The following is a 144,179-nucleotide window of genomic DNA, read 5'->3' on the forward strand; positions in this document are numbered from 1 at the left end:
AGTTGTTCATATTTTCTTTCAGAATTTACATAAATGTAAAGATCATTGAACTTATAAAATGTTATATAATGCATCACAAACTGAATATAAGCAATGTCTTAGGACTCAGAAAAATATGAAAGCAGGAAAAATTCAGTACTGGATTGGGTACGTCAAACGACTTCAAAATTTATAGGCAGCTATGAGATTAATAAGAAGATAATATTCAATGAGCTATAAAAGAAAAACTTTGGAGGACATTTTGTCTTGGGCATTGTAAACTTTGCAATTCAAATCAATGATTGTGAATTTGGGGCTTTTCCCATAGCATTTCATCACTATGTAGATAGGATGACGAGTTTCATCTCATTTGTCATTTCTGAGCTTGAGTGGGATAATGGGACCTCATCTAGCCTTGACATGAATGAGTGAGGTGATTGATTGGTGATGCCTGCCTGAGAAGAGAAATTATCTATCAGAAGAGTGATAGCTGTTTCACATTTCTATGCTCATGTGTAGCTCTTTTACTCAATTTCTTCAGAAAATTACTAGAGAGATATAGAAAACACTAGTGTAACTGAGAAACCAATAGAAAACTGATGTAAAACTATAAAAATATAAAATTGTAAAATGCCCAAAGCCTAGTTAATTCTACAGATAAAAAAGTCATGGTCTGCAGATGGTACAAAGGCTTGTCTAGGAAGGCTTACTAGTTGATAAACATTAAAATGTACATGTTCCATTTCTTGGTCTAGCATTTTCAACATCTACAATGTAATTTAATACAATGTAATATAATTTTTAAGTCAAAGTAAATTTAAAACAATAAAGCATGTTTGTGACAACTTGCCCAATTTTCTTTAGCCCGTCTGTTTTAAAATTCATGTAATATGGTGAATTGATCATATAAAAACAGGCAGCTAGCAAAATATTAGTTTTACCTAGACATTTTAATTTTTTTATTTTTTAAATTGAAAATAGATTCCCAAACATAGATTTTCCACCCTCCTCTCCACTCAGATATCCCTCTCCAAACCTCTTTCACACAGACCCAATTCCCCTCAGTTTCCCATCAGAAAAGAACAGGCCTTCAAGCAACAACATTCAAACACACACACACACACACACACACACACACACACACACACACACACACACACACACACATGATACAGTAAGAATAGGCAAAAGTCCTCAACTCATATCAAGGCTGTAAAGGCAAACAGAGAGGAGGAAAGAGTCCAGGAACAAGGCAAGAGAATCAGAGACACACCCACTTTTAGGAGTCTCAGAAAACACCAAGCTAATAGCCATAGTATGTGCACAGATGACCTGATGCAGACCCTTGCAGGCTCTACCAGCCTTGCCACTTCAGTCTCTGAGAGTTTCGAAGAGTCCTACTTAGTTCCTTCAGGGGGTCATGTTTTCCTGGTGTCTTCCATACCCTCTGACTCCAGTGATCTTTTCTCTCTTTCTTTCTAATTGTACGAGGAGCTCCTCCAAGAGGAGAAACCCCTGATGGATAACTCTGACTTAGAATTTCTTTCCACATCTGTGACTGAGGGACTCTGCAATGGCCCCTATCTACTGCTGGAGGAAGTTTCTCTGATGACAAGTGGATAAGGCACCTATCTTTGAGTATAGCAAAATATCATTAGAAATCATTTCATTGATTTTTTTCCTCAGAAGTGTTTGGTTCTACATTATGTCTCTGGACTATTGACTCTATAGTTCCCAGTCATCCAGGCAGTGTTATAGGGTATGGGCTTCTTTTCATGGTGTGGACCTTACGTTTAACTGGTCATTGGCTGGACATTTCCACAAGTTCTGTTCCACCATCTCCCCATTACACCTTGCAGTCAAGAGTTTCTAGGTTGATGGTTTTGAGGCTGGGTTAGTATCCAGTATTTTTCATTCTGTCACTTACATAGTAATTTTCTGAGCCAAAGTACTAGAAAAAGTGGGGAGATGAAGGATCAGGAAAAATTCAGAACCCCTAGCAAACAGAGTAGAGCCAAAAATGTACGTTAGCCAGTTCATTGACTCTCTCCCAAGAACTAGCTGACCATAAAGTTAGATTAAAATCTTGAGAACAATCTTGATTTTTCCCTTGTGATTTTTCACTGGTATTCTCGACATTTTCCAATGATGCCATCCCTACCACCTTAGGTTGTGGTTTCTGTGGTTTCTTCCTTTAAATACCCCTTCTCCCAGCTACTCGGAGTCGAACTCCTCTACCCCTGCAAAAGATATGAGTCTCGACCCCAGTGCACTGGTTCCTATAATAAACCTGTGATTACAGCAAGGATGGTCTCACGTGAGTTCTTGGGGTGTCACGTCATCCTGAGACTTGAGTGAGGGTCTCCCCGCTCCAGGGGTCTTTCAACGGTGCTTTCTTTTCTCCACTGTGTATTTCTGCTTCTTTAGCAAAATTCAGGCATCTATAGTATGTAAATTTATGTCTGGGTCTTCAATTTGATTCCATTGATTAACATGTCTGGTTGTATGCCAGTGCCTAGTAGCTTTTGTTTGAATTTGTTTTGTTTCGTTCTTATTTCTATAGAGTTAGAGTGCAACTTGAAATATGGGATGGTGATACCTCTGGAAGTTCATTTATTGTTCAGAGTTGTTTAAGCTATTGTGAGGTTTAGTAATTTTTTTTTAATTTTCCATATGAATCTGAGAATTGTCCTTCAGAGGTGTGTAAATAATTGTGTTAGAATTTTAATAAGAATTTCATTGAATCTGTATATTACTTTTGGTAGGCTGGCCATTTTTACTATGCTAATCCTACTGATCCATGAGCATAAATCTTTCCATCTTGTGATATCATGTTCAATTTTCCTTTGCAGATTTGAAGTTATAGTCTTATATGTCACTTGCCTAGTTAGAGTTTCCCCAAGATATTTTCTATTATTTGAAGGTATTGTGAAGAGTGTTGTTTTGATGAGTTTATTCTCAGTCCATTTGTCATTTGTAAAGAAGAGGGCTACTATTTTGTTTTGTTTTATTTTGTTACTCTTATAACTTTGTCATCTTATAATAGATATTTATCATCTGCAAATAATACTTTGACTTCTTCCTTTCCAATTTGTATCCTCTTGATTTTATTAGCTGCTCTTTTGCTCTAGCTAAAATCTTAAGGCAGTATATTGAATAGACATGGAAAGTGTGTATAACCTTGTCTTGTTGCTGATTTTCGTGGAATTGCCTTGAGTTTCCCTTCATTTAATTTGCTCTTGGTTAAAGGCTTTCTGTAAGTTGCCTTTATTATGTTTAGGTATGCCTCTTGTATCTCTAATCTCTCCAGGACCTTTATCGTGAAGGGGTATTGAATTTTATACAAGTATTTTTCAGATGATCATATAGTTTGTTTGTTTCGGTGTATTTACATAGTGGATTACATATATAGATATTTTTAATATTTATAAATTTTAATTTTAAGGATTTAGTTTCAGATATTCAATGTCTTTGTTGTTGATAAACATCTGTTAGGTTAGTTTTCAAGAGTTTTCAAAGTATGAACCCAGTGTTAAAAATCCATCTTCCACTCAGACAGCAGTATAAGCAGCAGCCTTTCCTTTTTTAATGCATGGACAGGAAGCCCACTGAGACATTGTCTGTGAGTCCTTAGCTAAGTACCAGTTACCAGGATGTCTCACCTGTGGAAGTGATTTTACATTATAAACAATAATTTCAGCCACACATTCTGATCTCTACTCCATTTCCTGTTGTTCCCTTATGTCGTATCCCAATGCTTAGGAATTACAGAGCCTGACTCCACCATGCCTATCCTTAGAAAGTTACTAGAAGAGATCCCTACTTCCTTAAACAATGGTTTTGTCTTTTCAGAGATCTCCATGCTTATTTAGCTGTGTGTCTGTCAATAGAATTAACAACTGTTTTAATAAAGTTGTTATCTTCAGTAATCCTTTTCAGTGTCCCTCTTGAAACCTATTGGAGTTTCAAGATAAATTTATTAGTATCAAGATATTTTATCTGGAGTTTCAGATGAAATTAGGGATGTCTCATGGAGAAAGACTACATTTTATAAAGAGCTATCCAGTGGACTGTGACCACTTTAACACAGACTTTTTCAGATTTGGTATAGGACAGGGATGAAGTTAGATTAATATCTTACAGGTAAAACTTGGGTCATAGAAAGAGAAGTGAAGAGGCAAAGGGATGGTTAAATTAGGAAAAATATGAAAGAGAGAGACCAAAGAATCAAAGAACTATTTACACAGGGATGTCTCATCTTTTTTGCAATCTGCCATTCAGTTCTCAGGATTAACTTTTATTTTTCATGACAAATTCCACAGGCTGTTATATTTTATTTACACAAACAAAACTGGTGAGAGACAGTAGCAGGAATAGTTTGGAACTCCATAAAACTCATGCCCCAAATTATTAAAAATAAAATAACCAGTGACAAGGAGAGTTAGCAGGTACACTCACTTATTTTACTTCAAGCATTGAAATAATTACTGCATTCATATCACCTAAGAACCCACATGATCCTGTGTTTGCTTTTTAATCTTCTCATCTTACTGCTAAGAAAAATAAAATTTAAAACATTCAAGTTTTCAAAGCCATGAAGACAGAAAAGCACACAAAAAAATCATCTGTATCCGATCCCTACACAATCCACAACTAAAACAATATGTAAAGCTACTCTCCTTCCTTTTCATTTTCCTTGAGATCCTACCACAGAAATCAACATCTTCTTCTATCTCCACCTCAATCAGACTTGGCCAAACTTGGAAAATTCTGAGTTCCCATCTGCTTTACTGACTGGGTGTACTGTTGGGTAGATCAGTTGGCTGGACCATCCATCTCAAGCAGTTGGTAAGAACTTTGCATCTATCCTTCAGGCTGCCTCAAGATGCATTGCTGACTTGGCAGAAGTTGTATGGAAACATTTCCTTACCTATCAGACCCAGAGCAGATACTTTTTCTTAGTCCCTCAAGGTCACAGCCCCCCACCCCTGGGGGACAGGGGGATAGCTCACATCACTGTATATCCATGTAACAATAACTATTTGAAAAGAGATTATGAAGATGAGAGCATGAGAACACATAGTTTAAGGGTCTGAAAACTGCTAAAGGAAAACCCCAGACTCAGATAGTATGCAAAACAAAGAGTGTTTATTCTGCAGAAACAACCAGCATGTGGGGGGCCAACCATTCTCTAAAATGGTGACCCCAGACAAAGGTACACAGGTCTTCTTACAGGGAACCAGAGAAACGCTTTAGAAGGATTAGGTAATCTAAAATTTCATTTGGTGGGTGCTGGGAGATGTCAGAGGTGGTCAGTGGTTTTCATTCATTCCTATGTCATGAACTTTCAACCATATGGTGAAATAGGGCTGTCCAGCATAGATAGCCTATTCTAGGATAAGATATTTCCCCATTTTTGCGGTTATCCCTATGCTGCTCTTTGGGAGAAGATTTTATGATCATGTTCTAGATTTGATGGTCTGTTCCCAGGTCTGGTGTCTTATGACTTAGCTTCTGGGACTTAAGGTCTATTTCTAAAGCTGATGTCTTGTGAACTTTTTTTTTTAAATCAGGCCTGATCCTTAAAATCAAGACAAATGGGGTCCTTAAATAGAGACAGATGGGGTTTATATTTTCCTTTAAACGGAAGAGTTTGGAATGAGGAGGGAGGAGTGGGAGTGATATAGATACAGTGCTCTTATATAACATTCTGGAAAAATTATTGTTTAAATAAAAGATGTTGGCATTGGATAAGCCAACAGTGTGCTTTCCCCTGGGGAAGAGTATTTCTGCTGTTGTCAGCATTCTTTAGGTTGTGTTTTTGTTGCTGTTGTTGTTGTTGTTGTTATGGTTATGTTTGGTTTGTTTGTTTATAGTGTTTTCGTGTGTGTGTGTGTGTGTGTGTGTGTGTGTGTGTCTGTGTGTCTGTGTGTGTCTGTGTGTTATGCATGTTAAGGAGGAGTGTATGGAACTGTTTGGAGGGAGAAAGGATAACAGTAAATGATGGATGTAAGTATAATCTCAAACAATAAAAACTTAAAATGTTGCACAAAGACATTTGGATCTACCTTTGGTGCCTGGCACATCAAATAAAATCTACAAAGTAGTCCAGTAAACATATAATTTATTCAACAATTAAAAATAATACAATTCCCAAATAATCTTATGGTACTTTATTGGGATATTTTATCAATTAATTTACTCAGCATTTACCCAATATATTTAGAAGCTAAATATTATTCATTCCTTTTTGAAAAATATAGAACCTGAGGCATTATTTGAAGATTTATGCTTTTCATATTTGACATAGATATTTTAATGTAACAGCAGATTTTTTAAATTTAAAATCCATATTTACAAGCACTATATTCTATTAGATCTCATGACTATTAATAACAGACATCAAAATGTGTGCTTTTACATGTGGGTAAAATTGAAACCATTCTCTTGTTCAAAATAATATTTTTTCAACAACTCATTTCCTTACCTTTCTAGAATGACTATTTGTGTCCTCGCTAGCAACTTTGTCTTTGTAGTGTCCCTTCTCTGATGTCCTCTACTCTGGCCTTTGGAGTCACAGCTTCCATACACATTTGAGGTAGAGAATGACAAGATCTCCCTTGATTTCTAAACTCAAAATCTCACCCTCCCTCTTGAACTGATACTGTTTGATCAATTATTCTTTTCCAGTGAGTTTACTGAATGTTTGTTGATGTTAAGTGAAGCAACCCAGACTTAGAAAGACAGAAACCACGTGTTTTTACTCATATACAGACTTTAGTTTTCAATGTGTGTTTGTGTGTGTGTGTGTGTGTGTGTGTGTGTGTCTTTGTGCATGTCATGTGGTTACTCATTGTGAAACTGGAAAGCAAACTATAAATAGAGAAAAATGTTTTAAACTAGGGTGACACATAAAAAGGACTACTGGGGTAAAGAGTCCAGCTGGGAGGAGGAGGGTCTGTAAATGTTGCTTTCATTTCAATTAAAAGGATGAAATGAGAGCCATATCCAGGCTGTACATACACACCTTGGTTTGAGCCCAGAGCATTTCTTCCTCTTTCTAGCTCTAGACCTAGCACTAGTGTCAGTAACTGTGCCTTGATTGTACTGAGAACCAAGCATAGGCCTGCAGGATTTAAAAACAACACACAGACTTGGGTCATTCGTGGTAAGAGAGAATGTCAAAGCTTTACTGATATGTGTGTGTGTGTGTGTGTGTGTGTGTGTGTGTGTGTGTGTGTGTGTGTTCACCGGGTGGAGAATTCCAGGAAGCACAGTGGAAAAACAGGCTTATGCCCTCAGGAACAAAATAACAGGAACAAAAAACAGGAACTGACTTAAGAGTGTTATGGCCCAGGTGTACCTTCTAGGTGTACTGCTCAGGCCAAACAGAAAGGTCAGGATGTTCCTTTGTTAGGAACAAAAGGCTTCCACATGCATCAGCAAGGCTCAGCAGGGGTCAAACACTGATGGGGCCCAGGAGGGTCAGACAGACAAGAAGCTTCTAGTTTCCACACAATCTAATCTTTCAAGTTGGCCCATTCAAGACTATCTCAGTTTCTCACTGAATTGCTCTGCTTGCCTTCATATTAACTCTGGCAATAAGTACTAATCTTCTGGCTCGTTCTCATCCTCTGCCTTATTCTTTGTCTGTGTTAAACTTGTTCTTCCTACAATGTGTCTCTGTAAACCTGTCCCCATAAACCTGGTACATACCATGGGCTATACCATCACCTTTTTTCCTTTGAGCACTCTTAAAGTAGCCTCTCTTCCTCTGCTTTTCTCATGTGAGTTGGGGATATCCTATCTCTGACTCATTTTGTCAAATCTTTCTCTGATACACCACTTTGTCTGACCCTCAATTTAACATTATTTTCAAACATGACTGGGTCCATGTACAAACTAACCTTACCTTCATTGATAGAGATTAAAGATGTGTACTAAGGATGTGTCCAACCAGATCATAATGTTATCAATTGCTTGTCTGCATTCCAGCAATTCATATTTTTAACTGTGATTCCTTACCCTTTTGTTGCTGGATTAAAATTTCTTTACAAGGATTGTCAAAAGTAAATTATGTATTAAATGTAAAGTAGATTCTTATCTTATAAACAGATTTAAAAATAAACAAATGAGAAAACCAGTCTCTGTTCTTTGGAATTCATCAGAACTCCATTTGGACATTACTGCAACACATATTGACTTTATTTTAATAGATATGTTGTCTTTACATGTTTAATGTATAAATGACTGTAGTCCCCATAGAAAATCAATTGTGATAGATGTAGAAGTGATCCGAAGATACCCAAGTCTGAGTAAATGAAGTCCATTTCCAGGAAAGTGTATAGTATTTGTAAGAAAAAAAACACAGTTACAGTTAAAAGACAGAAAAATCACAAATTAATCTAAAACAGTGGTTTTCAACTTCTCTAATGCTGCAACACTTTAATACACTTCTTCATCTTGTGCTGACCCTAAACTATGAAATTACTTTATTGCTACTTCATAACTGGGATTTTGTTACTGGTCTGAATTATAAAGTTAATATCCATGTTTTCCAGTGGTCTTAGGAGAGCCCTGTGAAAGGGTCATTTGTTCCTGAAAGGGATCAAGGTCCACTGGTTGGGAACTGTTAATCTAAAACAATAGGTTTCTATAGAGGTTTCAGAAAACCTCAAGGTCACTGATATACACCCTAAGACAAATATTCAGTGCAAATTCAATTTTATTTCTGAACTTGACCAAAACCCTGGGGAAGACAATTTCTCAAGTAAACAAAAGGTTAAAACTCAATACTCTCTGTAAAGTTTCTGAACAGTTTTACCTTGTGTCTGTCTCTGACCTTTCGGAATTCTGATGAACCTGTGTATGTGTGTGCTTTGGCTGTTTCCTTTTTTTAATTTTTAATTCTTTTCAATCAAATAGAAAGGATATGTGATCTCTCCTTAAAAGTTGTCCCCCTCTGCTCCGGAGGACATCTCTATTCAAGGGTGCTGAGCCAACAGAACAGTTGGGAAAGGGATGGTCACTTATTTTCCCTGTGTTGTACTGAGGTGCCCAAGCTCCCTGCCACCTGGATCATTTAGCAGTCCTGATTAAAGAGCACAAGGCCTGGCAGTCCATGGAAGGCTATTCCCTGGTGCCACCTGGACTGCCTTGGGCTTCAAGAAGGCTTGCTGTCTCCAGACATCTGTCATTCTGCTGTGTCCCAATAACCTTTGGCAACAGCAAAAGCAAACAGGTTTCTAAAGCCAAAGGGGTTTTAATATGGAGGATTTGCCCTTTATTTATCTTTTCAATAAGTATCTGTGCCACCACCAGAAGTCATTCAGCGACTTCTCTGGGAATCAAGAGCATCTCTGGGTTCACTACAGTTCTAGACTAAAAACATGTACACTTAGAACAGCAACTTTTGTTATGCTGTTTAGGCTGTCTTCATAGGATACTGAGCATAGAGGGGCAGTATTTAAAAACCATGGCAGTCATAAGAACACATGTTGATAGACCCAATTCACCCCATCTCTCTCTTTTATTCAAACACACACACACACACAAAGACAGATAATCACAGAAAGACAGACAGGTAAACCTATGTACACTCATAGATTTCAAACATTTTGAATGTGAAGAGAACTAAATATCCAGATATACAAACACTACACTTACAAGTCTAGATGCTGGGATTCCATTGACACCACACTGCATACTTGTCTCCAGTGCCTACAAGGATGACCATATGAGCAAGAACACTGCCAAGTCAGCTGATGATGTGTCACATGTACAGTAGAAGGTAGATGAGCCTGCAGCATACTGAGTGCTTCATGCCCAATTATGGAGATGGAGCACCAGCTGGTCCCCAATTCACTGTTGTCTGACGGATGTAGGTCTAGTTTTATTAGATCCCCCCCTTTTTTTTTCAAAAGAAGCTTGTCTACTAGAATGGTTACTGGTTCTACTGACTTCGAAATGATTGTTCAGCAGACTGAAATGTGCCTTTGAAGCATACTCTACAGCATAGGCCTTGACCATCAAGTTGCTCAATTTTGGTCCAGCCCTTACATCTAACTCCATCCTTCTCATTCCTCTTCTAGCAAAAACAGCCATAAAACTTAGAGATGATGACTTTTCCTTTTTATAAAAGTCTTTGAGGTTGGAAAGTAGGTCAGTAGTAAACCACTTGCTTACCTTGTGAAAAAATCGTGATGTGTTACCTCTAATAACAAAGCAAAAATAAAATTTTAATTATTTCCTTAGAGTATAGGAATAGTTAAAAATAAGCACAGTGTTCAAAATGTTGTTTATAATTTGCAACTTTTATTTTTTTTGTTCAGAATTAGGTTGATGTCACAAAATGGCACTTATTTGAATTTATCGAGGGTTTGTTTCCAGATCTAAGGAGGGGCATTTTCTATTAAATAATGTCTATAATTTTAAATCTACTAATTGTTTTTTTAGTGGTGTTTAATAATACTACATAATTAAATCACTCAGGGGAATAGATAATGTTATTTTTATAACACCACCAGAGATATCCTGGACATTTTTAGTAAATATCATAAAAGGCTGTCTGGCCGTAAGAACATGCAGTAGTCTTAGGAAATAAGAGGAGGGTGGTTTCCCATTTGAGGTGTCAGCTCTGCTGTATGGCTCTTCCTAATGCAGTACAGATATCTCTATTATTTGTCATTACTTCTCCCAGATTTGCTCTCAAAACCCTCTTGAATTCTGAAAGCTACTCTCTCTTTCAGCTGGCATGATTTCTTAAGACTTCGCTCTCGGGGTTGAGGATTTGGCTCAGTGGTAGAGCGCTTGCCTAGCAAGCGCAAGGCCCTGGGTTCGATCCCCAGCTCCGGAAAAAAAAAAAAAAACTTCGCTCTCAAAGGACCTTTGCCTTGTCATAAAGTATTAAGTAGGTAAAAGATCCTTCTGTATGCTTTGAATCTTTAGCATTTGCTATACTAGAAATTGAATGAGGAAATATTGAAATATTTATTTAAACCTGAAAATAAACTCATTCATTATGAAAATGTTTTAGTGCAAAATGAGCAGCTTAAATAAACTTTTACTGGGGTTTTTGGCATAGTGATACCTCACATTGGTAAATTCTTGAGTTCTAATCTATAGTGCCACAAGGAAGAATCCAAGTTTGGCTTAAAGGAATGGCTCAGTGGTTAATGGTACTTACTCCTCTTCCAGATGACCACAGTTTAGCTAAGGTCTGGCTTCTCCCAGCTGCCTGTAAAGCAGACTCAGAGTACGTGACACTAACTTCTTGGTATCCACATATGCTGGCATACATGCAGACAGATACATACAAATACTTTTTCTTTTTAAAAAAAGTAAATCATTATAAAAAGCACGCTACTGTTTCATATTATTTTAAATTAATAGAAGAATGCTAAAATTGCCTCTATTTTTTTCTAATCTATTGCTTTATTGTTATGGTTGAAGTATATAAACATTTCTGTTTACATATATAGCTTTAAAGATAATACAACTGGTCCTTTCTTCTCAGGAAGAATAATGTATATTTGTGTGTATAGACTACTCTATGATATTATACAAAACTTAACCAATAATATTTTCTTATACATAGCTTTAATATAGAAGCTAGAATCATATTCATTATGTTTTTCTCACTCAGTTACATTAAAATTCAGTATTCTGTGTGTGACAGCAAATAGATCATTTTTCATATTTGATTTTTAACATTACACATCAATCATCTGGAAAAATCTGGTCATTCAATGAGTTGTGAAAGTCTTTATTCAAATCTTATCATGGGTCATAAATATTATTAGGTGCTTTTGAAAAGAGATTGGATGAGATCATTCATTTTGAGGAAATGTCTCCTTTACACCTGAATTAGAACCCATCCACTATTTTTAAGTTAAAGATATTTTATTACACAAGATTTTGGATGGAATTAAAAAATATTTCAGTGATTTTCATTGAGACATCATGGTAACTCATTAAACAACAAAGCCATCTTTCCTGTACATTCCATTTCAACATAGCAAATACTAAGTAGGCACAAATTCAGTGGTTTAATTAATCAATAGATTTTTACCATTCTATCAAGATCATTGCTCAGTACAACTGGCTGTGTTCTCACTGTGTTGTAGAGTAATAAACCACTCAGGATTCTAGTGACTCAGGGTTGATGTTGATTCATTCTGAAATGCAAACAGTTTTAATCACAGATGCTATTATATCTTCAGTATAAATGCCATTACATTGAAACAAGGACAATCCTTTAATGCTACACCTCTAAATGTTTTGTAGAAATCTTTGGTCCTTATAGCATGTGGTTTTGTTACATTTCAAGACTCACGTCCCCCTCCTTAGTTTGTTGGCATTCATTTAAACAAATCTTGTTAAACTGAGAAAGTTCAATCCATCTTACTCCTTCTCAGTTGGGTCCACACAATTATATTACAAAAGAAACTAGAATGAAGAACTGAACTTGTTATTCAAAGAAAAGTCACTATAAATACTTGTGCACTTTTGATGAAAACTAGCAAGTAGATCTTAGTGAGTATATAACAAAGAAACCGTCTAATTTATATTGTTTATGGAATAGCAGATACAAAGATAAATGTTTAGTACTATATAGATAAATTTATTCTTGTGACCATGTTTACAAATAGAGCCATCGGGGTTGGGGATTTAGCTCAGTGGTAGAGCGCTTGCCTAGGAAGCGCAAGGCCCTGGGTTCGGTCCCCAGCTCCGAAAAAAAGAACCAAAAAAAAAAAAAAAAACCAAATAGAGCCATCTAGGCAGGGCCATTGACTACTTATCTTACTTGGAAGCTAGTGTAACAACTACTGACCCGATGAGAGTTAGCACTCAGAAAGGTAGCATCCAGTTTAGTACCAGCTTGACTTGTCCTAGGTGAAGCATGTGATATCTTTAGCATTACCTTGGAATTCTCAGAATTCCACAAGGGCAACGACACTATTATTTGGGGTTGTTTCTCAGATCCAGCCAAATAATAACTTGAAGGGATATTTCCTTTGTCTTACAATGGGGTTTTACTAGATAGCATGGGTATTCTAGGGAGAGAAACATCACCACAAAGAGAGTAGTTCATTTAAACAATACATATTTATAATATGTCTATAATATGTTTATGGCAAATATATAAAAATAAGGTTTTTTGTGGCATTTTTCAAACATCCTTAGCATTTTGTATCCTTCCTTTCTCCCTTTCCCAAAGTGTTATTTTCCCTCTGAAAATGGAACTTGCATCTTTGGGGTAACCTCTCTCTCTCTCTTTAGTGGGTATTTCTTATTTACATATCAAATGTTATTCCCTTTCTGGTTCCTGTCCATAAGCCCTCTAATCCCTCTCGCTCCCTTTCTATAAGGGTGTTCACCTCCCCATCTACACCCTCTTACTGTCCCCCCTACAATCCTCTACACTGGGGGTCCAACTTTGGCGGGACCAAGGGTTTCGCCTTCCATTGGTGCCCAGTGAGGCCATCTTTTGCTACCTATGCAATTGGATCCATGGGTCTGTCCATGTATAGTCTTTGGGTGGTGGTTTAGTCCCTGGAAGATCTGGTTGGTTGGCATTGTTGTTCTTACGGGGTTGCAAGCCCCTTCAGCTCTTTCAGTCCTTTTTCTAATTCCTCCAACAGTGGTCCCATTCTCAGTTCAGTGGTTTGCTGCTATCATTTGCCACTGTATTTGACTTGTTCTGGCTGTGTCTCTCAGGAGAGATCTATATCAGGTTCCTGTCAGCATGTACTTCTTAGCTTCATCCATCTTATCAAGTTTTGGTGGCAATATATATGGGACACATGTGGGACAGTCTCTGAATGGCTGTTCCTTCAGTCTCTGCTCTAAACTTTGTCTCCATATCCATCTCCTATGGATATTTCTGTTCCCCTTTTTAAGAAGGAGTGAAGCATCCTTCATCTTGAGTTTCATGTGGTCTGTGGATTGCATCTTGAGTAATTCCAGCTTTTGGCTAATATCCACTTACCGGTTAGTACATACCATGTGTGTTTTTCTATGATTGAGTTACCTCACTCAGGATGATATTTTCTAGTTCATTCCATTTGCCTATGAATTTCATGTAGTCATTGCTTTTGATAGCTGAGTAGTATTCCACTGTGTACATGTACCACATTTTCTGTATCCATTCCTCTGTTGAAGGGCATCTGGGTTCTTTCCAGCTTCTGGCTATTATAAATAAGGCTGCTATGAACATAGTGGACCATGTGTCGTTGTTGTATGTTGGAGCACCTATTAAGTATATGCCCAGAAGAGGTATAGCTGGGTCCTGAGGTAGTGCAATGTCCAATTTTCTGAGGAACCTCCAGACTAATTTCCAGAGAGGTTGTACCAGTCTGCTATCCCACCAACAATGGAGGAGTGTTCCTCTTTCTCCACATCCTCGCCAGCATTTGCTGTCACCTGAGTTTTTGATCTTAGCCATTCTCACTGGTGTGAGGTGAAATCTCAGGGTTGTTTTGATTTGCATTTCCCTGATGACTAAGGATGTTGAACATTTCTTTAAGTGCTTCTTATACATTCAATATTCTTCAGCTGTGAGTTATTTGTTTAGCGCTGTACCCTATTTTTTAATAGTTTTATTTGGCTCTCTGGAATCTAACTTCTTGAGTTCTTTGTATATTTTAAGTATTAGCCCTCTAACAGATGTAGGATTGGTAAAAGATCTTTTCCCAATCTTTTGGTTGCTGTTTTGTCCTAACCACAGTGTCCTTTACGTTACAGAAGTATTGCAGTTTTATGAGGTCCCATTTGTTGATTCTTGGTAAGTCATTGGTGTTCTGTTCAGGAAATTTTCCCCAGTGCCCATGTGTTCAAGACTCTTCCCCAGTTTTTCTTCTATTAGTTTGAGTGTATTAGTTTGATGTAGAGGTTCTTTTTTTTTTAATTAACTTGAGTATTTATCTACATTTGAATGTTATTCCCTTTCCGGTTTCGGGCAAACATCCCCCTAATCCCTCCACCTCCCTTCTTTATGGTTGTTCCCTCCCCCTCCTCCCCCATTGCCGCCCTCCCCCCAACAATCATGTTCACTGGGGGTTCAGTCTTAGCAGGACCAAGGGCTTTCCCTTCCACTGGTGATCTTACTAGGATATTCATTGCTACCTATGAGGTCAGAGTCCAGGGTCAGTCCATGTATAGTCTTTAGGTAGTGGCTTAGTCCCTGGAAGCTCTAGTTGCTTGGCATTGTTGTTCATAAGGGGTCTCGAGCCCCTTCAAGCTCTTCCAGTTCTTTCTCTGATTCCTTCAACGGGGGTCCTATTCTCAGTTCAGTGGTTTGCTGCTGGCATTCGCCTCTGTATTTGCTGTATTCTGGCTGTGTCTCTCAGGAGAGATCTATGATGTAGAGGTTCTTGATCCCCTTGGACTTAAGCTTTGTACAGGGTGATAAGAATGGATCGATTTGCATTCTCCTACATGCTGACCTCCAGTTGAACCAGCCCCATTTGTTGAAAATGCTATCTTTTGTCCATTGGATGGCTTTAGCTCCTTTGTCAAAGATCAAGTGACCTTAGATGTGTGGGTTCATTTCTGGGTCTTCACTTCTATTCCACTGCTAATTGGACTTATATCCTGACCTTTCTTGTTTCTCCAATATAAAAAAATTCTTTTCTTTTGCCCAAAGAATGTTCGCCTTTATTCGACCAAAATTATATTGTGTCTAATGACTCACTGCTAAAGGCAATGGGAGCATCATAATGTAATATTTTTTGTGAAGAGTGGAGCTTAATTCCAGCAAGATTCTTTTCAGATGGAGTAAAAAGTAAAGTGGGTGTTAATTGTGTGATGATTAAATATCTTTAATCATTGTTTCAAAGTTCACCAAAATAACATTTCTTCTACTCATATCACTGCCAAAGTTAATTTAAGATTTAAGTAGTGAATCTCTGGAAATTTTAATTTATTCTGCTCATTATAATATCTTCTCTTGTGAAATGATATTTGTGAAACAACTGAATGATACCCCCTTGCTTGTATGATACTTGTTATATTAGTAAGGCTTTTCTAGAGTCACAGAACTTATGGAATGTTTCTATATGTTAAGGGAATTTATTGGGATGACTTACAGTCTACAGTTTAACTAATTGAAGAATCTAGAAGTTGCTCAGTCCAACGAAGATAAATGTTTCAAATAGTTTCCTGGGTAAGCTAGAATCCTGAGGAACTAGGTTCTAACAGATGTTCTGGAAAGAAAGATCAGGATGTCAATTAATATTGAACAATTCCTTTTTCTGTTTCCTACATAGGCCTCCAACAGAAGATGTGGCCTAGATTAAAGGTGTAATTTTAGGAATTCTTATAGCATCATCATTAAGAATTAAGAAATCATTTATTTGTTTATGTAGCATCAGTAAAGGACACTACATTTTCATTGTTCTGCAGAAATCTGCTTGAAGGTATGGACTAATACCCAGTGATGTACACACACACACACACACACACACACACACACACACACACACACACACACACACACACAGAGGAAAAGCACATTAATAGCAGTCATCTTTCCTAAAATCTCATCCCTTTTTTCTTGTCTAGGAAGTCGCATCCTTCATGGCATTACAGTCCATGGTGAAACCATATAGCGCTGCTAGATTTTAGCTTCTTCTAGATGGATCTTGGCATTTGATTATTGTGAGGATGGTTATTATGAACATTGTTTTGTCTACACTACCCATTATAACTATGAACACTTTGATTCAATGCTGTCACCTGACCCTTGCTACTGAGGGACACAATTAAATCCATTGGATTTAATTTATCCAGTTGAGCAGCAACATCTCCAACCCTAAGTTCTGGCACAAGGAAAAGGGCAACAACAAAACTCTTCAAATATGCTGGTGTCCCTCTCACCATTTTGTTTTTTAAAGGATTCATGAAGAGCAGGTCTTCTGGGCCTTCCCTTTGTGGAAGATTAGGTATTACACAACATAGCCACTCTAACACTGCAGTTTCCCTGAGCCTTAAATCAACATTAAGCCAAGGAATATCAGGCATGTTCAACTCCTTTTCAGTAGGCCATTTTTTAATAAATACTTCAGCCAATCATTCAAACAAACTTTTGGCACCTTTTTCAACTGTGTGAGCTTCCATATTAAACCTAGAATCTCTACTCAGAGGGTCAATAAAGTCGGCCTTATCTAGATTTATGTTCCTTCCACCGTTATTCTGCACCTTTAAAATCCATTCCCACACATTCCCCAGACTTCTGCTAGAATGAATTAGCAAACTCATTAAACTCCTTAGTAGTGCAGTACATTTCCTCATTGACTACACTTTCTACCTCCCCTCTAGAGCCTGCTTTGCCTTCAGTCTAGCTATAGGTCTAGAGGCAACTATTGGTGGGCCTTGAGAAACATTAGTATTGTCTTGCCCAGCATTTTCTTCAGAGAAAGTCTCTACTGGTTTATCAGACAATGAAGGATTAATTTTCTCAAGTGAAAATGGCAATATTTCTGGACTGCAAAAAAAGATTAAACAAAATTAAAAAGAGAAAGAAAAAAGAAAAAAGTCAGTAATTAGAAAATGAATACTCTGTTTAAAATTAAAAAAAAAGAAAAGGGAAATCTTTCAAGTGGTTGGGCTGAGGATACTACTTCCTCTGGTGAGATAAATACTAGAGAATCTAAGGATTCAAAGCTATCAGCTTCAATAGGGTCCTTGCACACATCCCGATCCCAAGTTATAGGATTCCATTCTTTGTTAATTCATGCCCTTTAATTGCTGACACCTTTTAAAGTGGGGACTTCAAATTTCATTGTAATTCAACCAACCTCATATTGAGGGCTTCCATTTGATTTTTCTGCTCTATGTCTGCTGGATTCTAGATTCATTTCACTCCTTAGAAGATTCTCAGGGCATACTTAGAAACCTTTAGACTGTTTATTTGCATCAGGAGCTAAATAGTTTTATCATGCAGCTCATTCTTTTCCTTTATCAATTTTTTCAGAGATGCTAAGAAAAATCATTTTATTTATTTTCCCTCAAACTCTAAAAACAAATCATATACTGGATCAACTAATCCATTGCCAGTCACAATTGATGAATCAAGATACTCAAAAGCATTGACTTCTATAAGTTTGAAATATAGTTCCCACCATGGGCCTTCAATATTCTCTGAGCTCCCAGGAGGGAAAGTGTAGGGAAAGGTTTCAGAAGTTGGAGGTAATGGTGAATTAGAAGGTGCTGACAAATTATTAAGCCAATTCCAGATACTTAAAAGATTTATTCTTATATTTCTTCTTCTCTAGAACCACTCCAGGTACCAACTTCTCTCTTAGTTATGATTTTGATTGCTGTGAACAGACAGTATGACTAAGGCACTCTTATAAAATTTTGACAACATTTAATTGAAGCTGGCTTATAGCTTCAGAGGTTCAGTTCATTATCATCAATGCAGGAAGTATGGCAGTGTCTAGGCAGAATTGCACTGGAGAAGCTGAGAAGTAAAGATCTTATTTTAAAGGTAAATAGGGGAAGATTGGATTCTAGCCAAGTAGGAGAAGGGTCTCAAAGTCCATGCCTACAGTGACACAGTTCTTCCAAAAAGTTCATACCTACTCGAACTAGGTCACATCTCCCAGTAGTGCGACTGTCTGGGCCAACCATATTCAAACCACCACACTGGTACTTAAAATAGTTGGTTTACCAAGCTTTTTGATAGGAGGAATGTGTCTTTCACTTTACTAGAATTTATAAAAGAGTTGCAAATCTTTATGTGACTTGAAAATTATGTGCTATTTAGACAAAAGAGCAGACAATAGTCCCTTAGACATTGGGTGGACTTTTGACTGGTTATTGTTCTGTGGGCTTTAATATATATTTTAATTTAATAACATACTAATTCAGTATGATTTTAATGCTATCCACTACAAAATTCTGTGTCTTGTGGCATCATATTTTTCAGCCAATTTTTCAGTCAATGAAATACAACTGTTGGGCATCTATGAGCATTAAAGATAATTTGGGTTACTATTTAAATGACTATGTAACATTTGTGGACATTCTTAAATAGAAGAATAATCATGACCAGGCTTAAGAATACAAATGCCAGCCGAGGCTACTATATGCAGCAAAATTCCCAATCAACATAGATGAAGAATCCAAAATGTTCTAGGACAAAACCAAATTCAAACAGTATCTATCTACAAATTCAGCCCTACAAAGGATCGTAGAAGAAAAAATCCAAAAAAAGGATGATACCTATATCAAAGAAAGACAAGATATTAAGCATCTCATAACAAAGCCAAAAGGAAAAAACCACAAGCACATAAAGCTACCTACAAAAGCAAATATAACAGGAACCAACAGTCATCTCTCTTCAATATCTAACAATATTGATGGATTCAATTCACCTATAAAAAGATATAAGGTAAAAGACTGGATATGAAAACAAGATCTAACACTTTGCTGCATGCAAGAAACACACCTCAATAACAAAGACAGACACTATCTCAGAGTAAAAGAATGCAAAAAGTTCTTCCAAGCAAATGGTCCCAAGAAACAAGCTGGAGTTGCCATCCTAATATCAAATAAAAATAGAGTTTCCACCAAAAATTAGCAAGTGTGGTGAGGAAGGACACTGCATATTCATCAAAGGGAAAAGTCACCAAGAGAAAGTCTCAATTCTGAACATCTATGCCCCAAATGCAAGGACACCCACATTTATAAAAGAAACTTTAGTAACGTCAAAACATACATTGAACCCCATACAATAATAGTGAGAGATTTTAACAGCCCACTTTCACTAATGGACAGGTCATTGAAACAGAAACTAAACAGAGACACAGTGAAACTAATAGGGGTTATGAACCAAATGGATTTAACAGGTATCTACAGAATATTTCACCCTAAAACAAAACAATATGCCTTCTTTTCAGCACCTCATGATTCCTTCTCCAAAATTGACTATAAAATTGTCACAAAACAATCCTCAACTGATACAAGAAGATTGGAATAATCACATGCACTCTATCAGACCACCGTGGCCTAAAGCTGGTCTTCAATAATAACAAAAAGAGCAGAAAACTCACATGTGGAAACTGAACAACTCTCTACTCAATGATAATTTGGCCAAGGATTATAAAGAAAGAAAGACTTCCTGGAATTTAATGGAAATGTTGACACATCATACTGAAACTTATAGGACACAATGAAAACAGTGCTAAGAGGAAAATTCATAGCACTAAGTGTACTTGTGAAGAAACTGGAGAGATCTTCAACTAGCAACTTAACAGCACACCTGAGAGCTGTAGAACAAAAAAGACCAAACTCACACAAGAGGAGTAGAAGGCAGGAAATAGTAAAAGTCAGGGCTGAAATCAACCAAATAGAAACAAAGAGAATAATACAAAGAATCAGCAAAATCAAAAGCTGGTTCTTTGAGAGAATCAACAAGTCAGATAAACCTCTAGCCAAACTAAGTAAAGGGTACAGAGGAATTATTCAAATTAATAAAATCAGAAATGAAAAGGGAAACATAACAGAAACAGAGGAAATTTAAAAAATTAATAGACCCTACTACAAAAGCCTACTCAATGAAACAGGAAAATCAAGATGAATTATTTTCTAGAAAGATTGCACATACTGAAGTTAAATCTTTCTTAACAGGTCCATATCCCATAAGGAAATAGAAGTCATTAAAAACCTCTCAAACAGAAAAAACCCAGAGCCAGTTGGATTTATTTCAGAATTCTACAAGACCTTCAAAGAAGATCTGATACCAATATTCCTCAAACTATTCCACAAAATAGAAACAGAAAGGACACTACCTAATTCATTTGATGAAGCCACAATTACTCTGATACCTAAACCACACAAGGACCCTACCAAAAAAAGAGAACTTCAGGCCAATCTCGCTTATGAATATTGATGCAAATATACTCAATAAAATTCTCACAAACCAAGTACAAGAACACATCAAAACCATCATTCACCATGACCAAGTAGGCCTCATCTCAGGGATTCAAGGCTGGTTCAATACATGAAAATCCATTAATGTAATCCACCATAGAAACAAAGAAAAAATCACATAATCATCTCCTTAAATGAAGACAAAGCATTTGACAAAATACAGCACCCCTTCATATTGAAAGCATTGGAAAAATCAGGAATTCAAGGCCCATACCTAAACATAGTAAAAGCAGTTTACTGCAAACCAACAGCCAACATCAAATTAAATGAACAAATAATTGAAGCAATCCAACTAAAATCGGGGACCAGACAAGGATGCCCACTCTTCTCATATCTATTCAATATAGTACTAGAAGTGTTAATAGAACAATAAGACAACAGGAAGAAACCAAAGGGATACAAATTGGCAAAGGAGAATTAAAGTTTCACTATTTGCAGATGATATGATAGTATACATAATTGACCCCTAAAATTCTACAAGAGAACTTCTCCAGCTGATAAACAACTTCAGCAAGGTGGCCAGATATAAAATTAACTCAAATCGGTAGTCTTCCTTTATACAAATGATAAACAGGCTGAGAAAGAAATTAGGGGAAAAATTTTGTTCACAATAGCTACAGATAATATAAAATATCTTGGGGTGACTCTAGCCAAACAAGTGAAAGATTTTAATGATAAGAATTTCAAGTCTCTCAAGAAAGAAATCAAAGAAGATCTCAGAAAATGGAGAAATTTCCCATGCTCATGGATTGGCAGAATTAACATAGTAAAAATGGCCTTCCTACTAAAGGCACTCTGAAGATTCAATACAATTCCCATCAAAATTGCAATTATTCAAAGACACAGAAAGAGCAATTCTCAAATTCATCTGGAAAGGCAAAAAAAAACAAGAATAGCAAAAGCAATTCTTAACAATAAAGGAAAGACTGGGGGAATCACCAAACCCTACTTCAAGCTCTGTTACAGAGAAATAGTGATAAAAAAAAACTGCATGGTATTGGTCCTGAGACAGATAGGTTGATGAAGGGAATGGAATTGAAGACCCAGAAATAAAACTACATACTTATACTTGATCTTTGACAAAGAAGCAAAAAAATATACAATGGAAAAAAGAAAGCATCTTCAATAAATAGTGCTGCTCTAACTGGCTGTCTATATGTAGAAAAGTGAAAATAGACCCATCTTTGTCAACATGCACAAAGCTCAAGTCCAAGTGGATTAAGGACATCAATATAAAACCGGATACACTCTAATAGAAGAGAAAGTGGGAAAGAGCATTAAACTTGCTAGCACAGGCAGAAATTTCCTAAACAGAACTCCAATGGCTCACATTGTAAGATCAAGAATTGATAAGTGGGACTTCGTGAAACTGGAAAGCTTCTGTAAGGCAAAGACATAGTCAATAAGAAAATGAGCAACATACAGATTGGGGGAAAAAATCTCCACTAACCCCGTATCTGATAGAGGGTTAATTTCCAAAATATATAAAGAACTCAAGAAGCTTACCACCAAAACACCGAACAACCCAATCAAAAAATGGGGTATAGAACTAAACCCAGAATTCGCAGTAGAGGAATCTTGAATGGCTGAGAGGCATGTAAAGAAATGTTCAAAGACCTTAGTGATCAGAGAAATGCAAATCAAAATGACCATGAGATTTTACCTTACATCGGTCAGAATGGCTAAGATCACCTCAGGTGACTACACATGTGGGTGAGGATGTAGAGAAAGAGGAACACTCCTCTATTGCTGGTGGAATTGCAAACTGATATAATCACTGTGGAAATCAATTTGGAAGTTCCTGAGAAAATTGAAAATAGACCTACCTAAAGTCCCAGACAATACCACGCTTGGGAATATTCCCCAAAGATGCCGCACCATGCCACAGGGGCACATGTTCCACTATGTTCATAGCAGCCTTATTTGTGATAGCCAGAAGCAGCAAAAACCCAGATGTCCCATGACAGATACAGAAAATGTGGTTCATTTGCACAATCCAATACTACTCAGCTATTAAGAATAAAGACACCGGGGTTGGGGATTTAGCTCAGTGGTAGAGGCGGTCACCTAGCAAACCGAACCCTGAGTTAGGTCCCCAGCTCAAAAAAAAAAAAAAAAAAAAAAAAAAAAAAAAAAAAGAATAAAGACACCATAAGTTTCGCAGGCAAATGGATGGAAGCAGAATATATCATCCTCAGTGAGGTAACTTAGAGCCAAAAGGAGATGCATGGTATGTGCTCACTAGTAAGTGCATATTAGCCAGAAAAAAAAAAAATAAAGAATACCCAAGATACAGTCCACAGAACTCAAAAAGGTCAACAAGCTGAAGGGACCAAGTGAGGACACCTAAGTCCCACTTGGGAGGAAGAAGAAAGATACCATGGTGGGGGGTGGGGGGGAAGGGGAGGGAAAGGGAATGGGGGTGAGGACAGAAGGGAACATGATCTGATATTGAGTGGGGGAAAAGGACTGAAGCCATGAGGGCCAGCAGAAAGAATGGAAACAAGTAACCTCAGGAGCAGGGAGGTTGGGAGGTACCTCCAGAATGTACCAGAGACCTGAGAAGCGAGAGACTCCCAGGACTCGAAGTGGGGACCTTAGATGAAATGCCCTACAGTGGGGAGAGGAAAGTTATTGAAAACACCTCCAGCAGAAAGACGGCATCAGGTGAGGGATGAGGTTACTATCGCACACCCAAAGCTCTGACCCATAATTCTTCCTATCTAAAAGAAATGCAGGGATGGAAATGGAGAAAAGAAGGTCCGGCAACAGGCCCAAAGTGGGATCAGCTCAAGAGGAGACCCCAAGACCTGATACTGAAGCTTTGGGGTATATCATGACTGTTCTCCAAAGACCCAACAAACAGCTGAAAAAGTCAGATGTAGAAATGTGCAGCCAACAAATGAACAGGAGCTGCTATACCCTCTGGTTGAATTGAGGAAAAGCTGGAGGAAGCTAATGAGGAGGACAACGCTGTAGGAGGACCAGCAGTCTCAATTAACCTGGACCCTCAAGATCACTTAGACACTAGATCACCAACCAGGCAGCATACACCACCTGAGATGAGGCCTCCAGCACATATACAGCAGAGGACTCCTGGGTCCGAGTTCAGTCAGAGAAGATGCATCTATCCCCCAAGAGACTGAATGCCACAGGAAGTTTAGAGGTCTTGTGGGGTGGGTGGGTTGAAGACATCCATGTGGAGAAGGGGGTGGGCAGTGGGGGGTTGAGGAGTAAGTATGGGATATGGGATTTTCAGGGGGTGGGGGGATGGGGCCAGTAGGGGAATAAAATCATTAATTTCCTCAAATTCAATATCTATAATTAACTTCATTTTCTTAGTAACTTTGTTATTGGTACTCTGCTTATATAGAGATGTGACTTAAGCAGCTTGAAGCAGCAGTGGCTGCAGGGGGAGCGGGGATCCCATTCAAATAACACCCTTATCATAAACTGTGCAAACTAGGTAACCCATGGCTCTGCTGCTCTGACCTCCTGTATGAAATGAGGCTGCTGCCCTGGATGTGCCTTTCCAATTCCATGACCTAAATTTCATTCCTAAAATAAATGGCTCTGGCTCTTTGTATATGAATGTTTAAATACAATCCATTAGGGCGTATTTATGTTCCTTTCTTTCTTACAAGTAAATAGTAGTTTTCTGTGTTGTTATGTTTATTCTAACACATGCATGCCTCAGGATTTTTTGAGATGTTAAGTATTATGATGAAGATGATGAATGAGAAGAAGACTAATTTGGAACAAAGATCCCATTTCATCCCCAGAAAAATCCAGCTTTACTTATGTAAGCATGTACATACACATACATACACACACACACACACGCACACACACACACACACACATACATCATGCATACATAAATGCATCTGTAACAAAACAAAACACAACGCTGCTTTCCATCTTTATTAGAACTTCAAAGTAATAAATAATATTTGCTTCTTCATTTTTTATTCATGATAATTACCTGGTTCTAAATAGTGGCACGATGATATCAAACACCATTTATATGCTACTCAGCCTTCAGAGATTACTGTGATGCAATCTTAATGATACATGTACTTCCTAATGACATAATTGAAGACAGGAACTTCTTTTAGTGCACAAATTTGTTTAGTAAATTTGTTCTTATTTTTAAAGAATTTTAATTATATTTGTATAGTGTATGTGCATGTGAGTGCAGGGGTGGGGGGGAGGATTGGGTGGGGAGGAGGACATATTTACATGGTATGGCACCAGTAGGTCATAGGACAATTCATACAGTACATTCTCTCCTTCCACCATTTTGGTTCAGGAGTTGAACTCAAGTTGTCAGGCTTGGGGGAAGGTGTCTTTATTTGCTGAATACCTCATTAGCATAGAAGAAATTTCTTTTTTTTAAACACTTATTTATTTATTATGTATACATCATACAGCTTTCTGCCTGCATGTATGCACCTGCAGGCCAGAAGAAGGCACAAGATCTGATTGTAGATGGTTGTGAGCCACCATGTGGTTGCTGGGGATTGAACTCAGGACCTCTGGAAGAGCAGACAGTGCTCTTAACCTCTGAGCCATCTCTCCAGCCCCAGCATAGAAGAAATTTCTGAAGTGAAGTTTCAGCCAATACCTTTCTGGTATAAAGAAGGCTTGTTTATATTGGTATTCAGATAACAAATAAAAGGGCATTTAAGGGCTTATTTACTGTTAATCAAGAGAGAGAGAGAGAGAGAGAGAGAGAGAGAGAGAGAGAGAGAGAGAGAGAATATGTTTTTATCTAGAACTAGATGTTTCTTCATGAATTTCTTAGGGTTGTTGTAATAAGTTAGCAAATCCAGATGGTTGTGTTCAGCAGAATTCTTTTCTCAACACACTAGAGCAGGATTTCTCTACCTTCTTAATGCTGAGACCCTTTAGTATAGTTTCTCATGTTGTGGTGACTCTCAACCATAAAATTATTTCACTGCTTCTTCATAACTGTAATTTCCCCATTGTTATGAATCATGATATAAATATCTGATATGTAAGATACATGATATACAAACCCTCTGATCCACAAGTTAGGTTGAACCTGGGATCAAGAAATTTCAAAATTTTGTCAGTGCTGAACTCTTTCCAACAGACTGTAGGGAAGTACTTTATGGTCTCTTGCAGGCTCTACTAGCATCAGAAGTTCCTGCATATGATTTCAATCAGATCTTCTTCACATGGGCTTCCTGTACTATTACATCCAGGCACTGTCATGCCTCCCTGTGCTTTATAACATAATGAGATATAGGTGGTTAATATTAAATTTAGGACTTATATTTGACCATGATATCCACTTGAGGTTGTTAATCATATTTGCAAACACCACCACATATAACAGAAATTAAGCCAAAAGTTTTAGGATTTGGGCAATGAGATTATTTATATTTGAATAACTACCACTCAAGTCATTTAAACTGTACATAAATACGATTTATAAAACCATTTGTTTATTACTCTGTATGCCACCTATGACTAATGAGAGGAAAAGAAATGTCCAAAGAGTAAGGGGCTACAATATACATCTTTCCATTCCCAAGGTCAAGCCTGTCTTCTGCCAGACACTCACAACACAAATCTACTCATTAAGCTGTTCTGATATCTACAACCTAAAAGGGGCATACACACACACAAACACACACACACACACACACACACACATACAAACACACATACAGACACACACACATACAGACACACACACAAACACACAAACACAAACACACACACACAACACACACATACACACATGCAGATACAGACACACACAGACACACACACACACACACACAAACACACACACACACAGACACACACACAACACACTCACACACAAACACACACACAGACATAGACACACACACAGACACATACACACAGACACAGACACACACACATACACACACACACACACACACATATTTGGATGTCATCTGGCTCGAATCCCTCTTTCTTACTCATAAAGTAGAAGGGTAAAGTGGTATGATGTTGCTGGGGAAAGTACCATATTAAAAAGTTAACTTAAGTTTTCATCTTATTTCTGAGAGAATTTGGGAAATCTGTAGGGTGAATCTCTGATATACAGTTAGTGACAGGCTTATCCAATGTAAGTAACTTACATTTAATTTATACAGTGAAGCTGAATTTATAAGGATAATTGGCTTCTAGATTTTATCCATGCCCAGTGGTAGTCTGTAAAAATAATGTGACTGGTGAAGTAGGAGCCCTGGATATCAATACATAAAAACATAATGTCATCACACTTCCCTGCCTTGAAGAGGAACACAGCAGTATCGTAAGGGAAATTCTTTTGTTCATCTACTGTGAAGTAGTAGAGATCTACAGATTCAAATGATCTTTAACACGGTGTTTCCATGAGCTCTTCTAGGCAGCAATGCAAAGAGTTTGCACATATTCCAGTCTCTAAAACTAGAGCGTTGTCAGGGTTGGGGATTTAGCTCAGTGGTAGGCCCTTGCCTAGCAAGTGCAAGGCCCGGGGTTCGGTCCCCAGCCCGAAAAAAAAAAAAAAAAAAAAAAAAAACTAGAGCGTTGTCATGGCCATCTATTATTTGTTTCCCAATGTGTGGAAGCTGATAGTGGCGAAAATATCCCCAAATCTTTCCCTGTACTTAAATCGGTTCAAAATTGGAGCTATTGGGAAAAGTAGAGCCAAGCAAAGGCGTTTAATTATGTTTACTGCTTGACCTACAAAGAGCTGAGCCGTCAAGTAGTAAGTAGAAAATCTTTCACGTATGGTATCTGAAATTGACCAAAACGATATCGCTTTCGACAGTATTTGAGTTTCCTTATGTAAGAAATATTCCCTTTGATTGAGCAGCTTCATGGAGTTGTGTACCTTCATTTCGTTTGTATGTATTTTTCCACTCATGGTGCAGTTGGACAGTTACTAGTTTTATGCTAAGCGAGATAGAAAGCACTAGGATGTATTTTAATAAACCTTTGAATTTTCTACTGTTAACAGTAAAATGTAAATGCTCTCCCCCACAAATCTTCCCCATTCCTTTCCCCTTTCCTCATTCACATACTTTTAAGTTCTAAAATGAAACCAATTGATGTGTAACATAAACCATAGGTGATGTTGATCACACCTGTCGATTGCTTAGTATCCCATTAGCCAGTACTGTCTGGGAAAATACAAATTCATTAGCTCCATCCAGAGTTATTCGATTGGAAACTACAACTTTTATCAGGCCATCAGGTCTAAGAAGCCCTTCTGGGCAGCTGTAATTTAGGCTTGAATGTGATGGCCACTGGGAGATTATCATCAAGAATGAGGAACTATGGGAGAGGAGAATGGGAGGAAGGAAATGACTAGAATGTAAATAAATAAACTAATAAAAAGAGATGCCTTAACAAAGGACATAGCCAATAAGACAAATTGGCAACCTACAAATTGAGAAAAAAATCTTCACTAACCCCACATCTGATAGAGGGATAATATCCAAAATATATAAAGAATTCAAGAAGCTAACCACCACAAAAAAACAAACAACCTGATCAAAAAATGAGATATAAAACGAAACCGAAAATTCACAACAGTGGAATCTCTAATGGTTGAGAAGCATGTAAAGAAATATTACGTGTTTAGTGATCAGAGAAATGCAAATCAAAATGACCCTGAGATTTCACCTTACACTACTCAGAATGGCTAAGATCAAAACCTCAGGTGACAACAAATGCTAGCCAGGATATGCATAAAAAGGAAAACTCCTCCATTGCTGGTGGAATTGCAAGCTGATACAGTCAATCTGGAAACCAATTTGGAGGTTGCTCAGAAAATTGAAAAGAGACCTTCCTAAAGGCCCAGTCATACCTCTTGGGAATATACCCAAAAGATGCCCCACCACACCAGAAGGACACACGTTCCACTATGTTCATAGCCACCTTATTTGTGATAGCCAGAAGCTGGAAACAACCCAGATGTGCCATTGACAGATACAGAAAATGTGGTTCATTTACACAATCGAAGACTACTCAGCTATTAAGAACAAAGACATCCTGAGTTTTGCAGGCAAATGGATGGAGCTAGAAAATATCATCCAGAGTGAGGTAACTCAGACCCAAAATGTGTTCTCACAGTGTGTTCTCACTAGTAAGTGGATACTAGCCAAAAATGAAAAAAAAAATACAGAATACCCAAAATACAGTCCACAGAACTCAAAAAGGTCAACAAGCCGAAGGGCCCAAGTGAGGACACCTAAGTCTTGGGAGGGAGAAAAAAGCAACCACAAGGGGGAGGGGAGGAACAGGGGAGGAAAGGGGATGGGGGTTGGGGGAGAGGGAAGATGATATTGCGTGGAGAAAAAGAACTGAAGTCCTGAGGGCCAGCAGAAAGAATAGAAACAGGTAACCTAAGGGGGAAGGAGGTGGGGAGGACCCTCCAGAATGTGCCAGAGACCTGGGAAGTAAGATATTCCCAGGACTCAAAAGGGAGGGACCTCAGATGGAATGCCCTACAGTGGGCGATGGAACTTGAACCCACCTCCAGCAGAAAGACAGGGCATCAAGTGAGGGATGGAGCTGCTGTCCCACAGTCAAGGCTCTGTCCCATAATTCTTCCTGTCTGAAAGAACTGCAGGGATGGGAATGAAGAAGAGTCTGAGGAAAAGAAGGTCCAGTGACAGGCCCAAAGTGGGATCCAGCTCAAGGGGAGGCCCCAAGACCTGACACCATTACTGAGTTTATGGGGTGCTTACAAAAATGGACCTATCATGACTACCCTCCAAAAGACCCAGTAAGCAGCTGGAAGAGTCAGATGCAGATATTTCTACACAACCAATGAACAGAAGCTGCAGAAGCCTCTGGTTGAATTATGGAAAAGCTGCAGGAAACTGAGGAGGAGGGCAACCCTGTAGGGGGACCAGCAGTCTCCATTAACCTCTACCCCGGAGATCTCTCACTGAATCACCAACCAGGCAGCATACACCAGCTGAGATGAGGCCCCCAACACATATAGACTGAAGCACTCCCGGTTCTGGGTTCAGTCAAAGAAGAAGCACCTAACCCTCAAGAGACTGCAGTCCACCGGAAGTTTAGAGATTTAGTGGGTTTGGGTGGGAAGGACACCCTTGTGGAGACAGGACTAGAAGATATGGGATTTGTAAGAGTGGGAGGATGGACCAAGAGGGGAATAAAATCTGGAGTGTAAAAATAAATTTTAAAAAATAGGAAAAAATGCCTTAAATGAAAAAAAAAGAATCTGTAGGCTGAATGATACTATTCCATCAGAGAATTTCTTCAAGTATAGGAATATGAACATCACATGAGGAGAGAAGGAATAAGTGTTTTGGATAGATTGCTAGCGTCTGTATATGAATATATATTTAATATATCATTTTAATATAATGGTTTACACTGTCCCTCACAATTTACAGATTTATATTTTTCTACTTTCCTTTCATTTTAAGGCATGGATTGTCCACTCATATAGTGTTCTCTCTATGTAGCTTTAACTCTCTGTCCCCCCATGGGAATAACTTGAGAAAGAAGAAAATTTTGTTCAAGACACTGGTAGATGGGCAGACTGCCAGATTCACTTAAACACACAATATTGGTGAAAACTTATATCATTTCTTCCTTCTAACTATTAGTATTTTCATAGCTGTATTACAAGATAATTTAAAGTATAATAGTTTACTATCAGCAATATAGAGTTTTATAAACTTTAGTACATTGACATTGAAAAACAATAGTCAAAGCACAAGTTTGACACTCTTCCACAGTATCAAATTTACCCCTTATGATCAGGCCTATTCAGTTCCATGTCCAAGAGCAGAAGCCATAGTCTACTTTCCTTCACAGGATATTCCATGTAAATAGAAGCTCTTAATATGAGATACTTTGTGTCTGCTTTCCTTTGCTTTAATTGTTTTCAAGTTTATCCATATAGCTTAATTCGGCTGACACCTTCTTCCCTCTTAGAACCCTTCTTTCTTCTTGTCCCTCATGGATAAAATTTTGATATTTTGTTATTGTTGTTGTTTGGTTGGTTTTGGTTTTTGTTGTTGTTGTTGTTGTTGTTGTTGTTGCTTAGTGTTTATGATGTTTCCAAACTTAGGTGATTATGAATTTTGTTCCTAATAGTAGTTATACATAATTCTTTAGAAATGTGTGTTTTTATTTTATTTAAGAGAATAATGAATGGTAATATGATGACAAACATTTAAAAAAGAAACTAAACTGTTTCCCATAGTATTCACACTGTCTTATATTTTCATCAGATGTATGAGATTTCAAGCTTTCCATATTCTCCTCAGTACATTTCATGGCCTACATTATAATACATTCCTTTTGTGAGTATAAATCATTATACATTGTGGTTTTACTTTGTCTTGTAATAACTAATGATATTAATTATTAAACATCATTGAATTTACTACTCACTTCATTTTAATATTCATATATACAGTACATTAAAAATGGGTTATCAGTCATATATTTTGAATATCTACTAACAAAATTCTTATAAATTTTCACTCAATTAAAGATTACAGTTTTTATATTTTCTTTATTCTTATGACTTTGACTTTAAAGCATAAAGGTTTTAAAATTTAATGAAGTATAATTTATTATGACTGTTCTTTTATTATGTTATTATTATCTTATCTTTTATTAATAAGACCTATTGAGTTAGCCAAATCATGACTTTTCAATATATCTTTTTCCTAGACATGTTATGGTTTCAGTTCTTTTTCTTTGAATAATTTTGATAAAATAAAATAATATATATTTGATATATGCATCTTTTATTATTTTGTGGATGAAATGGACAATTTAAATGTAACTAATCCCTTTGCCTTCTTGAGTTGGAGTTTTACCATTTCAAACTATATTCATTAACAGCTTTTTAAAAAATTTTTATTAGATATATTTCTTTACTTACATTTCAAATGCTATTCCCCTTCCCGATTTCCTGTCCATAAGCCCCCATTCCCTCCCTCCCCTCCCCCATATGGGTATTTCCCCTATACATCCTCCTTATTGCCCCCCCCATATTCCCCTGCACTGGGGGTCCAACCTTGGCAGGACCAAGGGCTTCCCCTTCCACTGGTGCCCCAACAAGGCTATTCTCTGCTACCTATGCAGCTGAAGCCCTGGCTCAATCCATGTATAGTTTTTAGGTAGTGGTTTAGTCCCTGGAAGCTCTGGTTGGTTGGCATTGTTTCATTAACAGCTTTTATTCAGCTGCTTAAGATATACGTTTTATAATAAAACATTTTGAAATGTGTGATTTATAGAATGGTGAAATGGAGCTTATTACCTTCATTTCCACATTGATTTACTGTTTTTGTGATAAGAAGAGTTGAAATATAATGTATTATAAACTTTCAACAAATAACATTTAGGATAGAAATATATATGCATGTATATATACATATATACATACATATATATGTATATATAGAGATACAATATACATACATACATACATAAATGCATGAAATAACAATTAGTGAAGAAAGGCCATATGTTTGATTGAAAGTTGTAAGGTATATGTGGAAGAGATTTGAAGGAGGAAATGGAAGGAAGAAATATTATATAATAATGTCAATATAAGAATATTTTGCTATTAGTTATAGTTATTATGTTGCATAACACATATGCAAAACACATATGTGTTGTCACAGTGACAGAAGTTATCTTTTAAGACTTAATTTGTTCACCGGTATTTAATTATTCAATGAATTACTTTAAATAAAAAGTGTATGTCTTTTATTAGCCTTCACTACTCCTCCAAATGAGTGATAGCTGACTAATCAATCTTTCAGAATGAAACCTAGGTAAGAAATTCATGTTATTCTCCAAGTATGAATCATTTATACCTATAGAGTAATTAATTACAATTATTTTAGGAAGTATAATTTCATGTTCACTTTACTTCATTTTGTAACCGAGAGTAAATGGTCAGCTAACAGAAGAAAAGGACATGGGATATTTTTCCCCTCGCATCTCTAGTGTAGAGAAAAATAAAAGAGCTTTGGAAAATGTTAGTACAAGGCCTTGTGAAGAACTAAATCAACATCTGAAGGTAATTGGCATGGATAAATCATGTTGAAATAGAATGAGTCAGATCTTTGTTTTGGTTAGCTAAAAATGCTGTACACATTGAAAACTCCAGCTAAGAACTTCAGTGGACTTTAAACAGATGATTGGCAATGATGTTAAGCCCCTCGTGTTCCCTTGGTAATTCTGAAGAGCTTTGACATGGACTTAGTCTCTTAGTCCGGTGTGCCTTCAAGGAATGCTCAGAACCCGATAGTTAACGTAGTTTTTGCGGGCCGGTGTTTTGGATCAAGTGATGCACATTGTTTAGTTTAGTTTTGATTTTTTTTTTCCTTTTTTAGGTTTAAAGAGACTTTCTCCATTTGTTGTAATCAGATCTACCATGTTTTGGTCTTGTCATCACTTGACAGATTACCTGATGTTGTTTTTCACCTATCGTCACTGAATACAATTTCATCTCTACACTGAATTTGGTCTTACTCTGTTTGTGTTTCACAAATGTTGAAGTGTTAACTAGAAATATCAAACATCAAAATCATTGGATAAATTCCAGTTCTCACGCAAGTCTTTACAAACGGCAATTTAAAATTAGACTATTGACAAATCTTCTAAACTGCTGACTAGCGACCGGGTTGCTGTTGATGCTTGATACTTGCAGGTATTTCCAGCCCTAATATGTGTTAAACAGGGCAATAGATGGGCCCGTGGGTGATGTGTAAACAGAATCAAGTATTCCAGTTTATTATTGAATAATGTAAGCTTTATTATTATAATAGAATACAGTGAGACATTAGAGTAAAAGGTTTTGCTAAACGCTGTAAAGCGAGACATGCGCCTGCCATGAGCAATCTTGACTCAGTTTGGGTTTTATTGCCACGTCGCTGCACTAAGGTGCATAAACATTCAGTGTCATCTTTAAAAAAAAAAATTCCTGGAGTCAACAGGAACTGTCCTCTATGAGAGTGTATCTTCATTTTCTCGAGGAAGACTTAACTAGAATTACATGGTTTAGCAAAGCACGGTTGTAAAGCTACATAGAATAGTTTCTTTGATAAGTTTGCAATCAATTTACACAATAGAATGCTACTCACATATACTAACAAACTAAGAAATGGTGGCCATACGGTCCTTGCAAAGCAGTAAGCAGACTAGGAAGAGATAGTTACATCGAATGAGCAAAGTACAGACCCAAACCTAGGCACGAGGAGGCGTCTGGAAGATAAAATGCTCGCACTAAACATGTTAGGTTAACGTCGGAAAATAACAAGATAAACGGCAACATGGATGTTAGAGCCATAATTTATTTTATTTTCTATACATATCTATACATGAAATGTCCTTGGTTCAGCCATTTTTTTTTTTGGCATAGCTCATGAAATTTAGGCAGGACCAAATCAAACAATGAAGCACATTTAAGATGAAACCAGAGATTTGTCGTTTTAGGGAAACACAGGCACTGTGTTTTCCAACATCATTGGATAGCAGCTTTTTGAGAAAAAGAAAAAAAAAAACAACATTGCTCAAAACTCAGGTGTGGATTCTAATTGTCTTACTTGGCAATTATGCTAAAAGGCTCATGTCACGGTCTTATAAGTGTGATTAGACCATGATTGGTGGATTCTGAACTAATGGTAGATATCTGTGAAAAATCTATCAGACAACAGGAGACTTCAAAAATACCTTCTTTCATAAATATTTACTTCTAAAACATCTGGGCAATCATGAAAGGCTAGAATTGTTTTTATAAGGAATATTAATGGACCTCTTTTATTTAAAGCCCTTACATAGTGTACCTACAAATATATTGCTGCAGTATAAATGAAATGTAATAATAATATTACTTGATAAAAGCTAGTTCCTGTACATTCTCCCATGTATTTTATATTGGATGCTACACGTGGCACAGCACTTATTGAAATAGTTGGTTCAGCAAATAGAGAAATAATATACAGTTGGTTCTCTAGCCCCAACTACTCTTCCCTATTTTTTTCTCTTTATCACAATAGCCTAAAACAGGAAAATATGGTATGACATCATTCAAGCAGATAGCAACTGATCTACTATTGAACACTGGGCAACAGTGAAGTTATGAGCGTCCTCGGTATAATTGGATTTCATACTCAATATGGTTTAAGTGGCATCTGTCTCCTACAGGCTGTTCTGTTCTTAAATGCAGGCTCTAAATGTATTTCCATAGCATTTAACAACATTCTAACAGCTAAAAGTGGAGATCCCTCATGATATTTAAAGAACGTAAGTTTAAAAAAAAATTCAATGTACAATCTCATGCTGAATATTTACATATATAATTTATATATTCTATTTTTTGTTGGCTAGTCATAAATTTCAATCTAAAGCTTTTGATGTAGTTATATAAAAGAATACATTCAACAATTCTAGAGCTTGCAAAATAGATTTGCCCCTCTGAAAGCTTCTTCATCATAAGAATAGAGAATTCTTGGGTGAATGGGCTGTGTGGGAATAAGAGTAAAAAGAAAGATAGTTTTTAAATTATTTAATTCATTTATTTATTTATTTCAGCTTCTATCAAGTAAACATCTGTGTTAGGCTGGCTCATCTCCATAGAGTCTACTGGTAAAAGTTCAGATGATAGCAATGAAGCCCATTGAAAGGGTTTTCTTTTTTCCTCCATTGGATTCAGAATGCTACAATGACAGCCTCACCTTACCCTATTTATTAGGCTTTCATACATTCTAAAATAGCATTGAACAACAAAATAGTACATAGTGAAATTTAAAAAGAGAAAGCCTAGGGAATTTTTAATTTGACAAACCAAACATTAAATCTATATATCAGCTTAAACATTGACAAATAAAAACATAAGCACACTATATCATTTGTGCGATAAAGACATAGGTTTAAAGTTCATTAAACATTTGTTATTTGCCCTTTTAAACACTTCACACAAAAATATTTTTGACGGATATATTTTTTGAGAATATTTGGAAATATATATCTACAAATGACTCTGTGGTTATAGTTAAGCTCTGTTTTTCTTCTACTTTCCTCCTATCTTTGGACCTTCTTACCCTCTCTCTTCCTCTTGTCTGTCTCCTTCTGACGTGATTTTGCTCTCTGGCTTCCTCTCATTATCCTGTCCCCGAGCTGAATACTCTGCTCTGCTCTGGACTGTCAGACAGGGGTCTCTTGTTCGTATATGAAATATGGAAATAAGGAAACCTTCGAATTCTTTTAAGACAGAGGCAGTAAAGCAGACAGGAATCACTGCGTTGAGAACAGAAAGCGATTCTCGGTGCAGAGGACTGAACAACAGAATACGACTAAAAGAACCTATTGATGGGGTGTGGGGGCTTTTAGCTGAGGCTCTCTGTTTAAATACGTGGCCCAATAGACTAAGTTAAAGATTCCAAATAGCAGCGGAAAGGCTATTCTTGACAGTCGGTCGATTTTGCTGACGCTGTTAAAGGTTTTCTTGGGTTCTGGCGGTTTTGTCTCAGGCTTGACTTCTTTCGGTTCTATGGTCGCACTTTTAGCAATAGTTGCCAAGCCGGGGTCACCCCTGGCTAAGTTAGGGGTATAGCTGGTTGCTGTAGGAGCATATGTGTTGTTTTTCTTAATGAGAGGATCCTTCACTTTCTTTGGCTGGAGGAGAAAAAATAACTTACTTTAGCATACAGTGAGAAGCAAAACGTTTTTTCTGAGCAAAACGGTAAGTACTTGCTGCAAAACCTCTTTTCTTGATTTAAAAATCTAAAATCTGTAATTTGTGACTAATGCACTATGATCATTTGAAAAGCCAGAGGATGTTTTGTAACCTTCCAGATCAAGAGGTGGAATCTTTTTCTTCACTGGTTGAATGCAAAACACTCAGAGTACCAGCAGCGATGTTATGTAAGCTTAGGATACTGGACTCAAAACACTTTTCCGCCTCAGACTTCCCCTTCTAGAAGCAGTATTCCGGACAAGAAAAGAAGCCTAGGCTAGACAAGGGAATGGCTTGAGATTGGGTGCACTGTTAGACTCTCTGACAGCCAGTTGAGGCTACAGATAGGTGGGGACGCCAAAGGTTTCCCAGCTTTTGTGGGAACTCCAGTTAACCGTAATTGTGTGAGTGAGGCCAGGTTACTTGAAAGGAACACTCCAGCCACAAACACAGAATCATCAGCAAGTATTCAGGCCACTTTGCAGGCTGTCCATCAGTAGATGTTCCTAAACAATTGTCCTTTTTCAGAGTTATGTGAGCTCACACATTTGCCATTATTCACATTTAGGTATCGAGCACTTTAAATGTATCTAGACTAACTAATGGTATACTATAAGAAAAAAGAATGCATGGGATTTTGATGATTTATATACATACAGACTGTAGTAAAACTCCTTGATGGGTTACAACTATTAAACCAGTTTGTTTTCTGTATTGTATATATTAAAATGAAGTATAGCCATCATTATTATTATTAAGTTATTTATACTTTGTTCAAGGATTATTATTGTTGATATCATCATCATCATCATCATCATTATCATTATTACTGCTTTTCTGAAATAGGGTATGGCTATATAGCCTTGGTTATTATCAAACTCATAGAGATCTGCTTGCTTCCACCAATCAAGTGCTAGAATTGAAGACACGTGTGCCAAGGTACCTGGTTGCTTACATTTTTAAAATAAGGCTACTAGAAATTGTTAAGTGATCTGTGTGGCTCATATTTGTGCATTACAACATTTCCATAAGGCAGCAGCTATAAGATAGTGGTTCCGATTGTTTGGTACACAATATATCAAGGGAATGTCTGTTTGGGACTTGGAAGTTTTGCCTATTCCTGACTGCAATGAAATCTGAGGATAGTTAATTTTTCAAACATAGCCCAACTAAAACATGAAAATAATTAAACTCCTGAAAACAGCTGAAGGAGTATGCTTTTTGTTAAACTACAAAACTTATACCAGAAGAGGAAAATTATAGTTTTCATTTGCATTTGATATCAGATAGTTAAGAAAAAAAACAGAGAGGGCACATTTGGACAGAAATTTTCACCTTTGAATGCCCCTTCTTCTTTCTTTTATTCTCTACCTGCATAGCAATTTACCCAAACAACCTCCGCTATGAACAAAACCAAAGCAATCCACTGTACTTTATCATTTACAGCCTAAGAAAATAAGAAAGGAGTCCTCATCTCTCCTCTCTCGCATCTAATTCCACAAACCAACTTACTTATTCCATCTAAAAAGCTTAAGGTCTCAGAATCCTCATATAACAAAAGAGCCTTTGTGGTGTTTACCTTTTCTGGAACCACGCTTTTGCCGTCCCACGCATACCCTCTCTTGGTGAAATAGTTTACTGTGGCAAACTCAATCAGAGCCGAGAACACGAAGGCATAGCACACTGCAATAAACCAGTCCATGGCCGTTGCATAAGCCACCTTCGGGAGGGAATTTCTGGCACTGATACTCAAGGTTGTCATGGTCAGAACAGTTGTCACTCCTGAAGGGAGAAAGGGTAAATAAATATACTGGTTCTCCATAGAAAATTTTATTACAGCAGACACGGGCTCATTCCCGATCAAAGGGGAACCAAAGGCATCATATTCACATTTTAATTCACCCTGGTTTGATTGTGCTGTTGGAGTCGGGATATGGCCTCAATATAGTTTGTGATCAATAGCACAACAGTATTTAGGGTCCTTCACAAGAGATAGACTACTCTGCTAATTGAAAATCTGTTACCAAAACGGTAAACTTCATTAAATAGCCGTCATGTATGCACACCCTATATAGGAGAGGAAATAATAGCATTCAGTGCATCCAACTCTTCACATAAATATCTTAGATATCCGTTACCTGAGGTGCTCTGGTAATATCTGTAGCACTGTTTAATAGTCTCTGTTCCAAATGTAGAAATAGGAACTTCAATTAGTCCTTGGGAGCAGAAAGGTTAAGTAACAACTTGGGGAATGATAATTTACCACACCTGTAGCTTTTCTCATTCAAAAAGAGTTCACCCATTTCCTGCGTGTGTATGGATAAATGCAAAGCAAGTTACATAAAACTTGCCGTGCCAAATAGCGTGCACATATACTTGCATCTAGAATGTACACGCTTTGCTTGAAATCGAATGGCTATGGGGTAAAACTTGTCTGTAAACCCAAGTCTGAATCAAGTGTCCGTGGTCTTCTCTTCATTCTATTGCTGCCTCATTCTTCCTCCTCTCTAGGGATTTAAGCGACCTATATTCGGAGTAAAAATGGTTTGTAAGTCGGTTCTATTTTATGTAGATATTTTTATGAGATAGAGTGTGGATAACGACGTCTCTCCTGCTGTTTGAACCACCGTGTGGCGCACACTGTATTGGTACCATAGAGTTTAATGCTGTGAGATTTCTTCAAAAAAAAATTGCAAATGTTTAAAAATAGTTCAAAGCAAGCCTGCCAGGAAGAGTGAGAGATCACCACAGAGCAGCCTTGAGCTATTCCAAGGACCGGACCACACATTTAACACTCTGGTGAGTGGATTCACAGACCTCATCCACTGTTTCTGCAAAATGGCTGATTCTCTCTTCATTCCCTCATGACCCATGCCATCAGTGAAATTCTCAGGAAGGAAAACCTTTGCACAGTCACTCAAACCTCATTGTGAGGATTACGTGAGAATTAGCGCATTCCCTCCCGAGGAAGGGGCTGGCAACCTATGACTCTGAATCGAGGATTAGTTCCTCCTGTTGATAGTTTTAGAAAATCAGCTGGGCTACGCAGCTGTTGGAAAATTTTTGTAAGCAGCTTTAAACCAACCAATGTTCCTAGGTTTTCCAGGAATATCAAAGTAGATAGTCTTTTAACTACGCTAGAAAATGAAATGACTAAGAAGAAAGACAGTAGAATATTTATTAAATGGCATATGCCCAGGACTGTAGGAAATGTTTATTTTGAGATTTGGATAACATTGGGTTCAGAAAATACTGGGGCAAGTTCCTAATTACATAACCAACCTAAAGAATATTAACTAGTGAACTGCGCCCAGATTTACATATCAATATCAACTAGAGCAGATAGCAAGGTAATTAAAAGTCAGTAATTGGGGAACAGAGAAGCCCAATTCCAAATCCCAGCTCTATAATTGCCAAATAATACCTTGGGAAATGACCTTGGGAAATTTTCCCCCACAGTCTCAGGCTTCCATATTGCTGCTTTTAATTTCTTCCTCACTAATTGATTTTATTAACTTTAACACATAAAGTTATTGAGAGTATTAAATAAGATAATACAATAAAAATACTTAATTCTCAGTCTAACGGTTAATGGCTATTTAATAACTATGGAGAAAAATGCCTGTGTTCTTTACTATATATGACTGTGACTACAAACTCCAGTTTTCTGAAGTTCAGTTTATGTATGCAAGCAAATGTCAAGAGTAATCTGGAAACTAAAAATCTTACCCTAAAACTCTGACTAAGACTAGTACAGGGTAGCTTAAGGAATATGTGTGTGTATATATGTGTGTGCATGTGTGTTTATAATTTGAAACACCTACCAATAAAAATCCAGAAAGGAAAAAAACTCCAAGGATTAGGAGTGATAATTTATATATTTTATCTTTCCTGTGTGATCGAGTTAAATGTTGGTTTTCCTTCCTTGTACTTGCATTTGACTGGAAATAGCTCAGACTAATTAAACAGACCAAAGTTGTATAGCTGTTACTGGATAAAATTAAACCTAAAGCTTGGACCCTTTTTAGAAGAAAATTTACATGACATTGCCTGCAAATAACTGAGAGCATAAGAAGAGAAAACAATCAGATTTTCAAGTCATAGAATAGACTTCAGCATTCTACGTTCTGCATTGCTTTGACAAAACTGTTATAAATCTAGTGTGGCTGTTTTCTCTTGTCATATTTCTTTACATACTAGTGACCTGCTTAGGCATTCAGGGAGCTCAGAGGAAAGTGCTAAGTTCACGCTAAAAGAATAGAATCGTGTACTGAATAAATGTTAAAGGGCGAAAGGGCTAGACAAAACATATTTGTGATTTTTGTTAAACTCAAACACTATAAACTATATGACTTTGTACACAAAAATACTTGCTATAGCCGAGGTTACAGTCCTACAGCTATGTTTGCCAAAAGGTCATTGGTTGATTGTGGTAAAAGATCATTGAAAACGTTACAAGCAATATGTTTTGGACTCATAAAACACTGAAACGCTTTGGCGAATTTCCAAAATAAAAAGGCTAGACTTGGCTGGAGCAAGTGAGGAAAAAGTAGTCATTAGAAAAAAATGCTTTCCAAGGTAATACTGGTTCATACTTTTAAAAAAAATAAAAAACCCCACAAAACCTGAATGTACATCGTGTCTTTAATTCAGTGTTTATTGCCTGGTAAGATAAGGGCTCAGATGGAACGCCCATACAGAGGCCAGCATCTCTCAAGAGGTCTGTCTTTAGTGGATTGAATGGTTGTTAACATTGACAAATGGCTGTAAAGAAAACTGGACCTGAAATGAACCTCTTGTTTACTCTGCAGCTGGAAATCATTTTGCCGCAGGTTAATTTGGCTGTGTGCTTAGACTGTTGTCAGAAGATCAGAGGACAGATTATGTGACTTTTTCAACATGGAAGCCTTTGTCTAGTTCAGAGGACAAGGCACTCCGAAGCAGAGGTGGCAGTCGGTGTCTCTTTTTGAGAGAACTGGTGTGGCAGCGCTTGCACACTGTGGATAGTAGAGGTACCAGAATCTCTACACAGGAATTAAGGGGAAGCATTCAAAGATTTTTCAGTGTGGAGCATGTGACCTTCAATGCAGCAAGTAGATAGTAGTTATTTGTAGGACAGACCTGGATAAACATGTCTTCCAGCAATAGACATGTGGCTATTACTTCTAAGGAAATGACACAGACCACAGTGAACCCAATATGTGCCAGCCTAATGCATCAGGACCAAGCAAAGGTGATAGCTCGGGGCCACCATTAAGTACAAGGCATCTGGAGCTCATATCTTACCTGGACTCCTCTGTACCTCACCTAGTAGCTCCTAACCTGAGATGTATAATCAACAAAATTAACTTTATGTTCATTTGGTTTCAAGTTCACATGCTGTTCACAATAATACTGTCTAAATTTTAGTTTAAATAATATAATATGGTGAATCATGTTGAAAATGACGTATAAAATCACATAATAACTATTCTTCATAGTTATTTTATAATTTTATGATTATTCAGATTTCAAGTTCAACCATACATGTCATGAAGGGAAAGGTATGCAAGCAGTTTATTACTTCATTTTATTTCCAGAACACAGCCGTAACTAAGTGTATATCAAATAAAAAAATCATTGGTTATGTGAATTGATAAGTTTACTGTTGCAAATCTTGTTTTCATTAGTCTAAAAAGTACAATTGTGGTGGTGCCACTGGGATTCCATCAGGAAACTTTCCTTTCTATGGAATCTGAACTCTAAAATAATGTATTAGTAGGTTGGTTTTCACATCAGACAAGGTGTTCACTGTTCAAATAAGATCCCATTACATAGCCTTAACTTGCAATGTTGAGATTACTTTAGAGGTTCTAATAGTGAAGAGTCCGGTTCTAACTTTTGGCAGTACACTTGAGGGGTAAAAGGAGCTATCTGTCTAAGACTGGGATCACTAATGACCTCTTCTTAAGAAAATTCTGGTTTCTCCAATGTAAGAAAGTAGTCTGATGCTATTTCTTTAAGATTCTCAAAAAAGAATACATATACTATGTAGGATTTAAAGTTTTAAGTTGTTTTTTTAATCTAGTAGGTGCTTTTGATGTCTGCCTTACTTCCTTTTATGTCAAAATTTAAAATTAATTTTTATTAAGCAATCTATTTGTATTAACAAAACAGTCTAATAAGGACAATAGTTTGTAAATCATATCATAGTGAAAACAGTGATTCTCCAAACATTTTTCTTACAGTAAATTCAGATTTTGACAGATAGTAACATCTTTTTCATTCTCCTTGCAATGACACAGTCATAAAATGAGTACCCTCTATACCTGTCCACATGCATATTGATTGGCACTTACCAAAGACAGTTCTTGCTGGTACTGACTCTCTGTTGAGCCAGAAGGAGACTTGGGAGAGAATAACTGTCATTATGCATGGCAGATATGTTTGAATAACAAAGTAGCCGATTTTTCTCTTCAAGTGAAAGTGAGTCGTCATAACCACATATTCTCCTAGAGGGTGAAATGCACAGTATGGTTGAATAATGTGCCCTTAAAAAGAAGTTATTCCTTAGGTTTTAAAAAGAAGCAAAGTTATAATAGAGGCTAGACACATCTTGTTTCCACATGACACCTATAACCTGGAGGGAAAGGCCTTTGCCCTTGTGAGAAAAGCAACATCTTTTAATGCACATTAACTTGTTTCTAGGCATAACATAGAGGTATTAAACTCTTCTAATTCTTCCTTCCTTCTTCTATTGTTCTGTCATATACAAAAGGGATAAAGCTGAGCTTATATTTCCAGACTGAATCTGAAAGCGATGTGATAGTCAATGACCCCAACAAACATAACTAGAATAGGTTTCCAGTGTAACTTGAGTGGATTGGTAGAGCACATTTCTGGAGTCTCAGCATGGGCATTTCTAGAGATGGGAAATGACTCAGGGAGGTAAGGAGTAGAGTAGTTCAATCTGCTCTGGATGTAGATTGAACAACCCAGTGACCAAGAAGGGGGAAGCCCAAGTACAGGAATATGTACAACTCTCGGAGAGTGATTTTGCTGCTGTACTGGCTCATAGGCACTAGACTGCTGCTTCTGCAGTCCTTGAAGGTGGACTTACACTAACTCAGCTCCTGAGAGATTTAAATCTTCTGTCTTGGACTGGCATTTAGACATAGTACATCTTGTTTTGAGACACCTAGCTTCTTAAGATGAGCAGATTTAATCTGCCTCAGGCTGAGGACCTTAAATTTTTTATGGAACATATCCATGAAACCATCTAATCATGGCCAAGGCATACATTTCCCTATTTAAATATTTTCCTTAAGTACTTGTTTTTTCATAGCAGTAGAAAGCTAACATACACTTCTTGTCTCCATCTGCACCTTAGAGCTGGGACTGTCCTATAGCCCTCTGTACCCACTCCTTCTCAGAGAGAGCTGGTCTCCCAGGAGTGCTCCTGCTCCTGGGCCTTCAGGTGAGACCCCACCTTCTCTCCAATAACTGCTTAAAGAGGGACCCGCCAAGAGCACACAGGGCATAGGAACTGCAGAGTAGCCTGGTATAGGAACCTGCTTATCTCCATGTGTGCCCTGAAGTTAAGGCTGTCCTACAGCCCTCCATAACCAAGTCCTGCCTGGAGAGAGCTTGTCTCCCAAGAGTGCTCTCACGCCTAAGCCCACAAGTCAGACCCGACTTTTGCTCCTATAACTCTCCAAAGAGGCACTCACCAGTGTATGCAGGTCAGTGGAAGCATGGAGGAGCCTGGGAAAGGATCTATTCAGTCTCTATCTGTGCCCAGAGCTAAGCCTGTCCCACAGCCCTTGATACCCAAATCCCACCCAAGAAAACTAGTTACCCAGAAGTGCTCTCACTCCTAAGACCATAGGCTCACATGCCCAAAGGAGGGACAAGCTCCAGTGAGAGACAGCAAGATCAATTAACACCAGAGATATCGAGATGGGGAGAGGCAAATTTAAGAACCTAAGCAACAGAAACAAAGGCTGCTTGGCATCATCAAAACCCAGTTCTCCCACCACAGCAAGTCTTAGACACCTCAACACACTGAAAAAGCAAGATTTGGATTTAAAAATCATATCTCATGATGATGGTAGCAGACTTTAATAAGAACGTAAATAACTCCCTTAAAGAAATACAGGCAAACACAGGTAAACAAGTAGAATCCCTTAAAGAGGAAAGACAGAAATCCCTTAAAGACTTACAGGAAAACACACCCAAACAGGTGAAGGAATTTAACAAAACCATCCAGGATTTAAAAATAGAAATAGAAGCAAAAAAGAAATCACAGAAACAACACAGGAGATAGAAAACCTAGGAAAGAGATTGAGAATCATACATGCAAGCATCGCCAACAGAATACAAGAGATAGAAGAGAGAATATCTGGGGTAGAAAATACCATAGAAAACACTGACAGAATAGTCAAAATGCAAAACGCGGAAAGCTCCTAACCCAAAACATCCAGGAAATCCAGGACACAATGAAAATACCAAAGCTAAGAATAATGGGTATAGAAGAGAGTGAAGATTCCCAAATTAAAGGGCAGCAAATATCTTCCAAAAAATTATAGAAGAAAACTTCTCTAACCCAGAGAAAGAGATGCCAATGAACATACAAGAAGCCTACAGAACTCCAAATAATTTGGACCAGAAAAGAAACTCCTTATGTTACATAATAGTCAAAACACCAAATGCAAAAAACAAAGAAAGAATGTTAAAAACAGTAAGAGAAAAAGGTCAAGTAACATACAAAGGCAGACCTATCAGAATTACACCAGACTTTTCAACACAGACTATGAGACCTAGAAGAACCTGGGCAGAAGTTATACAGACCCTAGAATAATACAAATGCCAGCCAACTGTACTATCTCAATTAACACAGATGGAGAAACCAAGATATTACATGACAGAACCAAATTTACACAGTATCTTTTGACAAATACAGCCCTTCAAATGATGAGATGGAAAGCTCCAACACAAGGAAGAAAACTACACCCTAGAAAAAGCAGGAAAGTAATCTTCTTTCATCAAGTGCAAAAGAAGAAAGCAACACAAATATAATTCCACCTCTAACAACAACAACAACAACAAAACAGTAAACAACAATCACTAGTCCTTAATATATGTTATTATCAATGAAATCAAATCCATAATAAAAAGACAGACTAGCAGACTGGATATATAAATAGGACCCAGCATTTTGCTGCATCCAGAAAACACAATCAGTGACAAAGACAGACACTGCCTCAGAGAAATATGCTGGAAAAAAAATTCAAGGAAATGGTCCCAAGAAACAAGTTGAAATAGTCATTGTATTATCAAATATAATTGACTTTCAAACAAAAGTTGTCCAAAAGATAAGGAGGGACACTTTGTACACATGAAAGGAAAAAATCTGCCAAGGTGAACTATCAATTCTGAATATCTATGCTACAAACGCAAGGGCACCCACATTCATAAAAGAAATTTTACTTAAACTCAAAGCACATTTTGCAACTCATACAATAATAGTGAAAGACTTCAATACTCTACTCTCATCAACGGACAGATCGTGGAAACAAATTAACAGAGACACAGAGAAACTAACAGAACTTATGAATCAAATGGAGTTAACAGATATCTATAGAACATTTCATCCAAAAACAAAAGAATAGAACTTCTTCTCAGCACCTCATGGTACCTTCTCCAAAATTGACCATATAATCAGTCATGAAATAGGCATCAACAGATACAAGAAGACTGAAATAATTCTATGCATTCTATCAGATCACCATAGACTGATTCAGGTCTTCAATAACAACAAAAATGACAGAAAGCCCCCATACTCATGGAAGCTGAACAATGTTCTACTCAGTGGTAACATAATAAAAGCAATATACAGCAAACCAGTAGCCAACATCAAACTAGTCAGAGAGAAACTTGAAGAAATCCCTTTACAACCAGGGACTAGATAAGGCTGCCAATTCTATCCATACCTATTCAATATAGTACTTAAAGTCCTAGCCAGGGCAATTAGATCTAAAAAAATGGTCAAAGGGATACAAATTGGAGAGAAAGAAGTCAAAATATTACTATCAACAGATGATATGGTAGTATACTTAAGTGACCCCAAAAATTCCACCAGAGAACTCCTAAACCAAATAAACAATTTCAGCAAAGCACCTGGATATAATATTAACTCAAACAAACCAGTAGCCTTCAACCTCTCAAAGGATAAACAGGCTGCAAAAAACATTAGAAAAATGACACCCTTCTCAATAGTCACAAATAATATAAAATACCTCGGTGTGACTCTAACCAAGCAAATGAAAGATTTGTATGACAAGAACTTCAAGTCTCTGAAGAAAGAAATTGAAGAAGATCTCGGGAGATGAAAAGATCTCCCATGTTCATGGATCGGTAGGATTAATATACTAAAAATGGCCATCTTGTCGAACGCAATCTACAGATTCAATGCAATCCCCATCAAAATTCTAACTCAATTCTTCATAGAATTAGAAGGAGCAATTTGCAAATTCATTTGATATAACAAAAAGCCCAGGACACCAATGCTAAGAAGTGCTTGCTGACAGGAACCTGATAGGAATGTCTCCTGAGAGACTATGCATGAATCTTACAGATACAAATTAAGATGATTGCAGCTAGCCATCAAACTGAGCACTGGGACTCCCTATGGAGGAGTTAGAGAAAGGACTGAAGGAGCTGAAGGGGTTTGCAACCCTACAGGAAGAACATGTCAACCAACAAGAAACCCCCAGAATTCCCAGGGACTAAACCACCAACCGAACAGTACAAATGGGGAACCCATGACTTCAGCTGCATATGTAGCAAAGAATGGAATTGTCTGGCACCAACAGGACGATAAGTCCTGGGTCCTATGAAGGTTTATTTCCCCAGTATAGGGAATGCCGGGGTGTTGAGGTGGGAGTGGGTGCATGGGAGGGGGAGCATCCTCACAGAAGCAGGGGCAGGGCTGATGGGAGAGGTCGGAACTGAGAAAGGGGATAACATTTGAAATGTAAACTATTCAATAAAAACTACCCAATAAAAAATACAAAGCTAACATATACACCCATTATCTACATCAAAGTCTCTCACATGTACAATTGACATTTTAGACTCAACAATTGTTCATGGCTAAAGTCTGTCTTGTGAATTGTGTGTGTGTGTGTGTGTGTGTGTGTGTGTGTCACTATCTTTATATCTATCTATCTATCTATCTATCTATCTATCTATCTATCTATCTATCTATCTATCTATCTATCTATCCTGAAACAGGGAACCCTAAAGCAAGAGGCCACGGAATTAAATTTACTTAATAATTCTATACCAGAGGAGAAAAGACCTATCTAACACTCTGGTTTAAAGGAGGGGGGACTTGCCTCCCAGAAGGAAATCTCACAGAGTTCTGACAGCTTATCTCTGATTATCACTAGCAAATTGGCATATAGATATGTCCATGTCATTCTCTCTATAAAATTGTAGTCCTGTTAAAGGAGAAACACTCGCTTCCCAGGTCTAGCCACATCAGTTTTTTTCCTCTGTTATCAACTTGTGTTTTCACATTTCTTTGGAATATTTGGAAAAAGCTTCTGTGTTTGTGCAGCTAAGCACCAAGTACATAACTGCCAGATAACAACATCTGGTGATCTTTCCTTCCCTGGGATGAGGATGAAATGGTATGCACTACACACAGTAGAGAATAAACTCTTTCCTGTAATCAAAGCTTTCTTATAACACAGATTTAACATGCAATACAGGCTCATATCCTTCCATACATCTTAACATCTTTGTACCTTGGCCACGCAAACTCTATATGACTTCTGTTGCTAAACATGTTCATGAATGGATTGAGAACAGCCCAAATACCAGATCCTCAGCAGGGTAGCCAGAAATATCCTAAGGGGAAATTTTATTAGCCTCTGAAGAAAATGAGTTTGAGTTTAATACTCAGATCTATTTTCTTGTTGTATAGCCTTGGGCACCTCAAGATTTTCTTCCTCTGAGTTTTCTTGTCTATACAATAGTTAAAACATGATGTGGCTGAAGGAAGGTTAACTGCTCAAACAGGACACTCCATAAAGATGCTAAAACACCTTTTAGTTACTTTCTCCACGTTCTTTACTATTCACTCGCATCAGAATAGAGAGAAGTATTTGTAGAAGAAATACAGTGTTATAGAAGAAAACCATTCTTGCATTCATCATCAATTGGTATTAATGGCAACTTCCATTTATGGAATGTGTACTAAGTACTTTATACTTTAATTAGAGCCCCTCTTTATACCCATTAATAATATGTTTGCATTTTAATATATATATATTAATTGTATATTGCTGGTAATGACTTCAAGGTCAATAGAAACAAAATAAGTGATCCTAATAAGATAAAAACTCATTTTTCTGAGGCCTTTGCTAAAATATAGCCTATGTACCAATGATAGGTTTCACCATCCCAGAGGTATGCTTTATTATTCTTAACAATTCATTCCATTGTGATCTGAAAAATGTCATCAGCGTCAAGGAAAAACAAATCCCATCTTTCATAAAATGTCAGGAAGATGAGTATCTACATATATTCCATCATCTTTTGTTATTTGCACTGTGACATTTTTGTGAAAAGTATGTAAAGAATATGGTTCTGGGACTTATTGTTTGACATTATACATATTATAAACAACATATTTTTCGGAGTGGTTGAGAAAGAACAGAAGGGCTTCTACTGCTTTGAAAGCATTTTAAATTAAATAAAACCTAAAGAACATTGGCATAAAACCTTCAAGTAAGTTACAGAAGTGACAGCAATAACAGAATCAAGTTGTAATAATTTGAAAATCAAAAAAGAATGAAAGAGAAAAGCCCATATCTTATATTCATTGAAAGTCTAGACACCAAGTATATATGCGCTAAGCATATCAAATTAAAGTATAGAAGGATTGTAATATCCTGAGGGAAGCTTATAAATTAAAAGTGACAATATTTCTGATACATTACAGAGTAAAATTTAGGAGAATGAAAGAAAGAAAGGGTGTTATAATTTGGTAAATTAGCATTTCAGGTCATTTTAGAGGTGGCTTTCTCAAATGTTTGTTAAACATTTGATTGGTTTCCTTGGGCTTCACTCTCCTATTCCCTGGGATCCTATGAAGCGAAAATTTAACAGCATATATGACCATACTTACTATACTAAATTGTATTGAGATTTATAGTGTAAGGATAGAGTAGTAGATATCTAATCTCATTAATTAGGGAAATGAACATTCAATCAATTTGTAAAATGTTATTGAACACATAATCTAAATTGAAGGTTTTTTTCCACATTCCACGGAAGTAAGAAAACATCTCAGCACTAGAATTCTTAGCCTAACTAGATCTTTTCCCTCGTTTTAAATGTGAATTATTGGACTAGGAAACCACAGAAGTCTTCCCTGGAGATCGTGTTCTAGCCATTATGGATGCTCCATTATGATCCACTATCAGATAAGATGGTTCCTAATGATGCTGATCTTAGAAGGTCATTGTTCAGACACCATCTAGAAAAGCCTCCACATCTAAACAAGATGATCCCATCATTTTTCTTAGTCATTTTTCTAATGGCAAAAGATAGTGATTCAGAAGAAACAACTTACTTTCCAAGCTTATCAACATGTCCTGTGACCAAATTTCCTTTGGAAAAAAAGCACTGTCAAGTCATACTTGAACATTTTAAAATCATTGGATGAATTACTTCCTCATTCCTTCCTGGATACTGATAATTATCCTTGTCCTAATGGTTAATGTAATTACTTCATTTTCTGTAAATGATCTGTAATCACTGACTTAAAAACCTGAGTATTATGGTAGTATCTCTCCCATTCTCTTTCTCCCATTATCAAAGTGATGCAGAATTTTTTACACCTGAAGCATGTCACTGGAATTGCAAGATGTGTGTTTAATGGGTAAGAAGGACATCACTTTCTAATCTTATAACAAGCTGTCTGAATTGATTAGACTCCTGCAAATGACATTAAGGTGGACAAAGTTGTTGTTTAGATAGATAGATAGATAGATAGATAGATAGATAGATAGATAGATAGATAGATAGATAGATGGATGGATGGATGGATGGATGGAGGGATGGATGGATGGATGGATGGATGGATGGATGGATGGATAGATAGATAGATAGATAGATAGATAGATAGATAGATAGATAGATAGATAGATAGATAGATAGATAGATAGACAGATAGATAGATACTGATGTTTTGTGTTTTAGTGACATCATTCTCTGGTTTCTTTGGTTTCCTAGAAGGAACATGGAGGTAATTTCACTTAGTGTCATCTATCTTATGTTTCCTCAATGAGGTATGAAACAGTCATCAATGACCATGCATAGGATGTCTGTTGCTTTCCATTGAAACCTACAGATAATCTTGATGAGCTAAAGTGGGCCCAAAAGAAGAATAATTTGGTTTCCTATTGAAGTGCTGAAGTTGAACAACACACTTAGCTACTGTATCTGAGAATTTACTGTCATTATGTTTCTAACTATTTACTAATAAGGGGCTCTCCTAGTGTGTGCAGTTATACTTATTTTTCAATTACAGAATGGTTATTTAAAGTAAGCCTAACATATGGGATCGACCAGCTCAGTGACCCAGGTCTTAATTTTTGTTCCTTGGCTCAGCCTCCTTTCTTTGAGAATATGTTACTTTTTTATGAACAATTAAAATATTGGTGGCATGACTATTTAGCAACTAAATTGTCATTTGATAAAAGAATTAATTTTAAAGACATTGGATCTGGTCCTAGAGAGGACTGTCAGGGCATGCTCAGAGTCATTAGAGATAGAAATTCATTAGAGTCCTTTGTCTCTCCACACCATCTTCCCCACTTGTATATATTATTGCATGTGCATTACTGCAGTGGAGTTGCTTCCTTGACATCACCAACCACTGTCCTAATAGATTAAATGCCCCTGTATGTGTGATACTAAGTGAAAAGTATGTAGAATAATGGCTACTGTTTTCCAACCGAGGTGTAACATTAACAATGTGAAAAGCTACCTCTGGCAGTAAACCTTCCTCAGCATAAGCTGCAGTTTCTCTTATTTACTCAAAATATTTATTCAATGCCTTCTCTGGCACAGCTACTAAAGAAAATAATAGGGATAAAGAAAACAGACGTGATCTTTGCCCTCACAAAAACATTCACACAGCACTTAGCACCCATTTTGATAATTACAGTTTATATTTTCATCCACTCTGGACTTCACCTTCCAGGAGAGCAAGGTCTGTGCTGTGGCATCATTGAAACTCCAGTGCCTGTCATGATCCTAGATTATCATAATGCTCATTTTAAAGAAGACAGAGAGCATATTTGGGTGTCGTTCTCAGCACATGATGTGAGATTTTAAAAAACAGATTTAGGATTGCAATGACAGTCATTGTGCAATAATTTGAGCAACAATTGTGGGATATCCCTCAGTGTTTTAACTAGAGCCCAAACCCTATTTCTAGGTATCTTTTTAGGTATAATGATAGACCTAGACGATTATGCATGCTATGCAGTAGTTCTCACATATTGAGCTACATCTCCAGCCACTATCTTGCCTTAATGAAAGGTTTGCTATTTCTGTCTCCTTAGATGAAGGAAAGATCTCTGTCTGGATAAAGAACTGGTCCAACATCCCCAAGCTTGTAAGTGACAGGACCAGGATGTTTATCCACAGCTTTCTCACAGTAAAGTGAGGCTTTCCCCTATGCTGTTTGCATTTCTAATAAAGGCAAAGCTGAGGACAGATCTTCTCCATCTTATAGAACAAGAACCAAAATTATTTATGCTATTAAAAATGGTATGGGTGTGGGGGGGTTTTGTTTGTTTGTTTTTTGTTTTTGTTTTTGTTTTTATTTTGAGAGAGAGAGAGACAGCGAGAGAGAGAGAGAGAGAGAGAGAGAGAGAGGAAGAGAGAGAGAGACAGAGAGAGAGAGAGAGATCTTCTATAAAACTTGAGTGGCTGATCGAAAATGTTAACATTCTTAAGGTCCCAAGATAAAATCTGAAAACAGAACTTTGTTGTTATTGTTGCTGTTTTTGTTTGTTTGTTTGTTTTCTGAGAAAATTAGCATCACTCTTCTTGTACAAGAGTAGGTCACTGTCTTTCAAAATTACAAAATAAGGAGCATTAAATAAATGTAAATTCTGTAAGATGTGCTAAAACATTATTATCAGTTCAACAAATATTTTAGGAATTGATCTTATTTAAAATACAGAGCTTTAAGGGGAAGCATAAATTCCGATTTGTTGTATATGAGGTTTAATTCATAATTACTTTTTCCTCATTATCAGATTTCAAATAATACAAGACAGTCCCTTGTATAAATTGGAGTTCCTTGTGTAAGTCTTGCCACAAACTCAGAACCTTCATGTACACTTTAATAGTAATGTTTCATGTAATTTGAAAATACCACTAGTGTTGGTTTCAACACTAAAAAGGATCACACATTATCTACTTTTAATTTAAAAATGGAGTGCTAAGTAGTGTATATAACTCATTTGGCTTCAGCTGCAGGATCGTCTTAGCTATAGGAAAAAAGCAAATTGACTTGTGTGTGTGTGTGTGTGTGTGTGTGTGTGTGTGTGTGTGTGTGAATAAGTGGGACCTAGAGGATAAAAACACCTAGAATTTTTGTAATAGCATTGCCTTCAAAGACTTGTAGACAATCATCTACATGGTTTTGATTGATGATTCCCAACATACTACAGAGTTATTACATCCAATTGGCAAATTGAAGGCATAATGAATTAACACAAATGTTCATCCCTCAGTTTATAGCCCAATCTCCTGTTTATATCCCAGGCTGCCAAGATCTTATAGAACCAGATTCTTCTTGTACAATAAAGAGAAGCCAGAAGATACTGAATAACAGGTATAGCACTGTGGACTCAGATTTTACATTCTGCTGCTCTATGGTATTCACCTTTCGGCAATTTTCTCATTCTCTTTTCTGACTTCTCTGTCCCTGAGAGAATTACTGAATTCTTAAATGCTTACAATACATTTCCCTCTTCCTTCTATTATTTCTAGAATAATCAAATGGAACTTACCGGTACTGGACTGAACAATTCCAGAGTCAACTGTTTGCCCAAGAAGGTCATACTGGTTTAAACGTGACCCATCTTCTGCCACAACCACTGAGCGGGCTGGCTCCCTTGTCCACTCATAGACAACTTCTGCTCTTGTATAAGCATCTGAGATTAAACAAAGAACAGTACACTTATGCATCTGTGCTATGATTCTCCTAATGAGCTGATTGTCCCATCAGCTTCATATTTCTTTCCACATTGTTGCAAATAGCAAGCTAGAAATGAAAGCTCACATTCAGTTGCTTGGTAATATAAATATACATTTTTCTGAAGTTTTCTTTCACTCATTTGTTCACTCTTACCATGTTAAGCACACAATAAGGATACAGCACTGTGCCGGTGATACAATAAGAGACATGTGCAAGGTGGGTGACTTTATGTGACTTAAACTCTTTATGTAAACGGGTCATTAATACACAGGCAAGGGGTTGGGGATTTAGCTCAGTGGTAGAGCACTTGCCTAGCAAGCGCAAGGCCCTGGGTTCGGTCCCCAGCTCCAAAAAAAAGAAGAAAAAAAAAATACACAGGCAAATAAAGATATAATTCCACAGAGCAAGATAATGCATACACTGCTGAGTGACGGAATGGAAGGAAGGCTGCATTTTAGATTTAGAGAAGCTTGGAAAGGCTCTGAGCCAACACTTTTATAAAGCACAAGACCAAAAAGAAGATCAACAGAGGTCATAAGAAAGAGTTTGTTCAGGGGCTGGGATTTAGCTCAGCGGTAGAGCTTACCTAGGGAAGCGCAAGGCCCTGGGTTAGGGTCCCCCAGCTCCAAAAAAAAAAAAAAAAAAAAAAAAAAAAAAAGAGTTTGTTCAATAGACATGTTTTTGTTATTGTTTATTTATTCATCTTTATTTCAGGCAAAGGAGTGACTCAATTAAATATGATTATTGTGTCCAAAGTAGGAAACATTAGATCTACAGTAAGATTAGAAACAAAAACCCTGGATTCACATGAAGTGAGCCACGGAAAGTGCAAAATTAACACTGGAAATGTTGCTGCAGGGCACTTAGACCAGAGGCTTACACTGGAAACCTCTTAATGTTGTGTATATTTAGAGATGTTAGCATGAGAAGTTATCTTATAGAACCTTCTTCTCACTCATTTTCATTAGGCAAGTCAATATTACTCAAGGAATCTTTCATATTAGTTTCTGGCTCATGAATTCTTAATTCGTTGAGATTAGAAACAAGTGGAAAGAAAGGAAGAAATGAAGAAAGTGAGAGAGGAAGAATGGGGTAGATGGGTGGAAGAAAAGAAGGAAGCAATAGAAAATGGAAGATTTTGGGGGTTGGGGATTTAGCTCAGTGGTAGAGCGCTTGCCTAGCGAGCGCAAGGCCCTGGGTTCAGTCCCCAGCTCCGGAAAAAAAAAAAGAAAGAAAATGGAAGATTTCGTAGCATTTCTATTTTCCAGTACCAGAAGACCCACTTCACATGGGCTGAGATGGTGCCCCCTGTTTAGATGCACAACAATTTTAATAATTTAAGGGGTATCAGATGAGGAAAAGTTAGCTGCTTTAGATTATTTGATGGAAGGGCACGATAGCAAAGGTTGGCATTATGATAGAAGGCTGATTCACTGGCCAGTGGCCAGTTTATCCATTAGTTACATATGGCACACTGCCCAGGGACCAAAACACTTTCTGAAGGCCATGAAAATGTTTTAATTTATTTAAAATCTAAGATCAATATAACCTAACCTGGCCTGTAGTCATCTTTAGACCAACAGTTATGAACTATAATTTCAATTATGTTTTGGAGAACTACGCCCCCCGCCACACCCAAGATAAAACTGTTTCAAGCTCATTGAATTCTTAACACTAGTCTGTTCAATAGAACTCTCAAAACAAGGTTTAAGAATAGTGTACAAATATGTATTTGGCCAAGCTAAAATATTTTAAGATTCTAAATTCTGGTTGCCTTTTACATGAAGGTGATGTTCCTTACATAAACAAACACTGCCTTTGAATCAAAACTTGGAAGGTCATTTTACTCTGAACTGAGTGAAGCAGAAAAACTGAGATCTGCTCCCCCATTATATGCAGACACCCTGTCTGCCCCATCATTAATATATGTGTCACATCAGCTGTCTCTTGAAGAAATTTGTATGGACAATTGAGAGAAAATAATTTAATGTATTCTGAGACACATTTAAGTGGTACATGGGTAATCTCGCTTCGCCCCTGTGGACTTTTCAACATTTCCTTCTTTTCTTGTGGTTATTCTTTAGTGGGTAAAAGAGGGAAGCATTTCACTGTTGTTCAGAGTAATATAATTTTATCAATGATGAAGGTATAAAATGTGATGTTTAAAAGACTCTTAAAAAGGGGGCAGCGTACAGGAGTTGGAGACGTATAATATTACTTACAACCCATGGATATATATTTCAACAACATAAATTTTTCTAGTCACAGCAAATCCTTGTTTTCTTGTAGACACTGTATTTGTGAGAGTGTGAATGGATTGAATGTGCCTCTTGGGAAAGCCTCAGTGGCCACGTGCTTTCATCACATTTTATAGAGAGCAAACTGGGCACAGAACTAAGGGAGAAAGCAGCTTACAATGCTATTTGTTCTCCATCTTATTTGAAACATGTTTTTCTCTAGAAAAATGTCCACTCTGTGCACATAAGCCAAGGAAGTACATTGGTTCTGTAAATGTCAGAGAAGCTAATTCTAGAGATCAGGTCATTTTGGAACAAACCAAATCTCCTGCTACTTTATTGTATACTTGTTGTCAAGAGTGGCTAGATTGTAGAATTTTGTATCTGAGGTTGTCTGTGGGATGCTAATATATTTGGAGTGAGAAATTTGGTTCGCCATCTTCACTGTCTTATGCTCCATTTCTTAGAAGTCCCATGGTGTATGGAGACAAGACAGGCCTCTGCTACAGTACAATGGAGCTTCACTTCACTCAGTACTCTTGGCTTCTGCTAAAAACCCTCCCTGAATGAGGAATGCACTCCTATCATGCAAGCTGGTGCTTTATGGAAGAGAAGACAGAAGGAAGGACCTCAGTAGTTTATTTGAATGAATAATTCTTAAATATGAGAAAACTGACAAGCACCTTCAATTGCTTAGACAAATACTTGAGGACACGGTTTCAAAAAATCTAGGAAGTAATTTTAAAGACAAAATGCACTAGTTGAGGTCATGAAATAGCCTCACGGTAGTACTACATACAGTCAACCCTAGACTTAAGTCAACAGAGAAGCCGTCAAATGAAGATGTGGTGTTTGCTGTTAGCTTCGGAGCCCACGTCTTCAAGTTTCCCCTTCATTCCCCACACCTCTTCCATCCCCTCAGTTTAAATGTGGAAAAGTAAAAAGGCCCTTAAAGCCTGTTAGAACAATTTCTCTTTATTCCATAAATACTTATTTATTGAATTGTGTTACACTGTGTCCTAGAAAATGCTAATTAAAGCATACCCGGCTCTGATAAAAGTAGTAGTCTGTAGACAGTTAAAAAAAAAAGTATTCATTGGGTTGGGGATTTAGCTCAGTGGTAGAGCGCTTGCCTAGCAAGGGCAAGGCCCTGAGTTTGGTCCCCAGCTCTGAAAAAAAAGAAAAAAGAAAAAAAAAGTATTCATAACACAAATAAAAATGAATACAGGGACAAATGTTATAAAATAAGTTGGAAAGAGAATCAAGAAGATCGATAGTGCTGTTTACAAATTACTACAGAATTGTCAAGAGGTGCTGTCTATGCTAAGATATGAGAGGTGGAACAGGAAGCTACACAGAAACGACAAGAAGAGCAGCGCACAGGGGAAAGATCGGAAGCGAAGCACCTAGGTGGAGCGCTGCTTACACATTTCCCTTTAACTTCTTTCCTTTTCTACGACACACTATTTGTTTTCTCCTCACTATCTACTTCCTTTTAAAATGCCTCCCAAATCCTTCAGTTGAAATGTTTCTGTATGAAAAAATTTTCTACCCAACCTCCTCTACAGGATAGGCAAAGGAAAATGCAGTTCATCTTACAGAGATATAGGTAGACGATTATTAGGATTTTAGGGGAAACGTTGATCTTTGTTTAACAGCCACTGGTTTCTTTTTTTCTTTACTAACTATTCCTCATTTTCCTGAAAACAGATACAAGTGCTGAGATGCCATTTTGTGATGAGGAACCTCATGTAAAGACATTCCTTTACTGACAGGAGCCTGGTATAGCTGCCTCCAGAGAGGTTCTGCCAGAGGCTGACAAATACAAAGGCAGATGCTCGCAGCCAACCATTGGCCTGAGCACAGGGCCCCAATGGAGGAGTTAAAGGACTGAAGGAGCTGAAGGTGTTTGCAACCCAACAGGAAGAGCAAAAATATCACCCAAGAACTTCCATGGACAAACCACCAACCAAAGAGTATCTGTGGAGGGGTCCATGGCTCCAGCTGCGTATGTAGCAGAGGATGGCCTTGTAGGACATCAATGGTCCTGTGAAGGTTTGATGTCCCAGTGTAGGGGAATGCCAGGGCATGGAGGCAGAAGGTAATGAGTGTGTTGGTGGAGAGCACCCTCAAGAAGCAGGGTGAGGGAGGATGGGATAGGGGATTTCAGACAGGAAAGGGGATAACATTTGAAATGTAAATAAATAAAATATCCGATAAAAAAGGGAAAAAAGATGCAGCACTAAGCAGACATTAATTAATAGTGACCTGTACACATCTGATATGAAAATGTATGGTCCCTTTTCTTTAGCTGTCCACACTGCTGAAGCAAATCTTAATGCATAAAAAAACAAAACACAACAAAACAAAAACCAGAACTATAACTCATTGACCAAGTAAGAACACATTTGAAGCCTAATTAAATCTGGAAATAAAATACTTTTATCAAGGGACATTATTGTAATGATATTGTGATATTGATAATGAATTAATATTGGCTCAGGAAAAAATATAATGGGTGATCTTCTCTCATCTAAGGTTTTGTGGGCTGGGAGAAAGATTACTTATAAAGCCTGATAAATTTGGTGCACTATTTGATATTCAAGTTACAAATAATGGCACACAGCTACCGCTCAGGAGAAAACCCAAGAGCCCATGGTGTAAAGAGAACATTAAAATGAGCAAAGGGTGGGGAAAGGTAGTCGTCTTTAAAGTCCCGTTCAGACGACATATTCGGAGGATATTAATCAAGAGTCTTCAGGATAGAATATGACCTATAAAGAGAGAACAATGACTCCCCATGACTAGAGCTGCTAGGCACATGAAGGCCCTTTGCTATTTTCTTTGCTTGCTGTCTTCCTACACGATCACTATTTTTCCTCTATGAATCATATTTTACCAAAATAGTTGCTCAGTCTGCTTGTCTAGTGGGAACAGTGAGCCGGTTAGGTAAACTGGGGTTGACTCAGTCCTTGTCTGAAACCCTCCTGTAGGAAGCCAGAAATACATTATCCTCACGTTATGTATGCATGATAGAAATGGATGGGGAAAGAGGCTCGGAGAGGTCAGCTCTACAGCTCAAAGCTCCTTTGTCTCCCCGAAGGTACACCTTGATGATATCAAACAGTATGCATTCCGTAAGTTAACCCAATGGAGACAGGTCTATGATACAATCAAACGAGAACAAACGTGTAAATAAACCCATGAATGTCATGGGACAGTCCTACTGGCCTGGAGATTACTAGAGATGACAATGACAATAAATTATTTTCTAGATATCTACTTTAACATTCAGCCTCTATTAAGAAAAAGCATCTATACATTGTCCTTAGCCATCTGTGAATTTTTATTAAAACCATATCAGAGCAATATAAAATAAATGCTGCAATACCCTTTTATGGGGGTGGAAATGTATCTATGAGATGCGAGCATCGTTTCCCTTTTCCACAAATGCCACCAGATACTATTTTCTTACTCTATGGTTTAACATGTCGTTTCCATTTTAGTGACTAAAAATAAAAGGGGAGCTGGAGAGACGACTCAGTGACCAAGAGCATGCACTGCTCTTCTCAGGGTCCTGAGCTTGTGCCCCTGAACACAGGTCAGGTAGCTCATGACCACTTCTCACTCCAGCTTCAGTAAATTCGACGCCCTCTTCTGGCTTCCACAGACATTCCCACATGCATGATGTACACTCACATCGTATCCTAGTGACAGTTACTATTGCTATGATGGGCTATGCCAGCATCACCAGACGAGGAGCGGAATCACCCACAATGAGCTGGGCCCTTCCTATCAATTATTAGTTTAATAAAAAAAAAATGCCTTACAGATCATATGCAGTCATCTTCTCAATTGACGTTCCCTCCCTTTAGATGAGTCTACTTGGGTAACTTTACAGAAAATTAGCCAGCATATATAGGCACACATACATGTAGATAAACAAATATAAAATATGTTTTAAAAAGTAAAAATGTAAGAAAAACATCTAAGGGCTACTACTTATAGGAGACTCTTGTAATACATTGCTCTCTGTGTATTTTAACTCTCCAATAGACCATAACTACTTGGAAATCTCTTATTTGAGTTCATAGATCTCTGATAAAAACAATTATAATTTGAAGTAAATTTACTTACAGCTTCCAAATTTTAGTGGGCAGGCATGGGCATCCATGGGAAAGTCTTCTAAGTGCATGGGGCATTCAGCTCTCACAGTCAACCTTATTAAGGGAACATAGAATACAAACAAAAGCTCTATAGATTAGATGCTGACAGAGGAGGATAGTGTTAACTTTAGCAGACAGAAAAGATGAAAGTTAAATGCATACCCGTGCCATATTCCCAATAACCGAATGAACTAGAAAGAGCTACCATGACTCATTTTCTATAATTTTGTGTTTGCTTGGTGAAAATGGACAAGATTGCATTTTGTAGATGGAGAAAGAATTGCTGGTGTTTCTCATAACACAGAGTACCCACTAACCCACCTGGCTATGGGAATTGTTCTGTTTAATTGAACTAGATATAATCAAGTAAATAACTGCATAACAGCATATAGAAATGCATCATACAGGGTGCCCATTTTCCTGACCTTAGGTCCCTTTATCTTGTATAAACAAAACTGAATTCAGGTCTGGGCAAGAATTTCTCTGTCGTCTCCTCAATGGGTGGCCCTGATTCTTTTACCCAGCTGTTTCCCTAGTGAAATGTGGATGTGTCTCTACACATTACCTCTATCATTTGGAAAGGAAAGAAGGCTTTTCTTTTGTTCTATCTCTCAGATTCAACACAGAAAAACCCTCAGGTTACAGTTGTCCTGCTGACTTCTTCAGGAAGAAGGAAAATAAAAATAAAACCAGACAAGGGTCTTCTGCTCAAGTTGGTTCTATGAGAACTCATTTTGTAAATACAACTTTGCAAATAAATTTGAAGCAGGTTCTTAGGTTGTGGTACTTGAGAACTCTTTCCCCTTTGCTCTGTACAACAAGATTTCTCCCATTTGGATACCACTGTGACCAGCACACACATCAGAAATATGAAGTGCAGTTTGAAATGCGAGGGATGTTAAAGGTTGCAGAGGCTAAATAAATGGTAGGCTGAGCCTGGGAAATAGAAATACTTGACAGCAATGGAATGTTCTCAGAGACAAGGGGTGATGAGTGAGCTTATATGTGAACAAAATCACTTCAGTTGGTGCATGCTCTGTTTCCATGGGCACATGTACACATTTTAATGAAGGGAGAATATTTATTTGTTTGTTTGTTTATCTATCTATTTATGAGAAGAAAACTGTGGCTGATGTCTTCAGAAGACTTTGGACAATTTGATGTTTTTAATAGATTTTCACTCTATTATGATGATGGACTAGCCAGCCCTGCCGATGTGTGTTTGCATTTAGTAGAAGGCAGTGATGGAAGTTCCACCGCTCGCCTTGCTGTCTTAGGTGCTTTATATAAAAAGTCAGGAGTTTATTAAAGAAAGAAACCTTTGCTTTCGATGATTGGCGCATACAGAAAGAATTTTATACTTGTCAGGTGAAATTAGGGACAGGTACTCCTGGATTGGATTTCTCAGTTTAATGAAATGGTTGGTGCATAGGTTCTGTGAGGTTAGGATCAGAAGGCAGATGTGCCATCATATTTTAATGAAACAAATGACCGAACATAAGAAGCATTGAGTATTCCAATCAATAGTTATATTGGGTGGCCAATTTTTATTTAAATATAACAGAATTATTTTCACAAAATGATCGAAGAATAAATCAAAGACCATTCAAAATTTCCAAGTTAAGACTATATAAAAATACATATTTCTATAAACATTAACTAACACTTTTGTCTTTGTGATTCATGCTTCCTTTACTCTATTCCTAAAAACACATTATACTGCATTTTATATCATATATGCATACATGCATACATACATACATACATCGTCTTCAGAATAAGCCAAATGATCTCCAGCTAAGAATACTATTTGAGAAATTGTGTATTTCTTCACATACATATTTCCATGTGAAATTTTAAAAAAATGATATAGAGCCATACTTTTCATTTTTCTTTCTTTGTTGTAGAAATACCTTTGAATATCTACCATTAGAGAACTTCTAGAATTTTAACTTATACCTTATTGGACTGCAGAGAGACATGCAATTCTTAACAAGGACTTCAGGAAGGTCCTCATGCTGAATTAAAACAGGTTGAAATTACAGTCCCTGCAATATTGAATTATTTAATCTAGTCTTCATTTACATTTTATTTAACGTTGCATGCATGAATCATATTTTAGAGCATTATGATTGCTTAGAAGAATAAATTTAATGCTTAAAAGTAGGAAAGCAAAAACCCAATTATGGCACATCACCCTGATGATTTCCTTCTTGTGGCAGAATAAAACATATGGACAATTTACTGCAGGAATCATGTTGTCCTTACCTCATGGTGTACAGCAGTGTGCCATCCTCTGTGATACGCAGGAGTTTATTGGGCATGGTCATGTTGTGGGCCACAGACTTTTTTCCATTGTGGAAAAATGTATCTGGAGTCCAGATTTTACTGGCCATCAGGTTGTTCAGCCGGAGCACTGTCATGGGTCCTTTGAATTTTAATCTTTCATCCTTCCAACTTTGACGGAAAAACACATCTATTGTATATTCCTGTATAATTTTGGAAAACATCAGAGTTTACAGTTTTACATATTTGCCATACAAATATCTTACAAATAAGGTATTGGAATCTCGATGTGGCTTAGGTGATGTTTTTGGGAAGCAAACTTGTGGTGGCACTTACACCTTAGTGTTAGAGGAATAACGATGGCATTTGTAATATTTTTCATGCATGTACATACATACATGCATATGTAAATTCACAAATGCAGACAGACAGATAAATGGATGGATGGATAGATAGATAGATAGATAGATAGATAGATAGATAGATAGATTATAGAGACAGAAAATTGTTTAATATATGGAAAAAACAATTTATAGAAAGAAAATTATTTTCAAACAAGAAAACCCCTTTGACAGCAGTAATAATATAAAATCAATAAACTACAGCTTACAAAGCTCATATTTGCACGTTTTTATATAAAGGGGGTATATTTAAATTAGGGAATTTCAGCCATAAGAATAAAGCATAATATTTACAGCTCCCCCTATGCCATGCTCCCTATAAACTTCATATTCAGACTCAAGCCAAAATGGTGCCGTTACAGATGCAAAAATTCTTTGGCTAAAGAAATGGCCTTTGTTTCTTGTTTTTACACGGTTAATGTATGTAGTTTCCCAATGTTCCTACATAGTGACCAAGAATATGAAAACGTGGAATAAGTTAATCAATTTCCACTGTTAATTTGGAGGAGTTTTTTTTTCTCCAAAGAGTAGGGAGAGAGAGAAGAATGCAAAATGTGGAGGTGTGTGTGTTAGTGATTGCATGTGTGTGTATATCACATGAAAGATGTGTGAACCTCATCAGCATTCACAGCCAGGGAATCTATTTATTTGAACAAGCAGAGCTCTCCTTATGGCATTACCCAGAGACAAACATCTGCTCATCTAAAAACAAGCAATGTGACTTAGCAGCTCCTGAAATTGAAAAGGATAGTATTCATCTTCCTTGTGCACTACTTGCTACACTGGCACTAAATTTAGAACTCAATGGTTCGAAATAAAGATTGTCATGTTCTCCATTGATCTTCGCATACTCAAAACCAGGAGGGGGCTAGCTGAAAAGCATTATGCCATGTCTTTCTAATCTTCTGAGGCCTGATGCGTCTGAAAACAGCTGCTCTTAAATCCTATACATGTCATCCTCAGGACATACAGAATAAATACTGTCTGGCTTTAAGCCTTTTGTGCACGGCTTAAATACCTGTCTCTTTCCTATGATTTAAACAATACTTGGTAAAGTCTGAGTGTGTACTTGCCCTTCTGGCATAGGTGTGATATTGGCCAATCATTACTGATCTCAAATTACATCATTTGTGAATGTCTTCTAATGAATCATGTGGCTAATTGGTGAGTGACATACATGCAAAATGATGCTATTCGGTTGATGCAGGTCAAACAAGTTACCATGCTCGTTGCTTGGGCTTTTCTGTGTCAGGAAGTGTCAGGTGAAAGTCACTGTGATACACGATAGGAATTCATTCACAGCAAACATTTGCTAAGCATCCATTAAATTCAGCAGAGGGAGAAACTATTAAACCCTAAGTGTTACCAGAAGAACACATGGAGGATGATTATGGATTGGATGATAAGACAATACTACATGAGAACAATTGCTCATCATTCAGCTATATCTAGCGTGTTTGTGTATATGTGCCATGTCTGGATAACAGATAGGCTTCTGGGTCAGGGATATGATATCTGATGACGATTAGATTTTTCTCTAGCTACATCAGCTTCCATACAACTGAATGAGTTTAGAATGGTCTAGACTGCAGAGAATGTTTACAGGTGAATCAACATACCAACCATGCTTAAGGAAACCGTGTTTCTAGAAATCAAAACACTTGATTCATTTGCTAGCGATAGAGAGGGTTCTGGTTTTGGTTTTTTGGTTTGGTTTGATTGTGAAAGCATAGTAAGTGTTCAATGAAAGTTAAACTTAAAATATATTTAGTTGAAATTTTCAACAAGATATGTCCAAAGGTAATGACTCCAAAAATTATGTCAATATGTCCCATGTCCTAACATTTGTGTGACCTCTTTACATTTCCATTGGGCTTTTAGGCTTTATTTATCTGTTTCATTGCTGACGATGAAACCCCATTTGGTTTGAGACAATTCTTCAAATGTAACACACACACACACACACACACACACACACACACACACATACACCAGACACTACTAGAGGTAAAATATATTCCCCCTTTTGTCTGAGTAGAAATGAAACCTAACAAAAGCAGTCAATTGCGGTGGTATCCTGCCTAGCCACAAACAAAAATACTCTCTACTCCTGTTTCTGAATCTCCCCACATGGTAGAAGCAGGCAGCTTCCATGGTTTCCTTATACAACATGTTTTAGCCTCCGTGACCACTATGTGTTTGACTAAGAATGGACATTTGAACCAATATGAGCTATGTTTCCCTCTCTAGGAAGCAGGAACAAGGCATGGCGAAGACGCATAGTGTTAGTAACTGCGGGTGTAGAGTCAATTCCTATTATTTTTTATTAATTTTATCAACCCAATTTTAAAGTAGGCCTCTTTACATCTTGGGATCAAGTGGTATTTGGAAAAAGTAACTTTGGAAACGTATTGAATGGGAACTGTAGATCTCTCCTGAGAGACACACCCAGAGTATAGCAAATACATAGGTGAATCCCAGCAGCAATCCACTGAACTGAGATCAGGATCCCTGTTGAAGGAATCAGAGAAAGATCTGGAAGAGCTTGAAGGGGCTCGAGACCTCATATGAACAACAATGCCAAGCAACCAGAGCTTCCAGGGACTAAGCCACTACCCAAAGACTATGCATGGACTGACCTTGGGCTCCAACCACATAGGTAGCAATGAATAGCCTAGTAAGAGCACCAGTGGAAGGGGAAGCCCTTGGTCCTGCCAAGACTGAACCCCCAGTGAACGTGATTGTTGGGGGAGGGCAGTAATGGGGGAGGATGGGGAAGCCCATATAGAAGGGGAAGGGGAAGGATTAGGGGGATGTTGGCCTGGAAACCGGGAAGGGAAAAAAAAATAAAAATATAAATAAGAAAAACTCAAATAAATAAAAATAAAAAAAATGAAAAAAAAAAAAAAAAAAGACAGAGAGAGAGAGAGAGAAGTCCCAGTCAAGCCAGACAAAAGAAAAACACAAAAGATGGGACTCTAAAGGGAAAAAATTATAAACTGAATAAATGCAGTTTTGCTGAGGGATTTATTCAAGTTTCAGAGTTACAGCTCCCACCTCCACAAGAAAAAATTCTCCCCCAAGTTTCTCTGCTTAATAGAGTAGTTCCCCGGAGAATATGAGCCTTATTCTCAGGATCTGGAACAAAACAGTCACTTTGTACCTAAATAAATATTATATTGAAGTGTTCCGGTTCATACCATTTTTTTTAACCATCTGTGTGTGCCTTGACTTAATACGTTTTAAATACTATGGAAAGCCAGGCTGTGTGACTGTGCAGCCTGGATATTTCTGTCAGAACCTAGTGCCTTGGGAATGTGCTGTTTGATGTCCAATTAATGGTTTTTAAAATAAGCTTAGGGAGTTGACCTCATTTTGTTTTGTATTCTAGATGAAGTTGGATGCCTTGGGAGCCAAGAAGTCTTCAGGGATGGGCTGCCCAGGTTTCAGGTGCTACTGTTAGCTACTGGGTCACTTTCCTTTCCTGAAAGCATGCAGAGAAGAATGCTATTGAGCTGAAAGGTTGGAAATGAGGATAAAATAAAATAAGATTAAAAAAAATTCAGAACCTGGAAAACACTGAGTAATGGCGAATGCATATATGGTTACTATTAATTAGACATTTTTATTAGTTTCTATTTTAAAAAGAGGCAAAATTTTTGCTGTTTTCTTAAGTAACCTTGTTAAAAAAGAAAGAAAAGTAACCTTATCATTCTTCCATCTAAAACTCCTTTTTATACTTAATTTCCCTTAATGCTATTTAAACAATTAGTCTTCTGAAGCAAGACATCAGGAACAAGTTCCAGGACCCACTTTGCAAATCATTTGCAAAAACCTAACGCGATCATAACACAAACACAAGTCAAAAGCTGTTTGAGAAATGATAGGCAATGAGGAAGATCATATGTGAGACGTAGCTTCGACTGCTTTAGGAATAATGATAACTAAAAGTGTCCTCTTATGTACCTTTATTTTTAGCCAAAAGCCTAACCTCATTGGTCCTTCGAATCTCAGCTAAACTGAGCCAATAACTCAGAAGCAAAATCAAGTCAATCCAAATCCATCAGGAGGTGGGGCGCATAAAGTTTTAGCCCGATTGCCGAAGAGCCATTGGCAACCGATGTCCCTGGGGCGTGGGGAAACAGTTTTCATTCGAAATCTGACCCCCGTGCTTGGCTGCCTATGCTCTGGTGGATGGCCCTGCGAACATATTGGCAGAACAAATTGGACTCGGGGTTCAAACTGAGAGTACACGGAGTTGAAATTGAGATGCTGTTGTGTGGGTTTGGTAGTAGTTAAAGGGGAAAAGACAGAAACCAGAGTGCATTGGATCAAAATGCATTGTATCAAAATGCATTGTGTACGTGAATGAAGTTCTTAAAAATATAAATATATTTTAAGATAAAATATAAAGTCTATTATATATTTGGAGGTCATTTATTTATCCAAATACTCAGAACTCAAGAAAAATTTTGCTTTCTCTGAGCCACAAGATTCATTTTAGTAGGCATATAGACTGCTAGCTCTGTCCTAAAGCAACTAGTAATTCATTACTCCATTTAAACAAGGGAATGCGCTCATGCTATGACCTCAGCAAGACAAGTTCATCCTTGCAATTTTTGACATTACTTTAAGGAAAAAAAACACATTAATTTGCAATAAAAAATTCATCAAGCAGTACTGTACATTTGGCCAAAAGCTGTGTTGAATTTTATGTCAAGGAGTTTCACCGAAATACAAATTGGGGGAGTTAATTTGATATTGTGTTAATGATAAATGGCTTTATTAAGCCTTTCTTTCTCAATTTGGTTCCCTGTGGAAATATAGAGCTTACATGAGTGTAGAAATGAAAAAATGCAATAGGTGTGTGTGTGTGTGTGTGTGTGTGTGTGTAAAACGTGTGCAGTGTGTGTATTTGTGTATGCATGTTTGTGTGTATGTGCATGTTTGTGTGTGTGTGCATGTTTGTGTGTGTATGTGCATGTAATTTAAATCATATATACTCTTACATGAATGAGTGCCTATAATAACACAGACATCTGAGAGACAATGGGCCTTTGTTTTTTTTTTAATTTTTACCCAAAATATTTAACATTCTATTTCATTTTTACATTGGCTTTCAAGGACAGACTTCTAGTGGTGATGAGAGTAACTCAGCCAGGCTTACTCCTAGAGCTAAGTTTGATAACTCACAGTCTGTATCACCTTATGGTAATTGGGGTTCTCACAATGACAACATGCAGGTAGTTAAGCCTGTGACAGAGTAGGGGAGAGTGACAAGACAGAATATGCATCATACAGAATACAGGCAGAAAAATTTGAGTTTCCTTTTAAACCAGAAAAAAAAATGCAACTTTTATCTGATTTTTCTCAGAGCTATTAAGAAATCGAATCCACCTACAAAAGAGTACTCGTGGAGGAACCATGGCTCCAGCTGCATATGTAACAGAAGATGGCATTGTCTTGCACCAATAGGAGGAGAAGCCCTTGGACCTTGGAGAGCCCTTGGAAACGATGGCTCGTTTCCCCAGTGTAGGGGAATACCAGGGTGGTGAGGTGGGAGTGTGGGTGGGTAGGAGTGGGAGCATCTTCATAGAAGCAGGGGAAGGGGGGGATGAGAGATGGGGAAACTGGGGAAGGGGATAACATTTGAAATGTAAATGCATAAAATATCTAATAAAAGTATAAAAAGGGGAAAGAAAAATAGCGTGGAAGTTAAGATTACCTGCTACTCTCTCACACTATGAGATTTTGTTTCCCAGTACATATGCTGGGCAGTCTACAATCTTCTGTAACTCTGGCTTCTAGGTACATACACAGACACATGTAAACACAAACATACACACACACACACACACACACACACACACACACACCACAAGCAATTTTTTAAATGATGAAAGAGATAGGGTATATAAGTATTTCCTACTTAAGGAATATTTGTTAATTTCTTTTGGAATGTTACTTAAACTGAGTGGTGGCTTTAAAAAACATTGTTGTATATTGAGCTCTATCAAATAACATATTTCAAAAGTATTCATTCATTGCATCTTGGGACAAAACTCATTTTCTAATGGGCAATTTTCACATTTTCTAATTGAGGATGGGCTATTGCTTAACAATTTCCTGCGAACTAGAGCAATGCATCCTGGACAGAGCTAAGACCCAGGAGTGCTCCCAAATTTCAGGAATTTACTGAAATGCACAAGATTTGCAAGGCCCCTCAAAGAAGAAAAAGAAATCGGAACACATCTGCATTAAGTGCTAACAAAGTGGCATTTGAAAATAGTAATACATATTTAACGTATACATAGTGGTGTGTTCTAATGGCCTCATTACAATGATGTGGTTATACTGATGTCAACTCTCACGTTTTTGAAGATGTTCTATAAGAAAGGGAAGGATGGATACCCACAGTTCCACTCTTAGAAATAATTTGATGAGCATTTTGCAACAAAGTACATGTCTCTCTCCTGTATTTCTCCCTCTCAATTATTCTTTTCTTTCTAATCAAGGTAAAGTATTTGCTCAATTTTGATATCCATTTTTCATATACAGTCAAAAGCACCCAGACATGGCTTGGCACAAATGCCAGCTTACTCTGTAATAGCAGTGCTTACCATCTGAAAGCATGGTGTCCCAGAATCAACCTAGCCTCACACCTAAAGTGAAAGGTTTGTTGATAGATACAAATTCTCTCTCTCTCTCTCTCTCTCTCTCTCTCTCTCTCTCTCTCTCTCTCTCTCTCTCTTTGTGTGTATGTTAATATATACATATGTATTTATTGTAATACACACAAAGACACAAAGTTATGACCAACAAAGGCATTTCAAGTAGTTTCTCAAATATTTTTTCTTTTAAAACATGCCTTTTAAAAATACCAGAAATAGCAACACTAGAAATGAGAGGCAAGCGTCACTCAAGGAATCTGCCTAAAGAAGACCTGAGGAAGTACCATACCAGGGGTCATGCTAATATGGAAGGGAGTAATTCTCACAAGGCCTTAACCATTGAGAAAGAGCTACAGGCAACTAGGCTGTGCTGAAAGAGGGAATTAGTCTACCCTAGGGATGAGCCCATAATTTGTTATCCAACAGCAAGTGATGATCTCTAAAATCACATACATACAAGTAACACTAAATGGGCTAACACCATATTTATATCCTTAGACATATATAACAATATCAAGGAAAAGGAGACCATGATTTCAAGTAGGAACAAAAAAGTAGAGGGTACTTAAGAAGGAATGGAAGGAAGAAAGGGAAGGGGAAATGATATAATTAACTTAAATACCTAAACAAAACCCAAGAAATTAAACACTTAAAGTCACTTACCATATCGTGATCTGACACGGGTCCGAAACTGGTGACAAAGATGTCCGTCTTCACTTCAGTTACACGCTCTGATGAAGCAGGAAATTGTACCAGTGAGTGTCTATCAACAGCGGCTATTAGAGCTCACTATCACAAACTCACACCCAAATGGGAAACTTAGTGGCTTTGATTAGCCATTTCTGAAATTGGTCTACTGTGTAGTTCTGATAATTGACTGCTTGCACGTGGAATTTCACAGTTAATATTTTCAACGGGGAAAAGATCCTAAATATGCCACCTTGGGAGGCTGACTTCCCAGAGATCTCAGCCTCTTCTTAATGCATTTTTAAAAGCACGGACACACTTGCCTAAGTGATACTGAACCGCTTTCCATTATAATAAGAAATATGTTACCATAGTGATATGCCTGAAGTTTAAATATTTTTACATAGACAGACCTTTCAGGTACATTGTTTACCCTTGGGAGGTATAGAGGAAGGAATAGCAGGCTTTATGGATTCTTTAAGGTCTCCAGTGTCTGCTTTGCAAATGATTGCTTTCTGTTACTAGATCATAACTGAATTATCCAAATTACTCCCTAGGAAAAAATATGACAAATATGGAAGCATTTTCAGTTTTGAGGATGAGGTGCATATCGTGGCATGGAAAAAGTTAATTTAGTATGCTTTTTCATGTTGAATGCAATTTTATTATGGTGGCCTCTGACGGCCTATAGAGAAAGCAATAAACCATATTTCTTGCAGTTTCGTGACAACTTAACACAGATATTTCTAAAGGAGCACAGTTCCTACCAAGAACAGGAAAACATGACTGGCTGAAAGGAAATGATTTGTTGAGGAGTGAGAACGGAAAAGAGGGTTATATAATTTTCATCTACTCTCTGGAAAACGACATTCTCGTCTCCTAAGGGCTCCAATCACGTGCGCTTCCGTTCTCTCTCTTATCAGAGGACACTGAAGACATCACCCTGTCTCTGTAGCAGTGAAGTCTTTTCATGATCAAGAGCTACCCTACCTCCTTCAGCGATTAATTCTTGGACACTCAAGACTTCAGTATGGACTGTATTGCAAAGATGTTAATCTCACTCAACGAAAACAATTAGAGGAGGAAATCTTGCTTGAGATAAACATCTCAATTTTTCTTCTCTGAGCAAAACCATTTCTGAAACAATCCAATAAGTTGCTTCATGCGAGCATAATCTCTGGTTTACTCTTGAAATTTTCTTCATAGCGTGTCGCCAGACAACAGAATTGTGTGTGTAGATCATACTTCAAATCTCAGCCTCGCCATGCTGTGGTGGAAGAGGCACAGGGGCCTAGCAATGCATCTCAGTTCTGTTACCCATTCTCCTCTCCCATTCTTATCCCTATGTCCTCTCGCATCCACCCTCATAGATGTCTGCATCTATCAGAGATATTTCTCTCTATGTATTTTAACTATGATTTTTTCTAATTTAAAAGCTCTCATTATTTTATATGATAACTAAAACTTAGTTATACAGTGTACTTCACTACAACGTTTTCATGAATGTGTATTTTGTTCATATTAAGATTACTTCACTTAGTCACATTTTATTACAATGCAATGAACAATAACCAAGGGAAAATCACTGCCACATATTTAGAAAAGCAAGAGCATGTTGTACTATGTAGTATGTTTTTTTATTTTTTTTTCTAATCCACTTTTTTGCTGTTAAATCCACTGAAACTGGTCAATAGGAAGAATCTGTAACTAAATTCATTTTTTTGGATATATAGTCATTATATGATCTGATATTCCTGTTGTACATTTGTTTTCAATTAATTGAGTCAAACTCATAGCTTTTCCAAGGTTCAAGTTTAAATATTATGGTGAATATTAAATATATTATCTATATAAATTATCTTATATAACCTAGAGACATGTGGAATCAAAGTCATGTCTGCTTTTACATTTGACTTTTCACTTTTGAGGAGCATGCTCGTTTAAGGAATGCTGACTAATTTGTCTGCAATTTGGCATACACTGGCCAACCTGGGGCACCCTCCTTTAAATCTATGTCACTAGTATCTGTTTCATGTGTGTGAAGATAATTTAGCTTCTATTACAGAAATTCCAAAGGTTGCTAGTTTAAGGAAATTGGACTGGCAGATTTATTTATTTATTTATTTATTTATTTATTTATTTATTACTATCAAACCAATTTGGAACACCATGCACAGTGAAGTGGCCCAAAAGAGTGAAATGAGAATTTACAAAATTTACAGGGTAACATTTGCCCTCCATTATTTTAAGAGTGATGGTTAGTAGGTGACCAGCTATATAGTCAAATTTTGAAGGTCTAAAATCTTATTTATAAAGACCACTGTGCCAAACAAATAAAGCAGGACACATGGCTAGATTTAGGTTCATCAATTGCCATGCATAGTTGTACCCATGCCATACAGACAATAGGCCAAAATGTAATTTACAAGAATGACTAGAATTGCATTTTAAAATCTATTTTCTCATCTCCCTTAGCCTGAAACTTATTTAACATATCAGTTCATAACTTTTAGGCATTTCTCTGTATTCTTCTTTAACAGCCACTTCCCTCTAAGATTTGCTCATTTTCATTATTTTATAAAACAAGAAATATGACCTCAAATCTCTGTATCTTAAGAATCTGAAGTGACTTTTTTAGTATTGTTTCTGAAAATTCTCTAATCATTGGTTTATCTTTAAAAAGTTCGCGATGATTAGTATCTGATATTTTCCTTTTTCATCCTCCAAATAGACAGGAAACAATGAGAAAGAAATGAAGGCAGACAGATGGAGGGGGAGATAGAAAGAATGGAGGGGGTAAAGAAGGAAGGAGAAGAGAATGGGGAAAAAGATGCAAAGGAGGAAAGGAAGCAAGACAATGGGAAGAGGAAGAGAAGGGAGGGCAAGAGGGAGAAAGAAAGGAAAAGGGAGGGGCAGAAGGGGATGGGAGGGGAGGGAAGAAAAACAGAAGCTGCATACGTGGAGAATACATGCCTGTGAGGGGTTACAGAAATTAGCAGGAAAGGCTAAATGATGTAATGAGAGGGAAGGTGCTGGTCAAGTGAAACTCAGCCTGCCACTCCGTTCTTGAGAGGCATAGAGCAATCAAAACAGGAAAATAAACACTTCCCCTGCCTTTTCCCATCTTAATGTCCATAGGACACTGTTTTAAGTAAATCAGTCAGCCCTACTGACCTGTTTGATTCCCAAAGTTCTTCAGGAATACTCTTTCAAAACCATGCGCAAGTTTTATGTTGAGTATGAAGCCAACCTAGTAGATGATGTTTTAGGCTAAAATTAACAAGTTTAAAAATCTCAAGGAGATATCAAATGGCTACATTTAAATTATATTTTCACTCATCTGTGACTATCCTCATCACATACTTCTTTCGTCTCAGCCTAAATTCAGAGGAAGAACAAACTCTTTGACCAAAATGGACCTTTCACAAGTAGCACACTCACTGATTCACTACCACACTAACATGTCCTTGGGCATACTTGGATGATATCAACATCTTTCTAGAGATCACATGAAAAGAAACCAACATCTTTCATGTTTCAATGTGTTCTTCTCAGCATATATCAGCAGCCAGGAACCTTAAATAAAATAGGTAAAAATACGTAAAACCAAGCCAAAACCAAATATGACTGAAACCCTTATGTAACTAAAGACTTGGCTGAAAAATATAAATCAATTAAAATAACTTGAGTGGAAGAACTGTTCAAAGATATAAATATTCCACCAAAGGTGTTTTCCTTGTGAAGGCCTTGCCAATGTCAACGTAATGGAAATTCTATGATTTTTAATTATAAATGTATGCATATGTTCATATTTTCAAGGAAAAAATGTACGACTACTTCATTGAAAATGGAGTCACAATGATGAATATTATTACCTATTGATAATTGATTACAACTTAATGATAAATCAAAATAATCAATTTACATTTAAAAACCAGTCCTTAAACAAGCCTACCTTTCACTGCTGTACCTGAACATATATAAGGTTTGCATCACCTCACTACCATGGAACAAATCTCTTTTGACCTGGACTTTCCAACAATGCCAAGATCCTACTGAAAGGATTGAAATAATAAAGGCTTTCAAGTGATATTTCAAAAGGACAATCAGTGCTAGTGGGACAAGGAAGAAAAGCACTATAGGAAAGTTAGAAAGACATGCATTCGACTGAGGGTCTAAGGGGTCCGATTTTAACTCATTTCCTTGTAGGAAAGTTGCGTGATTTCAGGTGCCCTTCCTGCGTCTTTGTCAATCTATCTTTGTTTTGGTTTATAAGTGAATAGATAAGAGCTGAACTGAAAATTAAAGTGATTTACCTTTTTATATGTATGAATTGAGCTTACCCATCCTTTTCTGTGTGCTGAACAGACACAGTTCTGTATAACAGCAATAAAGCAGTGAGAAAAAACCACTAATGCTTCTGTCCCATGGCACATCTGTTATCTTTATAAATGAAAATCTATTTAAGCAGGACTTGATAGATGGGTACTAGATAGACAGGTGAGTGGATAGATGACTATGTAGGAGACAGAGGAAAACGACTGATGTGTCTGGAACCTGGAGATGCTGATGATAGGAGAGAATGCTTTGAAGTGAATGAGACGACATTTGGAGTGGATGGCAGAAAGCAACCGACCTTTGTCCCAATGCCACAGAAAGCCTTTGGGCGTAGAAGTGACATTATTGTACTTGAACCTCCAGAAAATGTCTGATTCTGTGTAAATATGTGAGAGTGTCTATAATTAAAAAAAAGAATAGGGAGATAGGAGAGTTGTGGGCAACGCGTTAGCAATACCCATCACAACAGCTTGTTTAATGGGGCATTAGCCACATGTTCGGTGAAAATGCTGTCAATTGAGCAATTCAGAAATATTCATCGGGAAAGTTTTCGTGCACTCCTAATTTATGAAGTCCAATATCGAGACCAAATGGATAACATTACTCAGCATCATAAAATAAATGCAAAAATCTTAGTTTGAAATGGTCTTATTGAAGAGCTGGCAATATCCTGGGATCCCACACGAATACCAATGGGCAACATTTATCGCCCAGTCTTACTATCCTCCTAATGCATAGGGAAAAAAAAAAGGAACTGCTTCCCTGGTTGATTTGTAAACCAACCTTACTTGTTTGTTTTTACCAGCTAAATCTGCATAAACAGTAAAGAGTTGTAACTTAACATCTAATAAGTCCCAGACAATTTAGTGGTCTGGGGTTCACAGACCTCAAATGATACAAGCATCTCTGCGAAAGAAAGATTAATTTTATTATCAGGCATGATATAAACCTCATTTCCACTGAAAATTTTCTTCTTTCTATGGTTTTAGGAGTAGAATCTTCTGGAAGAGTGCTCATTTGAAGGAAAGGGTGTTCATGGTAGTCTTGGAAAGATAAATTTCTATATATGTATATATCTACATAAAGGGTTGGTGTTTCATGTAGTTTTTGAGATCTATGAGAGCAGCATGGCGGTAGCAAGAAATATCCCACCACATAGGAACTAGCTCTCTGTTAAATCCAAAGTGGTTCTCTGTGATTCGTAACTCTCAGGATCTTCTCTCAGGAAAAGAATATAAATTTTCATTTGTAGAGTTCACATTCTAACATAAAATGAAATAATCCACAAAAAACATTTTAGAGTCTCAAGCACAGGACTGGAATAGAGATGGTAAGTGCAAAGGTTAGGGAAAGATTAAATATAGGGACACAGGAAATTACCCATGAGTATAGTCTCAGAGGTTTCCTTTTATCTCTAAGGAAACTCCTGGGCATTGGTCATGCAAATGATTGACATACAACAGGAAAGACCAGAATAGAATGTTTATAAATATGCTATAACATTCCTTAGTTAGCTTTGAGATCCATTATGTAAGTTAGATTTATGAGCCAACTGGAGATCTTAGCGAGTAAAGATTCAGAGGATTCTCTGTTCATTGAACCATGTCTTTTGGTAACTGTCTTTTTTCTTGAAATACAACTATGTCACCGACTGTCTAGTTCTACTATTCCTGTGGAAGGGTGTTGCATTTGCAAACATCTGAACATCTGTTCCAGAGCTTGCATTCAAAGTAAAAAAAAAAAAAAAAAAGACTATAATAAATTTAAAGTGAAGGATTTGAAGTGTAGAAATTTTAAATCCTCTATAAGATCATTTTCTTATAAAATAAATATAACACCAATGAGAAGAGATTAAATAAGCAGAATCTTTTAAATTGCTTTTCCGATATTTTTAGTATATATAACCTTCTTAATTTTATCTAACACTATTGCATTTTGAAAGATATATAAGCTGTTTGAAATTCTCCCAAACACAAATAAAAAAATCACTGCTTTAGTATTAGTTAAACATGAATATAATTTTTCTCTCTGATCTCGAGTCTACTCAGGAAGCCAAATAATCATGAAAGGTTTTTCTAATACCAGCTATCTTATAAATTAGCCAATTAAATTTGATTTTTAAAAAGAATTAAAATAGTCATTCTGAGTCTGTGACATTTCACATTGGATTCTACTTCTTCACTATCAAATCTATTTTTATGCACTTATCCACCACCGGAAATGAAAAATCTCTGACAGAATTAGAATTTGAAAAACAATCTCCTTTAGGAGCTTCTGCACAACTCAGGTCCACCACCTAACTGCACAGCTCAGCGCCGTGTACTGTCTTTGGGTCAGGTTAATTTGGGGTGTTGAAACTCATTTTATTTGCAAATCTTCCTTTAAATAATGAAGTTCATGAATTAAAATTTTAATTAAAAATAAAAGTAAATTTTAAAGAAAACTAAGCTATAATATTCTCCTCATTTCTAGTGACTTAAACTTTTAACAACTGCACAAAATATACAACAGTCTACTCATTTTTGCTTTCTTTTAGTTTCCCACTTTTCTCATATTTGAAAACCTAACAGAATGCATATGTATTCCTTGAAAAACAAATATTAGTTTTTTTCAGTGACAAAAAAACCTTCAGGCCACTTGGCTCCTTCAAACTGAGTCCTTTTGTAATCATTGTGTTAAAAATTAGTCTAAAAGATTTTACATGGGCTTGACTAACTCAAGACCAGGAAGTTATTTTGTTTAAATTTCTTAGTTCATTTTGAAGCATGGTTTCTTGCAGCAGAGCTTGCCTGAATTTATTTTCCACACGCGCGGTGAGTTTGAACTCCTGATTCTCCTGCCTCCTGCTATCAAGAGTTTGGATTAAAGGCTAGGACCAGGAAAATCTAATGATAAAGTATACTGTTTCCGTTAGATTGTCTACAGCTGTGATAACCACCATGACCAAACAAAGCTTGGGGGAGAAAGGGTTTATTTCAGCATACATTTCCACATCACACTCCCTCACCAAGAGAGAGCAAAGCCAGAAGTAAGTTCAGGCCAACATGGAGGAAGCGGCTGATTCACAAGTCATGGAGCAATGATTTTTACTGGCATGGTTCCTTATGTATTGCTCTGAATATTTTCTTACAACATGCAAGACCACCTGCTTACGACGGAAGCCCCTGAAAGCTTCTGCCTGGGTCATCAGTTAAGATACTGCACCACACGGAGGGTACATGCCAGTCTAATGGGGAACATTTGGTCAACTGAGTTTCCTGTTTCCACATAACTTGGTATTGTATTAAGTTGACGTAAAAGTCACTGGTGAATGTACCTAGAAGCAGAGATTCATTCTCCAGCATGATATTTCTAAAATAGTTTGAGCACCTTGGGCTGCTAATGGCTCAATGAGTTGCTCAGATCCTTATTAACCAGTTTTTCGTCTAGCAGTGAAATAAAGTTAAATGAAACAAGATGAAAACCATAGAATTTAAATAAATTATTACTTAAAACACAGATGAAAATATTTAACTAAATACTGTTAATATGTAACAGGGGTACAATCACTGTCTAAAAGCCTATAAACTATAAACTTTTCTAATCAACCACTTATGCTTATAAGATTAGAAATATTGACATATCTCTTTCATTGGCTTTCCTTATCTACATAGTTTGGTGGTGAAATCTTTGAGAGCTATCTATCTTTCCATGCATTCTTTGTTGCGATTAAATTTAAAAATAAAATTTGAAATCGTTAACACCATTTCCAGGGAACACCGGAAAGCAAAAAGGGGAGAGTGGAAAAGGAGTTTCTGTGTGCCATTAGGTGTGACTTCACTAAGATTTTATAGCTGTTCTCTCTCTCATTCATGTTCTAGTTAAACATGGGTTTAGTGGAATTTGTTTTTGAAAGAGTAAAATGAATTTGTTTTTAGATGAAAGCATATTTTAAACAGGCAGCTGCCTGAAACATGAGGAAGAAGACAAATTTAGGCTAGTGAGGAGACCTGTACAGTACAGTACATTCACTGAATGCTGGCCTGATGCACGGTGGGACTGAAACATATCATAAAATGGAAGTGGTCTCCTCCATTTCTGTGAAAGGATATACCCAGAAGGGCATTACTTGTATTGTTTGTCCTTAGAACCTCTGAAATTTTACTTCAGCGTTGAGCACTAGGTCTCTCAGTGAATTATTGTTTGACAATTCCAGAAATTGGAATGGGGCCTATATAAAAGCAAATCAAATTTCACCCAATTCTCTTCCATTGCTTACTTGGGGGAAAAGTCGAGAACATCCAGCCATCCATAGTTCATTTTAACACATGGAGAAAAGAATTAGAAAATAGATTCATTGAGAACTTTCAGTTTGTTCCTGTTTATAGACAAGCACTAGTTCCATGTCTTTACTTCTGTCTAGCCCTCCCTCCTCTGCTCCAGAATTGTCTCTAGTCCTGTCCCTCATTGGATGCTTCAGCTACCCGTTGGTTCCCAGTCCCCGCCTCCTAGCCTCGGTCTGGTTTCTACTTGAAGTTATCTTTTCTTATCTACCCGTTCTTTCTGGTCTTCAATCTTTATTTCTCTATGTCACTCTTTTAGACTTGAACTTGGTTTATTCAAACACTCTTAGAATACCTGGTGGAAGAAGATTCTCTTGTTTTCTTGCCACAAAAGCAAGAGATTATAAATGAGAAAGAATCTAGTAATTATTGATGATTCTATAAATTTTCTAGCTATGTATAATTTTAACCCAATTTTCTGCAATTACTTTGTATTTGATGTACGTATTTCACTGGCTCCTTAATTTCTTTTTGTTTTTTGTACATCAAGGACTTAGTGTTGCCCTTGTTCTAATCTATTTAAATTCACCTAGGTGCAACAAAAAAAAATCACAATCTCTGTCAGAATATTTCTCTTCATGTTACAGTTTTATTTTGTCTTCCTGTGGTTGACTCTTGGTCCTAGCCTTTTAAAATAGTGTCATAATATCCTCAAGTTAATTTCCAATACCTGAATCTATGAACTAATGAATTTCATTTCTAGTTACATCCTGGTATACACTCCCAAATAAAAAAACTGAACAAGTCATGGAGGACCTCTATACGGAGGAATTGTTTACATAGTGTTGGTTTCATTATCGTTCTGTGAGGATATTCAGGACAAAAACCCTTGTCTTTTTCACAGTGTTTTACCATAATGAAGAAGACAGCAGGGCCTTTTTTCTAGGAGAAAGTAATTTCAGATATAACCATGCACAAACTACCAGAAAACTTTTGCTTCATTTTTCACGTAAGATAAAGATTCTGCTTGAGACTTGATGCGCCAGGGGTTATGGAGAGAGGGCAATACTCAGGGGAGGCCTCCACCCTCTCAGAGGAGGAGATGGGTACGGGGAAAAGAATGTTTGAGTGGGGGCCAAAAGGAGGGGGGAGGCAACACTCAGGGTGTAAAGTAAATAAGTAAATAAATAAATGGAAGAAAAATATTCTGCTTTTCCTTTTTATAGTCTTTGCTTCTGAATATAAATGAGTTATGTCAAAAAATAATAATGATAATATAGATGGGGAGACCATATTGTTACAGGAATTTACTATTAACTATGCCATGCTTGAATTATCTGACATTTATAGCAAACATAAAATTAAATACCGTACACACACACAAAAAAAGAACATTTTGATTTAACCAGCCAGTATCAACGCTATCCATTTTCCATAAATTCATAGTTGACTATATTACAAAATCAATGTCTTGGAAGTTTATTTCATATTCTAACTGCAATTAGGTTCAAAATATACATAGATTGTTTTAATCCTAAAGCAATCACATATTTGTAAGAATGTCATCAAAATGTATAAAATAAGGTTAGGCAATATGAAAATTTAAGAAAAATACCTCAAATTTTATGCTTCTAATTTCATGGTATTCCAGGCCAACATTTAAAATACAAACAGAAGAAAGATTTCACCGTAGCATTGTATAACTCAGCATTTTCAAGAATGAAAATAGCCAAATTAATTCTAGAGATTAAAAGACTTTATTTTTTTTAAAAAAATGTGTTTTTCTAGATCCTGAATTTCTGTTAGCTTAAAAAAAAAGTATACCTAATCTTTATGGGATGAACCATTATTCCTGTTCCCTAAACCACAAGTCTGCTTTACCATTTTCAGAGATTAAGTGATTATATAAATTTAAAAATATTATTCTGATAAATGAATGTTTCTTAAAGAAACGTTTAAGAAAATCCCAGTGGGAGGGGATGCCCTTAACCCTGTGGAAACTTGATGCCCAAGAGAAAAGGGATGCTGGAGGGGGTGAGGTGGTAGTGGGTGGGCAGATGGGGAAGCACCCTCTCAGTGGCAGCAAGTGTGTGTGTGTGTGTGTGTGTGTGTGTGTGTGTGTGTGTGTGTGAAGAACTTGAGGAAGGGGACCTGGAAGGGGGAAACTTTTGGAATGCAAGTGAATAAAATAACTTAATTTAAAAAATCTCCTGATGCCTTAGATCTCAATTTTTACATTAAATATATATTTTGGGCTGTTTCTTCATTTGCAATACATGGCTCTCTCTAGTTTAAGTGTGTGTAGAATACGTTTATTAAAGAGTAAGTATATATGATTAATAATAATATGTATGAAAATCAGCAGTAATGCCTTGTTATTTAGACTGTAATAAGAGTACAATCACAACCGATCATTAAAGCAAATGTGTGTGTGTGTTTATATAAAATCCTCAAACTGAAAGCCACATGCGCACCTTTAAGAGGATACTCAACACACATAATAAAGTATCAAATATGATTTCATAAACTAGAATGAATGAAGATCTGGCATATGAGGTTGATTCTACTGCTACTGTAAGGATTGACCTGGGACAGAATGGACATTCAGTAAAGGAAATGTATATAAAATATGTCAGCGTTTTCAGAAGCCTTCACTTCTTAATCCATATCAACAACCCAGTGAGTCCTTGGTCCCTTATCCCTAGTCTTTGTAGTTTATTTAAACTGCATGCAATGAAAGCAATTTTTTAGCATCAATCCGGATGCTCAGACATACAATGACTTTATATTACTGCATTATCAACAGAGATGTGTTGGCCATTTTAAGCAATACCCCATCTCAAAGTTAAGCTTTTATATTTCTTGACAGTGAGTCTTCCTATGCTCCCTAGACGGTTTTTGAAACACTGGCCTCTTTCCTCACATTTCTTGTTATCTGAGTTTATGTATAATACGTGATATTATACTCAGCAACTTAAGAATAATATTTTTTCCCCAAGAAGTTAAAAGGACACAAGGTTGAGACCAAATCTAAAGAAGTACATTTGAACTTGATAAGAAAGTATACTTGGTAAGGATATATATAGTCTTTTTGCAAATATATGCATAAAATATTTTATAAACATATTATAAATATATAAGTATTTATGGATATTTTATAAATATATATGTAAAATGTAAAATTCTGAAAATGTTGAGCCATTTTTCTCTTAACCTCTTAGATACTAATGATATTTGGGAGCCTCAAAACAGATCAACAATTCCCCGCCATGTGATGCAAACTATGTAATTTTAATGACTCTCAGTCTGGGAAGGTAGCTCAGGAGTAAGATATGTCTAGCGTGTGCCAAGCCCTTCATTCTAGTCCCATTTCTGAACAATGAATGAATGAATGAATGAACAAATGAATGAGAAATTCTAAATGCATGATACCATTTTGTTTGAGTTCTTAAGTTTAGCTTTCTTTATCAATTCTGACTAAATTGAAAGGAGGCATTTCATACTGGTAAGTAAATATTACTATTGGTTTCTGCTGCTTTGAAAAAAGTGACGAATCAGCTCTAATGGAGAGTCATAGAGTGGTATGTTAGCGTCCCGTGAGACTGGATTTCAATTTCTTTCCTTGCTTGCCTTGTTTTACTTTAAGGCCAATATTGCGATGTGGCTTCGTTCACCTTTACTAAATTACATGAGGTTGAGCGTTATTTTTTGCAAGGAATATTGTGTGTGTATACATATGCATGTATGTATATCTATTACATATGTATATACATAGAAAACGTTATTTTCTCCCCAAACAGAAATTCAATTGATCAATTAATTATTTTTAAAGAAGCACTAAAATTTACTAAAGAGAACTAGGGAATTACATCCTAATGCATAGCTTATAAATAAAACATTACCATCTATTTTACTCACTTTTGATTATAGATATGGGGTAATATAACACAAAGATATGATTGGCTACACAATCGTCTAAAATAAGTATTTCTAGCATAGAATTAGAGTTAGTTTTTTGAATTCAGTATAGTTTTAACAGATGAAGTTAATAAGTCTTAGACTGAAAAAGGAGACTATTATGTTCATTTTTACACAATACATTTCTTAGACAGAAAAACAATTGTGCTTGTCAAGAATATGCATCCCTTTTGTGTAATTGTGAGAATTTTGTGCCTATCCATCACTCTATATAACTACGTGCACAAAACAGTCTTAGTAAATTGGATTAGCACGGGGTGGACTATTAAAATAGGGCTAATTATCCGTCAATATGCTAGCATATTTGCTAGCTTTTTTATTTGCTGCTTGAAGAGAAATTAGAGATAAATACATAAATGTTTGGTAACACTAAATTTTCTCAAAGAAAAAACGTGAGAGTGTAACTCACCTCCCAAGCCTGGTCTCAGACGATTGTCATAACCATCCAGCAGTCGGTCCAAAATCCTCGTGAAGACAGTGGTGTTGTCCTTAAGTTCATCTTGGGAGGGCTGTCCATAGCTGAGGGGAGAGCATAAAGACTAATAGCATCAAACTTCCACTAAAACCTCTTACGATTCAAAACCTTCCTCAGAGTTTCTTAATCTCCTTGCTGTTGGGAGTTTGAACGTCATTATAACTCTGGTCCCTGTCTCTCCTATGTGGCCTCGTTGGTGGCAGGCTTTTAATTTTAATATAGAAAATGATTTCCAACACTGCATTTTCAGTCCTCAGCACAGCAAGTTCTAGAAGAGACATATCTTCTCTGAGCAAACCAGACTCTCAACTCGTATTGCATGAAACATTTTGAAGGCTTTGATCTAAATTATATTTATCTACGTAGGTACATCTATATGTGAATTGCACAACTCGTTCAAAGGTTTCTTTTTTAAATGTAATATGCAAATTCTTATGTACCAAAGCTCCTTCTTCCATTTCCTTTCCATACATTTGTGCTTTTGATTTTTTTGGGGGGGTGTTCTTTTAAGATATTTAGGAAAGGAAGATACATAAATCATTTATTATGTTATTCATACTTTTATGGGTGTGTTGATTCCCCTTAAAATGTATGAAAAATGAAAATTTATTCAAACCTTTATTTTCTTTAACTTTGGTCGTTTCTGGGTTTAGACATGGTAGAACTGTTGGGAAAAGCGACATTCTTGATGTAAGACACCCTTTAGATGTAAGGTGACTTCATGTTTTAAGACGCAAGTACTTAAGGGCAAAGCAGAGGCCAGGAATGAATTTTTTTCACTTTCTGGAGCAAGACCTTTTTACCAACATCCTGCAAAGGGACAGCCATTCCTGTTCTTTTGTTTGGGGATATAGTTTCTGTCTCTCGGTACTATTTTCTAGTTTTCAACCATCTAGGGCTGCACTCCCCATACTTGGTGATTCTTATGCCAACCACTTTATTATCTATGCAGGATTAATTGTGTTTTATGTAACGACTGGCGTGACACTTCAAAATCCTTGGAGAGAAGCAGTTTCTATCTCAGAAAAAAAAATTACACTTGCTGACAAATTTCACCGAAAGCTCTGACCTTGAGTGCAAAACTCAAGTGGGTATAGGGTGTAAAACAAAGAGAGGGTAACAAACCTATACGCTGGACATTTAAATTTTAGTATTCCTTTTGCTTCACTTGGACATCGTTGTGTGGCTAATCAATAAATGTAAGCAAAATAATGGTGTCTTAAACCAGAATTCACTTCTTTGACAGGGACACCCAATATAATCTATTATCACCTCAGAAACATAAGCAGTTTTGCAAGTAATTAATTTTGTATGAGCCAAGTTCAGATCATTTCTTTTTTTTTCTTAATCTTATAAAATTTTATGTAAAACTTGAAGATAAATAAAACATCATACACCAATTTAACCAGGCTAAACAGTAGGAGACAAGGAAGGACTGACTGCAGATAATGGGCACTTTAAAGAGGCAAAGTTAATTTGTATTTTTAGTTCCAGTTCTTTCATGGATAAATGCATAAAAGATATCCAATACAGAAAGTATAAACTTTAATGTGACTCTTCACTGCTTTTGTTCTGGCTATTCTAACTGTAGAGACATTAATTGAGTTGTATATACTTCTTTTCTGATAAAGTTTTAATTCAGTAGTTATAAGTAAAATTTCTCTATGGTGCTAAATATATGGAATTTATTTCCACAAGACCATTTTTTTATTCCATTAAACTAAACATTAATCCATTCACGTCACACAGATTGAGAGCTTACTCTCACTTAGCAAACATGAAACACCTTGCTGTTTCATTTTGTTTTTTAAATCTAGTTTCCTCTGAGCTTGTGACTTCCTGCCCGTCTCATTGGCAGATGACAGCAGTAAGGCAAAGCAAGATCTCGATTCTCTGAGAGTGAGTACTTGTCAAAATTCATGGTCGCAAAACCAAATGCCATCCATCATCTTCCAAGGACATTGGAAGGTCGTCTTGATAAAGACAAAGAGATGCGAACACACCTAGGGATTCAGGAAACTGTCCCTAGAGAAAACTTTTAGGGAGAGAGCAATCAATATAGGAAGAAGGTGGTGATGGGTCAGAATAACACCAGAGGGTGGTTAGACTGTTAACACAACCTTCAGAGTCCCTGGTATCTGTTACCTTTATCTTTGCTTGTGTTTCCACAGATTATGTAAAACGCAAAGAAAAATTCTGTTCAGCTTACGAACCTTGCCTTCAGCAATTGTTCGAATCGGAATGCAAATTCCAAAGAGACCAGCCCCGTCCCAAACAAAACCAGCCCTGCTCTCCCATTTGGAATGGAAATCTTTCCTTATTGTGATTTTGTAATCATGCTTCTTCAGCCTTCCATCTGATTTCCTTTATAAAATCACAACTACCACAGAACTCTAGAAGGATTAAGATAACTTGGGGGGGCGAGGGGATATGAATACTAAAAACAGCATAGAGTACCCTAAAAAGAATACTCATTTTTGAAGAGAAATGTCAAGTTGCTGAACCTGCTTTTGATTCCACAGGAACAACTCTGTAATAAAACACTGTGCACTAACTCCATCTACAGGTCATTATAATAGTAACACTTCATATAATTTTTCAAAAATCACTGATCACTTAACTCCTCAAATTAAAGATTATCAGAGTAATGTGTCTTGTTCCCCTGATATCTGTTTATGACATAATATTAAAAACAACGCAGTCAACGTCTCATTTAAAACTAATCCTCAGAAATGTCTGCCTTTCCAGCTGGTTCCTTATCTCTGATTTCAACTCATGAAGATTCACTTTCTAGTACACTTAAAGGAGTTCAGGATTTTATTATACGTAGAATACCTTTTAATGAGGCACAAGAATAGACTAGACAAATAGCTATTAAAGCAGATAGAGGACAATATAACATATTTGATCATTTAGATAATTATCACAATATCTCGTGTTCTGTATTGGATCATTAGAAAATATATTTACTATTTGACTTACTGAAATTTATTCACCACACTTCCTCCTAGGAAAAAAATGTTAGATTATCACACTTTAATTTTTATCTAGTATTTTACAAGAATCATCTGGCATATTCTATCCCTATTTTATTAACCGTGGTTTAAAACACAATATGCATGTGTTTATAGACATGTGGCATTCAACATATACATATCATTTTAACTTATTTTATTTTAAAATATTATTTTAACTCCCATGCTTTTGTAAGTTACTCTATGATTTTGCAAATGGTTAGAATATTTCCTGTTGAAAATTTAACTTGGAACTCGCAGGGCATACAATGACTAATCTGGTAACTTTTCACCATAAATTCGGAAACTACATTTTCCCCCTCAGTTACAAATGAAAACTGAAAAGTTCAATTTCAGACTTAAAAGTTGAATTCACACATTTCCTAGTTTAAATTTTTCTTAGGAAGAAACAAAAGCTTGTTAAGTGTATTCTAGCGAGGATCCAAACAAGAAAGTTATTTCCACGGTCTATTCTTCTTTAGTCTTAGCTGACATTTTATTGCAGTAAAGTTTTCTGAATTCCCTTAGTCATGAATTCATCCATGGGCAATTTTCTTCCCCCTGATGGAATAAATGAAAAATTACAGAAACTGTCATGCAGATTTTTAAAGAAAATGCCCCCACCTTCTTCCCGAGAGAGTGCTCAGAATGAGGGTCCAGGCCCAAAGATAGTCAGAGAGACCCCGACTTGTCTTCATCACGGGCTTGTCCAGCTGAAAAGTGGAATAAGTAGAGATCAATGTGTCTTGCAAGAAACATCAGGTTATAACCACTAGGGCTGACTGAGGCAGTTCCGATGAATGCTTTGAAGTCAGGAAATGACCTCACTGGAATATGACACTCACTGGAAGCAATGGAAACCTGGACCATCCACTCTTTACCTTCCGTCCCACCTCTCCCTTCAGAAATATACCAGTATCTTCATTTACCCTATAGGAATCAAAATGCTTTCAAGGGGACAAAACTGCTCTACACAAGAGCTGTGGGTTGGTTTCCAGAGTAGCCCTCACCTTACCATTACTTGCTGGTTTATCCCATGTTGCTGTTGTTTAATGTCTGAAAAAAACCTGACCTTTCTGATTTGGGTCCCTGTGGCAGATCTGCACTGAAAGGTTTCAACTTGGTGCCTCTAACAGGAGGGCATGTGGGTAGGTGGGACCTGGTAGGCTAACACCTCTGTTGGCAGAACGCATCTCTGAATCCTGGAGGCACCTTGATTTGAGAAGCAACTGTATTTACCTCTTTATAAAAACCATTGGGAACACACTGTTGAATGCCAAAGTCGTGCTTCTCTGTGGTTGTTAAATATGCTCACTAATGTTTCTGTGAAGCTAAAGGATACACTTTAAAGTCAGGCCATGTGCTGCTCTCTCTCTCTCTCTCTCTCTCTCTCTCTCTCTCTCTCTCTCTACACACACACACACACACACACACACACACACACACACACACACACACACACACACATCAATGCACACAAACATGCCCACACATATCTTGTAAGCATTCTCTAATTTCTACCAGGTTGCTGCTAGAAAACGGTTCGTCTCAAACAGATGGAAGCTTAAGTGGTTTGCTTTGCATGGCAAGAAGGGGATATTTATTCCCACTTAGGTAAAGTGCAATCAATTATTATCTGATGGCTGAGCTTGGATATGGTTGGAGGATACTAGAGGAATAAATGAGTACGGAATGGAAGAATTATAGAAATGTGTGTGTGTCTGTGCGTGTCTGTGTGTCTGTGTGTGTGTTATACATTCATATAATTACGTGTGTATATATATTATTAAGCCAAATTTTGAAATCCTGAGCATTACCTGGATAAGAAGCAGATATAGTTACATTTTTAAATGCACTGAAAATAATTCCAGTCCTACTATGAAAACTATTACATGTATTTTATTTCACCACTTTCCCCAGTCTTAACTCCTTAGTAGGGCCAATCATGAATACATGGAAGCTTTATAAAACTCATTAATTTTTTTTTTACATTAAGCATTCTCTAGTTCCATGTGGTATGCCTTTAAATACATCAACAAAATGCTTTCCACGCTCTCCCCGATCATCCCAATCAGTTAGAACCATCACAGACAGTCATGTAAGCAAGGAAGCAGAATTCGTTTAGAGTGAAATGATGTAGAGATAAAGACTGTGAGCTTCCTCATAGCGTTCTCTTAATTTAGTGACTGGTTTTGATACACAGGAGTAGAAAACGACAGGGGCATCTTGGATAAATATCATTACGTTAAAATATTGCATCCAGATGGCACAATGATAATTCTTCCTTTAAAACATGTTTGTTTGGTTTTTTTTTTAACGTCTGTTTTGAAGAGGGAAACAACTTCTCTTAGCCCTATTGATCCCCACTGATTCTAGCAAAAGAAAGTCTTGAATGGGTGAGAGAAAGAGATTCCCAAGCCAAGACACCATAGCTTTTGCACTCTTGTCATATTTGGAGAAAACCAAACCTGCCTTGGCACTTCAGTTCTGGAGGAAGAAAGTTTCTTGCGAATACAAACATAATAGTTGAAAAGGAACCCGAAGCTGCCTCTTGCCCCCTTTCCACCTCCATCCCTCCCCTAGCTAGAAGCATGCTCCACTACCCACCTCCCCTGCGACCCAGATCAAATAAGTTCAGCATTTCATTTCCAGAATGGGAGAGACCCCTACACCAGAGGGCATTTCAGCTGTGGCGTCTGAAGAGGGGAGAAGAGATGTGTTCAGGCAGGGTGAGCCAGTCTTCCCTAGACTGGAACTGGGTGACAGGTTTTCTGTCCTAACCTCTCAACTTTAGCTGATGGCGACCCCCAGCGCCCCTCCCCAACTCATCGCAGCTCCCCTTGGACAGAAAAAAAAAAAGAAGAGGAAAAGAAAAGATTAAAAAAAGAGAAAGAAGAAAGATCAAAACAACATGTCACCACCCACCCCTCAGGGTACATTCAAATCTGCCTCAAAGAGGAGAGAGGGAAGAGAGAGAAATCTACTCCTATAGGGCTGCAGTTTTCACCCTGAAAGAAGAAAACATTCCTTATTTCTACCTGCTCCCAGCTTCAGCTGCTGTCCTGCTGCTCCTGCTCTCTTCCCCACTAGAACATCTCTGCCTCTCCAGCTAGGACAAAGGCAGATTGCAAGCTGTGGGCATTCGTGGTCCGAAGTCTCACTTACCTCGGGGCCCCCTCTGGGCACCGGATCGCTCCAGACCCGGGAGAAAAGTGTGGGAGAGAGGATCGCGGTGAGCCGGAGCTGCGCGAGTGTGCGAGCGCGGGCGCGCCGGGCGGAGGGCGTCCTCGCGCCGCGCTCACTCACACGGTTTGAGCCATCATGGACTCTGCGTGCTCCTGCACTAGAGATTTCATACCCAAATTTGCTTCCCAATATCCAATCTGCAGCTATACAACAAAAGATTTCTCTGTACCAAGACAGTAGTAATACGTCCCAGCGCAAACCGGATGTGAAATAGGCGGTGACTTCATGCCAGAGAGATTTTATTTTAGAAAGGAAGGTGGTACCAGCCACTGGATCTGGACACCAATCCGCCCATTTTTTATATGCAGCGCAATTTAACTTGCACCACTCTGGCCCTAATCCCCGTCTCTGTAGCTGCCGGCTCAAATCCTTCTTCAATCTGCTGCAAGCATTCCTCTATTTTGGGGGGGAGGGGGGCTGGAAAATGGGGGAAGGGAAGGGTAGAAAGGGTTAGACATGGGGGCTACACTTAGGATCTTTTCTCTCTTGAGATTTATGAGCACACTGTTCTAAGGTGTGCTCATTAAAGCACAACCGATCCTTGTAACTCTGCTACCTCTGATCAAATATTTAACCACTGCATTCATATGAATGAACGCAAGCTACGAAGCAGGGAGATGTAGGCTTACACGTGTGGGGAGCGCTCTGTCCTCTTGCTCTCCCTCGCTCACTCCCACACATATGTCTAAATCCCTGCATGTTGCAGAGCCAGGACTAGTTAGGGACAGCAGGAAGATTCCCCGTCTGAGAGGGAATGGGCCCCTGAGCTTAGAGTCCTTCGTACTTAGTCAGATTCTGAGTGCCTTGCACCCTGCCTTTCATCTACAGCATAGAGGACAGCCAGACAGGCTTCGGAACCGGTTTTTAACCTTTGCGTGCGTTGTCCTGAAAAAAGCACAGACGCCCTTAACTCCGAATTTTGCAAGGTTTTCGAACGTGGAATATTTAACTTCACATAAATCATTTCTGGGTTTGAGAGGCATATCTCCATTTCCGGAGACATGCCTTTGCCCCGAACTCCATCATTTTCGGTTCAGAAAAATGGGAGGAGGGGGAGGATTTTTAGAAGTCAGTGGGGGAAAAGCTTCTACTTTCTTCTTCTTCTTCTTCTTCTTCTTCTTCTTCTTCTTCTTCTTCTTCTTCTTCTTCTTCTTCTTCTTCTTCTTCTTCTTCTTCTTCTTCTTCTTCTTCTTCTTCTTCTTCTTCTTCTTCTTTCTTCTTCTTCTTTCTTCTTCTTCTTCTTCTTCCTTTTCTTCTCTCTGCTCTCTTTTATTACCTTCCCCGGGAGTTCTCCACACACAGTTAATTATACATGTAGGAGAGAGAGAGAGAGAGAGAGAGAGAGAGAGAGAGAGAGAGAGAGAGAGAGAGAGAGAGAGTTTGACATGTTCTAACTGATTTTCAGGGACTGAGTGATGACTGGTTTCTTGCTCAGGATTTGTGAATGGCTTCTAGCTCAGGTCATGGGTGCTGTCTTCCTTAGGGTGCTGTTAGACAATGACCAGCACCTCCAAGAACTGCTTTTCAGCATTTTAAAACCACATGGGGAGGAGGTGCTGAAAATATGAGGCATCCTCATGTCATACTTCTGTTAGATCTGTTAGATCTTCATCTGTTAGATGAAGTCTGAGTTTCAGTAAGCCCGCTGGTCATTTTCTTCTAGTGGACTTCTGGCCGAGGAGAAATTTGAAATAGAGGCTGAGTGTTGTCCAAAACATTAAAAGGAGGAGAAACTAGTTAGCAAGACCCAAACACTTCTGTATTTAGTGTTCTGCAAGTTGTTCTTGGCTTATGCTGCAAGGAATCAGGTTATACGATGAAAACTTAAGCTAGGCTGTTGCAGTCACCTGATCTATACAGGCAAAGACACAGTCATAATGTGACTCTGTTCTCTGGTTTTGGGGGTGAATTACTAACAATTACTAACAAGGAATATTAGAAATAAACATTTTGGAAGGTGCATCTCTCTTTAAATAGTAATAATTGCCAGGAAAGCACACAACAAGGGGGCCGATGCACTCTTAAACACCAAAGAGCACTGCTGTTCCCTTGTGTGAAATAGTTCCATTTATATTTATTTATTAGTTTCCTTGTTCACCGGGCAGCTTATAAAGCAACCCTGACTTTACAGAAGTTCTGAAACCCCGTTACCAACTCTAAAGCATTTCCGTATCTCTCCACAATATGCTAACACTCCATAGTTTCAGTGCCTTTAAAGAATAGCCAATAGTCGTAAAAAGACGACATTTTGAGTGTCCTCCCTTCTCCTGACAGAACTGCGGTAGCTCCTTTGACAGTTCTCCACAAATTGGTGGACATTTTGGCTCTTGCCATCTAATGTCACGCAACTAAACCTCTCTATTGATCACGATTTTGCAAACACTGGCCCTGAAAGGTTACCATTTGAGAAATTTCTCTGAGGACAATTTCAATCACAGACTGCTGTGTGTACCACTACAACTGCATGTAACCATACAGTATTTTCATACACCAAAAGGAAAAATGAATTAAAAATTATGGAGCTAGAGTGGGAATGCAGAAATGAAAATGCTCCTTAGAATAAAATACAATATAGATTAGATTGTATCATTCTCATGAAATGTATTACTTAAAATACGGAAACTTGACAATTCTCCAATCAGTACCCAACATTGTAGACAATGCATTTATAGTTTCCTATGAGATATTAATATATCCCCATAGTTCTAGATATTAAAATACAAAAAATAAGAAGAAAACTATTTTATAATATCCCATTCCATTAATGTTTTCGGACAGCTGCTGGTGTTATACTTTTCCTGCTACATCTGGAATAAATCCTTTCAAAGTGTGCATGCCTGAAAAAAATAAGTAATTGAATAGCGAAAAAAAAATCATGATTTCTAACATTTCTGAGTGTTCACTTTGTAAAATTATATCCCAACGGTTTAGCATACCTCATTCAACTTCATTCTTAAAGCAAACCTTAATACAGCCATTTGACAAGTCTTTCCTATCTGTGGACTACAGAGACCAAAACATTTGCCCAAGGTCGTATGGATCATGAGTTACCAATTTTAGCAAGGAAATTAGATTTAGGAATTCAGGTTCACTCGCTCGCTCACACTTACACATGGCTGTTTCTTCACCGTGAATCCGTGTGCTCCTACAAAGGTCCCTTTCACTTGTCTGAGACACACTTGACCATTTAGATCAGCCACAGATATCAAGGCCCGTTTTAATTTTCAAAATTTTCCAGTATTAAAAGTTAACGGAAGGTAGGAGAGTAAATAACAAGAGTGTTTATTCTGAAGACCAGTTTGTCGAGAAACAACGTACAATTTCACTTTTATTTCAGATTTTTGTCGTTATTTTTCATCTCTCTCATGAAGCCAGTGGCCAAGACCCTCATAGCAGGAGAGCACTGAGGTCAAACCTAAGACCAGAGATGATAGGCAGGCCAAATACCTCCATCTCTAATGCAACAGTCTGGTCACATTGCTTTTTCTGTCATTTTAAATGGCAGAAAATCCTGACCTAATTGAACACGTGACACTGAATCTATCAATAGAAAATTGCTTTCAGTTCCCCAACTAAATGGGTAGTGAGGGAGAACTAATGAGTGCTTTTGTTTATTCAGTGAACTGTTTTTTTAACATTTACAAATAATCTGAGATAAGAATAAAATATAAGTAAAAATAAACCAGCTTTACTGACATTCCAGAAAGATAGTGGCACAGCTCAGATATACATGTGCTGAAATTATTTCTCAATATTAACATATTGGAAAGCATGGTTAGTAATCCACAATAATAAACATAAAGGTTGCACTTGAATATCTATAATTATCAATACATAAATGAATGACCATATACAGTATTTCCAAACTTACTAAATTCCCTAATACATAATATAGGATACCTTACTTAATGAACCGTATAAGCATATTGTGTAGAATATTCCTTCTTGTATAATTGATAATGAAATAAAAATTATTTTTAAAATAGGATAATCTTGTTCTTTAATTGAGATACACTTGTCACCCAAGACAGTATCTTTTATTTCCAGGATAGAAGCATATTTTGATGTTTGTACATATTAAGAGGGGCATACATGTAAATATGTTGTAAAACCAAAGATAAAATTGTTTTCCTTTGACTCACTGGTGTCTTGCAGTTTAAAGGTACAGAATAGTTACTCCTCTAATAATGGCAAAACATCATTTACCATCATTTACCAATAATATTTGCAGAAAAGGTAAGTAATTTTATATATATATATATGTGTATATATATATATATATATATATATATATCACACCAAGGTTCTTCAAACCACATTAATTTTTCTAGCACAGTAATAGTACCTCATATTTAAGTTGCAGCATTGTGTGGGAAAATATCACATTTGACTCTTGTGTTTGAAGCATAAACTGTTTTTTATTGAATGCACATTTCTTTTAAGTTTATCTCTTACTGTATTTGTTTGGAACTTGGTATGCCTTGGGAAATACTGGCCACATAACTCATAGTACTGCTCATAACTCATAGTATTCACTTTTGTATGAGAATGAAATTCCAAAAGAAAGGTCATCGCAGAAGATATGTGGAGAAGTTAACTCTCGTGCCATCGGAATCCAAAGACTACGTCCTCTTTCGGAACATGTTCTGATAAAAATAATGGTTCTCAATACATCTCCTTTTTGAAATAGATTGTTTTTCATAATTCCTGAAGAGTATGAGGCCTCGCAGAACCCTCATAGCACATGGTCTATCCACAGCTACTTCCTGTAAACACTGACTCTCCCAAGGATGTACCTAAACCACCTTCTTCTTTGTATGATTGAAAAAGAACATCTATGCATGTGCAGCAGCCATGAACAATTTCATAGTTAAGTAGGGCACTCTTGAGGTTCCCTTTGTTGATCATTTTCAATAGAGTGACTCACACATCATAACCTGGATTCACCCATTTTCTTTATAAAACTTCTCACAGCTGTTAAATCCATCAACTCGAGTAGATTAAATTCAGATTTATTTAGAATTGAATGAAGTGATAAGCTGAGAGCAAGAAGTGATTTTATGCATTTAAAAATAAATACAGTCTTCGTATTGCCCAAACTCTGAAGAAGGGTTTTCTCTGTTGTAGATTCACTTGGTGATTTGAAGACAATAAGTCAGAAAGAAGGTATGAGAATAGACAATTATTAAAATGTATACTCTGCATGATATTTTAAAATGCAATTTCAGACACATAATAAATTACCTGACTGAAGAAACGCACGTTATTAGTAGAACAGTATTAAGATAAAACCAAAGGCAAACACATTTCAACTGTAAGTTTGGATGCACATCTATTTCTCTTTGTTGTTTCTTAGGCAAATGCGATAAATAAACACTCAATTAACAACATGTATTAAGTGTCTACTATCCAGGAAAGAAAGTTTAGGGTCTTCACTTACCAGAAATAATAGAAAAATAATAGACATGCTGGTTTCAAGAGGTTACACTGAGGTTAGGTCATCTTCTGGTAGGATTATGATAGGTCTGGCATACAGTATCTCGAAACTTGAATGTGCTCTCATAATTCTGCGGGACATACTTGTCCACAATCATGACTCATACAAAAATGACCTGGACATTACAGCCACATCTGAAAACTATTCCTCATGCCCTCAATGGTCATGGGATTTGTGGAAAGGATATGCAGTGGAAGGATTTACCGGGAACAAAGATCAAGAATTAAGACACTAATGCCCCATCTGTTCAACAGCTCTCAGGTCTTGATGCCTATAATGATTTTGATTTGTGGAATGAAATGAAAACAAGTGTGCAGATGTGGAGGCCTTTTTACTACGATTATACGCAAATACATCCAAATATAAGTAAAGCCCTGTGTTAAATCTGGGAAGTGCAAATTAGATTTTACTTTCTATAATTTTCATCCATACAGCTAAGATCTTTAACCTACCTTGTTTTCTCCTTTGCTTATAAGGAAGTTCACAAAATTATTTCTTTAGAGAAAAGTACATACTCTTGCTGTCCTTCTCTAAATATGTGGGTACTTATGTTTGCATGCATAGCTTACATGTTCATATGTACGTTTTTGTACATATATATGTATATGTATATATATATACATATATGAAAGCTTCAATGGAGGAGTGAGGAAATTAAACAGCATCAAATCTGAGTGCCAATGACTTTTGTATAATTATGTGTGAAACAATGACAAGCCTAGACAAATCTCATAAAAAAGCAGACAATTCACCATGGTAACTTGGGATTTGGCCCAGAGAGCAGTGTTACGGATAAGTACACACAGACACACAGACACACACACACACACACACACACACACACACACACACACACACACACCCCGAAACCATACACTCCAAAGCTAATTTAAGATAAAATAGTCTAGATGACAAAAAAAATTGTCTGTTTATTAATTCTTTGAGAATTTCACACATTGTGTTTTGATCAGATTCATCATTCTTCTCCAACTCCTCCCAGGTCCACACCCCATCCGATACTTTCGCACTTGGTGACACTGGAGATCAGCAGAAAACATTGGAATCCAGGAAATGGAACTACAGGTGCTTATGAGCTGCCACGTGGGTGCTGATTAAAAACAAAAACAAAACCAACAAAGACCTCCACTCAACTGCAAGAGCAGCAAGTGCTCTTAACGGCTGAGTCAACTCTCTGGCCCCCTCATTCTGTTCTTTAATATACTGAGTCCAATTAGGATTACCTATCTAGTCTGGAGTATCTGGTCATCCCCTCGATTAGGGTCAATCTACCAGAAACCGCACCTTTTTTCATTAATTTATTCATATTACATCCTGATTGCTGCTCCCCCACTCCATGTCCCCCCTCACATTCTGGCCCCCTATCCCCTCCCTTTCTCCTCTGAGATGGTGGAGGCCTCCCCTGGGTATCGTCCTACCCTGGCACAAAGTCTTTGCGGGGGCTGGTTGCATCCTTTCCCACTGAGGCCACGAAGCAGTCCAATTACAGGAACTGACCCATGGACAGGCAACAGAGTTAGGGACATGTAGCCACACTCTTAAAGAAAACGTGTGGGGTTGGGGATTTAGATCAGTGGTAGAGCGCTTGCCTAGCAAGCGCAAGGCCCTGGGTTCGGTCCCCAGCTCCGAAAGAAAAAAAAAAAAAAAGAAGAAGAAGAAGAAGAAAAGAAAACTTGTTTGCCTTTTCGTGACGCCCATCACACAGCCTGAGTTCCATAGGTATGAGTGGAACTTTGCATGCACTCCTCTCTGCTATTTTTCTGGCTTGCGTTTGCACAGATATTGTGGATCCTGCCTCACCCCTGTGAATTTATACATGCACTGCTCTGTTGTTTCTGGAAAAACATTGTTTCTAGCACCTTTGGTTACGGAGTACTTTTACTGCTCGTAGAGATGATAGTCACTGAAATGCATAAAGTGAAGGAATGAGAACTGTTCAGAGGACTTGCAGTGTGTCTCTACTCCCATTCGGAATTCTGATCCAGTGTAAGGTAGCCCATTTTCAACTACCCTTAAGAAAAGGACAGAATGAGTTTCAAAATGATAGTTTATCAGCTCATAGATAGGATTAGCTTTTTTGAGGAGCAGTAACATGCCAGACATTGAGAAAAGGTTTTCTCCAATATATTTTTTCAATTTTTATTATTTTATTTATTTACATTCCTGTTGTTCACCTTCCTCAGTCCCTCCACTCGAAGTTCCTTATCCCATTCCTCCTTTCCCTTGCTTCAGAGAGGGGGCTACCCCTTAAGTAACTCCCCCTTCCCTGGGGCCTCAAGTTTCTTGAGGATTTGGCACATCTTCTCCCACTAACGCCAGACCAGACAGATCTCTGCTATATTTGTGCCAGAGACCTAGGACTGGCTCTTGTAGTCTCCTGGTTGGTGGCTCAGTCTCGGGGAACTCCTTAGGTCTCTGTTAGTTGAGACTGCTGGTCTTCCTATGGGGTCACTCTCCCCTTCAGCTTCTTCAATCATTCCCCTAAGTCAACCATAGTGGTCCCCAACTCCAGTCCAATGGTTGGGTGTTAAGTATCTGCACCTGTCTTAGTCAGTTGCTGATAGGGCCTCTCAGGGGACAGCCATGCCAGGTTCCAGTCTGTAAACACATCATAGCATCAGTAATAGCGTCAGGCCTTAGTGCCAGTCATTGGATGGCCTTGCTTCAGTCTCTTCACCATTTTTGTCCCTGCAGATTTTTTTAGATAGGAACCGTTCTGGATAAGAAATTTTCACTGTAGGTTAGTAACCCTGTCTCTCCTCTTTAGGTCCTGTCTATCTATTAGAGGTGGGCTCTTTAAGTTCCCTGTCACCAATGTTGGGCATTTTGGCTAAGGTCACCTCCAATAAGTCCTTAGAGTCCCTCATCTCCCTAGTTTCTGGTACTTTCTAGAGGATCCCCCCACCTCAATCTCACTCCCCCACTGGATGCTGCTTATCTCTATTCGCTCTCTTGGCCCTCTGAGCAGTACTATTTACAGATAGAAAAGCTAGATCCAGAAATTATATAGGACTTTCTCAGGCATGCAGACCTGGCTTTGTTGCTTTCAACCCTGTATTAAACAAAGCAGTGAAGGAAGCAGAGGGGTGATGGCATATGTCTTTAATCCCAGTGCTTGGCAGGTAGAGGACTATGGATCTCTATAATTTCAAGACCAGCCTGGTTTACAGAGAAAGTTCTGGGGCAGCGAAACCTCAAAAACAAAAGAAAAGAAAGGAAAAAGAAAATAAGGAATCAGAGAAAGAACTGGAAGAGCTTGAAGGGGCTTGAGACCCCATATGAACAACAATGCCAAGCAACCAGAGCTTCCAGGGACTAAGCCACTACCCAAAGACTATACATGGACTGACCCTGGGCTCCAACCTCATAGATAGCAATGAATAGCCTAGTAAGAGCACCAGTGGAAGGGGAAGCCCTTGGTCCTGCCAAGACTGAACCCCCAGTGAACGTGATTGTTAGGGGGAGGGAGGTAATGGGGGGAGGATGGGGAGGGGAACACCCATATAGAAGGGGAGGAGGAGGGGTTAGGGGGATGTTGGCCCGGAAACCGGGAAAGGGAATAACAGTCGAAATGTAAATAAGAAATACTCAAGTTAATAAAGAAAAAAAAAGAAAATAGAAGAGTAAGAGAAAAAACTAATGAACAAAAGAAAGAGCAAAAAAGAAGGTAAATACCTTTCATACAGTCTTTGAAGCTTATCACAAATTATTATCTATTTACAACCAAATATAGTTATGGGACTAATGATAACAGTCTTTCATAATAGTTAGAAGGAATGTGAAGGTGGATCTATCCTTTCTTCTAGCCTTCCTTCCATCCTTTCTTCCCTTTTTCTTTGCTTCTTTCTGTTTCTTCCTTTCTTCTTTTCTCTGTGACGTATTTGCTTTTTGATGATTTCTTTAAACTTCAGCTTTCTTATTTTAAAAAGAAGATTCATATAGTCATCACATGTGAAATATCTATAAGTTAATACTTGCATAATTATTTGTATATTTAAACACTCTTAACAGTTGGTGGCTATGTTTCCTGTGACCACAGTCTTTGAAATGTATGACATTTTGTAGACAGTAACATTTCTTGGGTGGCTTATCATATTTCCAACATTGAAATTGGGTTTGGGGCTGTTAGGATCAAACCAACAGAGGCTTTGCAGTTGAGATGACATGCTCACATAAAATCCACAAATACCAAACTGACCATTTAGTTTCCTTTGCCATATAGTTGTGGCCTGAAGCAAGGATGAATTGGCCTTTGCATGGATAGCAAATTCATTATCGCAGAGAAAGTCAGCAGGTGGTCAGACATAAGATATCAAATGCTCAAGGCTGAAGACATAGCAAAATGAAACTATAACCCTACAACAGGAGGTAGAACGTACTCTCCTCAAGCAGTGTCTACTCAACTATGTTGCCAACAAAGCAATAGAAGTTAAGTGACAGAACAGGATGCTCTTTATTGGAATCAATAAAATGGAATAAACATAAGTGACATAAAAGAATGAATAAATCAGAAGATAGGAGATGTAACCAACTCTTGTTTCTTCTTATTCTTTTTCTGACAGTTGGACTAGATATTGCTCAAGAGAGTAGCAATTCAGTAAAGTCCAGAGCACCACTGCAAAACAGGTCATTTAGAGACTAAACTCACTCAGTAAATCGAAAAGCCACTTTTTCTACATAGAACTAAGGATATGGGAATACTATTTCAGAGTTCCCATATTGTTAGTTTAAACACAGAAATGTTTTAGCAGGGAATCTCACACTAAGTTGAATCAAGAGAAACTTATTGGTGGCCTGAAAATGAAATTAAACACACAAATATAAATCATTACACTGAAAATAAAAACAATGCTTTTGTTTTCTTTTACATTTCATTATGTGTCCTAATATAAATTTAATATGTCTGTAGTATTCTAGTCTTTTAAGGTGGAATGAAGCCAGACTATGGAAAGGATGTCTGAAAGGCATCTCACTGAAGTGCTGTTCTGTGCTTTCCTTCAGAGGCAGGTCTTTGAATCAAGTCAAAAACACTCTAGTTCCTCTTCCGGTGACCTTGAGACTTCATACCTCTAGGAAAACTAGCTGTTTTACAGATTGAACTGTCCTAAGTTAGTCTGACAGCCATATGTTTAAATCATGATTTCACTGCCTGAAGAAATTTTTTGTCAGGCTCCCAAACAAGTCATCGAATTTGGTGGAATTGCCCTGTGGCTTGGAGGAACATGGATGGTGAAGGTCAGACAAGGTTCAGAAAGCCTTTGTCAAAAGCTTAAGGGAGGCTCAAGTAAGGGCCTGGCTTCCAGACATACCATACACATGCTCAGAGTGGAGCCCACAGACTTAAAATAGTCCACTGTAAAACACTGCTGCCTCTGTTCATATTTCCACTCTAAACAGTAAGCAACAACACAGGAAAAGTAAGAACAGTGGAACTATAACAGATAATCGGTCAGTATTTTCTTTGTTTCAGGATGGAAAGCTCTAGAAATATTGAGAATAAGAGACCCATAAGTAAGCACTGGATGCTCTGTAAACTATTGAATGTGTCATAAAGTCTGATATGGTCCCCAAGGTTCAAGGCAGTCTTTTTTCCTTTTGAAATATTATTACTTTAAAATTGATCAGATATGAAACATTAATATCTAACTAGAAACATTTTAGACTATATGTTGTCAAATATTTATTAAATCAAATGTATAAAATACAAGAGAAAATATGATCCCTAGATAACACAGGTAGTTATTAACGCATATCAATTTTATGTAAAGACACTTCAGTAATTGTTTTTTAACAGAGTTTTTTTAATCTAGTTACTAAATCTAAGCCTAAATTTGAGATTTACCCCATGTAGTTATAAGAAGATGGATGCCGTGTCAGGACCTTGGCATTATTTTCCATTGACTCTTGGAATAATTCATATCTTATAGATATTTATTGCTTTAGATGATCCACTACCCCATTCATATGAAATAAAACATAGTGATTTGTTTAGTTTGTTTTTATAAAAACCTAGGTTGATTAAAAAGTTTACTGAAAGACTTAATGTTAATATGAACATTATCAAGAACATTTAAGGTAGGGAAAACGGAACATATAATTTGTTCTATCTTATACAAAAATGTGCATGAAATTAAACTAAATGGACTTCAGTGCTTCTGTTACAGAAAGACTTGGTCAGCTATAAACAAATGAAGACTCTAAGTTCCAGACATCTATATAAAATTAGATTCTATATGAATAGTTTTCCAAAGAAAAATAACAAAAGAACACACATGGTATGTACTCACTGATAAGTGGATTATTAGCCCAAAAGCTCAGAATACCCAAGATACTACTTATAGACCACATGAAGCTCAAGAAGAAAGAAGACCAAAGTATGGATGCTTCAGACCTTCTTAGAAGAGGAAACAAAATACTCACGGGGGAAATACAGGGGCGAAGAGTGGAGCAGAGGCTGACGGAAAGGCCATGGAGAGACTGCCCCACCTGGGGATCCATCCCATATGCAGCCACCAAACCCAGTCACTATTGCTGATGCTAAGAAGTGCTTGCTGACAAGAGCCTGATATAGCTGTCTCCTAAGAGGCTCTAGCAAAGTCTTACTGATATAAATTAAGATGCTTGCAGCTAACCATCAAACTGAGCACTGGGACCCCCTATGGAGGAGTTTGAGAAAGGACTGAAGGAGCTGAGGGGGTTTTCACCCCACAGGAAGAATAACAATATCAACCAACCAGATCCCCCAGAGCTCCCAGGGACTAAATCACCAACCAAAGAGTACACATGGTGGGACCCATGGCTACAGCTGCACATGTAGCAAAGATGGCCTTTTCAGATATCAGTAGGAGGAGAGGAACTTGGTCCTGGGAATGTTTGATGTCCCAGTGTAGGGAAATGCCAGGGCGGGGAGGCTGTGAATAGGTCAGAGGAGGGTAGATGAGCACCCTCATTGAAGCAGGGAGAGCAAGGATGGGATAGGGGTTTTTCAGAGGGGAAACCAGGAAAGGGAATAACATTTGAAATGTAAATAAAGAAAATATCCAATAAAAAAGAAAAATAACAACATTTTACATTATACATGGAGTGAGACATGGATTACAAAGTAAAGTATAAAAACAAACAAACAAGAGAAACCCAACTAAACACTTTAAAAAGAAATTAAAGTGGATCCCTAGTAATTAGTCAATTAGTCAAATGAAAAATCTAGGGTTCGAAACAATCAATTAACAAGAAGTTTATGCTAAGGCTGATGAAAACAAATGAACTTTCGGCCGCAATTTTGATAATGGAGATGTAAACTAAAGCTATATGATATCTGTCAGAAGCCATCTAGGAAAGGCTAAAAGCATGCAAGAGATGTTCTGGAGATGACACATCGTTTTGCATGGCTGCAATGGGTAATTCCAAATTGCAAGGCTTTCAGAAATCTCATCTTGAAATTGATTTTTGCAGCCGATATGCCTTTCCTATCATTATTAAATTAAAATAACAATTCCTGGGCATTAGTCCACCCTATTGGGCAGAATTTCTGCAGATCAACAAAGATGTACTCTTCTGTAGTAATGCCATGTAGACAAATAAATCATTTTGTAGTTCCTAATAATGATTCTATAAATTTCCTAAATTTACATAAGTAAATTATGAGCCCTTTATAATATAAGGCTGCAGCTAGGGCTCTGTATACTTTCATCTGTGATGAGATAATTTCACTAAGGTAGAAAGCAGACTTGAAACAGATTTAAATCAGGAAAAACATTTATTTTATACTGTTTTTAAAACCATCATCTGCTAACTAAAGGTCAGAAACTGGGAATGAACAATTTGTTGTAGGTGTAAGGACCAGAGATAAAATATTGACTAGATTTATCTATAAAATCTCAAAATTAATGAAATACTAGGCAGATTATTCACCTCTCAACAAAACCATACTAAGTTAATGACAAAAATTATTGTTTTAAACTCTTAATGAACTTATGGAGCTACAGTCAGATAATGACTGTGTAGTTAGATAACTAGTCTTAAAGAAATTCATGTAAAAATCTCTGTTGTAACTCCTTATTCAATTTATGGTTTGAACTTACGTTTGAACTTGTTGTGAACGTTTTTTAAAAAGATGCTTAGAATATTATGTGATCATGTATGCCAGTACAAGAATTAGGGAGAAGGACAAGAAGAAAGGGAGAGCAGAATCAGAATAGAGGGAAAATAGAAGCAGATCGGTGCTGAGCACAGAGAGAGCAGAGGGGGCAGAAAAGAAAGAACAGGGTAGTAGAGCAGAAAGCACAAAGATAGGGAAGCAGAAGCAGAGGGAAGCAGAGGGAAGCAGAGGGAAGCAGAGGGAAGCAGAGGGAAGCAGAGGGAGAGCAGAACCAGAGCAAGCAGGAGAGCAGGCAGAGAGAGCAGAGCAGAGAGGAGAAGATAGCAGGACAGAGCAGAGAGAGCAGGCAGGCTTCTTCTTGCCACAAGACAGTGTTTTCCTTACCAGCAGTTTCTCACTGACAAGGAGAATGCTCTTTTTCATATTGAGTAAAAAGGTAACTTTCTCTTCTCTGTGCAATAAAGTTTGGAGTTTATTTTCACCCACATTGAGTTGTTTTTTTCTGTGTTGGTGCTTGCTCATTGGAACCTGCTCGTAGGCTTTTATTCCATCCAACATATGTGTGTGTGTGTGTGTGTGTGTGCACGCAAATGTATATATGCAAATTTATATATGCAAATGTATATATTACACACATATATGGCAGATCATATATGTAATATATGTAAATATGGATATATGTAAGTATGCATATATACTTGTGAAGTGGATGAGACAGGTGATCGGGCCTAACAGAAATGTGGGTAAGTGCGTATCTATGCATATCTGCTTCTGTAAAAGCTTTTATTTTTCTCTGTAAGCATGACTTTCTTTTCCTGGCTCACTAAAAGTTAATTGCTCCAAGCTTCCCTCTTAACTGGCCAGCAAGCGGAGAGGCTTCCAGGCAAGAGAGAAAGGAGCCTTAGCAGTAAATCCTTTACTGAATTCTCAGCTGTTATACAGCACAGCATACGTTAATTGCCAGAGAATTACAAGAAAAGTTTATAAGATAAATAAGAGTTAGATTTTCCAGCTCTGATTCAAGCAGAGAATTTACAAAGCAAATAATAAGAGAGATAAAGAGGTTATGTTTCCCCAGTTCTTAATGAAGCACAGAACAGTAAGAAAGAGTTAAATTTCCTACAAGGCCAGACATCATCAATCTTTTGGTCTGGGTCCAAGGTTGTACCTTGCTTCAAACCATTCAGCTAGGCAGGCACCCAGAAGATGCCATGGTTGTCTAAACAATAAAATAATAAAATAAAATAAAATAAATAATAAAAACTAAAAATTGATGGTAAACAGCATATACCATTAGTGGTAAGCTGGTTGGTCAGCGTACATGACAGTTTACTCAAAAATCAAAACCTACATCAAGCTTCAGTTATTTAATCAAAACCCAATTCAAGTTTGGAAGCCCATACATGGGTAGAACATTAAATTATGTCTATCATTGGAGCTTCCAAAATCCATAAAATAGAAGAGTTGTGAAATAATTTGGATATATTTACATCACTAATTCTATGTACAACTTTATAAATGATGTAAATCTTTACTCATTGTCAAGAAAAATGTAGGTACAATGCATTTTTATTCAAAAGACAAAAAACTAAGTACAATGGTTGCCTGTTCACAAAATACCTACAACATACAAGTTAGGCAGGGCATGGCGACACTTATCTCCCATCTCAACTTTCCAGTAGTGAAGACAGGATTACGTTAGATTTGAGCCAAGCCTAAGATATATATTCTGATATCTAAAACTGTCCATGGTTATATAGAGGTTATTGTCTTACTTGTTGAGATTATTTTTATATATGATTGTGTGGATAGGTGGGTTGGTTGAAAGGTGTGTGTAAATGAGAGATCAGGTGTCTATGGAGGTCAAAAAAAGCACTTGAGATCTCCTGAAGCTGGAGTTCCAGGAGGCTGTGAGTCGATCCCTGTGAGTGCTCAGACCTGAACTAGCATCTCTGGGAGAGCGAGACATGTACTTAATAACTGAGCCAGCCCTAGCCCCCCTCCTCTTTTTTTTTCTATATAGTTAGTGCATATATCTTTTGTAAATTTAAAAACAAAAACAACAGCAAAGAAAGATAAAAAATGTAATTTAGACTTCTGGATACAGAAGTAGCAGTTCAATGACATACAGGGTTCATTTGAAATTCCAAAAGTCTGAACATTTTGCAAAGACGGGTTTGTTATAATTATCACCCGGGGAGAGCTGGCTTCGCAGAACTGCTGAGATTTCATACACTCTGAGAAGTTGAGGAGGAAGTGACTGAACAGTGCTAGAAGCTCATACTCACTTCCTTTGTCTTCCCAGCTATGAAGTCATCCAGGAGTAACACATCTCTCAGCAGTAAGCTCAGAGCAGAGTCTCAATGACTCTCCCAAGGAGCATGCTCGTAGGTCCCCATAAACTCAACAACACACGTCTGAAAATAGAAGCTGTCAATCAATGGACCAAATATTTGAGTAAGAAATAGACTCGAGCATGTGCTATAAATACCAGATCATTTTGACAGTACTGCCAGTATGGTGACATGAAGCCATGATTTTCAAAAGAAGCAACCGTTTTGTGCTCGTAAATACCCTGGGGAGCATATGTTTAAGTCTGTTAGTGTCATGATGATGGGTACCAGAGTTCTTTGCCCATTTCCCTTTCTGTTTACTTAGGAACTCTTCAGTCGTCTCGCTGTTAAATGAATCACCTTTTATCTCTTAAGTGGAAAGAAATACAAGGTTGGCTTTGTGATTTTACTCCATTATGTAAGCAATCAGCTGTAAACTCCTACCAAGGATGTTCTTTTCCTCAGGTGTATTTGTTTTCCTGACAGCCCCGGAGAGCATGAGTTTTAAAATAACTAATACATTGTTTAGGTATCTTAAGCTCCTTTGTCTTCATCACTACAAAATCTATCACAGCAACTCGGTGTTTATGGAGACATAAAATGTTAACTTCGTCATCAACAAAAAGTATAGCTTCCCCCATGCCATTGTTCAAAGGAAGGTAATAACACAGCCAGTTGTAAATATATATTTTAATATCTATTTTCTCTGTGTTGAAAGCAAAGAGTTTGGTCTAACGAGTGAAAAGCCAAGAGAAGTCCTTAATCATTTTATGCAGGGTTTCATCGAAATATTTCTATGTTTAAAATTGAACATGACTTTTACTATTAATGGTAGGCAATGCTAGATCCTTTCCTCAGTCACCACATTTGAGTAGGTTTCCATCTCAGTAGAATGTAGACACTCCAGGTAAGTGGTCTATGGTGGCTAAGTGAGAACTTCAGGCTTCAAGGAGTGTGTAAGGTTTTTTTTCCCTGTCCTGATTTAAATGAAGATATATGTTAGACATGGTGACTGAATGTCCAGACCTAAGTTATCATAGAGATTTTTTACTCAGAACCAATTCAGTAAATTAAACATCACCTCCTGGTAGTATGTACGAATAACTTCAGGCCAACAGGGAGTTATGTTATAGTTCAGCTAATTACTTAACTGAAACAATCTACATTTTATAACAGTTTTTTTTAACCTGAAAGTTAGAAATAATCATAATCTTAGAAACATAAATGATATAACTTGGGTAAATCACCTAGTTTAACATCTGCCCTGTGGTGTTTAATGTAAAATGTCCAAAATGTTCGTAAGAGCTGAGCTTGGTGGCACATACCCTTAATCCCATCACGTGGCAGGTTGAGGCAGACAAATGTCTGTGACTTTGAGTCCAGCATCACCTACATCCTTAGCTATAGGGCAGTCAGAGATGTATAAGACCTTTGTTCTAAACAAATAAGTTACTGCTAGTATATCCTGCATAGCTGTTATTTTTTTAATCACTGTTACATATAAAAAAGAAACTCACTTTCTCTTTGAAAAGTGACTTCTAAATTGATAGAATGAGTTTATCACAATTCCTCATAATATTGCATTAGATAGTAATAACTCAAGCCACACACTATTGTAATTCCCATCAGTGGAGATATTTGCCTTTGGAATATTTCATGTTACCACCCCAAGAGAGTTCATGAAATAGCTATGTAAATGCTGTACACCATAAAGAACGTCTTTCTGAGGACAATCTTATTCAACGTTTTGACAATTTTCAATTCTTAGTTGCAATGAAAATTAACATTAAAAGGATGAGTTCAATGGGATCTTCCAGAGACAATGCCTATTTGTGTTAGCTTGAGCAGAGTCAATAGTCGTAGGTGATCTTAGTCTAGAGACTATACTACATGGCAATAAAGCCTTAGAAAGAGTCAAATACCATTCAAATCAATGTGTGTGAATGTTTCTCTTCCGACTCTGTGACCTGCACAGGTAAAAGCATGCTATTATGATTGGAGAATTACAAGTGGCTTCTTGACTTTTTTTGGTTGAGGAAAGATCTTTTTATAATATTCCAGACATTAACCAAAACACTAATTTAGTTTGCATCCACCCATATATCCATTGTGTATGGGTGGAGAAAGGGTTCTTACCAAAAAGCTTTAAACTTAGGAGCTTAGGTATTGAGGTCTAAAATTCTTCACCAGGCTTCCCTCACTACTTTTGACCCCTTGTTCACTGACTCTGACTGAATTGTTTACTATGGTAAATATATTGCTGATCCAAAGTTCCAGGAGTTCAGAGTCTATTCTGACTTAAAAAAAAATTTGACCCTTAAAATAGCAACAAGTTATTCACACATAAAAATATTCTTATTGTAAACATGAATTAACTTCTCTTGTGTGATTTAATATTCTCAAATCTATCAAAGCACACATAGTATTTCAGGAAACACCTATGAGAAACATTAGCCACTAATATTGCTTAAAGATGGTACTCGTGTAATTTAGATAGAATAGAGACTTGATTTAGAGCGAGAGGATTTTGTATCTTCTTACTAATTTGTATTAGACTGTGAGTATATTGAGGGCATGGAGAAATCCAATGGACTGCAGAGTAATACATAAGGTTACTTCTAAAAGAACAAGGAAGACATTAGTTTGAAATTAAAGACTTAGTGGAATTAATTCAGAGACAATCTCTAAATGCATCTGGATTTTTGCATCTCATAAGCAAGACACATTCCTCTTCTATGCCAGATTAGCTTGTTTCAGAGATTTTGTGGGAAATTCCTTATAAGATAATCTCTCTTCTAAGAGTAGGTTTTCCTATCACTTTAGAAGGCAGAAACAGCATTTCCTTCTGTAGAAAACGACAGAAATTCACATTATGTAAAACAAAAAAAAAAGAAAAGTAAAGTCTATCTGTCTCTCTCACTGAGAAGTCAAAGATGCACACTGGATAGTGACTGTGCCTTTAACAACAAAATCCTTTCTTTGATGAAGGAATAATGTCTTCTGCCAGCATGTATGAAACTGTGAAACTCTGGCAACATGCAAACCGTTCACTTGCAAGTAACTTAAGAAACATCACGGGTTTTGATGACATGCTAATAAATGAAGTAAAACAGAAAGCCAACTAACTCAGTAAAAAGTTATAAAGAATAGCCAGATATTTCATTTATCTGTATTAATAAAGGATCACCTAGTGTTGATTCAACCACATATTGAACACTTTCCCTGTGCCAGGCATTGTTTTAATATAAAGTCAGAAAAGTAGACTGACTGTGGTTGACAATTTGATAATTTCTCTCCTCTTTTGCTACATGCCTAGATTGTGGAGCAAAGAAAAAGATTAGATAGATAGATAGATAGATAGATAGATAGATAGATAGATAGATAGATAGGTATCTGTGTGTGTGTGTGTGTGTGTGTGTGTGTTTTAATTCAAACTGGTTCATAAACTCCATGAACATAAATTAAAGTGATTAAAACAGGAGGAATAGGCATGATTGAGAGGTTCTTTAATTCAGGGGATCACGGAAGGTCTTTATCAACTGACGGCAACTGCTCTATCTTTGTTCTAAGGTGATAGAGAAAGAATATCCCAGGAAAGGAAGCATGAAGGGGAGAACAAATTAATTAATTCTGAAAAACTCTGATTCTGTTGTAGGTTCTGCAGTCAGATGGGAAAGCTACTGTCTCTTTTGCTTTATGAAATTTAACTGGATCATTTGCCTCATTTTTCTTTAAAAGACAAAGTTTGTTTTAATGTCACAAATATTTAAAAAGTAAGGGGCCATGTTGCAATACAGAATGCTTATGCATAGATTTAATAATAATAATAATAATAATAATAATAATAATAATAATAATGTCCTTTAATGTAGTAACCTGTAGAAAATAGACATAAGCATAATCACAACTTCTAACTACTGTTCTTGTTGTTCCTAAAACTCAGAGAATTCCAATATAACAAAACACAGCAATCTATAGATGAGATGAGGATGAGAAGAAGAAAGTTTTGTGAGATAAAACACAAAAGAGAAAGCAATAAGATAAAAGAATTAAGGAGGGCCATTTATCTCTCAAGACCATGATGAATATTTTAGTATTTTTCCAAACATTAAAGTTACTCCTTTTGATGTTCTTTTCAGAGATGGAGAAAAAAGGGGAATTCTTTGCTTTACGTTTTCCAACTAGCCAATGCCTATGTCAAGGATTGAACCTTGCAACAGTTTGTTCCCAGAGGCAGAATAACTGTGCAATATGCAGGCCATATGCCAAGGCAGCATCTTCACGCTGCAGATGTCGCTTCCCTTATGCAATAGACAGCTTTGTCGTCAGCAGATACAGAATTGCAGTATTACAAAAATCGTTAGGATCAGAAATGGGACAAAATGATGGGTGCCTTTTATCTACATTGTTTGAACAGGCTGGCTGTATAGAGCGTCTGAAACACAGCTTATAAATTTTTCCAGTTGATGACACAGAGGAGAACAGATGGATAAGCTCTCCATAATAAGATGGGCAGAAGTGCCTATCTTGATCATTCACCATGAAGATAAAGTTGGCCCATACTCTGAGAGTTAAAAAAAAATGATGAGTTTCCTAATAAATATCTTTAAAGAAAAGGATTTTTTATTATCCTAAACAGATTACTTTGGAATGCTCAGAGTCAAAAAATTATAATAACCTAGACAAGGCAAATTTTAATCTAATGAGGTTTCAAACTTGCTTAGGAACAGACACATTTTCACACTAGGAAAATAATTGTCCAAAGAAAATATTGGTTTAAAGTGTTTCTAAGAATTGCAAAGAATGCATGTTTCTAGAAGTGTGCCTCTCCACCAAAGGGGCAACTCATAGTCTGAGAAGTCTCCGTGTATTTCTCCATATACCTTTGTTCTCCACATTACTTGGGGAAGGGCTTAAACTAAGCTGTCAGATTAATCCCTAATTGTACATAGCTCAAACTATTGAAGAACCAGTAAACATTCAGTCTACTTCACACCATATTCAGTTCTCAAGCCCACATTAATTTCACACTAGGATTGTACTTATTTTTTATAGGGAGCTTGATGATGGAGCTGAAACAGTCCTACAGCCGTGGGTAACTATTTTATGTTTAGAATAAAACCCATAAATGGAGCTTCAACTGATTCTGTGGCAGTGCCATACCATCCTGGTATACCCCCACCTGAATCAAATTTTAGTAAGAAAATAAATCGTGTGTTTAAAGCATTGTAGCCACAAATCTACTACTTACCAAGAATTGGTCACAATGCCTGATAAATTTTATATATTCTATTCTTCTTAAAGATTTTTCAGTGCCTTTGATGATGAAGCATGCTGGAAATCACTGTCACAAATGTCATGCTGTCACAATAAGAACAAATATAAAATAGTTAAGATATTACCCTGTTTATCTCTGCTAGATACTGGGAAAATAAAGGGGGAAAGTTCACTGAATATATCATAGAAAATAAGGCTGTCCTAAAGCATGGTTTTGAGGTGGGGCACAGGATTTTTCTAAATAGAAATGTAAGTTAGAAAACATAATATTTAAAAAGAGATATATCTGTCAGGAATTTCATAACTTTTGCTCAGAATATAAGTGCTTTAGTGTTCAGGGAAAGTACATGCTCCTGGGACAAAGTTTCATACTGAGAAAGATGGGCAAAACCTAACTGTTTAAGTCTCCTCCCCCCTCCCCCAATATAATGAGCACAATGATCCATTGTGTTCTTGGCAGTATGGTTCCATTCAGAAATTGTGAGTAAGAAGAGACAATATTAAGTTTACTTTACTGGATGGTACCTTTGCAAGAAATATGGAGGATGGATAAAAGGGCTATTTGAGAGAAATAGGTAAGATTGACTAGACATAGATACACTAGTGCTAAGCTGGGATGTACTAGCAGCATTCGGAGCATAAATTAAGACAAAACAAAGCCAAACTGCATTGGCCAGTTCCTCGAAACACACACACACACACACACACACACACACACACACACACACACACACACACACACACACACTAGTATTTATTCAAAAAGCTATCGATTCCATATAGCTTACCAACTGTCAGAAATTAAGGAAATCATAGACTGACCAATGGAAAAACGTTCCTATTGGAGGAAATCAGTCATTTGAATTACATTTAGACTTCCATTAGGTTCATGGGAATGGAGGTCAGTGTTTGGTTTTACTTGATCTTCACACTAACCTTCCAGCTCTCATGTTAATAAACGTGTGATGTCTCCACCACTTTCTAGATCTCTTTCCATCTTAGAAAAACAGCAGAGCCTGCACAACTATGAATCTAGATAAGGATGTATCACTTTCCTCAGATTCCACCATCCTGTCTCCTGAGAAGCTGATGAGAAACATTCTATAGTACACTATGTTGCATTGCACTTTCTACTGAACACTTCAGTTCTATGACAGAAACCAAGGACATTTTCTGTGAAGTTCTGTCCCTTGGACTAGGGAACGGATGATGACAACATTAATGAGAATCTATGTAGTTCTGCTTTCAAAGGAAGTCATCCTTTTCCTGGGACACAATAACCACGGAACCTTGAGAATCTCTTAATTTCTTAACTTCCTTACTCTAATTTTGTAAAGGTATATCTCCAGTTCCACTAGCTCTTTTATATCATCATAAAATAACACAAAGTCTAAGCACCTGAATTTAGGAATAATTACCTCATCTCTACCACTTCTGCTGAGTATTTGTTTCCCAATCTTTGATAAAAAGTCGTAGTCTCTGAATGAGACTTCCAACTAAGGAGCCATACTTCATTGGGCTCTTTCTATGCTGGGAGCCAAAGGTAATTGTCTTGTTTATCATGGTTGTGGGTTTTGCCATAATTGACACACTACAACTCTTACAATCATTACCCTGCCAAATGAGTTTCCAGGAGAAATCAACACTATGAGACAAGACCATTTCCAAATACGTCCATGTTCCTTTCATCTCTCACCTATACTGCTTAGTAAAGACTCTTGCTCAACCCTTGAAAAGGATTTTAATCCTTTAGAAACATGTTTTCTTTAAGCCTATGCCTACACCTACATAGTAAACCATAATTCTTGAGCTAATTCTCATGACAAGGTTTTACAGAAAGCACCATCATTCTTAGTACGGTAAGAATTATGCACTGAGCAACAACACTGGGGGAAATTACATAATGCATTTGCATACCTTGTAATATTAACACATAAGCATTTCAATAGGAGACTGTAGTTACATTAGGAATATATTACTCTAAAATATGAAATTACATACTCATAAAAAATTATTATTTTTCATTTCTTTGAGCATTACGTTTTTCTTTTTTTTAGAAAGAATTATGGTACCTGGTTGGGTCTCCTACATCTAGATTAAAGTTATTGTTTTATTAGAGGCTCACTTTCAGTATCACATAAATGAAAACAGTAGAAAAGCACATTATGAGACATGGTTCAACTGTATTCTTTTTACTGCTCTCAAATTCAAGTATTAATTCCATAAAAGCAATGGATTTGGAAAAGCAACTGTAAACAGTTGGAATATTAGAAAGATGTAGAACCATATTTCTCAATCTTGGTTTATCCCACAAGGAGAAAAAGAGATTGGAACAAAAAAAATCATGTAACTTATTAAAGCATTCAAAAACAATTTTTTATAAAAGAAAAAAACATATGCCATCCCATTTAGAAATAATTCCAATGAGAGCCTCATAGAACTCATAGAACCTATAGAATATCATCTTTTTGAAATAACAATATGCAGAAAATAAAGATTCTCAGGTGACATTTAATCCAATATCTGTGCAGCATAAACAGGGTGGCCAGAGTCCCGGAGTAGTCAAATAACATTTAAATATCACAAAGTAATGCATAAGCTAATTACTGCTCTCTGATACCAGTATGAAAGGTTTTAACAAGTAGTGCACTTCTGGACCACTTACTTTTAGGGAAGCATTCTATGCTGGAGGTCTGCTTTGATTCTTTCTACAGAACAGAAGTCTGTGAACTAGGACACATTTACTTTTGAAGTCCTGGTGGAAGGCATAACTCTGATTTGTTTGTTGTTGTTGTTGCTGTTGTTGTTGCTGTTGAGGTTGTTGTTGTTGTTGTTGTGTTGTATTCTTAAGTAATTCAAACTACCTAAAGAAACACCATTTGAACCAATATCTACGATCAAATACTGAGAGGTCATTTGTTTAGAACTTAATGTTACATAATTTAGGATTTTCACATCAGGTACAACATTCTATGTAGTTATTTCTCTTAAGGAAAGAAGAAATGAGAAATGAGAACATCTGATTCCAAAGAGTAAAAAAGAATATCCTTCATCATATTCACTGGAGGCTCTACTGGTTAAAAGATTAAAGAATCTTCCTTAGGTTTCTAGAAATACTTAGTAACCCAGTTTCTGGAGATCCCATTATATCACAGCAGGGTGTGTGTCTGAGAGCTTGGTTGGGAAATCTTGGCCTCAGGAGAAGAAAAGTCAATCTACTACAAGGAAGTGTCCCCTTTTTATTTTTTTCAAATTTAGCCTTTAGTAATTAAATTAAATCAAAGGGAATTTATTTTTTCACTTGTCTTCTATAAAGATCACTTTTAGAGGCCATTCAAATACAAATTGCCCTCAGAATCATGCTGATTGGCTTTGTCCAGAATCATGGTAGTAATTCAAGAGTTGACTTCTTGTTGAAGACAATGAATGACTTACAAGCAGAAATGAGGAAGCATATTGCCAGTCCTTGCTCAAAGATATAAATATGAAATGGCATTTTACAAGGTTGACTGTGTTTATTAAAGATTCAGTAAGGCCAATGTTTCTCTTACCCTCATAGTAAAAAAAAAAAGAAAAGAAAATATTTGAAAATTTTAAATAGTGAAAAATTTACCATATAATAATAAAAGTACAAACTCAGTAAAAAGAAGTTTTCGTGTCTTATGTCCTGTTTGGCTTCATCATAACAGTTTTCTCAAAGTGTAAAGGATTCTGGACTGATCATATATTTTTTATCCCATGTAGAAATCTATTTTACTCTTGTCTATCAAAATAAGTGATTCAATATCAGGCTGCTGCTATTGCCTTTGGTAATCCCCCAGAGTGGAAGGTAAGCCCCTGTTGCTGAAAACACCGTGCAACTCAGACAGAAATGCCAAATGGTTCTGATCTGAAACTGACTGAAAGCCTTTTCTCTGAGGAGTAGCATTCATGGTACAAGAAGATGCCATGCACAAAGAAGTAACCAACAGCCTTATCCAGTTATGAAGCCTATCAACCATCACAATAACCACTATGGCACAATAATCTTAAATATGCAGTAGTGGCATGAATGCCTTACCAGAAACCTACAGCTTTATAATTGGACTGAAGTCCTACTCAACAAGAGGGAAACAATGCCTGCCACTCGAAAACTAATCAACTACACAGACACTTTAAGACATGAATGTTGAAGGAGAATCTACAATGACCACTTTACTAAACCAGCATAATCTAAAAACACATTCTAAACATTTGCCTTTTTATCCACATATAAGTATAGTTCTCATACCTCTTCAAAATAGAAGACAATTACAGAAAACTAAAACCAATAAAAATGCAAAATTTTAGAGGCCAAATCCAATGGATACATCTATGAGGTCACTCCTGCACCTAAGGCCAAAGAAAAATGGGAAAGAGGGGGCAGAAAGAATGTAAGATCCAGGAGTCAAGAGAGTTTGCTGTGAGATTCTATCTCTTACAAATGTCAGAAGCTATAAACATCAAGTCTCAGCAGCATCACTACCGAAACATGAGCTGAGGAAACACAGCAGTAGCATAAAAAAGTGGGTGGGAAAGGGCCACGAGCCCCCAACCCTACACCAAGACCTATAGGAAACTAAGAAATGCTGAGAGCAAGGGAAATAGTATACCAATTGTTTATCTATTACCGATAGTCTGCCATAAAAACATATATAAAAGTAACATTATACAGACTGATAGTATGTATTTAAATATTTAGAAATACACATGCACGTGCACGCACGCACGCATACACACACACACACACACACACACACACACACACATATATATATATATATATAATTTACTAGTATAGCTTCATCAACAAAACATGCAAGTGAAGAAATACCTTTTTTTGATAAGTTTGTGCAGGCAGCTGAGGTTTGAGTGCCCTAGAAGGGTACAATGACTAACATTTTAAATCCCTGGGTGGTCCTGTTCAGGAGTTTTCAAATATTTGAGAGGTGAATCCTAGTGGAAAATCTTTAAGCCCTTTGCCATGAGCTCTAGTAGGGATTACAGAAATTTGGTTCCCTTGGATGGCATCGTGTTTGGCAACACAAGCTCCCCCATAAACATGTTGTTCAGACATTCTATTGCCCTGCTTAGAGGCCACACACACTGTCCATTCAACTGATCGTGGACTTGAGTCTACAATACCATAAGCTGAATAAACCCTTTCTGCTGATAAGCAAGCTGTTTGAGGTATCTTATTGAACATGAAGGCTAATAACTGGAAAATGCCAATATTACATGTATATATAGTATTTAATGTATAATACATAATAAGTGATATGCGATATGTGATATATCATATATATATATGTATATATATATATATGTGCAAACTTCCCACAATCATAAATAAGAACATTGCCAAAGGCTAAAGCAAATAGAGGACAGTAGTCCTCTGAGTCTACGGGATATTGCTGATATGCTAAACCAGTCTAAATCCACCCACAACTGGGTATCAGATATCTTTAAGTCTATAAGATTTCAAAAATTCTACAGACAAGGCAGCTGCTCATTTTTCTGATGATCTTTACAAAGATATTTGTATACCAAACAAGTTTAGAAGACATACTGTCTCATCTCAGGGACAAAGAGCTGATTTATGTATTGTTTATTATGGGATAGATAATGTTCACCTCTGAGAGAAAGTTAGAGGAGTCTTTTGTTCCCTAAGCACGGATCTTTTCCTACTAAAGACAACAGCTGATAAGAGCAAACACTGTTTTGTCTTTTCCTTTTCTTCATAATGCTAGGGCTTGTGCATTAGCATAAAAGCAATATTAAGGCTTATGTATTAGCACAAAAGTGTTTATTAGTAATGCCATTTGTTAGTAATAAAGTCTTGTGTTTTTAACCTAGTGTCTTGTATTTGTGTCTCTTCATGAAATGTTGGGCAGCTAATTTTCACTTGGGAGATAGAGACCATGTTCTAAGAATAAGTTTATTTTAAAATGTGTGTGTGTGTGTGTGTGTGTGTGTGTGTGTGTGTGTGCTTGCCTACATGTATGTAAGTCTACCACAAGCATGGCTGGTGCCTATCTATGTCTATGGAGGTGAGAAGAAGGCATTAAAATCAGTGGAACTGGAGATACAGAAGGTTGTGATTTCCATTTGCCTACTGAAAATTCAATTCAGGTCCTAGCTCTTAACTGTTTACACATCTTTGCACTTTCTCCAATAATATCTGCTGACCAGGTTTTCTACTGTTTGAGCTAGTTATGACCTCAAGCATTAACTTCCATATTATAGGATATTGTATCATCTTCAGATAATGACATTATACCTGAGGCTGGGGATACACCTCAGTGCTAAGAGTGCTGGTATGACATACATGAAGTCCTGGGTTCAGTCCCTAACAATACTTATAGCCAAGCATGGTATTGAAACTGGTGTCCTGAAGACAGAGGGAAGGAAATCAGAGGTTCAAGATCATCCTGACTACTTAGCATGTTTTAGTTCTGCCTGGACCATACGAGACCTCATCACATTAAAAAAATGAAGATGTTCTGTTATTAGATAATTTAGATATACTTCATATTATCTTGGAGTCAGCAGCATCATACAGGGAAATTGGAGGAGCTGAAGATGTTGGAGATGTCATAACAACATCCTTCTCCCTAGGTGTTTGTATGTCAGCCTAACTACACAAGTGATGTGGATTGTAAATAATACATATTATCATTTTTATTTAATTTATAAACATTAAATTATATAAATAATCTCTCAAAGAAATTAAAGGCATTTAACTAATAGTTGCTTCCCAAACTTTTAATTCTATTATTGGGTGTTACAAATACCAGACAGCTTGAGTACTATTAAAAATTACTTCCATTTCACATTTTCCTGAGGAAAGAACTACAGAGAAAGTTTTAGGAAAAACTACAGAATTAACTCTTTAGGTGGCATGATCAAGAAAATGTAACCTAAAACTTAAATTGCAAGAAATAAGTTCTTTCCCTTATTTTTATGTTGGTATTCTAAGAAATTATCCCAGAAAAATGCTCAGTAATAATTAATTTTGTAAAGTAATTATTAGAGATCAAAATACTATAATATATATACCATTTTCTACATTGTTTAATATTTTATATTGTGTGATTATAGTATAATTACATTTCTCCCTTCTCTTTTCTTTCTTCAAACTCTCAAAATAACCCCCATTATTTTCCTTCAAATTTATGGCTTCTTTTTTTCAGTCATTGTTATTATATGATAAATATGTGTGTATGTATATATACATATTTATCTATGTATGCATGTATCTATGTATACATATACATAAACACATATATACATGTATGTATTTGTATATGCATATATAATGTACTTGCATGTATGTTTTCAGGGATGATTTTATGTGTATAGAGAATCTTTATGATGTGCTGAGAGGGATGGGTAGATTTTGACTAAACAGGCTCAGAAGGTGATGATATAGTATTGTAGGCTATAAGAAGAGCCTTAAGGTTCCACATAGGTTAGCCACCTGGAAGGCTGGGAATCAAAAGAAGTGAATCATGAAGCTGGTTAGATACAACACAAAAATTTTACTGAAAGTCTTGAAGTAATAAAATTCACACAGCATGAGATATTTTAAACATGCTGATCTTACTCGATAATCTCTTAGAGAATTGATGTTTGGGCTTTCTTAAGAGTATTGATATACAAGACACTACGATGTTGTTCAGCTCTTGTTGAGATCATGGCAAAAGCATATGATAGCTGCTCAGAGGAGGATTGGATGAAATTATTACAGTGGGTTGCAACCTTATTGAATGGCATAAGGACTTGATTTTCTATAGCTATGATGACAAGGTGAATAGAATCATGACTCCTGCTCAGGTTATAGACAGATAAATATGTAGGTGATAAAATTTGTTTCTTACCATATATTGCCAGTGAGTTTGAAAAACAAAACAAAACAACTATAGAAATGAAGGAACCAGAATGGTTGATTAAGGCAAATGCAATCACTGGTAGCTACAGTCAATTATTTTTGAAGATTTGATTTGATAAGAAACAAGCAGGTTGTATGATCAGGAAGACATTCTTTCTAATACACTAAATAACAGACATAACAAAAGAGTGACTGCTGATGTGGAAACATTTTGCCAGCATCTTAGACATAACTGTTATAGAACCGAGCAAAATTGTAATAGAAACATGGGCTTGGATGGCAGTACTACATTATTTTTTCCTGATTTGGGAAATTATAGTATAGTTGTCCAAACAATATATTTGAAAAACATAACTACTAACCTATTTTGTTAATTATTACTTAGTGTTGGGAACTATAGCCAGAGCTTCAGGCATGTTAGGCAAAACACAGTGCTGTGGTGCTTGCAGTGTTGAACCTATAACTACATATGGTTCTTGGAAAGACCATGAGAAGATGGACATATTTTTATATACAGAGTATCTGATTAGGAAAGAGTATGAAGGTGCAATACATTAACAATTGCTGGACCTAATTATGATGTTTATGAAGTGTAATTTTAAAGAAAGTACTATTAAATAGATGTGATTTTGTCAATGAAGATAACATGATATTGAAAACATACACACATTTCCTTTTAAAGTGAAGTAAGATATTTGGAATAGCCTTCGATGTTCTCACATCAGCAATCATTTCACCTCTCCAGGTGCAGACCATGGATCTGCCTATCAATGCCCAGTCTCCAGTGCAATCCCTGTCACCAGTTGAGAGCTTTGCTTCTCTTCCTAATATAATTAATTTACAAAAAGAAATACTATTTTCTTTACGTTTCTAGTGGCCTCATATAGAGTCAAAGAAACCTGAAGCAGATTATAATCCCCAACAGAATAACAAATGCGTTCACTGAAACCTCTTCACGGAGAATATCTCCCAATTCTTGAGAAGTTGAATCTGGGTGTTATTTTATATCATCAGAATTACGAATAGAATCTTTATTTTTTAAAAAAAAAGATCTTCTTGGAGTGTCTTCACAAATGTGGTCTCCACAGCGTTTTCATTGTGTAGTATTCCATCAAGTCATAAATACTATATCCTTCTCCTTCCTTCGAGCTCAGAGTTTCTTGAATTTCAAAGGTCAGCAGCATTCTGAGTAAAACCTGTAAAAATCAGCTGCAGACCCTTGAAGAAAACGTCATTTTCAAAGTATTTCAATCCAAGCAATATGAAAGTATGGAAACTATGTTAACACATCCCCTCCCCGGTATCTACTCTTCATAGAATTAAATACTTGTTGCCCTTAATTTATTCATCACTTCAAATTTTGTTTATCAGAGGTATAAAACTCCGAAACAAGAAAAAAATCAGAAAACCTTTATAGTGGGGCTTAGGAAATATACCAGCAGGTAGGTGCTGTACCCAGTGTGGCCCTGGTGGGGACAGAGGGACATGGTTCCTAACCCTTGGACACGGTCCCGGTTTGAGCATCCAGGGGTGGAGATGGCTGCTGTGTGTATAAGGCTTGTTTATATAATAATTTACATATTTTCACATTCCTCTGAGGAATGTCCTCCCTCTTAACCTTAATGACACCATGAGAATTAGAAACAACTGGAGTCCAGGAGTTGAAGGTGTGGCTAATGTCTCAGCAAAATGGTAAGCACTGGGACCTTCAGGACAAGGCTGTGGAAAAGAGCTCTAAATACTTGAGTTCAAAATATATATAATTTCTCAACTATGCAAAATATAAGACAGCAATATGAATTGGAGGGCAAGGGAGTGGGGGGCTTCATGAATCTGAAGGAACAAAGGCAGCTTGTCAGAAAGATAGAAAGGCAGACAGATTCCTGAGTTCAAGGTAGCCTGGGACAAAGCAAGGTTAGGCCCAGGTGTGGTAGAAATGGTACCTTCAGGGCAGGGTTCCACCCAACTTGTTTATCATTTGTGCTTAACAGAGGCAGGCAGATCTTTGAATTCTTTTGCGATGTTAAGAAAAATTGCTTGCTGTTTCCTAAGATTTAAAGGGCTGCACTCATGGGATGCTGTTTCATAAAATAATCTAAAGGAAACCTGGAGTAACTGACTGAATTGATACATAAAATAAAAGACTGGACCTGCAGGAGACAAGCTATCCAGAGAATTTTTTAGGATAAAAAAGAGAACTGCTTGGAGAACTGACATACATAGAGACACACACAGAGCAATACAGAGACACCCAGATATACACATGCACACACAGAGACACACTCACAACCAAGCAGGACATGGACAAAGAGATCTCTTAGAATAGCAAGCAAGCAGAATATAGACAGAGAAATCACCAGAGAGAAAGTGAACATAAAGAGAAGCAGACTGGAAAAGCTATGTGAAGTAGCACAAAGGTCGCCAGCCTGGATCCACGATTTGACCTTGAGCCATTCTTCTCACTGTTCCCAGACACCCTTTCTGTTAGAACCCCTCTTCCAGCTGAGGCTAGTCCTTGGCGGATAGAAGTGCCCACTGGTTTGAGTTCAAATCTTCAGTATGTATGTATTAATAAAAATCTGGGCATGGCTGTGCACCTGCAAATTTATTACTGTAAGATAGACAGGAAAGTTACTCAAGCTTTCTGACATCCTCTTGTGGCTTCTGTACATACACAAAGACACACACACACACACACACACATACACACACACACACACATACACACACATACACATACACACACACACACCTGTAAACAAAAGCATGCATACACTGTACACACATATACTATGTAATCATATACCATATATCTGCAAAAGCTACTCGTAATAGCTATAGTTTAACCAGGGGTCTATGTAATGATTTATGAACTTACTTTTTCATAAGAAACCTATATTATTTAAGTAAAATATCTAGGTTTTGAAGGGCAGAATTTAACCTAGAATACATTTGAAGAAAAGATAATGTATTTTTATACAATGCTTCTATCCATAAAAAGCAACACAAAAATGAAAGTATCTATAAAATATACTCTGGACAAAAAAGAAACTAACACATATAGTTCAATAAATAGGTGCATATACACGAATTACATATGAACACATGTAAATATTCATATATGTTTATGAATTAGACACAAATCCATTTAGAAAAGTATAAAAATGTCTTTGGTAGAAAAATGAAGACTGCTAAAATTGAAGTTCATCATACTAATTTAAAAATAATAATATCTCAAAAGTTCTACGACTATGAGGAAATGAATAGGATGAACATGTGGTAAATACTTAGCTACTGTGCCAGCCCCATGCCCTGTGTGCATCTGTCTGTACATGTGTGTACTTACACATCCACAAGTGAGAACAAACAACCAGCGAGAGATGAAAAAGTGAGGCTTGCTGATAAAGTTCCTTCAAGATGGTGAATTCTAAACTATAAAATAAAATGAAACAGAAAACTCAAGAATTTCCCATCGGGGATTCACGAGGTCATAGGAAGAATTAAAAGCACAATTAACAGCCCTAGGGTATACAGGAGAAGCTGCATCTTAAAGGGAATTATGACTGGCATCATGCTCTGACTGCTTTCAACATGAAATTATACCTAGCTTAGAATTCCCCTCACATCATGGTTGCTACCTCTAGGCAAGGTTCTTTTCTCTCTGGGGTCATTCTTGCTACCTCAGAAAGCCAACAACTAAACAGTAACAGGAGAGAATATGAACAGACGTTTTGGTGTTACCGCATGCCCCAGACATATGCAAAGTGCTCATTTTCCTTTCTAAATATCTTTTCAAAGCCAATGTGTAAGACCTAAGGGGTTACATATGCATGTATATAATCATGGTACATATATTTGCCATTTCCACATCATACTCATAGCTAGGGTTACCTTTCAAAAACCCAGATAAAATAATGTTATTGTTCCATTTACATTCTTTAGGTACTTCCTAAGGCACTGAAAATGGCCTCTGAATCCCCTCACATTGTCTGGTTTGCTTAGTGCTCCATTCTTACTCCTCATCCTTTTCTCATCATGCCCAATTTCTCATGCTGACATTCCCCCAGTATTTCTAGAATAACCCGTGTTCATCCTTAGCGCCTGTGCATTTGAACTTATTGACTCTACTGACTGCCCTTCCTATTATCACAGTGGCCACTTTATATTTTAATGTGGTAGACTAAATGCTGCTCAGACCAAGAAGAAGAAAAAGTAGAGGAGGAGGAGGAGCAGGAGGAGTGGGAGGAGCGGGAGGAGGTGGATCTATAGGAGAAAAAAGAAGAAAATGCAATATTTGATAAGATTAAGCCCCCTTCACTCCCACTATGCTACTACTCTCCATGATCACAATGGCAGAAACTGTTGGAGGCAAGGGAGAGCAGTTGGCACAATGCGATGGCCACAGTGCTGGGACTGAAACCTGCAGTGAAAATTTCAGTTGTACAGCATGCAAGCTGTGAGTGCTTGGATACATTCCTTAGAAGTCTCATAGCCCCTTTCACTCTTTACTGAATTAAAAAGTAAATTCATCCACTCAGGCACTGAGATACACACTAGAGACCCACAGTGAACAGAGAAAACAAAACAATACCAGTGCATTTAAGGGGATGTAGATGTAGGGCCCAACTTCGGATGATATGACATAGTACGAGGTATCTTTTTCCAAAGCTTGATCAAGAAAAAAATAAATCTTAGAAATTATTTAAACTGATGCAGTTACTGAAACAAAAGCAACTACCAATGAGTCTTTAACACTTTAGAACTTCATGCAAGAGCACAATGTATATTGGTCATATATATCCCACTTTCTCCTCAGACTCCTCCAACAACATCTCTACCACACCTGTCCAAACAGAAGGTGTGGCCTTGTTGGAGGAGGTTTGTCACTGTAGGGGTGGGCTTAGAGATCTTCCTCCTAAGAAATCTACCTGAGGATGCCCAGTCTGTTCCTGGCTTCCTTCAGATGAAGATATAGAATACTCAGCTTTTCCTGCATCATGTTGCCTGGATGCTGCCAGGCTTCCACCTTGATGACAATGGACTGAACCTCTGAACCTGTAAGCCAGCTCCAATTTAATGTTGTCATTTATAAGACTTGCCTTGGTCATGGTGTCTCTTCACAGCCGTAAAGTACTAAGACACATGGCCACTCTGAGCTTATGAATGCAAAGTTATGTCATATCTAGAAGACTTTTTTTCACAGCAGTATTCCCCAAACTCTGCCCACAACAACCTTTCCTCCCCTTCTTCATGAGATGCTATGAGCCACGTGAGGAGGGAATATGACACATGTAGCTCATTTAGTGTTAAACAATTCAAAGTTACTCAGTTTCTATACTCCGTTGAACTGTGAAGCAAAAATATAGCTGTCTCATGACGGTTGAGAGTTTCACTGGAGAGATACCTGTTTATCCACGTTCATTGCTATCTGTTAACAAAGGCTTAAAAAAATACAGTCAGCCTAGGTGTTCATCAACTGATAATGAAAACACAGTATATTATGCTTAGAGGTATTCCTCTGGTGATGTAAGTAAAGAGTACACAATGCTATGCAGGAAGCAATTGAACAGGAAGTCAACACTTGAAACTGATCAGTTTTCTTCCCAGGCTTTTTTGTTTGTTTCTTATTTTTTTATTGATTGTTTTACTTATTTACATTTCAAGTGTTTTCCCCCTTCTCAGTTTCCCCTCCACAAGCCCCCTATCCCCCCTTCCTCCCCACTGCCTCTATGAGGGTGCTTCCTTTGTATTGCCTTTCTTATTCTTCAAGAAAGGAAGAATTAAGGAGACCTTGGAAACATAAAATTACACTTATTTTGGCCAAGGTTGTTACTTCTTGCGACCTCTTAGTTGCTGTGTTTTATATTTGTACATGAAAATATGGTAAATTATGTCTCACTAAATATGACACATTAGGAAAAATCCTATTTCCTTCACAAGTTTTGATCACATTTTGAATAAGTATTGCAGTAGGAATGCTGCTAAAATTGTGATTCCCCTGTAATATAAAACAAAGCAAAAAAGAATATACTGAATTCTGTGAGCCTATGATCCATCGTTTGTTGGCTGTGTGATCTTTGTTCATATTATTTCAATTTGAGACTTCCTCTTTTTAAAAATGTAAATAAAATTTAGCCATGATGTTAGCATTTGCTGTGTGTAGAGTTGGTTCATTGTTTTGATCAGTGTGATAAGAACAAAATACATACCTTCACATATATACATACCTTCCAACACATATACACAGTTATCTTTCCCATTGTACAGATGAGGAGGTTCATGAACAGACATGTAAGTCAGGGTTTTCTCAAGGTCACATGGCTGCTAAATATCAAAATACTCTGTCATGTGGTAAAACAGTATGAGAACTTTTGCTATCTGCACTATTCACCTTAACACAGTTGATGTGTGGTTGGTGTTTTCTGTGTGGGTTCTCAGAAGATGAGTCAGAGGGCTGTATAGTGACAGTCTGCCTCAAGAAGAAGAAGGAAGAGGAGGAGAAGGAAGGAGGAAGGAAGGGAGGGAGGGAGGAAGGAAGGAAGGAAGGAAGGAAGGAAGGAAGGAAGGAAGGAAGGAAGGAAGTCTGAGCTCTTGGTTAATGAGAAGTTGAACTGGTTTGTTAAAACCAATAAACTGAAAAGCTACATTAGTGGCATTCAATTGTATCATTTTCTATACCAAAAACAGGAAATGTGCAGAGCAAGAAGGTGATTTCCTACATTATATAGCGTCCTCACAATTTCATCATTTTAAATATAAATTATTTATTGTTGAGTATTTTAAACATGCACATAGTAGGTTTTGATGACTTTTTAAGGGAAGCCTGTAAATGTCTGAGGTAATAAAACCTATCATGTGATGCAGAAAGTGGCAAAAATCTTGAAAAATATGTTGAAGCACAGGAATTCTGTGGGGTTTTTATGATATGAATTTTTACTTTTCTATATTTTTTAATTTTTTCATTTGAGTAGAGATTTCCTCTCCCTATGCCCCTTTCAGTTGATCCCTACCTGCTCTCCCAACCTAGTCTACACCCTTTCTGTCTCTCTAGGTCTTCTAGAAGGTAATAATAAAACATAAAATAAAATATAATAAGATAAAATGATCATATTTAAATTTGACAGATCAGGCCAACAAAAAATAGAAGAGCCCTATGAGAAGGCACAAGAGTCGGAGACCCACTTCTTTAGACACTCAGGAGTTTCATAAAAGAACTAAAGTAAAAGTTACATTGTATATTCAGAGGGCCTGATACAAACCAGTAGGCTGTGCACATACTGCTTAAGTCTCTGATAGTTCATGTAAGCTTTGCTCAGTTGTTTTAAAGGACCTGGTTCTCTTGGTATCCCATCCACTCTGTCTCCCCTACTTCTCATGCCTCCTCCTTTGCAGAGTTTCCTGAGCTTGATAGCCCATAGACCTAGGATAAAACCAACTATTACTTGTCTAAAATAATACAATCATAAGATTACTCCTAATGCTATTGTGCTGTATTTATATATCCGTGCATTATTCAGCCATTAGAGAACAAATACAGAGACCCACAGCAGGACAGCATGTCAAGAGAGAGAGACTTAAGAACACATAGTTCTACATGAGATGTGTTGATCAAATCTCTCCCCACAGAATTCTATTTTCTTAAATGAGGATGGTTTTTATCTTTTCAGAAAGAGAACTGATGACCTGTTCTTGATAGTTATGTGACACAATTTTAAAGTCAGGATTATTTAGATCCAGCCATATTATTTCTTCAGTGACATTATAGAACCTTCGTCATTTCCTCAGTAGACGTGTGTTCATGTAGGAATTATAATGAAGAGTTTGACAGGTGTCTAGTGCTGATTCTCTGTTGAACCAACACATTTAGGGTGGATTTCAGCAAAGATCAAGGATGGCATCTAGAGAATTATTGCTAATGCAGCCTGGCTTGATGAGGTGAAAGTGTGAGCACTTGGATCCTGTAAGATCATGGGGTACTTCCAAATCTCCTGAAAGCAAAGGCATGATGGGACGTTCTTTAAATCCACAATTAAGCCATTAAATAAATAAATAAATAAATAAATAAATAAATAAATAAATATTAATAACTGTTTCATTGATTCTTTAAAAAATCATATATAGAAATTACAGAAGGACTCAGCAGGTTATATTTATTTATTTGTATATGCACACACACATACACATATACATGAACACACACACTCACATATATATAAATATATATAAATTATTGACATAAATCAATAATAATCATAGAAAAAGAGGCCACCATTGAAGAGAGAGTGAAGGTAAGGATATGAAAGATTAAGGAAAGAATATATGGAGTACTTTGAAGAAGGAATGCGAAAGGGGAAATGGTGTAATTATTTTTAATTTCAATAATTATTTAATTACAAAATATTAACTATGATGTGGCTTTTTTATCAGTTACTCTTACCCCATCTTTTGTCTGGTTCCAAGTTATCTAAATTTTAAAAGAAGACTGTAAAATATAATTGTTTGACCTTTGTTGATTTAGCCATGGCTGGTTTTCCAAAAATGAATGTAACATATTCAACCCTTAAATAGCACAACATCAAATACAGAAAATATTCAATTATCCTGTTTTTTGTCTGACATAAAACTTATGTTTTAATTTTTTATCTTTTGTTGATATCTGAAAAACAAACACCCATGTGTACAAATAATACCTAATCCCCTAATCCTTATCACAAATGCTAATTAATAGATATTTGCAGAAATCTAAAGTTTTATTAGTGGATGGTTTTAATTTTACTTCAAAGTTAATCCAATACTCTGTAAACTCGATAGATGTACTGTTGATGTAAGCAGTGATTAGGAGAGATGTTCTTTAATTTTTTTTTTAAGATTTATTTATTTTTTTATGTGAGTAGTGTTCCTCTCTTCAGACACACCAGAAGAGGGCATCATATCCCACTACAGATGGCTGTGAGCCACCATGAGGATGCTGGGAATTGAACTCAGGACCACTGGAAGAGCAAAGTCAGTGCTCTTAACCACTTAGCCATCTCTCCAACCCTAAGAGATTTTTTTTAATTAATATTTTCATAATATCTTTATTTAAGTATGCTATTGGATTTTCTTCAATATCTAAATTTGATATAATGCAATCTTCAAATGTCATTTCCAGATCTCTAATAACAAAATGGTAAGTGCGTCTGGTGGAGATGTGTATTACTCTGTTTAAGATCTGAAGTTTTCTGTCCATGCATATACATAAGTAAGGAAGATATATGCAGAAAAAGCAGTGAAATGGGGTAAAATTATTTAGATTAAGTGAAATTATATAGGTAAAACACAAAGCTGGGGCTGGAAAGATGGTTCAACCTAATCATTAAATAATTGCTGCTCTTGCAGAAGACTCAGGTTCAGTTCCCAGCATCCTTAGAGTGACTCATAACAGTGTGGAACTCCACTTTCAGGACACCCAGTACTCTCTTCTGGACTCTAAGGGCATCAAGGCACATATATGGTATGTATCCATATATTCGGACAAATGTTCATGCACATAAAAATAATTAAGCATTTACAGGAAACCACTAATCTGTTTTCTGTTTTAAGCTACAGCACTTCATGATCTCTCTCAGTAAGAGGTGAAATGGGAATGGTCTTGCCTAGATCAGTAACAGACTCCCAAAAGGGACCTTTAGTCACATGGATTCAAATTCTTTGTTTCAAGAGTACATATTGTAGTTCTTCATGAAAAACAGGGGTCAGAGTTGAGAAAGAAACAAGGGGGGGAAAAGGCAACTAGTTTTGCAACACAGAGATATGTTACTCTTAAGGAGCAAACTTGGAGATAGTATATGAAAGTTAAGGTCAGCTGTGTGGTACTAGATACAAGGACTTCACTGCGTGTACAGTACGACATGTACAATACTAGACACCCTTGACCTGTTCTTCTGTGTATCTGGCCATAATTATTGTAGCATATTTAACCATATTGTGAACCTCAAGATTGTGTTGTTTACTTGAAAAATGTTTCTAGTTGTATTTTGACTCAGTCTTAGCACACACCTTTAATCCCTCTGGCTGAAATACTGACATGCCATGAACACACACCATTAATCCCAAAGAATAAAGGTAAAGTTCCTTTGTAGAAGGACACCCATATTTGAAAGTGATGTAACTGAGTGGTAGATAAAGTGACAAGTCAGAGAAATATTTGGCAAAATAAGATATGCCCAACTCTTATGAGAACAAATGTGAAAGACCAGGACAGGGGGAGAGAGGTAGTTTTACTGGGGCACTTGTATAGAATAGGTTGCAGAAAGAGAACAAGCTAGACACAGAATAAGGTGCAGACAGAAATAGCCAAAGTACGAAAGGGAGCCAGAAGATTAGAATATATTACCAAAGTTAGTATGAGGCCAAGCAGAACAATCCACAGGTTGAGCATGAAGCCAAACTGAAAAAGTCAGCTGGGAGAAAAGTTTGAGTCAGAACAGCTGAGTTGAACTAGCTAGCCAGAGTTCAGAAAGAACTAGGAAGGGGTGAGCTTATTCAGAAGGAAGTCTCAGAGACTAAAAACACTGTAGGCCTAGATTAGACTGTAAGGAGGTTTGAAGCTTCCTGGAGGTAGTAGTTTGAATAAGCTTGGCCCAGGAAATAGCACTATTAGGAGGTGTGGCCTTGTTGGAGTAGGTGTGGCCTTGGAGGAAGTGTGTATTGTGGGTGTGGGCTTTAAGACCTCACCCTAGCTCCCTGGAAGCCAATCTTCTATTTGTCTTTAGAACAAGGTGTAGAATTCTCAACTCTTCCTACATTCCTGCCTGGAAGCTCCCATGCTCGCACCTTGATGATAATGGACTGAATCTCCGAACCTGTAAGCCAGCCCCAATTAAATGTTGTCCTTAGAAGAGTTGCTTTGGTTATGGAATATGTTTACAGCAGTAAAACCCTTACTAAGACCCTTACCAGAGACTCGGGGATTGCTGTAATTGGCTTGACCATTGGCTTTTGTTTGGAAGAATGTGGATTTGGGTACTTTGGATTTGGAAAGCAGTGAAATATTTTAAGTGAGTCTTAATGGGATACCTAGTAAGAATATGGAAGACTGTTGTTAAGAGAGATTTGAACTGGGCAGACGTGGTCCAAGTAGTATCAGTGGAGAAGAATTCCAGTATGTGGCATAAAGACTGTTTTTGTGGTGTATTTTGGTGAAGAATGTGGTTGCTTTTTGCCATTATCTGAAGGAGCAAGCTGAGATAGGAAAAATATGAAAATACATGGTTCAAGTATTAAAGTATTAAAGGTGCATCAGGAAGTAGAATGGAGTTTAATCCTATGTTTTAGGAGTTAACACATTAAGGGGAATGGGATTTTGGGGCAAGGTACCATCCACTAAATTTAAATCCAGGCGTGTTGGTACACACCTTTAATGCACAGGCAAGCCATGCAGATCTCTGAGTTCAAGGTCAATCTACAGAGCAAGTTGTGAAACAGCCAAGCCTAGGCAGTGAAGGAGTTGGACTACTGGAACAATTGATGCTGGTTATCTGGAGCTAGGAGATTAAAGGTGATTAAGAAGAGAACAGCATCACAGATGTGAAATCTGGGAAGAGTTTTCTGAAAGTTCAATGAAGCCATGTTCCAGAGATAGCTAAGTGTATATAACCCAGGTGGTAGCGGTTTTGAAGGTATCAAGGGGTTATGGAGAGTAGCTGAGGCTTGGCACTGTGAGAGGCTAGGGAAGGCCATTGGTGAAGGTGCAGCTTCAGTTGAAGTTGATAGCTCAGGACTGGAGGGGGTCATACAACTTTGGAAGTTGGACTAAATGTATTATTTTTATTATGCTATGTCTATGTATGGCCACCATAGACTATGGGGGCCAGGGAGCCTAGCTAAGACACTGTACTAGGTCTAGGTTAGCAGACTGAGGCAGTATATGACAATTATATCAGGTGAATAAAAGCTACCTTTTCACATGATAGTATATTAAGTGAACATCTGTGTCTGAGTTGTGATTTATTCAATCAATGAAGGAAGAAAGGATGTGTCTACTGCATGATGGCATTATGTGTATTGAATTGATGAATTTTAACCGTAGTGTATGCCGTTCTTAGAAGAATTGCTGAAGATAAATTCAATCCAATGTCATGCATCTGAAGTCTTCAGAACTTGAACTTTTCCCATTTCTCGTTAGCATATTAGACAGGGTTCCATAGAGGAATAGGGCCAAACGAACACATGCTGTTTACAATACAGGGGAATATTAGCTTTGTTTAAAAGTAGGGGCCTTAGTAGTTCAACGACAGCCGTCTGTATATTGAAGAGGGAGAAAGAATTGTTGGCTGCTAAAGTCCAAAAAGCTGGATTCCTTGGCAGTCTCAACAAACCTGGTACTGAAAAGCCTGGAAGCTCACTGCAAAGTCACTGGTGTTGGGTCCAGTTCAAAAAGACTAAAAAGCCAAAATGGGATGTCGGTGGGGGAATCTCAGCAGCAGTATGCTCACTCAGAAAGGCTGGCCCTGCACTAGTGTGCTGTTTCCTCAGTGGTCTTTCTTTTCATTCGAGTCTCCTCGAGGTCATCGCTGTGTATGTCAAATCTCTCAGAACAAACACCCAAAGACATGGGTGTGTGTCATCAGTTTTGAGTGTCCGCCAATCCAGTCAAGTCAACAACCAACACCAACAAACACGTTTAGCCTATATTCATTTTTCATTTGTACAAACTAATGAATTCTGTTACTTCTTTCTCATACATAAATATAATAATACTGTGACAATATCCTGAGTTCCATTTCCTACAGGTCTCCTCCTCTTCCCAAATAATCACCCTCTACATTCATATTATTCATTTATTTACTTATTTACTTGCTTATTTTGTGTGTGCACATGTGTGTTTGTGTGTGTGTGTGTGTGTGTGTGTGTGTGTTTATGTGCATGCATGCATATTTGAGAACTGGTAAAAACTTGAGGGAGTTGATTCTTTCCTTTTACTATGTAGATCTTGGGAAACAAATTCAGGTTATCGAGCCCATTATTCTCTGAAACATCCCACTGCATCATCATATAAATGTATACTTTTAACTGTCTAGGATCTACCTATGAGAGAAACATGCAATATTTACCTGTCTAATGATGGCTTGTTTCAGGTAATGTGATGATCTCCATCCAGTTCTATTCATTTTTCCAACAGACAAAATTTATTCTTCTTTACAGCTGAATAACTGTCTGCACAGACTATATGTGTTTAGATACAGTGTATGTGTTTACACACATTGACTGGTCTCTGGGCAGTTCTTTATTCAGTCCAGGGCACCCTGAAACAATAAATGCGGGCATGCAGGCATCACTATGTGCATGCTGACTTGGTTCCTCTGATTCTATACTAGGAAGTGGAATACCATAAGCATCACATATTGGTTCAATGTTTAGCTTCTGAGGAACCTCTACAATGATTCAGAACTTGCTCTTTCTCTCCTTTTTTTTTTTTAATTCAAAAGTGAATCAAATGCTTATAGTTTTATGGATAGGTTTCTAGTTTTGAGTAAATGACATTTATGTAATGCAGTACATTTTTTGCCTCCAAAAGCTGAGGGAAAAGGAAGATAAGAAGATAAATTAAATAAATATCTGAACCAAATTGGGGTCATACACTATCTAATATACGCTGAAACTTTCACTGTCTCTTAGTCCTTTTTGTCAAGGCAGGCATAACAAGATTAAAGAAATTTCTAGTTTTGTTGAAAATAAATATCATCAGAGCCTTTAAATAATTCAGATGAAATCCTGTGATGATCTCTATTTCTGCTGAAGTTAAATTCTTTTTAAAATAAGAGGTGAACCTGTAGAATCTTAAAGGTTTTTAGGAAAGAAAAACTACATGAAAAATTCTTTTAATCATTTTATCCCACAAGCAGAATTTTTAAAATACTTTTTTCTTTTTTAAAATAAAAATATTCTTCTCTCATACAGTAAGTTCTGAGCACAGTTTCCCCTCTGTCCACTCTTCCCAGTTCCCCACAATTACCCTCTCCTCAAATCAATTGTCCCTCTTTCTCCCTTCAGGAATGAACAGGCCTCTAAGAGGTAGCAGTCAAACAGGACCAAAAAAAAAAAAAATGCAATAAGACAAGGCAAAAGCCCTCATGTGGAGGCTTCAAAAAGCAACCCAATAGGAGGAAAGGAGTTTCAATTGCAGGCAAAAAGAAACACACCCACTCACACTGTTAGGATCCCCACAAATGCACCAAGCCAACAGCTAGAACACATGTACAGGGGACCTGCAGACACATGCAGGTCATGTATTTGCCACTTTAGACTCTGTGAGCCTATGTGAGCCCTGCTTAATTTATTCAGTGGGCCATGCTCTCCTGGTATCCCCTACACCCTATGACTCCCACAATTTTTCAGTCTCTCTTCCACAGGATTCCCTGAGCTCTAAGGAGCAGGACCTGATGAAGACTTCCAGTTTAGAGTCCTCACATAAATATTGGCTGTGGGTCTTTCTTATGCTCCCATCTGCCCCAAAAGGAAACCTCTCTTTTGATGACTGGGCAAGGCACCAATCTGTGAGCATAAGATTATCATTAAAAAATCATTTCATTGATTTTTTTTTCTTGACTAATCATGTTTGGTTCTACCCTAGGTCTCTTGACTATCCAGTCAGTGTAGGGCATGGACTCTTTCTCAGGGACTGGCCCTCAAGTTAAATCAGACATTAGTTGGCCACTCCCACAAGTCCTTACACCACCATTGCCCTAGTACATCTTTCTGGCAGGACAAGTTGTAGGTCAAAGGTTTTGTAGCTGCTTTGGTGACCACTTTTCTCTTCACGTAACTCTCAGAGAACCTTCTTCAACCAAAAAGATTTGAAATTAGGGGTAAAGGCTTCATGTAGGCTCAATTGACCACACAATGTTCACTCAGCTGTGTGAATGATATCGTACACAAGGGAGTCATACTGTCTGTTTGCAGAGAGCAACCCTGTGTCCTAGCAACAACCTGGGTTGTCTGGGGATCTTAAGAGAATCCTTTGTCCATAACTCAAAAGAATACAAACCAGTTCCCCCACTGGAAGCCTTGACTGGCTACAAGAGACTGTAAATTAGGCTCCATATCCTCCATGACTAGGATCTTCATTAGGATCACTACCATAGATTCCAGACTGTTCCCACCACATTATTTTTCCACACTGCTCCCACCCCCTTTTCTTTATTTTAAAGTTTTCCTAACTTATCATGCTATAATTTCCTCTGTCTGAACTGAAAAATTCAATAAACTCCTTAGGAATGAATATGGTTAAAGAAAAATAAAACAATTCTGAATAGAAGATAATGCTCAGTACTAACTAAACTTTAGAATTCTACCTTTTTTTTTTTTTTCATCTAACCATACACAGCCAGGTATGCTACCTCTTTGCTAAGCTTCAATTTCTAGACTTAAAGGAAAAAGTTATCGAACCAAATTTATCTTAAACTGTTTATTATCTTTTATATACAATTACCTCTATTCCCTGAATTAAAGTGAACCCCTGGTTTTTGAGGGAAAAAATGCCTCATATCATTGTAATTTTTTTTGTTATTCATTTCCTGCCCTCTTTGTTTTGTCATAGATATTTATTCTTGTAACACATTACACCTATTTAAGAATACTGAGGTCTCCTGCCTTATCTAACAATGTGTTGTTGGTTTTTATTCCCACCTGTCACTATGACCAACAGTGACCAAGGTGTTCCAATAACACTACGCAAGAGGGTCAAGTTGACAGCCTGTAGGCACAGCCTGCCTTTCCAGTTGTTTTCCGTCTTAGACTGTAGTCTTTTGTTTTTCTCCATCTTTATTAAACTGGGTATTTCTTATTTACATTCCAAATGTTATTCCCTTTCCCGGTTTCCATGCCAACATCCCCCTAACCCCTCCCCCTCCCCGTCTATATGGGTGTTCCCCTCACTATCCTCCCCCCATTACCACCCTCCCCCCAACAATCATGTTCACTAGAGGTCCAGCCTTGGCAAGACCAAGGGCTTCCCCTTCCACTAGTGCCCTTACTAGGCTATTTATTGCTACCTATGCACACTGTGGGGCAACAGTTTTGAGTTTCTTTCAGTTTAGCAAGAAGCCGGGTAGGTATAATGATTATTCAGTCTAGGCTTCACTAAGTAATACACACAATATATTGATTATGTAAGTAAATGATGAGTGAAACACATACTCATTTATTTGGGAATTAGTTCCTACCCAGGTTATTGGAGAAAATGCTTCTCCTATCACATTAGATTCTGAGATAATGGTCTGTTTGAAGATAAATATGAATGCCGATCTGCCAATGAATGTTGCAAATAAAGACAGGGGGTTCAGATCCAGGAAGCAGGGAGGGGAAGGGGGAAAAGAAAAAGAAAAGATAAGGAACAAGTGATGCAGAAAGCAACGAAGAAGGTCTTGAACTGAGAGAGGAAGGATCTGGAAATGAAGTCCTGACCCACAGTGTCCTAATATGAAAGAACCCAGGCCGGCTCATAAAGAATGGGTAACATAGCTTACTTCCAAATAGGAATTTTAAAAAAAAAGAGTTTTCTTCAGATTCTTCACACTTTGCCATTATAAAACCAATAAAGCACATCGATTTTAATATACCTGTATTGATTTTTAATGTGGGGATATGTACTATCCTATCTCCAAATTTTATACTGAAATATCACAGCATCGGAGAATGGTTACTCTCTGTTTTCACTCCACAGTTAAGAAACAGATCAGAGATTAAACAAACAGAATTGGGTTTATGACAAAACCAGTGAATTAGATCAAGTACCCACACAATATTTTTTTAAACTCCCTTCCTCATCTAAACTGCATGAGACAATATTTCTGCATCAGCCTGTGTGGAAACCAGCTGTAGCAGACGTCGTATTTCACCCCATGTTGTTTCCCTCTATGTCTGGTCTCAATGGTAGTCTCCTGTTAGAAACATCCTGTGGACTTCTTTCATGTCATGGTTAAAACAGGAGTCTAAGAATGCTCTCCTCTCTGAATTGCTGAGAACACTTAGGCAAACCCATGGCTCAGCTGTTCTCCGCATACTGTAACACTGACATTAAGGGGCCCCTCGACTCCCTCTGCCCCTTTGCAACACTCTTAAAAGAATGGGATAGTTAAGTTAGCAAGGAGAATATCCCAGAAAGGCTTTGGGTTCTCAGGTCACACTGTCATGTTCAGAAGACAGGAGCAGCCTTGCACTCTGCCTTCTGCCATGGAACCTTTCTTGGTCAGTCTCAACCCCACTCCCCACCCCCTCATTTTTACCCCTTTCCTTTCCAGCTCAGATCCCCTCACAGAGGTGTATCTAAATGGAGCCTCGGGAAGGCCTGCTATAATAAAATGAGGAAGCAGCATTTTTTTAGTGACCCATCAAAGGTGAGTGGTAGGCATTACAATTTATTATGTCAGGGAAGTTTGGGAAGGAGTTTATAGTGAAAGGACTATTTTGTAGTGACCTAGGTGGCAAACTAGCTGGCTTCGCCCCTAACATTTTCTAATCTCTGATGTCTTTTCAAAACCGAAAGGCAGAGACCAGAGATAAACATACACAAATTCCTTTTTTTTCCTCCCAGCCTGTATTGTTTCTCATTCCTTTGACCATAGATATCTAAACATGGGACCCAAGGATTTCAGATTCTCCTAGGTAAGATGTATGTAGTGAAATATGTTGCCTTTGAACTTTGAACAAAAGAGAAACAAATTAAAAATGAGCAGGATTTAATACTTATAGAATATATCCAAGGCATAATGATTAAGGAAAGAAATAAAATGTAGTAAGCACATTTTATAAACATCCCTTCATATGTCTGATGTATGAGATAAAGGGGATACTCAGAGGGAGGGGAACATATACGCATAAAGGAATTCTAATGAAGTGGCCTGTGGCTTGTGCTTTATTATGTTGTTAGACAAGATCTCACGTGCCCAAGCTGGCCTCAGATTCTCTTTGTAGCACAGTCTGCTTATGGCCTTTTTATCTTCCTGCATCCTCTTCCCAAGCGCTGGGATCATAAGTATATTCTATCGTGCACTGCTAAAACAAAATGTTAGTTCTGATATCTGAATTGCACATGCACACACACGCACACACACACACACACACACACACACACACACACACACACACATTCTTAATGGCTCTACTCTCTACTCTTCTCTAATTTCTAAACCTATATAGTTTGTCATCTTAGTTTTATAGTTTGGTAAGGGGATGTTTCTCAAGTAGACATGCTATCTTCTCCACATGATTTTCCTGCATTACCCTACACAGGCAGCTGAATATCTGGGCTACAAAGGAATGTCTCTAAACATATAACTCTCTCAAAGAGAAACAAGACTCCTACAGTCAGTTTGTCATCAGGAACTACTGCACACAGAGTTGAGGTCCAGGACCACATGAGTGTAGCTCAGCTCAGCATGGACTTCTCTCCAAAAGGAAACTCAGGGATGCTTAGCCTAGAGAACATGGGACTCAGTTGCTCTGTTTTCTTCAACTGTTTCTAACCTTTAAATGCATGTAGCAGTCTAAGCACATAATTTCTTTCTGAAGGAGGTTTTTTTGCTGAAGCTTAGACTGTGATTTCCATTAAAACAAAAATCTGTTGGCTGTTAAGTCTACTACACAATGAAATCAAAGCAATTATCTATACCCATGGTTCACTGGGAAAATGTAAACTGGCTTTCTCGCCTCAAGAGGAAGGGGTTAAGTAATGCAAAAGGTTCTGCTCAGGCACTCTGCACAGGACATCTCTTTGAAAAGAAGATTCTGACTGCAAATTCTCATTGTACCTGCCAATTTCCCCTCTTTTCCCCCAAACGCAAACTCCTATTCCACATTGAAGAATGAGTAACGGCTTTAAAGTGCCCAGAATATGTTCGTAATAATTGATACTTCAGCCTCTGGTGCCAGGGCTGCACGGATGGAATACTTTATTTTGAAAGCTGGTGAACGTGTGCCTCTCCCTCTGGTATCATGCCCAGAATGAAGCATGCCGACAATCAGCGTTGGCCCAGTGAAACCTGAATTCAGAGAGTTTATATCCTCCGTGTACAGAAGTGCCAGAGACTTACATAATGGATCTGACATATCAAAGTTTTCTCAGGGGAAACAGGGATGAAGCATACGGCAGATACCTGGGCAACAATGTTTTTCCTAGGGAACTCAGGTCTGTATTAACTCATAGGTTGACATCACTTTTGACTCTGTAGTTTAGCATGCTTATAATAAAGTTCCTTTTAAATCCTGGATATATCCTTTCAATTTAATTTTATTTGACTCAAAACAACTATATATATATACATAAATATATATATACATATATATATATATATACCCTACTATATGTTACTTCAGATTTTTAAAAAAAGAACTTCCATATATTTGAAAAGTTAATTTTAAAATAACGCATTTTGGTTTACATAGCTTTACTATACTTGAATTACGACCTCATTGGTGAAAGAGAATAGAAAGTTGCAAAGGTTTAAAAAGAACCTTAGTAGTAGGAAGCTTGCCATCTGACAAAACAAGTTCCTTTTAAACACCCAAGGTATTTAATAGAAATTCTGTGTGTATTTTCAGTAACATCTGACTGTGTCATAGAATTGTGAGAATTAGTGTTATTAATTAGAAATTTTTTTATTTAACAATTTAATCTTTCCTTGGATACAAATGACAATAAATATAATTTTAAACATTTAAGAACATAATAATTAATAAGCATAGGCATTAGTAATTAAGAACAAAATAATTGAAATATTTAACTACTCTAGAAATACTACAATAACTAACCATTTATTATGCATTATCAGCTACCATTTGTAAATGGTCTAGCACTTTCCACTCCTTGGGCTTCCTCATATTCTCTGTCTGTTTCCGTCCTTGTGCCCTCACACCACAGCATTCTCATCAAATTAAAGAAGTAGTAGCTTTTTCAGCTTCACTTTAAACACTAGAATTTTTTCTTACCCCACACCCAAGCGTCTTCTTGGTCAGGATTGCAAGCAATGATCACAATGATACACGAGAGCAGGGAGACCCATAGAGATGCAAAGACAGATGGATGGACAGAGGTATCCAAAATTACCATCTGGGGGTCATTCTGGTTCTTCCCTGGAGAATCCAAGTGTATTCAGTATAGATAGTATGCTATAGAAGTAAAACCACCAGGAAATGGGGTTTATTTTGAAAACTATTTGAGGCATTTTCTTCAGTACTGCTTGCAGTATTGGGAATTCTGTGAAGCAGAAACCCCCATCAGAGGAACGGCTTGTGAGGGGGTATTTCTTTGATTTCTCATGGATAAGGAGGGCTCAGCCCTCTATGGGCAGTATTATCTTTGGGCAAGTAGACATGGGATGTATAAGAAAAATATCTGTAAATGAACTCAGAAGTATGTCAATAAGCAGCAGTCCTCTGTATTCTATGTTACAGATGTTGAGTTCTTGCCTTGGCTTTCCTCCATGATGGATTTTAACCTGTAAACCAAGTAAGCCCCTTTCTAAGCTGCTTTTGGCCATGAAATGAGCAAAGAATGTTAGGATTCGTCTTTTGAGGTACAACCAGACAAATGGGCAAAACACAAAAATCAAAACACTTTTTAACTCATTTAATCTTTACTACAATCTTGAGGTTAGGGTGTCCTGTTATTATGCCTATTTAATGGGTAAGATAACTGAGGACAAAATGAATGGATAATATGGTTTAAGCATACCAATAGCTACTTGGCATAGTTGATACTGGCTATAGTAAGCTTGATTTGTTGAGAAGTCTAACATTAACATTATATTTTTTTTCTTATACTGAACCAAAAAAAAACCAAAAAAAAACCAAAAAAACCATACATTTCAGGGGATTATAAATTAAAGTTATGTAGTTATAAATGGCATAGTTATAGTTCATGTGGGATGGAGAAGAATATTTCAGCTGTAACTCTGCTTCGTGTCTCATTTTGTTGTGAAGCACAGGCCCAAGGAAAGTCTCCTAGCTTATCCTTCTCGACCTTTGTGTCTTTGTATAAAAATGCCATCACCATTTCCTACAGCACTTCACTGTACTATCCAAAGGTAATGACCAAAACGGGCACCATGGTGGTAGAAAACATTTATGGATTAGACATGAAGGAGTGTACTTTCAGGAGGACTCCAGACAGAGTACATTTTGAACAAATAATATAGTGCAAATGAGAATATGGAAGGGATTACTGCCCCAAACTAGGAGCAGAGAAAAGCTTAGAGAGGCTCAAGAGGAGACATTGTTGACTGAAACACTGAGGTCTACAGAAAGCAACATCAGGCACAAACTTCATGAATACACGCAAATGAACATGGATATCTAAGAGAAGTGCAATAAAGCAGTTGAAATAAAGGCAAAGAAGAGAATGCTTTTTCTGTAGAAGTGTGAGTTTGTACAAGCCTTGGAGGGCACTTTAAGGATCTGGGTGTTTTTCAAAGTTGGGGAGCCACTAACTTATCTTTAGCATAGCAGTGATGTCATCATTCTTTGGTAATTTTGCCTGCTCTACAGAAACATCACTCAGGTGAGCTTCTGCAGTTCAGAGTGTTCCGTCTCCCACATTCTCTTACTAGTAGTCTCAACTGTTTAAACAATGAAAATGTAACTATGTTTCTCATTTAGCTAGAGTAATAGAGTTCCCCAAGCACGTGAGCAGAGACAGTAGTTGCCTTCCTCTCCTTCCAGGAAGCTGCTTAAATCTTTGTCATTTATAGTAGAGCAGGTTCCCTGGGGTGCCAGGAATCTTCCTTATTTTCTCATCCTCCTGATTCAATCTGAAAGCCAACAGTGATTGGGCAAGTCTTACAAGAGACTCTTTGGCATAAGGGGTGAATCTGGGCAGGATATTGTAGCCATTTGTGATAGAAATATGTGAAAATTTACCTCTGAAGAGCACATTCAATTTGGAGAAGGTGCAACATGGGTTTCAGATGTTGTCAGCATACTAAGTGTCTCCATCCTGTTGTCATGGCAACCATCATTACATTCTAATGTGAACTTGGGTGTGCACTGGGCATTTAGGGGAGAACTGAGTGATTCCCCAAAGAGTGTGCAGTTTACTCTTCCCTTGTTTTCTGCTTCTGGTAGCCAATTGACTCTGAGTCATCCATGGCCAGCACTGTTAGCCAGTTAGCAGAAACCAAGCAAAAGTGAAAGCCCCCACTGTGTTTTCTTTAGTTAAACATCTAGGAAAGTCTCATTTTCTCTTTTGTGAAAGGCACAGTTTGCTTGGTAGAGGAAAAAGTTTTCAAAAGCATCTAAATAAACCAAAAGCATCTAAACTCCAAGTCCATTCTATGTTAAATGATCAGTGTTTCAATATAGTTGTCTACCACATAGGAAGTAGGAACCTTTGACCATCTAGAGAGTTGACTCATGCCATCATGAGGTTAAGACAAGGCCTGGGATGATTCACGAAGAACTTTATGAAGCAGGTATGGATGTAAAGTATGCAATAGTATCTCATTTAATATAGATGGCTGCTAATACATTTAAAGTTAAAATTGCTTTTTTTTTTCAATGAACATTAAGCATTAAAAGATGATTAACTTTGGTACACTAACAATTTTAGGTACTTAGGATTCAGTTCATTTAAAATTTACTTCCCTGTATATTACTACAATATTGATCTAGGAATTTAAGGAAGAATTGGATTTCTTTCTTTGCTCTATGACCTCATATGTTCTCATTAAATCACATAATTTTGCATCAATTACAAATTGCTATTACTATCCCAAGTGTACCATCTATCTGGTTTGTTTTTTTTTATTAAATGGCTATCAGATGGCTATTCCACTCAAATACTATATCAGATCATGGAAAATAATAGGAATCAGTTATGCCTTAAACTCGATATTGTGTCCAGACTGGAAGAGATGGCCCAAGAAAGAAAATGCAACCAGTAGTGAATGTGTAGAATGAAGAAAACAGAAATTATGCATACAGTCAGAAGACAGCACCGTGAGAAGAAGGGATACAAGAGGTAAAGAACATCTGTACCATGGCTGGCAGAGAGACTGTCTTTGGTAAGAGGAAGGGAAGAAGAGACCAGCAAAGTGAAGGAGAAGGAAAGTGACCTTGAAAATGACAAGAAGTTGGATTAATGCCCATGAAGACTTAGAGCGGTCAGAGGTTAAGAAGAGATTCATGCCTATTTATAAAAGTAATGTGGGTAAGGACACCAGATGTAATTTGGATAGATCACACATGCTGTTCATTGGCAAGGAGGCTGTCACCTCCCTTAAAGTAAAAATACACCAAAAGTTCACTAGCATGGAGAGAAATGGGGAAAGTAGAGAGCGAGGAAATCAGTAGGTTGAATGATATCAGCGAGATCTGGCATGTTCAGGTAGTATGGCTAGAGGTGGTTGGAGATTATAGAAAATAGTGCAGGAAGCAAAGGAGAAGTAACATAACAGCTGCATAGTTGCCAATATTAATATCTCCACTATTCCCTCACTCCCTGACTCCTTAGCACATGACTGGGACCTTTACTCTAGTACCAATGCTCTGCTAGAAAACTATTTAAGTTTTGTAGGCATAATGTTGTTGTGCATTGTGAAACAGTTATCCTGTGATATTCAAATGTTGATTTCTCTGCTCTCATATCTCGTTTCAATCAGGACATGGCATTGTAATACTTAATCATTTGTCACAAGTTTGTATAAACAATTCTTACCATTTATTCTCTGCCTTGTCAATAGTGCTGATCGTCCAATTGCTGAGGCAGAGAAGAAAATAAGGCCAGCCAGGGAAAGGTAGGAAAAAGAAAGAAGATCTGCCACAAGGTGGAAGGAAAACACAATTATTGAATGCTCGGCAGAAACATAGAAGCCATAATCTCAGTTTTTTGGAAATTCTTAACTGGGAGGTAGCCAGACTAGCATAGGGGTTAATATAAACCGATAGAATGCTCAAGTATTGAGGTGAAGGTCAAAAATAAATCTGGGTCTCTCTGAATTATTATTGGGAACTGTCTAGGATAAAGAAATGCACCCTCAGTATTAATTTACCAAAGAAATTTATATTAAAAATACCATTTGCAAGATTTGACCTTGAAATTGCAACATCTTTTTTTCTTTGCTAAAATAGACACATTGTAGACAAGATGGCACAGGTTTTCATCTCTAGTTTGTGATGCCCATGTTTACTTAGTCACTGCACCGGAAACTGCTAGATCGTGGCCATACAGGCAATGTATCATGACACCGTACCTACTGAAACAAGCTCATGCCAGCAGATATGATTATACCTTTTCCTTATTTTAGCCTAATTACAACATCAGAACCAACAAGATAAACTGAAGAAAAGTCCATATAAATAAGTACCTTTTTTCCTCTCAAAATCTACACTGACTTTTATCATTTTAGGTTACAGCAGCACATCTACAAGTCTGCAGGACCTTTTATGACTGACTCTTTAGTTTCTTCACTTAATCTTCACTTTGTGACATGCTTCTAACCTCCCATTCCATTCCAGCATAAATAGTTTGCCCCCAAACTTCTTACCATCATCAATTCTCAAGATAGCCATCCATAGCTGATCTTCTGCAGTCTAATATTTACCAATATTATCTCACTTGCTATTTCAGTTTCTTGTGTTTCTTTCCATAGCATAACCAATTGCAGGTCACAAAATATGCCTATTGCCTTTAGTGCACATTTGCCAGGGTATGTGTGAAGTAGACAAAGCTGTCCTCTCTCCATTCTGAGCTTCTGAAGTAGACACTCTCATTTCACCGCCATGGTTATTTAGAAACAACGAGTGTTCTCAGTGTCTTATAGCCAATCTTCCCACCGCACAACTCTTAAAACATGTATTGTTCTTAGACTCTCATTTTTGCCAAATATTATTCTTACCTTTTATGTGTCACTTGATATGTTTAAATAAAGTTTGTTATCCATTTACTTATGTGATTTGAGGACGCAATTTCCATTTTTGGTGTGTGTGTGTGTGTATATGTGTGTGTATACGTGTATGTATGTGTGTGTATAGGTGTGTGTGCACATCTGTGTATGTGTGTGTGTGTGTGTGTGTGTGTGTATGTGTGTGTGTGTGTGTGTGTGTGTGTGTATGTGTGTGTGTGTGTGTGTGTGTGTGTGTATGTGTGTGAGTGTGTATGTGTGTGTGTGTGTGTGTGTGCACATGTGTGTATGTGTGTGTACGTGTGTGTACATGTGTGTATATGTGTATATGTATGTGTGTGTATGTGTGTGTATAGGTGTGTGTGCACATCTGTGTATGTGTGTGTAAGTGTGTAGGGGTGTGTGTATGTGTGTATAAGTGTGTGTGCACATGTGTGTATGTGTGTGTAAGTGTGTAGGGGTGTGTGTGTACATGTGTGTATATGTG

At 37.3% G+C, this 144,179-nt stretch overlaps 1 protein-coding gene across 1 annotated transcript; it reads right to left on the reverse strand.

The window, feature by feature from the left end:
• Positions 1 to 33,702: 33,702 nt before the first annotated feature.
• Gabra1 (gamma-aminobutyric acid type A receptor subunit alpha1) lies at positions 33,703 to 90,276 on the reverse strand. Its single transcript, XM_032911671.1, has 10 exons — positions 89,602 to 90,276; positions 87,061 to 87,149; positions 83,357 to 83,466; positions 70,346 to 70,413; positions 62,593 to 62,813; positions 60,296 to 60,378; positions 53,734 to 53,877; positions 42,988 to 43,140; positions 38,229 to 38,431; positions 33,703 to 36,588 (listed from the first exon to the last, which is right to left on the reverse strand). The coding sequence occupies exons 2-10, from the start codon at positions 87,132 to 87,134 to the stop codon at positions 36,277 to 36,279; spliced, it is 1,368 nt and encodes a 455-aa protein (XP_032767562.1). The 5' UTR covers positions 87,135 to 87,149; positions 89,602 to 90,276; the 3' UTR covers positions 33,703 to 36,276.
• Between the last annotated feature and the right edge of the window lie 53,903 nt (positions 90,277 to 144,179).

The sequence above is a fragment of the Rattus rattus genome, chromosome 9 (genome assembly GCF_011064425.1).
Source record: "Rattus rattus isolate New Zealand chromosome 9, Rrattus_CSIRO_v1, whole genome shotgun sequence".
Classification (NCBI taxonomy): Eukaryota; Metazoa; Chordata; class Mammalia; order Rodentia; family Muridae; genus Rattus; species Rattus rattus.

Coding starts and splice junctions, on each gene's coding strand:
- Gabra1 (XM_032911671.1), bottom strand. CDS start 87,134: ATGAAGACAAGTCGGGGTCTCTCTGACTATCTTTGGGCCTGGACCCTC. Junction 83,467..87,060: donor AGCACTCTCTCGGGAAGAAG/GTGGGGGCATTT, acceptor CTCTCCCCTCAG/CTATGGACAGCCCTCCCAAG. Junction 38,432..42,987: donor ACCAGCAAGAACTGTCTTTG/GTAAGTGCCAAT, acceptor TTCTCCCTTCAG/GAGTGACAACTGTTCTGACC.